This window comes from Mobula birostris, chromosome 10 (genome assembly GCF_030028105.1).
Source record: "Mobula birostris isolate sMobBir1 chromosome 10, sMobBir1.hap1, whole genome shotgun sequence".
NCBI lineage: Eukaryota > Metazoa > Chordata > Chondrichthyes > Myliobatiformes > Myliobatidae > Mobula > Mobula birostris.
This window is the reverse complement of record NC_092379.1, coordinates 50,404,417-50,548,595: the sequence shown is the minus strand read 5'-3', so window position 1 is coordinate 50,548,595 and position 144,179 is coordinate 50,404,417. Positions and strand designations below refer to the sequence as shown.

General features: G+C 45.3%; 2 protein-coding genes across 9 annotated transcripts; both read left to right on the top strand.

Annotated features, from left to right (window-relative positions):
* The first annotated feature begins 38,003 nt into the window (after positions 1-38,003).
* LOC140204029 (uncharacterized) lies at positions 38,004-100,744 on the top strand. 7 transcript variants are annotated; one of them, XM_072270272.1, is made up of 4 exons: positions 74,622-75,786; positions 86,921-88,358; positions 95,673-95,678; positions 99,057-100,744. In XM_072270272.1, exons 1-4 carry the CDS (start codon positions 74,838-74,840, stop codon positions 100,444-100,446), a joined length of 3,783 nt encoding a protein of 1,260 aa, XP_072126373.1. In that variant the 5' UTR covers positions 74,622-74,837; the 3' UTR covers positions 100,447-100,744. The 7 variants fall into 7 exon arrangements, with proteins under 7 accessions (XP_072126376.1, XP_072126372.1, XP_072126378.1 ...); XM_072270277.1 differs by lacking the exons at positions 86,921-88,358; positions 95,673-95,678; positions 99,057-100,744 and adding exons at positions 60,592-62,456; positions 65,353-65,359 and having other exon boundaries at positions 74,961-77,063; XM_072270275.1 differs by lacking the exons at positions 74,622-75,786; positions 86,921-88,358; positions 95,673-95,678; positions 99,057-100,744 and adding exons at positions 38,004-39,563; positions 46,799-49,577.
* Positions 100,745-124,368: 23,624 nt separating this feature from the next.
* On the top strand, positions 124,369-135,228 carry LOC140204006 (uncharacterized). Of its 2 annotated transcripts, none has more exons than XM_072270229.1 (2): positions 124,369-126,250; positions 131,540-135,228. In XM_072270229.1, exons 1-2 carry the CDS (start codon positions 124,598-124,600, stop codon positions 132,656-132,658), a joined length of 2,772 nt encoding a protein of 923 aa, XP_072126330.1. In that variant the 5' UTR covers positions 124,369-124,597; the 3' UTR covers positions 132,659-135,228. The 2 variants fall into 2 exon arrangements, 1 of the variants encoding a protein (XP_072126330.1); XR_011887490.1 differs by lacking the exon at positions 124,369-126,250 and having other exon boundaries at positions 131,173-133,517; positions 133,747-135,228.
* Positions 135,229-144,179: the final 8,951 nt, after the last annotated feature.

Sequence of the window (144,179 nt, the reverse complement as noted above, 5' to 3'; positions counted from 1 at the left end):
GTGATGTATATTCAGGCTTTGATATATTCTACCCAAAGGGAAAAGAGACCGTCGGGCGGGAGAGGTCTTTGATTATGTTGGCTGCTTTACCGGGGACGCAAGAGGTGTAGACAGTGTCTACGGGGTGGGTGGGGGGAGGGGGTCTGGTTTCTGTGATGTAGTTGCTCGCGGTCGTGGGCAGAGCCGTCACTGGGCTGGTGTGTTTCTGCTCAGCATGGTAACCGGCAGTGAAGCAGCCCTCCGGTCCTGCTGGAAAGCAGGCATCCTCAGGCAATCGCAGGGACAGAAACCTGTCGAGCTAAGAGCTCACTTGCTCTCGATTCCCAGTGTGAGAAGTGGCTGGTACAATATATTAGCATTTTCCAAATGGTACGGGTCACTTCTGCACATACATATATAATTCTGAAATAATTACCCAAATCTTCAATTATACACAAATATAAAATTGTAGCAGCAGTTTATTATTCAGCTATATGTGGGGCGAGAAGGTTATGAATGGGGTCATAAATTTAACTGAAGTGTGAGATGATGCACTTTGGAAAGTTGAGCCAGCATTGACTTGCACTGTGGGTGGTAGGGTGCACTAACGTGTGTAATGGGACAGAGGCACTGAGTACAGGCACATGGTTCGGTCAAAGTGGAATCACACGTAGGCAGGGTGGTGAAAAAAGCTGTTTGGCACACTGGCCCTCATTCAGGACATTGAGTACTGGAGCTGGCACATTAATTTACAATCTTGGTGAGGCTGCACTCGGAGTTATATGTACGTACGGTTTTTGTCAGCCTGTTGCGATTGAGCTGGAAAGATGTACGAGGATGTTGCCAGGATTCAAGGGCCTGAGCTACAGGGAGGGGCTGGTCATGGGAGAATGCGGTGCCAGCAGGTTAAAATTATGAGATAAAGTGGGCATTAGGACTTTTCCCCAGGGTAGGGGAATCCAGAACTAGGGTACATTGATCGGGTGAGAGGGGAAAGATTTACCAGACCCAAAGGGGAGGGGATGTGGTTGAAGTAGGCAGAATAGTGTCTGTTAAGGGGCACTTGGGATTGGTACATGGGAGTGGGGTGCGGCTTGGGCAGATGTGGGCCAACACAGGACACTGGGACTAAATGATTGGTCTGATGGGCCTATAATTGTGCTGCATTCTTATACGATTCTTAAGCCTAAATATATTTATTGTAGCTCAAACTCAGTAAGGAAAAATACAACTGTCACCATTCTTTGTTCTACCCAGGATGTGCCAAGACCATGGGCAGAATTAGGCCATTTGGCCCATTCAGTCCGCTCCATTATTCAATCAGAGTTGATTTTTTCACCTTCTCCTTCTCCTCATAACCCTTAACCCCCTTTCCAATCAAGAAGCTGTCAATCTACACCTTAAATACGCCCAATGACTTGCCCTCCACAGTCCTCTGTGCCAACAGATTCACCATCCTCTGCCAGTTGAAATTCCTCCTCCTTTCAGTTCCAAAGGGATGCCCCTTTATCCTATGGCTATGTCCTTGGATCCTAGACTCTCCTGGTAATAGAAACATACTTTCCATGTCCATATTCTCAAATACCATACTAATAACATTCCTTAGTTTAACTTGTAAAGACTCCCCATCTGCACACTTCTGTGCTCACTCTTTGGCTTCATATAGACGTGACATTTTGCCCCACTGTCTGCTCACAGTCAGAAAAATCTGAGTGATTTCCAGTTCTGGTACTCCCACGATGCCTGAAACACTTTTTGCCTGTCTGAGCCAAACCCAGCCCTGTTGGGTAACACCATCTATGGGATCTTTGGAGCTCGAGCCAACTCCACAGGACAGTCTCCCTGGATGTGCGCATATTAACTCTTTGGTTCAGATTCTGATCTGTTCATCACGTTAACATGCAGTGGAATGCATGAATGACTGACGCACCGAAGGAGGTGCTGCAGGGCAGCCTGTAAGGGTCGCCGCCCATGTCAGCACCAACTGAACATGCCCACAATGCTTGGCAGGACACAGCCAGCAACAAAGCAAGCCCATTTCCTCCCTCCCTCATTCCCTCTCACACACAGTCATCCAACTCCAGGACAGACCTCCAGGCTTCAACCTCCATCTTCAGTATCGAAATTCAAAGTAAGTTGATTATCAAAGTACAGATATGTCACCATATATGACCCTGAGATTCATTTCTTGCAGGCGTACTCAATAAATCCATAACCATAACAGAATCAATGAAAGACCGGCCAACCTGGGTGTTTAACCAGAGTGCAAAGGACAACAAACTCTGCAAATACAAAAAGAGATAATAATAAATAAATTGTGAGAACATGAGGTGAAGAGTCCTTGAAAGTGAGTCTATAGGTTATGGGAACGGTTCAATGATGGGGCGAGGGAAGTTATTCCCTTGACGTATAAACCCTTCTCTGGCTTCTAGCTGGGTACAGGTATTGATTGTAACCAATATTTCGATAACACCCTTTCATCTTCTTCAGGGATGATGCCTGGGGATGTCTAGACTGGTGGTATCTATACCTCGTAGTCTGTCCATCCTGATTGGTTAGTTCTTAGCCAATCAGGGTTCTGCTCTCCTACCCTTGGTTCAAGAGCCTGATGGTTAAGGCGTAATAACTGTTTCCAAACCTGAGAAGCTCCTGTACCCTTTTGATGGCAGCAGTGAGAAGGGGGCATATCCTGGGTTGTGGGGGTAGGAACAATCCCTGGAAAAGCCAATGGCCTGAACTCCACGCGTGCCTTCTGTTCACATGAGCTTCCAACCCCAGGACCCACCAACACTAGCCTTTGAGCCCAGAGTGGAGGCGTGGTCTGCGGCTGTCCTTTGTCACCTTGAGCACTTTGTAGAGGCCCAGAATACAGATGCCCTTTGACACCTGTCCATGTCGCTGGACCTAGAGTGTGGAGCAGGGGCCCAAGTCAAAGTTCCCCACATCCCTGTCCTTAAACCATAACCTGTTCCCTAGTTCCCCTCTCTGTCCCCAAAACCATCTCTTGAACTTTAAAAAAAAGCACAGCTCTTGACCCATGACCTCAATGGACACCACAACTTGGTGCTATCTTGAAGCTGTCCTTAGACTCCCCACAGTTCAGTCCCCAGCAAACATGACCTAATTGCAGTGACCTTGCTATGATATCCCATGCTAAGCATCTTGCGGTGTCCCTTCAAAATTCAAAGTAAAGTTTATTTTCAGAGTACATACCTGTCAGCACATACAATCTTTTTCTGCAGGCATACTTAGCAAATCTATAGAACAAAACTACACCAACAAACTGCAAATACAGATATAAACAAATAGTAATTAATAACAAGCATGAAATAACAAGATAAAAGAGTCCTTAAATGAGTGTAGTTATCTATCCCCTTCTGTTCAAGAGCCTGGTGGTTGAGGGGTAGTAACTGTTCTTGAACCTGGTGGTGTGGGTCCTGAGGCTCCTGTATCTTCTAGATGGCAGTAGCGAGAAAAGAGGTGGTGAGAATCTTTGATAAATGGCTGTTTTTCCATGGCAATGTTTCATATAGTTGTGCTCAATGGCTGGAGGGTTTTACCCGTGATGTATCGGGCCGAGTCTACTACATTTTGTTGGATTTCCCACTGAAAGGCACTGGTGTTTCCATACCAGGCCGTCATGCAGCCAGTCAGCACACTTTCCACCCCACATCTATCAAAGTTTGCCAAGGTTTTTGATGACATGCCAAAACTTCACAGACTCCTGAGGAAGTGGGGGGCTGTTGTGTCTTCTTCACAATTATATTTATATGATGGGTCCAGGACAGGTCCTCTGAGATCATCACACCCAGGAATTTAAAGTTACTAATCTTCCAATGATACTGGCTCATGGATTTCTGGTTTCCCTCTCCTGATGTCTATAATCAGCCCCTTGATCCTATTGACGTTGAGTGAGAGGATGATGTTATTACACCACTCGGCCAAATGTTCAGTCTCCCTCCTGTATGCTGATTCATCACCACCGTTGATACAGCCCACAACAGTGGTGTCATCAGCAAACTTGTATATGTTGCTGGAGCTGTACTTAGCCTCATAGTCATAGGTGTGAAGTGAGTAGAGCAGGGGGCTAAGAACACATCCCTGTGGTGCTCCTATGCTGATGGAGATTGTGGAGAAGATGTTTTTGCCATTCCAAACTGAATGGAGTCTGCAAGTGAGGAAATTGAGGATCCAATTGCACAAGGGAGTATTGAGGCCCAACTCTTGGAGTTTACTGATTAGTTTTGAGGGGATGATGGTGTTAAATGCCAAGCTGTATTTGATATAGAGCATCTTGATGTATGCATCTTTGCTACCCAGATGTTCCAGAGTTGTGTGAAGAGTCAGTGAAATAGAATCTGCTGTAGACCTATAGCTCTGGTAGATGAATTGGTGCCTCTCAGACAGGAGCCCGATATCAGTGACACACCCTTTGTTCCGACGCTCCAGCCAATGGCTTCTCTGCAACCTGCTAAGCCAACCCAACCTAGGAAAGCCAATAAGGACGTGACAATTCTCACTGCTTGAAGACGAGGCCGGTCACCGTCCATGTTATGCCCGGAATGGATTGTTGTCGGCTTTGGGGCGTCCGAGCCTTGTCTCAGTTCGTGGCTCATCCCGAGCTATAACTTGACTTTTCCATCACTTGGTTGACTCTGCGGATGTCTCCACTATGGATGTCATCAGATTGAGTGCCGTGGTCATAAGATGACACTTCCTACTGTTGCCCTACTAGGCAACACTTGGTACCAAAAACCATCCTGAATGGTCTCACAACAACCCAAAAGGTTGAAATTTTGTTAATATCAATATCTAATAATATCCTCAATAATAATTTATTAATTCTTTAAAATATTAATAATACGCTTAGTTATTATCGAATAAGATTGTCCAGCCGAGCATCGTGGGCATACTGTGTCGGAATGTGGGGTGACACTTACCGGCTGCCCCCAGCACATACTTAGGTTGTGTTGGTTGTCAACGCAAATAACGCATTTCACTGTATGTTTCAATGTATGCACAATAGGCATCCATTAGCCTTGTGAGACCATAGATTTGCGCCTTGGAAGGTTTCCAGGGCGCAGGCCTGGGCAAGGTTGTATGGAAGACCGGCAGTTGCCCATGCAGCAAGTCTCCCCTCTCCACCACACCGATATTGTCCCAGAGAAGGGCACTAGGGCCGATACAAGTTGGCACCAGTGTCGTCGCAGAGCAATGTGTGGTTAAGTGCCTTGCTCAAGGACACAACACGCTGCCTCAGCCAAGGCTCGAACTAGCGACCTTCAGATCACTAGACCGACGCCTTAACCACTTGGCCACACGCCAACACACATAATAAATAAATCTTAAATATCAATAATTTGTATTGCAAACTCCATTGTCTTTTACACATTGGTTGTTTGTCAGTCTTTATTTTTGTGGTTTTCCATCAACTCTATTGTATTTCCTGTAAATATCTCCAAAAAAATTAATCTCAAGGTAGGATATGGTGAAATACAGTAAACTGTATGCACTTAGGTAATAAATTTGCTTTCTCTCTGACTTTGTCTAATTTTTCTTCACAGTTATATGTTTTTCCTCCATTAAGTTCATCACGAACCTTATAGAGATGGGTCTTCCCTTCAGAATTTTCCTTACCCCCCAAGAATGTGTCTATTATCATGTCAGAGTCGTACAGCACAGAAAGAGGCCCAATGTACTGTACTGTGCGAAAGTCTTAGGCACAAATATATAGCTAGCTCGGTCTTTTGCACAGTACACGAGTAATATTATGTATTGTACTGTACTGCTGCTGCAGGAAAAAGATAACAAATGAGAGTGCGAAGAGGGCAGCGAGAGGGGAAGGAGCAAGGAAGTGCTGGAGGGACATTCTGTAACAATCAATAAACGAATTGTTTGGAATCAAATGACCGTGCCTGGTCTCTCAGGGCTGGGTGTGTCTGCACCTGGGACGCCCTCTGCTCCTGGCACTCCTCCTCTGCCACCTGTCCCACACCCCTCCCAGTGCCCCACCCTTGCCATTCTCAACATCCTTTGCTCCCAGCAGATTTACACGCTTGCTCTCTGATATGTATGTAACCCCCAGGCTCGACCAGCACGTATTCGTCTAGGAGACAACAACTTCTGGCCCTGCCAGACTGAGAAATCACGCTTGTGTGGACACTGCGTGATGTGTTGCCCGGTTACAAATCTGCACCGCAAAATAGACAGTACACTCTATGGGATTAAGTGATTCAGCTTTATAAATCTTAATCTGGGTAGAGGGTTCGTAAAGAAAATAAAAAGTAAAAGGGCCCATTTTAGGGGAAAAGTCCATTGCGCATCGTTGGAGCTCACTGTCCGTTCATTTGTTCCCGTCGAGTAGCCAGCCCTTGGACCCTTGCTCCTCAGTCCACTCTGGCGGTCTTCCGACTCTCCATCCGCGTTCTCGCTCTCCATCGCTCCCCGACGAAAGTCCGTGAGAAACCCGGCTTCCAGACACACAAGAAAGAACATTTCCTCATTGAATAGCCCCGGCATTCCAAAGTCCCGTTATCTCTAGTCATAACCCAAACATTGCTGCTACAGGAGAAACTATTACCTTAACAGTGGAACATTACATAGAAGCCATTACATTAGCCTTCGCAGTGAAACCTTACAGCGTGTTACATACATATGTATATAATCACCTTAAAATTGTGCCTTCTAGTTTCCAACCCCACTCTGAGGAAAAAGGACCGTGATTGTGGAGATGTCCCTCATAATTTTAGGAATCTCCACGAACAAGGTCAGTCCAGTAAACCAGCCCCAGCCTATCCCCCGCCCAGTGGCAGTGAGCTCCAGCCAGCTGAGTTCCACCAAGCTCGGAGGGGAACCTGTGGGCGGTGGTGCACCCACTCAGCTCTCATTCCTCTCCAGGGGAGAGGCTGTAAGCTGGAATTGAACTGGGTCTGCACTCAGAGGCCACTTTATTGGGCTTCTCCTGTACACCTTGCTGTCCATTTGAACCAGTCTGGCCATTCTACTCTGACCCCTCTCATTAACAGGACGATTTCACCCACAGAACTGCCGCTCACCGGTTGTTTTATTTTTGTTTTTTTTTCACACCGTTTTCTGAGACCGTTGTGTGTATAAATCCCAGGAGATCAGCTGTGTCTGAGATACTAAAATCACCGTTTCTGGTACACCATGGTCACTCCACGGTCAGTCACTTAATCACATCAGGATGTCTTCCCCTTTCTGATGTGTGGTCTGAACAACAACTGAACCTCTTGACCGTGTCTGTATGCTTTTATGCATTGAGTTGCTGCCTCATGACTGGCTGATTAGATATTTGCATTCGTGAGCTAGTGTACAGGCATACCTAATAAAGTGGATACTGAGTGTATGCTGATAACTTAGCCCTGACTTAAACACACTTGACTGGGCTTTACTGAGTCTTATATGTCTGTGTGTGTTTAACATTTCAAACCTGTTGATAACATGATATCGGGCTGTTACTTCTAATTGCATACACTGCTGTTCCACTATTTAAATAAATGTTTAGTACTGTAATGGGAGAAGGAATAAGGTGTGGAGTATTTTCTAAACGTGGAGCAAATTCAGAAATCAGAGGTGCAAAGGTCCTCGTGCAGGATTCCCTAAACTTAATTTGCAGGTTGAGTCATTAGTAAGGAAGGCAGAGCAATATTAGAATTCATTTCAAGAGAATGTGGGCACATGGCCAATTGGTTAAGGCATTCAACTAACAGCCTGAAGATCGTGAGTTCGAGCCCCAGCCAAGGCAGTGTGTTCTGTCCTTGAGCAAGGCACATAACCACACAGTGCTCTGCAATGACACTGGTGTCAAGCTGTATCGACTCTTGCCTGTCTCTTGGACAACATCGGTGACATGGAGTGGGGAGACTTGCAGCATTGGCAACTGCCGGTCTTCCATACAACCTTGTCCAGGCCTGCGCCCTGGAGAGTGAAGACTTTCCAGGCGCAGATCCACGGTCTCACAAGACTAATGGATGCCTTTTCAAGAGAACAAAAGTATAAAAGCAATGGTATGTTGAAATTTTATAAGGAATTGATCAGATGGCACTTGGAGTATGGTGAGCAGCTTTGGGCCCTGTAATCGAAGAAAGATGTGCTGGCAATGGAGAGAGTCCCAAGGAGGCTCATGAGAATTATCCTGGTAATGAAAGAAGTATTTGATGGCTCTACCTGGGCCTGTACTTGCTGGAGTTTAGTAGAATGAGGGGGGAGACGTACCAATGTTGAAAGGCCAAGTTAGAACGAACATGGAGAGAGTGTTTCCCATAGTGGGGGAGTGTCGGGCCAGAGACATTGCATTGTTCAGAATACAATGATATACCTTTAGAACAGAGATGAGCAGGAATTTCTTTAGCCAGAGGGTGGTATATCTGTGAAATTCATTGCCACAGACGGCTGTGGAGGCCAAGTTGTTGGGTAAATTTAAAGCAGACGTTGATAGGAACTTGATCAGTAAGAATGTCAAAGGTTATGGGGAGAAAACAGGAGAATGAGGTTGAGGGGTATAATAAATCAGCCATAATAGAATGGGGGAGCAGAGTCATTTGACCAAATGGCCTAATTCTGTTCCTATATCTGATAGTCTTATGATCAGTTCTAAAATTGCCTACAGATATACGTTAGGAAATCAACTGTAAAGGGACATCACACAGTTAATGTCAGGACTCAACAGTGGCGATGTACACAGGAACCTTGGAGACCAAGTTTATAGCTCCCTAGACATGGCTACACGGGTATCAGCACATAGAACAGAGAGAACATACAGCACAATACAGGCCCTTCAGCCCACAAAGCTGTGCCGAACATGTCCTTACCTTAGAACTACATAGGCTTACCCATAGCCCTCTATTTTTCTAAGCTCCATGTATCCATCCAGGAGTCTCTTAACGACCGTATCATTTCTGCCTCCACCACCGTCGCCGGCAGCCCATTCCACGCTCTCACCACTCTCTGCGTAAAAAAGTTACCCCTGACATCTCCTCTGTACTTACTTACAAGCGCCTTAAAACTATGCTGTCTCATGCTAGCCATTTCAGCCTTGGGGAAAAGCCTCTGACTATCCACACGATCAATGCCTCTCATTATCTTGTACACCTCTATCAGGTCACCTCTCATCCTCTGTTGCTCCAAGGAGAAAAGGCCAAGTTCACTCAACCTATTCTCATAAGACATGCTGCCCAATCCAGGCAGCATCCTTGTAAATGTCATCTGCACTCTTTCTATGGTTTCCACGTTCTTCCTGTAGTGAGGCGACCAGAATTGAGCACAGAGCACCACCCAGCAAACCACCAATTGAACCCTAGCCTGATTGTGGGACAATTTACAATGACCAATTAACTGACTAACTGGTACGTTTTTGGATATCTTTGGAAGAAAACAGAGCACCTGGAAGAAACCAATGTGCCCGCTGGAAGGAACGTACACACTTGCGTACAGAGGACACTGAGATTGAACTAACTCCGTGCCTGATCTGTAACAGCTAACCCGAATATTATTCAGCTTAATCTCCCCTTGGCTACCACACACAAGTGTAATGCAAAACTTACTTGCAGCAGCATCACAGACACACAGCATCAGATAAAAAGCGTTCATTAAAAGAAACTTAAACAGAGAAACGCCTGCTCCTGTGCCTTATGCTCTTACTAATTATACACACGTTTTACAAGAACTCAACCAGAGCAAGAAATTCACTATGCAAAATGGTCAGTGACGCAGTGCCAGTTGTTCCGAGAACGAAATGGCTAGTAGTACAACACAGCCGTTCCAGAACTTGCTGATGTGGAATCTCAGGGTTCTCCTCTGGGAGAAGATGGCGCCAGTGAACAACGCTACGAAGGATGACGTCCTCCCGATGGGCCACGAAGCTACTCCTCTCACTTGTTTTATTTTAAACACGTTACTGTTGGAGCCAGTGATCTACTACTCAGTGCCGGTGATCTGCAGTCTGGCATTGTGCCTTCAGGCCGATTGCGCGATCTGGCGCTTTGCTCTCTCCAGGAGTGTTCCACAAGGCTGCGAGTGAAGTGTGCGGCATGGCGGGCGGGAAGCCTGGAGATGGGGCACGAGCCCATGATTGACTCCATCCCTCACCAATCTCGCCGACTAAAGCAACGAGGAAGATAGGAAGTGTCGAGGCCGGTGCAGAGGGTGAGCGAATGTCGGTGCCTCTGCTAGCCTCACTGCTGCCAGACGGTCTCGCTCTCTGTCTCTCCCTCCCTCACGGGGCAGCAATCTTACCTCTTGATGCACAGAAGGCTTTTCACCAGATTGAGAGGCCTTACGTGTTTGAGTCACTGTGCAGGTTTGGGTTCGGCGAGTCATTTATATCCTGGGTAAAACTGATCTACACCAGCCCAGTTCTATTATACCCAATGGTGACAATTCAACTATGTTTCCTCTACACCGTTCAGTTTAGCAGGGGTGCCCTCTATCGCCAGTCTTTTTTTGTTACTTTTGTTTTAAATTTTCTTTTTTTTTTGTTCCCCTCACAGCATAAACTACTCTTAAAGAAAGAAAAGAAATTCCTGCACTTATTTACAAAGAAGCACTGATCCACAGTGCATAATTATTTATTCAATACTCACTTCCAAGTGCACTAAAATCTAGGGTACTCTCCCTCTACATTTCAGTGCTCACACATTTACCACAGTGATACATATAAATGTTGGGAGAGTTTTTTTTATTAAAGTGATGGATTAACATGGGAAAAACCTGTTAAAGGTGATGGAAAAGGTAGTTTATAGTGTGAAGGAAATTCAGCATTTACTTGTTTAAAAGTCATTGTTGTGGTGACATTTTAAAAATTGAAGACCACAATGAGGGAAGCATTTAAACAGCACATGGTTGGAATTTCAATAAGAAGCATTCCTGCTTGGATGTACAGAAGTTCCTTGGTTCTTTTACATTTGCCGTCGCGATAGAGATCCTTGCCTTAAAAATAAGAAGTCACGCAAATATTCTGGGTTTGAAAGTGGGAGGTATTGAAACACTTATTAGTTTATATGCCAACGATGTGATACTGTACTTACAAAACCCAGAAAAGTCAGTCGAGATTTAATCATTTCTTTTGGCAAACTATTGGGATACTCAATCAATTGGACAAAAAGTGACTTCATGCCCCTCTCCGACATCTACACGCCGGGTTTTTTGGAAAGTGTCCCATTTAAAGTAGTTAAAGATCACTTTACTTATCTTGGTTTGGCAATACCCAAAGGTCCTAAATTAATATTTAAATTAAACTTTGCGGAGTTTATTTCAAAACTTAAACAGAATATAGAAAGTTGGAAAACCCTACCTCTGTCCATGCTCGGTCGTGTAAAATCAATTAAAATGGTTTCCTTTCCTAGGTTTCTCTACCTTTGTCAAAATCGCCCCATTTTTCTTATCTCAGCCTTCTTTAAAGAGTTGGACTCCATCATTTTGTCTTCTATTTGGAATTATAAGGATCACAGGATTTCCAAAATTCATTTACAAAGGCCCGAGTCTGAAGGAGGGCTGGGATTACCTGTGTTCAGACACTATTATTGGGCTGTCAATGTTAGGGCTTTAGCGACACTCACAACACGCTGGAGGAACTCAGCAGGTCGGGCAGCATCCGTGGAAAAGATCGGTTGGTGTTTCGGGCCGGAACCCTTCGTCAGGACTGTAGGGGGAAGGGGCAGAGGCCCTATAAAGAAGGTGGGGGAGGGTGAGAAGGAGAAGGCTGGTAGGTTCCAGGTGAAAAACCAGTAAGGGGAAAGATAAAGGGGTGGGGGAGGGAAGCAGGGAGGTGATAGGCAGGAAAGGTGAAGAAGGAATAGGGGAAAACACAATGGGTAGTAGAAGGAGGTGGAACCATGAGGGAGGTGATAGGCAGCTGGGGGAGGGGGCAGAGTGCCATAGGGATAGGGGAAGGGAGGGGGAGGGAATTACCGGAAGTTGGAGAATTCTATGTTCATACCAAGGGGCTGGAGACTACCCAGACGGTATATGAGGTGTTGCTCCTCCAACCTGAGTTTAGCCTCATCATGGCAGTAGAGGAGGCCATGTATGGACATATCTGAATGGGAGGGGAAGCAGAGTTGAAGTGGGTGGCTACTGGGAGATCCTGTCTGTTGTGGCGGATGGAGTGGAGGTGCTCGACGAAGCGGTCTCCCAATCTGCGTCGGGTTTCACCGATGTAGTGGAAGCCGCACCGGGAGCACCGGATGCAATAGATGACCCCAACAGACTCACAAATGAAGTGTTGCCTCATTTGGAAGGACTGTTTGGGGCCCTGAATGGTGGCAAGAGAGGAGGTGTAGGGACAGGTGTAGCACTTGTGCTTACAGGAATAAGTGCCGGGTGGGAGATCCGTGGGGAGGGACATGTGGACCAGGGAGTCGCGGAGGGACTGATCCCTGCGGAAGGTGGAGAGGGGTGGAGAGGGAAAGATGTGCTTAGTGATGGGGTCCTGTTGAAGGTGGCGGAAGTTGCGGAGGATAATGTGCTGGATCCGGAGGCTAGTGGGGTGGTAGGTGAGAACAAGGGGAACTCTGTCCTTGCTGTGGTGGCGGGAGGATGGGGTGAGAGCCGGAGGAGATGCGAGTGAGGGCATCATTGATGATGGCAGAAGGGAAACCACGATCCCTAAAGAAAGAGGACATTTGAGATGTCCTGGATCGGAAAACCTCATCCTCGGAGCAGATGCGGCGGAGACAGAGGAACTGGGAATAGGGAATGGCATTTTTGCATGTGGTGAGGTGGGAAGAGGTATAGTTGAGGTAGTTATGAGAGTCAGTGGGCTTGTAGAAGATGTCAGTGGACAGTCTGTGTCCAGAGATGGAGACTGAGAGATCGGGAAAGGGGAGAGAAGTACTTCCAAGTGAGGCAACTCTTCACTTGTGAGTCTGTTGGGGTCATCTATTGCATCCAGTGCTCCCGGTGCGGCCTCCTCTACATCGGTGAAACCCGACGCAGATTGGGGGACCGCTTTGCTCCATCCGCCAAAACAGACAGGATCTCCCAGTAGCCACCCACTTCAGCTCTGCTTCCCCTCCCATTCGGATATGTCCATACATGGCCTCCTCTACTGCCATGATGAGGCTAAACTCAGGTTGGAGGAGCAACACCTCATATACCGTCTGGGTAGTCTCCAGCCCCTTGGTACGAACATAGAATTCTCCAACTTCTGGTAATTCCCTCCCCCTCCCTTCCCCTATCCCTATTTCACTCAGCCCCCTCCCCCAGCTGCCTACCACCTCCCTCATGGTTCCGCCTCCTTCTACTACCCATTGTGTTTTCCCCTATTCCTTCTTCACCTTTCCTGCCTATCACCTCCCTGCCTCCCTTCCCCCACCCATTTATCTTTCCCCTTACTGGTTTTTCACCTGGAACCTACCAGCCTTCTCCTTCCCACCCTCCCCCCACCTTCTTTATAGGGCCTCTGCTTCTTCCCTCTACAGTCCTGACGAAGGGTTCCGGCCTGAAATGTCGACTGATCTTTTCCACGGATGCTGCCCGACCTGCTGAGTTCCTCCAGCGTGTTGTGAGTGTTGCTTTGACCCCAGCATCTGCAAATTATTTTGTGTTGAATGTTAGGGCTTTAATGTTTTGGCAACAGAGGGCTCCGAATAACCTAGCCCCTGGGGCTCCCTTGTGGCTATGTATGGAGTCTAACTCTGTTGTCAATTCCTCCTTGCCAGCCATGCTGTTCTCTAAGTTAGAGAAGCCTGGGATTTCAAAGAGTTTAAGTTTTATTTTGAAAAATTCCGTCAGAATTCTAAATCAGATTAGGAGTGTTCTGAATTTACCAGAGACCTCTGTACAAACACCAATCTGTTTCAATCACTCCTTTCTACCCTCATGGTCAGATTCTTGGAGGGAGAAGGGTCTAGTTTCTATCGGAGACCAGTACATAGAGGGATAGTTTGCAACATTTAGTCTGCTGAAAGAGAAATTTGAGCTGCCTCATTCGCACTTTTTTCGTTACTTACAAATTAGACACTACATTCAATTAGACACTACATTCATTCTAAGATTTGTAACTTTGAAATCCTTCCAGGGAAGCATATATTTTTTGATGTCTTAGAGAACCCTCCTGACTCCAGGCATCTCGTTTCTAAGTTTGTACGTGTGTTCAGTGGTTGTACTACAGCCTCTACTGTGAAGATCAGGGAGGCCTGGAGAGAGGAGTTGGGCATTGAATTATCTGAAGCTGCCTGGGACGAGAGTTTGTGTATGATACAGGCTTGCTCTGTTAACAGCAGACACCAACTGATCCAGTTCAAAGTTGTCCACCATCTTCTCTATTCTAAACTCGGGTTGCACAGGACGTCTCGCCAATGTGTGATAGATGCCAAGGGACGGAGGCCATGTTGTCAAACGCCTTTTGGCTTTGCCCATCACTGACTGGATCTTGGTCCAAAATATTTGACTGGTACTCAAAGGCCTATAAAAGATCCTTCCCCTGGGAAGCTGGTCTCGTCATCTTTGGCTGTTTGCAATCTACTATTTGCTTCTCTACAGCCATACAACAGTCTCTGATGCTGGGGATGATTGTCGCCAAAAGACTTATCTTGAGGGAATGGAAATCACCCTCTCCCCCTTCCTTTTGGAGATGGATAGCTGACATGACCTCAGTCATACAGATGGAGAGACTCAGATTCTTGAGAACCAATTCAATTATAAAATTTTCAGCTATCTGGAATCCATTTCTTGCCTACCTGGACGAGGCCAGGGGCGGATGAGCAATTTCCCCCCAGCTGATTTCTCACGGCCCTCATTTGAGACTTAGTGTTTAGCACTTTTGAGCTCTTTGTATAACAGGCATCCCTCTAATGTTATATTCCTTTTTTTTCTTATTTTATTTTTACACGTGTCTGAGCTTATATGTTCTTGTTGATTTCATTGTTTTTTGAAAAATTTGAAAATAAAGTATTGAAAAAAAAAACTATGCCCGCTCAGGCTAGCCATTTCAGCCCTGGGAAAAAGCCTCTGACTCTCCACACGATCAATGCCTCTCATCATCTTATACACCTCTATCAGGTCACCTCTCATTCTCTTTCACTCAACCTATTCTCGTAAGGCACGCTCCCCAATCCAGGCAACATCCTTGTAAGTCTCTGCACCCTTTCTACAGTTTCCACATCCCTCCTGTAGTGAGGCGACCAGAAGTGAGCACAGTACTCCAAGTGGGGTCTGACCAGGGTCCGATTTAGCTGTAACATTACCTCTTGGCTCTTAAACTCAATCCCTTGGTTGATGAAGGCCAATGCACCGTATGCCTCCTTAACCGCAGAGTCAACCTGTGCAGCAGCTTCGAGTGCCCTATGGACTTGGACCCCAAAATCCCTCTGATCCTCCACACTGCCAAGAGTCTCACCATTAATACTATATTCTGCCATCATATTTGACATACCAAAATGAACCACCTCACACTTACCTGGGTTGAATTCCATCTGCCACTTCTGAGCCTAGTTTTGCATCCTATTGATGTCCCGCTGTAATCTCTGACCGCCCTCCACACTATCCACAACACCCCCAACATTTGTGTCATCAGCAAATTTACTAACCCATCCCTCCACTTCCTCATCCAGGTCATTTATAAAAATCACGAAGAGTTGGTGGTCCCAGAACAGATCCCTGAGGCACACCGCTGGTCACCGGCTTCCATGCAGAATATGGCCCACCTACAACCACTTTTTGCCTTCTGTGAGCAAGCCAGTTCTGGATCCACAAAGCAATGTCCCCTTGGATCCCATGCCTCCTTACTTTCTCAATAAGCTTTGCATGGGGTACCTTATCAAATGCCTTGCTGAAATCCATGTACACTATATCTACTGCTCTTCCTTCATCAATGTGTTTAGTCACATCCTCAAAAAATTCAAACAGGCTTGTAAGGCACGACCTGCCTTTGACAAAGCCATGCTGACTATTCCTAAACATATTATGCCTCTCCAAATGTTCACAAATCCTGCCTCTCAGGGTCTTCTCCATCAACTTACCAACTACTGAGGTAAGACTCACTGGTCTATAATTTCCTGAGCTATCTCTACTCCCTTTCTTGAATAAGGGAACAACATCTGCAACCCTCCAATCCTCCAGAACCTCCCCTGCCCCCATTGATGATGGAAAGATCATCGCCAGAGGCTCAGCAATCTCCTCACTTGCCTCCCACAGTAGCCTGGGGTACATCCCATCTGGTCCCAGAGACTTAAACAACTTGACACTTTCCAAAAGCTCCAGCACATTCTCTTTCTTAAAGTCCATCTGCTCAAACTTTTCAATCCACTGTAATTCATCCCTACAATCACCAAGATCCTTTTCTGTAGTGAACACAGATGCAAAGTATTCATCAAGTACCTCAGCTATCTCTTCTGGTTCTATACACACTTTTCCACTGTCACACTTAATTGGTCCTATCTTGTCACGTCTTAACCAACAAGAGGGGTGGCCTGAATAGATTTTATTATTCTGTAACAATCAGGATATAATTTCGAGTACGGAAGTTGTTGAGCCTTTAGGAACAAGTGATCATAACACAGTTAGTCTCAAAGTTATTTGGGAGAGTATATCAGTAAAAACCAAAGCCACTAAATTGAAGTTCAGGACAGCAAAGTTCGTGCAGATGCGGCAAAGGTAAACTGGAAGGAACTGCTTGGCATTTAGTCAGATGAGGAACAATGGGGTTGATTTAAAGGGGTAATACACACAGTGCAGGAAATGTTCATACCCAAGGTCGTGAGAAGTGATTAAAAACAACAGATCAACTACATAGATGAATAAAGTTATACATAAAAATTATTGAAGAAAAGACAGCTATATAAGCAATACAGAAAAAAATAGTAATGATACTCACTGCGGGGCATATGGAAATATGAAAGCTTTCGGCAAGAGACAGATTGTCAAAAGGCAGGTGAAGAATGATATTGCAGATATTGCGAAGATTGACCCCAAGAGATTTTTTCAATAATTTAGTAGTAAAAAATAAGTCAAGGAAGAAGTTAAAGTACTAGGAATAATAGTGGGGTGTTAAATTATGCAAAGAAGGACATAACTGATACTCGTAACTCATATTTTACTATTGTATTCACCTGCAAAGATGTTCGCAATATGTCAGTAAGTGTAGAGAAAAATAAGGTAGTTTTAAGTGACTTAGAGATCCTAGACAGTGGGGTTGTGCTTCAGCTGAAAAGGCAGAAAGTTAATAAATCTCCAGGACCAGGCAACATATATCCAAGAGTACTTAATGAGCTCTGTGAATATATACACAAAGCTCTCACATGAGAAGTCAGTGAAGACTAGTGAAGTCCCTGAGGACTGAGTATCCCAAAGGCATATCTTTAGAAAGAGGTGACATAGCATCAGAGAATGTTCAGACTTTGTGGGTGGAGTTAAGAAACTGCAAGGGTTAAAAAAAACATTATGGGTATCATATATACGCCTCCAAGTAGTAGCCAAGATGAGGGGTTGAGATTGCAACGGGAGCTGGAAATGGCATGTAAAATGGATAATGTCACATTCGTAATGGCTTTAATATGCAAGGGGATTGGGAAAATCAGGTTGGTGTCGGATTGCAAGAGAGGGAATTTGTTGAATGCCTATGAGATAGCTTTTTAGAGCAGCTTGTGCTTGAGCCTACTTGGGGAAAGCCTATTTTAGGTTGGATGTTGTGTGATAGTCCAGATTTTATTAGGGAGCTTAAGGTAAAGGAACCCTGAGGTGACAGTGATCAGAAATATGATTGAATTCATACTGCAATTTGAGAGGGAGAAACGTAAGTCACATAGAACCATAGAAACTACAGCACAGAAACAGGCCCTTTGGCCCTTCTTGGCTGTGCTGAACCATTTTCTGCCTAATCCCACTGACCTGCACACGGACCACATCCCTCCATACACCTCCCATCCATGTATCTGTCCAATTTATTCTTAAATGTTAAAAAAGAACCCACATTTACCACCTCGTCTGGCAGCTCATTCCATACTCCCACCACTCTCTGTGTGAAGAAGCCCTCCCTAATGTTCCCTTTAAACTTTTCCCCCCTCACCCTTAACCCATGCCCTCTGGTTTTTTTCTCCCCTTGCCTCAGTGGAAAAAGCCTGCTTGCATTCACTCTATCTATACCCATCATAATTTTATATACCTCTATCAAATCTCCCCTCATTCTTCTATGCTCCAGGGAATAAAGTCCTAACCTATTCAATCTTTCTCTGTAACTGAGTTTCTCAAGTCCCAGCAACATCCTTGTAAACCTTCTCTGCACTCTTTCAACCTTATTTATATCCTTCCTGTAATTTGGTGACCACAACTGAACACAATACTCCAGATTCGGCCTCACCGATGCCTTATACAACCTCATCATAACATTCCAGCTCTTATACTCAATACTTCGATTAATAAAAGCCAATGTACCAAAAGCTCTCTTTACGACCCTATCTACCTGTGACGACACTTTTAGGGAATTTTGTATCTGTATTCCCAGATCCCTCCGTTCCACTGCACTCCTCAGTGCCTTACCATTAACCCTGTATGTTCTACGTTGGTTTGTCCTTCCAACGTGCAATACCTCACACTTATCAGTATTAAACTCCATCTGCCATTTTTCAGCCCATTTTTCCAGCTGGTCCAAGTCCTCTGCAGGCTCTGCAAACCTTCCTCACTGTCTACTACACCTCCAATCTTTGTATCATCAGCAAACTTGCTGATCCAATTTACCACATTATCATCCAGATCATTGATATAGATGACAAATAACAATGGACCCAGCACTGATCCCTGTGGCACACCACTAGTCACAGGCCTCCACTCAGAGAAGCAATTCTCTACCACCATTCTCTGGCTTCTTCCATTGAGCCAATGTCTAATCCAATTTACCACCTCTCCATGTATACCTAGCGACTGAATTTTCCTAACTAACCTCCCATGCGGGACCTTGTCAAAGGCCTTACTGAAGTCCATGTAGACAATATCCACTGCCTTCCCTTCATCCACTTTCCTGGTAACCTCCTCGAAAAACTCCAACAGATTGGTCAAACATGACCTACCACGCACAAAGCCATGTTGACTCTCCCTAATAAGCCCCTGTCTATCCAAATGCTTGTAGATTCTGTCTCTTAGTACTCCCTCCAATAACTGACCTACTACTGACATTAAACTTACTGGCCTATAATTTCCCGGAATACTTTTCGATCCTTTTTTAAACAACGGAACAACATGAGCCACTCTCCAATCCTCCGGCACCTCACCTGTAGACAGCGACATTTTAAATATTTCAGCCAGGGCCCCTGCGATTTCAAAACTAGTCTCCTTCAAGGTCCGAGGGAACACCCTGTCAGGTCCCGGGGATTTATCCACTTTAATTTTCCTCAAGACAGCAAGGACCGCCTCCTTTTCAATCTGTACAGTTTCCATGGTCTCACTACTTGATTCCCTCAATTCCATAGACTTCATGCCAGTTTCCTTAGTAAACACAGATGCAAAAAACCTATTTAAGATCTCCCCCATTTCCTTTGGTTACGCATATAGCCGACCACTCTGATCTTCAAGAGGACCAATTTTATCCCTTACAATCCTTTTGCTCTTAATATACGGTATCACAATAGAATAAAGGGAATTACAGAAGTATAAGAGAGGAGTTTTCCTATGTGGATTGGAGTGGGATACTGGGACGGATGATGGCTGAAGTTTCTGGGAATAGTTCACAAGGCGCAAGATAGATATATCCTACAGAAAAAGAAGTTCTTAAATGGCAGGGGTGAGCAACCGTGGCTGACAAGGGAAGTAAAAGCCAAGGAAAGGGCATATGATGTAGCAAAAGTGAGCATGAAGTTGACTGATTGGGAAGTTTATAAAATCTCACGAAAAGCAACTTAAAAAACCATAAGAAGAGGAAAGATGAAGTATGAAGGCAAGCTACCCAATAGTATAAAGTATGATACTTAAAGTTTTTTCAGTTTTGAAAAATAAAAGGGAGGTGAGAGTTGATACTGAACCACTGGAAAACTTTGCTGGTGAGATAATAATGGGGGACAAAGAAATGACAGATGAACTTAATAAATACTTTGCATCAATCATCACTGTGGAAGACACTAGCAGTGTACCAGAGGTCTGTGAGTGTCAGGGAGCAGGAGTGAGTGCCATTGATACTACAAAGGAAAAAGTGTTAGGCAAACTGAAAGGTCTTAAGGTGGATAAGTCCCCTGGACCAGATGGACTGCATCCCAGTGCTGAAAGAGGTAGCTGAAGAGATAGCAGATGCATTGGTTATAATCTTTCACAAATTACTTGATTCTGGCATGGTTCCAAAGGACTGGAAAATTGCAAATGTCACTCCACATTAAGAAGGGAGGAAAGCAAAAGAAAGGAAATTATAGGCCAGTTAGCCTAACCTCGGTGGTTGGAAAATGTTGGAGTCTATTATTAAGGATGAGGTTTTGAGGTTCTTGGAGACTAATGAATAAATTAGTCTACTTGGCGAATACTTTCTGTCAAGGGAAATTTTGCCTGAGAAATCTGTTAGAGTTGTTCGAGGAAGTAACATGTAGTGTGGACAAAGCAGAGGCAGTGGATATCATTTATTTGGATCTTCAGAAGGGATTTGACAAAGTGCCACACATGAGGCTGCTTAACAAGGTAAAATCCTATGGCATTACAGGAAAGATTTACTGGCATGGATAGAGGAATGGCTGACAGGCAGGAGGCAGCGAGTGAGAGCACTGAGGGCCTTTTCTGGTTGGCTGCCAGTGACTAGTGATGTTCCGCAGGGGTCTGTACTGGGACCACTACTTTCCCCATTGTTTGTCAACAATTTGGATAATGGAGTTAATGGCTTTGTGACAAAGTTTACAGAAGTTACAAAGATAGGTGGAGGGGTAGGAAGCAATGCAATTACAGATTATAGACAAATTGGAAGAATAGGCAAAAAAAATGGCAGATGGAATATAGTGTTGGGAAATGTATGACAATGTACTTTGCTAAAAGGAACAATAGTGTGGACTATTATCTAAATGAGGAGAAAATTCAAACATCAGAGGTGCAAAGGGATTTAGGAGTCCTTGTGCAAGACTCCCAGGAGGTTAATTTACAGGGTAGAGTCTGTGGTAAAGAGGCAAATTTCAGGGGGAATAGAATATTTATAAAATGAGATAATGCTGAGGCTTTATAAGACGCTAGTCAGGCTGCACTTGGAGTATTGTCAACAGTTTTGGCCCCATATCTCAGAAAGGATGTGCTGTCATTGGGGAGAGTCTAGAGGATGATTCAGGGAATGAAAGTGTTAACATACGAGGAGCATTTGGCAACTTTGGGCCTGTACTCTCTGGAGTTTCTAAGAATGCGGGGGGGATCTAATTGAAACCTACTGAATGTTGAAAGGACTAGATAAGGTGGATATGGAGAGGATGCTTCCTCCAGTGGGAGTGTCCAGAACTGGAGGACACAGCCTCAAAATTGAGGAGCAACCCTTTAGAACAGAGGTAAGGAAGATTTTCTCTTAACTAGAGATGAGTGAATCTGTGGAATGTTCTGCCACCGAGAGCTGTGGAGGCCATGACCGTGGGTATATTTAAAGTGAAAATTGATTTCCCGATCAGTCAGGGCATCAAAAATTATGGCGAGAAGGCAGGTGTACGCAGTTGAGTGCAATCCGGAATCAGCCATGATGGACTGGCGGGACAGATTCAACGGGCTCAATGTCCTTATGTCTCACAGTCGGGTTAATGTTTTCCCGGTATATAAGAAGGGTGACTGCACTGATCCTGGTAACTATAGTCCAGCAAGCTTAACGTGTATCGTAGGCAAGATAATGGAAACATCAATAAGGAATGAGATGGAAAAGCAGATGATAACAACAGACATGTTACCAAAAAGCCAGGAAGGGGAAATCATGTTTTATTAATTTGCTTGGGTTCTTTGAAGATGCAACTAAAATTTATGATAACAGTTGATAACATTTACTTGGACTTTCTGAAGGCTTTCAACAAGGTACCCCACAAGAGATTAATAATCAAATTACAGGAGGTAGGGATTCAGAGTAAAGTGTGTGAATGGGTGCAGAATTGGCTTAAAAACAGAAAACAATGAGTTATGGTGAAGTTATAATTTTCACACCGAGAAGATGTTAAAAAGCTATTCTACAGGAATCAGTTTTGGGGCCACTGCTGCTTTTAACTTACATGGATGATTTTGATAAGCACATAACAAGTAAACTGCTAAAGTTTGCTGATGACATAAAATTAGGGGGATGGGCTGATAACATTCAGGCAGCAGAATCAATACAGTTCAGTCTAAACAAAATCCAGATGTGGGCAGATAAATGGCAGATGAAATGTAATGCAAATACCTTGGGTACTGTGTACAGTTTTGGTCTCCATATTGTGTGGGGGATATGAAGGCACTGGAAAGAGTTCAGAGAAAGGTGATTAGACGCATTCCAAGTCTGCAGGGTATGAGCTCTGAAGAAAGATTGAAAGAACTACATATTTTTAGCCTAAGTAGATGTAGAATGAGAGGAGACAGGATAGAAGTGTTCAAAATCATTAAGGTTATAAGTAACACTCATAAAAGTTGCTGGTGAACGCAGCAGGCCAGGCAGCATCTCTAGGAAGAGGTACAGTCGACGTTTCGGGCCCAGATCCTTCGTCAGGACTAACTGAAGGAAGAGCTAGTAAGAGATTTGAAAGTGGGAGGGGGAGGGGGAGATCAGAAATGATAGGAGAAGACAGGAGGGGGAGGGATGGAGCCAAGAGCTGGACAGGTGATTGGCAAAAGGAATATGAGAGGATCATGGGATGGGAGGCCTAGGGAGAAAGAAAGGGGGAGGGGGGAAGCCCAGAGGATGGGCAATAACAGATGGGGTATGAGGGGGAGGTGGGGCATTAACGGAAGTTTGAGAAGTCAATGTTCATGCCATCAAGTTGGAGGCTACCCAGACGGAATATAAGGTGTTGTTCCTCCAACCTGAGTGTGGCTTCATCTTTACAGTAGAGGAGGCCGTGGATAGACATATCAGAATGGGAGTGGGATGTGGAATTAAAATGTGTGGCCACTGGGAGATCCTGCTTTCTCTGGCGGACAGAGCGTAGGTATTCAGCGAAATGATCTCCCAGTCTGCGTCGGGTCTCACCAATATATAGAAGGCCGCATCGGGAGCACCGGACGCAGTATATCACCCCAGCCGACTCACAGGTGAATTGTAGTCCTCTTCCTAAAGATGCTGCCTGGCCTGCTGCGTTCACCAGCAACTTTTATGTGTTTTGCTTGAAATTCCAGCATTGCAGATTTCCTCATGTTAAGGTTATAAGTAAGGTGGATGCTTGCTGGTACTTCAAAATGAATCCATCACTGAGGACATGAGGCCATAGGTGGTTTAAGGGAGATTTCAGACTAACAGCAAGAAGAATTTCTTTACACAGCTAACTGTGGACACATGGAACAAACTACCTCATTGTGTATTTGCAAATAGTACCTTAGAGACTTTCAAATCTAAACTCGATAGTTATTTCAACACACTATGTGAATAGAAACTTGGCAAGCTTTATTGGGCAGAATGGTCTGTTCTTGTCAAAAACTTTCTAATAGTTTCTAATGTTCTAATGAGCATTACGATGAATCGCAGATTGGACTGGGCTGCGGCAAGGTCAGTGAGCGAGTATGTGGCAAGAGGTTGGTTCCGTCTGCCTTCCACTGATCTCTGTGTGTACATTCCTGGAAACTTTACCACTGATTCTTGTTTTAGAGATTTACCAGAAATCCTGAGATCAATTGTGGGTGTAATGTTCCTTTTAGAATAACAAATAACTTGAGTCCTTGCACCAGAAAGTTTAGTCCCCCACCGACATCCCAATTCCTCCACTTCATTAATAACTGTCTGCGTTTTACATATAATTTATGTATCATTTTCATAAATGATATAATTTATATTCCTGCCTCTCTTCCACACTGCCACTGTCTTCATCTCCATATAATTATTTAGAAATGCTTGAGCCAAAATTTAGGAAAATATCAGTAATCATAATATTAAAAAGGAGTAAGTTACACACACTCCCCTATATTGTTCTATTTTCTATCTCATACTCCTTAGAAAATGTTGTTCCCACCCTAACTTGTATCTGTTGTCCCATAAAAAATTTTGAATCCAATTGAAAATTCTACAACCTATTCCCACCTTTCCAAGCTTAAGCAGCAATGCTTATGTCCATAAGATATAAAAGTTTTTTTTTCTACATCAAAGAAAGCATTGATTCTTTATTAACTTTGGGCCTAATGAATATCAGATTCCAAACTTAATACCAAGTCCAGTGTCATTCACCAGATTGGTATGCAGCTAATTTTCCACTACTTTCCACAAAATAAGAAAGTTTTGCTATAACCATTCTGTCATGGTCCCTTCTGGCAGTCCCCCACCTTGCTACTTACCTCAGGAATTGGGCCTCTATCCCCTCGTTTAATTTCCAATCATTCCCAGGTTCCACTAGCTACACACACCTGCTTTCCATCAGCAAATGCAGGATAGAGACCCTGTGATCACAACAAAGAGCTGTCAGTTTGCTGGTCGACTCTGGTGTGAGTAACCTCGTTCCATGGTTCTGAGGACTGTCAGGTCTAAGTCTAGCATCGCTTCTGGATTCTCTCTGAACCCAGGACTCCGGGTGAAGACTCTCCTGGATACTGATTCCATGCTCACTACGTCAATAATGCCTCCTGACTCTGCCTCCGTGCCCGTGTTCTGCCGCCACGCTCGTGCAACACATTCATTCCATGATCTTACAGACATGTGAAGTTAGCAAAATATTGTAGGTCTTTACCTGGAAGGATCTGATTGATCCTCACCAGGTTTCAATACAGGGATAACAACTGATAATTTCCAGAAAGCAGGCAGTTGCCTTTCAACCCATATTGTATTAAAGAATTCCAAGACCAACATAACTTCTGAATCTGATAACCATGTAAGCACATTATCTTACCCGGGTGATGTCTGACCAGCGCTATTAATGCAAGCAAGATCTGGAACACAAACAAAGAAGATCTGCAGATGATTGGAAACCAAGCAACACACCAAAAATGCTGGAGGTGCCCAGAAGGCCAGGCAGCATCTACAGAAAAGAGTACAGTCGATGTTTCAGGCTGAGACACTTCGGCAGGACTGGAGAAAAAAAAAACACAGAGTCAGAGTAAAAAGTTTGGTGGGGGGAGGGGGGACAAGGCCAAAAGAGGAAAAATGGGAATGGAGAATGGTGAGGTGTGGGAGGGGGGAGGGCGGCGGGCGGCATTACCAGAAGTTCATGAAATACATGCTGATGTGAAGAGATTGGAGGCTACCCAGACAGAATATAAAGTCTTGCTCCTCCAACCAGAGTATGGCCTTGGAGTTTCAGGCTGAGAACCTTCATCAGGACTGGGAAAAAAAAGATGAGGAGTCAGAGTTAGAAGGTGGGGGGGAGGGGAGGAAGAAACACAAGGTGAGGGGTGAAAACGGGAGGGGGAGGGGTGAAGTAAAGAGCTGGGAAGTTGATTAGTGAAAGAGATACAGGGCTGGAGAAGGGGGAATCTGATAGGAGAGGACAGGAGGCCATGGAAGAAAGAAAAGGGGGGGGAGGAGACCAGAGGGAGGTGATGGGCAGGCAAGGAGATAAGGTGAGAGAGAAAAGGGAATGGGGACTGGAGAAAGGAGGGGAGGTGGTGGTACAGGCATTACCAGAAGTTCGAGAAATTGATGTTCATGTCAACAGGTTGGAGGCTACCCATGCAGAATATAAGGTGTTGCTCCTCCAACCTGAGTGTGGCCTCTATGTGACAGTAGAGGAGGCCATAGACTGACATGTCAGAATGGGACTGGGAAGTGGAATTAAAATGGGTGGCCACTGGGAGATCCTGCTTTTTCTGGCAGACGGAGTGTAGGTGCTCAGTGAAGTGGTCTCCCGATCTATGTCGGGTCTCACCAATATACAGGAGGTCACACCTGGAGCACTAGACACAGTATACGTCCCCAACACACTCACAGGTGAAGTGTCACCTCACCTGGAAGGTCTGTTTGGGGCCCTGAATGGTAGTGAGAGAGGAGGTGTAGGTGCAGGCGTAGCACTTGTTACACTTGCAAGGATAATTCCCAGGAGGGAGATCGATGGGGAGGGATGAATGGACAAGGAAGTTGCATAGGGAGCGATCCCTGTGAAACGCAGAAGGGTGGGGGGGGGGTGAGATGGATGTGGTTGGTGGTGGGATTCCATTGGAGATTTGGAATATTCTTTTACTTTCTCAACAATCTGAGGATTGCTTGCTAAAACTGTTTCTCTACAAGAACTATGTACACTGACATATGTTTTTGCTAATAATTCTGCCTTTCTCAGAGTCAGTAACTACAAACTTCTTCCCACAATACAAGACAAGTAATGCATCAAATTTTGTAATTCCCCCATTTTCTGTATCAAATCCCGAACTTCCCTGACCTGGATTTCTTGCCCAGTACTATCACAGTATGTTCTCCAATTCATTCCCTTTGCCTTTCTCCCTACTTTTCTAACTATAGCTTGAGCTCTTTTACATTGTATGAAAGATGAACAGGAAGTAACTCTGCCTAACTTTCCTAAAAGCTTCATTCCACTCCTTCACTGCTCCTTTACATTCATCTGTCCACCTATTATTTTCCTTTTATTATCTCGAAAAGATCCAGAATTCACTTCCTTACCTCTGGAGTTCAGTACATGGCACAAGGTATTATTACTCAACTCGATATCCTCCAAAACTAAATGATCAGGAAATCTACTTTCAAATAAATCATCAAATATATCCCAATTTGCCTTTTTAGAAATCCCATCAGGGATATGAGAACCATTCTCTGATACACACGTATTCCCATTATATAAACAGTGGGGAAATGATCACTCCCCATTGTTGCATCATTAATAACTTCAGAGTTAACTCTTCTATCTTTGCATGTTTTCTGCAGCTTTTAATATCATGTTATTTTTCTGTCCTACTTTTAGAACGATACACCACATCTGCCATGAAAGTAACAAATTCTAGTTTATCAATAATCTACAAATCCTTTAATTTCAAACCATGTGCTTTACATACTGACACTAATATAACTGTATTTGAATGGTAATAGATATTGACACAGCCTAATGTACCCACTTGCAAATGTCTACAGATGCACAGTATCATGGAGAATTTTTTAACCGGTTGCATCACCGTCTGGTATGGAGCAGCCACGGCACCGGATCAGAAAAAGCTGTAGGAAGTTGTAAACTCAGTCGGCTGCTTCATGGGCACTAGCCTCCCCATCCCCGAGGGACACCTTCAAAAGGTGATGCCTCAAAAAGGCAGCATCCTTCACCCAGGACTCGCCCTCTCTTCATTGCCTAATCAAGGAGGAGGTACTGGAGACCGAAGATACTCACTCAACATTTCAGGAACAGCTTTTCCCCTGTGCCATCAGAATTCTGAATGGACACTGTGTCACAATTCTCCTCTCTTTTTAATTCTTTTTTAGAAAATGTAATTACTGTAATTTATATCTTTATTATTATGTATTGCAATGTCCTGCACCCGGAAATCACCAGATTTCAGGACACATGGATTCTGATTCCGCACTTTCTGCAGAGTGGCTGCATGTGAAACCATGAGCACTGCACCATAAGTTTTTCCTTTTTTTAACTTTAAAAAAATATATATACTTAACTGTAATTCATGGTTTTATTATTATCTGTTGCAATGTGATGCCGCTGGAAAATAAATTTTACAACGGGCGTCCATCATTAACGACCCCATCATCCAGGTCATGCCTTGTTCTCATTGCTACCATCAAGAAGAAGGTACACACTCAACGACTCAGGAACAGCTTCTTTCCCTCTGCCCGACAATCACCATGAGTGACAATGTAATCAATGGTCGACGAGCTAACCATAATCCCTGGCGTGTTAGAAATAGCACCACAGATACGCGGGCCCCTTCCCGGTGTCGCAGTGCATTCTGGGTCAGGCCATCGGCGGAAGTTGAGGCCCAGGTCCAGTGTTGAGGTCGATTTCATCCGCATCCTGGGGCTCAGCTGCGGGATTCCGGGGTCTCCGGTAGGCGGTGGTTGCACTCTCAGCCGCAGCGTGTCCGGGAAGGAGGTAACAGATTTACAAACCTCTCCTCAGCCCCCCCCCCCGTTCACACACTCCTGACTCCACAGCCATGAAGCCCTATCGGTGTCCCATCTGCGGGAAATGCTTCAAGCAATCGGGCAGCCTGATTGAACACCAGCGGGTTCACAGCGGGGAGAAGCCGTTCACCTGCCCTGTCTGCGGGAAGAGCTTTGCACACTTCTCCAACTTCGTGGTCCACCAGCGGATCCACACCGGAGAGAGGCCGTTCACCTGCTCTGAGTGCGGGAAGGGGTTCACCCAGTCATCGGAACTGAAAAAGCACCAGCGGGTTCACACCGGGGAGAAGCCGTTCTCTTGCTCGGATTGTGGGAAGGGATTCAGCCGTTCGTCCACTCTGCAGATCCACCAGCGGGTTCATACCGGGGAGAAGCCGTTTACTTGCTCTGACTGTGGGAAGGGGTTTATTGAATTATCACATTTGGTCAACCACAAGAGAGTTCACACCGGGGAGAAACCTTACATCTGCTCTGAGTGTGGGAAAGGGTTCGCATATGTATCCAACATGTTTAAACACCAGCGAGTTCACAGCAAGGAGAGGCCTTTCACCTGCTCTGAATGTGGGAAGGGATTCACTCAGTCATCTCACCTGACGACCCACCAGCGAATTCACACCGGGGAGAGGCCGTTCACCTGCTCTGAGTGTGGTCAGGCATTTACCAATTCCTCTTGCCTTTTGAGACACCAGAAAATACACACTGGGGTGAAGCCGTTCACCTGCTCTGAATGTGGGAAGGGCTTTGCTGTTTCATCTGATCTACTGAAACACCAGCGGATCCACACCAAGGAGAGACCGTTCACCTGCTCTGAATGTGGGAAGGGCTTCACTAATTCATCTGAAGTGTTAAAGCACCAGCGGATTCACACTGGGGAGAAACCGTTCACCTGCTCCGAGTGTGGCAGAGGGTTTGCACTTATATCCAACATGGTTAAGCACCAGCGAGTTCACAGCGGGGAGAGGCCGTTCACCTGCCTTGAGTGTGGGAAGGGATTCACCCAGTCATCTCGCCTGGTGAGTCACCAGCGAATGCACACGGGGGAGAGGCCGTTCATCTGCTCCGAGTGTGGTAAAGGTTTCACCAATTCCTCTTGCCTTTTGAGACACCAGAAGATACACACCGGATTGAAGCCGTTCAACTGCCCCGACTGTGGGAAGGGCTTCACTTGCTCATCTGATATGTTAAAGCACCAGCGGATTCACACCGGGGAGAAACCGTTCATCTGCTCCGAGTGTGGTAAAGGTTTCACCAATTCCTCGTCCCTTTTGAGACACCAGAAGATACACACCGGGGTGAAGCCGTTCAACTGCCCCGACTGTGGGAAAGGTTTCACCAGTTCATCTGATGTGTTAAAGCACCAGAGGATTCACACAGGGGAGAAACCGTTCACCTGCTCCGAGTGTGGGAAGGGGTTCACTCAGTCATCTCACCTGCTGAAACATGAACGAGGCTGTTCATCTGCTCCGACTGGCAGAAGGGATTTAGCGCTTCCAGTTAACGGTTGAGACACAAGCAAGTCCACACTCCAAAGAAGCCTGTTCCATGTGTTTCATTCGGTCATCCAATCTGATAAGACAGCAGCGAATTCACACTAGGGACAAGATTTTAAAATGCCACGTGCGGAATAAGTATCCACACGCAGAGAGATTCTTACATAGTTATGGATTCTGCAGTTACTGTACCGACTAATTCTCTAGGAATTGAGTCTGGTGATTGGGGAAGATGCCTTTTTTTATTAAACCTTAGAACTTGCTGAAGTTTGATATTCTGAAATCTATGCGAAGTAAACAAGTTCTGTTTAAAATGCTTTTGTCTCTTAAGTGCTTAATGTCACCCCATGTGTACAGTGCAAAGACAAGTCAACGAACCCAGTGGGAGCCACGTTGGGTCAAACCAGGGAGAGATCTGTTCCTTCCGGTGGACATCCGCTCACTCGCAGCGCCCTCTGCAGGAATATTACTGCAACTCCCTCTGCCCGCTTGTTTTGGCAAATGCATCCCCGCTGCCCATCTCAGCTTTTCCCTAACACTTCAACACTGTTGTAACTTTCTGATTGACAAACCATCTCAGGAGGTTTCCAAATGTACAATATGTATGTCAGAGATCCCCGCATTCCGGGCTGCACCATCTTCCCTCAGCTACTGGGGCCAGGGGCGACAGAAGACTGAAGACCCCGCACCACGGGGTTTATGTACAGCTATTTCCCTACAACGGATCAGATCCTGAACCAACTGGCACGGCCTTAATGACGGCACCAGTACAATGACTTTACACTAAAATTGTCAATATTGTTCTTTTAATTGTGTTTCTAGTAAAATGTTTTTCTTCTGAATGCTGCTTATCTGATTCTATGAGCCTGCGATGCTGCTGCAAGTTTTTCATTGCACCCATGCATACATGCACCTTGTGCAGGTGACAATAATCTCCACTTTGTCTTTGACAAACTTAGGGATAGGAAGAGCACAGATTTATGTCCGTTTCTGGCACATTTTTCTCAAACCTCTGGAGTCAGGAGACAATGTGATGGCTTTCCAAACATTTGTCAGTTTGCTACTCCCAACACTGAAAGGCAGGGCGACACAGAGGTCTGGGGAATGCACAACACAGGATTAGTGTCACGCGGGTACCGGCTGTGGTTGGTGGAAAGCCTCACAGCAGAGTGAGGACCCATTGGGTGTCTGATCAGTGAAACAGGGTGGGGAGTCAGAGAGGGATCAGCCCAGAGGTAGAGTTTAGACAATCATTGCAAGCGAGTTCCCCCATCAGGTTCTGTGGGGTTAACATGTGGACAAGGAACAGGAAACAGTCACCAGTTCCCCCATTATTCTCCTTCCAGAAGGCACAGCGCAGCTGTAAGTTATGGGATGTGAACACAAGAGTGGATGGAGATGGGAACATGTGAGAAAGAGTTCAGTTTAAATGGTGTGACTAAGAGACAATTTACCCAATGTGTCAGGTGTCACATTGTAATGAAAAACCTACTTGCAGCAACATCACAGCCACAAAGCATCAGCTAAGTAGCATTCACAATGTAAACATAACTTAAACATAGATGGTGCACGATTTCTTTTTTACCAGAATGCAGTCAGAACAAGAAATCCTTTGTAATGCAAAGTGGTGGTGTAGTGGTTGTGCTGAGGTAGTGATTAGTGTTGAGCCCAGTTGTTTCAAAAACCAAACCTATTGGATATGGAAAGCCCTGAATGGAATGGACATGGAGAGAATGTTTCTGATAGTGGGGGAGTCCAGGACCAGGGGGCACAGTCTCAGAATACAAAGACGTCCCTCTAGAAGGGAGACGAGGTGGAATTTCTTTAACAAGAGGTGGCAAATCTGTGCCACAGACAGCTGTGGAGGCAAAGTCTTTGAGTATATTTAAAGCAGAGGCTGACAGTTTCTCGATTGGTAGGAGTGTCCGTCGTCCTCCTCGCCCGAACCGTTCTTCCAGTAATGTGAATGGCAGTTGGCCGAAGGCATTCCAGCCACGTACTGAGCTGGAGTGTGGAGCAAACAGACCGGAAGTTCACCCCTTTTAAATTCTCCGGCCCAACTAAAGTAATATCAAAAAGTCTAATGTTTTTCAGAAAGGCAAATATGCACCAAGATGCAAAGGTCGAAGTGAGATTTATTATCAGAGTCCATGCCTAACACCACATAGTGTGCTGAGATTCTTTTTCCTGTGGGTAGACGCAGCAAATCTATAGGACAGTAACTGTAAACAGGATCAGAGCAAGAGCGGAGAAGGCAACAAAGTGTGAAAATGGAAATAGAAATAAATGGCCATAAATAACAAATAACAACTGCATGAAGTAACAAATTAAAGAGTTCTTAAAGTGACATCATTGGTTGTGGGAACATCTCCAATGATGAGTGCAGTTATCCTCTTTTGTTCAAGAGCCTGATGGTTGAGGTGTAATAAGTGTTCCTGAACCTGGTGGTGTGGGTCCTGAGGCTCCTGTACCTTCTACCTGATGGCAGCAGTGGGAAAAGAGCATGGCCTGGGTGGTGAGGATCTTTGATGATGGATGCTGCTTATCTAAGGCAACATTTCATGTAGATGTGCTCAGTGGTTTGTTGGGGGGGTTTTACCTGTGACTTACTGAGCTGAATCCACTACCTTTTATAGGACTTTCTGCTCAGAGGCATTGATGTTCCCATACTAGGCCGTAATGCAGCCGATCAGTACACATATGATATACGTTACATAATGTACTGTATATGCTGTAATGTACAGGCAGTAATATTCCAACAAACTTTCCTTTTTAAACTGTCTGCTGCAAAGATCTCAAATTAACAATTAAATGTTTCATTTGCACCTCATTAGATCTGCATTCAGACAATATATGTTGCACTGTTTTTTTTAAAATGTTGCTCAAATATATAAATAAAAAAGGAATGAAAATATGGTATTTAATTGAACTCTGAAAGCAATGAATGGGAAAGCACGCTAGATGATGCAAATGAGCTTGTGGGGGAGGGGTGGGGGAAGATGGAGGGAACAGCACGTCAGACATTATCTCTGCTCCTGATTGACCACACACAGTTCAGCATTCATACCCCAGCAGGATACCCTGCAACGTTCTCCACCAGCTACTGACTATAATTACTTTGTTATAGATAACAAGTCTGTGGTGGCCAGTGCTATCATGTTTGCTGTCGTGTGCTGGGGCAGCATGCTGAGGGTAGCAGACACCAACAGAATCAACAAACTCATTCGTAAGGCCAGTGATGTTGTGGGGATGGAACTGGACTCTCTGACGGTGGTGTCTGAAAAGAGGATGCTGTCCAAGTTGCATGCCATCTTGGTCAATGTCCCCCATCCACTACATAATGTACTGGTTGGGCACAGGAGTACATTCAGCCAGAGACTCATTCCACCAAGATGCAACACAGAGCGTCATAGGAAGTTATTCCTGCCTGTGGCCATCAAACTTTACAACTCCTCCCTTGGAGGGTCAGAAACCCAGAGACAATAGGCTGGTCCTGGACTTATTTCCTGGCATAATTTACATATTACTTTTTAATTATTTATGGTTTTATTACTATTTAATTATTTATGGTGCAACTGTAACGAAAACCAATTTCCCTCGGGATCAATAAAGTATGACTATGACTATAATTACATGTTAATAGGGAAGTAGCCACAACTAATTCAACCTGAAGAGATTACTATGGAAAACTGGGCATGGCCCGTGCTGTAGTAATCTAATTGAAACAGTTATGCGTATTAAAGGATTTATTTCACTTAGGAAAGATAGGCAAGATCACCAAGGTGGAGGAGCAGCCTAATAGAGAACTTAAACATGAGGCTGCTTATGACAGGAGATGAATCTAGACTTAGTGAAGATATCTGGGTTAGAATTGAAAGCTATAAGGATAAAGGAATAACATTGGGTGTATGTTATAGACCTGCAAATGCTGATTGTGATTTTCATAAACAACTCTATCAGAATATTAGAAATCCATGTTCTGGGGGTGATGTTATAGTTATGGGAGACTTTAATTTGTCAAATATTGAGTGGGAGAACCCAATGACTAATAGACTGCAGGAAAGTGAATTCATTGAGTTATTGAATGATTGTGTTTTGAGCCAGCATGTAAATGCTCCAACAAGAGGGGAGGTCTGAATAGATATGATATTCTGTAACAATCAGGATAGAACTTTGAGTACGGAAGTTGTTGATCCTTTGGTGATAATAGCATTGTTAGACTCAAAGTTTTTTTGGGAGAATATATCGGTAAATACCAAGGGCATTAAATTGAGTTTTAGAAAGGCAAAGTTTGTGCAGATACGGCAAAGACATCAGAAGTTAACCTGGAGGAAACTGTTTGATGTTGAGTCAGTCAAGGAACAATGGGGTCGTTTTAAAGTGGTAATACATGCAGTGCAGGTAATGTTCATACCCAAGGTCGAGAGAAGTAATTAAAAATGATAGATCAACTACATGGATAAATAAAGGTATACATTAAAAATATTGAAGGAAAGACAGCTACATAAGGAATATTTATATATTCCTTGTGTTTGAGCCTATTCAGGGAAAGCCTATCTTAGATTGGGTGTTGTGTAATCATCCAGATTTTATTAGGGAGCTTAAGGTAAAGAAACCCTTGGGAGACAGTGATCATAATATGATTGAATTCATACTGCAATTTGAGAGGGAGATGCAGAAGGCAAGATGTATCAGTATCACAATGGAATAAAGGGAATTACCGAGGCATGAGAGAGGGGCTTGCCCAGGTGGATTGGAGGGGGATACTGGTGGGGATGATGGCAGAACAGAGGCGGCTGAAGTTTCTGTGAATAGTTCACAAAGTACAGGATAGATATGTTCCAAGAAGAAGGAATTCTCAAATGGCAGGGATAGGCAACCATGGCTGACAAAAGATGAAATATGAGGGCAAATGAACCAATAGTATACAGCAGGACACCAAAAGATTTTTCAGTTATGTAAAGAGTGAAAGGCAGGTGAGAGTTGATATTGGACCAGAGGAAAATGATGCTGGTGAGGTTGTAATGGGGGACAAAGAAATGGCAGATGAACTTAATGAGTACTTTGCATCAGTCTTCACTGTGGAAGTTACTAGCAGGGTACAAGAGGTCCGTGAGTGTCAGGAAGCAGGAGTGAGCGCCATTGCTATTACAAAAGAAGAAGTGTTAGGTGAACTGAAAGATCTTAAGGTGGAGAAGTCACCTGGACCAGATGGACTACATCCCAGAGTTCTGAAGGAGGTTGCTGAGGAGATAGCAGATGCATTGGTTGTGATCTTTCAAGAATCACTTAATTCTGGCATAGTTCTGGAGGACTGGAAAATTGCAAATGTCACTCCACTCTTTCAGAAGGAAGGAAGGCAAAAGAAAGGGAATTAGTTAGCCTAACCTCAGTGGTTGGGAAAGTGTTGGAGTCAATTATTAAGGATGAGGTTTCATGGTACTTGGAGAGTAATGATAAAATAAGTGAAAGTCAGCATGGTTTCTATTAAGAGAAATGTTGCCCGAAAAATCTGTTAGAGTTCTTTGAGGAAGTTAGAAGCAGTGTGGGCAAAGGAGAAGCAGTGGATGTCATTTATTTGGATTTTCAAAAGGCATTTGATAAGATGCCACGCATGAGGATGCTCAACAAGATAAATTATATGGCATCACAGGAAAGATACTGGCGTGGATAGAGGAATGGCTGACAGGCAGGAGGCAGCAAGTGGGAATAAAAGGGACATTTTCTGGTTGGTTGCCAGTGACTGATGGTGTTCCTCAGGGGTCAGTATTGGGACCTGCTACTTTCCACATTGTTTGTCAATGATTTAGGTAATGGAATGGATTTGCCTAGCACTTTTTCCTTTGAAATAGCAACAGCACTCATTCCTGCTACATGACACTCACAGATGATACAAAGATAGGTGGAGGGGTAGGTAGTGTTGAGGAAGCAATGCAATTGCAGAATGACATAGACAAGTTGGAACAATGGGCAAAAAAGTGGCAGATGGAATACAGTGTTTGAAAATGTATGAAAATGCATTTTGGTAGAAGGAAAAAAAGTGCAGACTATTATCTAAATGGGATGAAAATTCAAACATCAGAGGTGCAAAGGGTCTTAGTAGTCCTCGTGCAAGACTCCCAGAAGGTTAATTCACAGGTTCAGACTGTGGTGAAGAAGGCAAATGCAATGTTGGTATGTATTTCAAGGGGAATACAATATAAAAACAAGGTGATAATGCTGAGGCTTTATAAGACACTAGTCAGGCTGCGCCGGGAGTATTGTCAACAGTTTTTGGGCTCCATACCTCAGAAAGGATGTATTGTCATTAGAGAGAGTCCATAGGAGGTTCATGAAGATGATTCCAGGAACAAAGGGGTTAACAGATAAGGAGCTTTTGGCTGCCTGGGGCCTGTACTCAGTGGAATTTATAGGAATGCAGGGGGATCTCATTGAAACCTACCGAATGTTGGAAGGACTGGATAGGGTGGATGTGGAGAAGATGCTTCCTATGGTGGGGGTGTCCAGAACTAGAGAGCACAACATCAAAACTGAGGGGCGACCCTTTAGAACAGAGGTAGGAATTTATTTTAGCCAGTGAGGAGTGAATCTGCGGAATGCTCTGCCATAGACTGCGGTGGAGGCCAAGCCCATGGGTATATTTAAAGAAATATTGATAGTTTCCTGATTGGTCAGAGCTTCAAAGGTTATGGTGAGAAGGCACTTGCTGTATCCTCAGATAGGAGCAAGCATCTACAGTGTTGTTAAGTAGATTTATCCTTGTACTCCTGCCTCCATTCAATCACACCAAACACTTTTCTTCCAGAGAGTCCTCCAGCACCATCCCAGTGACATTTGTGACATTACATTGTACTATGCACATCAAAATCCCCACACCATAAAGCCTTATTATTGCCATTTCCACCCCAATTTCCAATATATCAGGTTATATATATATATAACCTTTCACAATGATTATAATACTTTATTATCTTTACTTTACTACTCTTTCCACCACTCTCAACCAGCAGAGACTCATAAACAGCTCCAATTTTCAAAACTCAAAGTGCTATCCCATTTTTTAACGAAGGTAACCTCTCCTCCTTTATACGCATTTTCCGATCACACCTTATATCAACATAACTTTGTGGCTTAAACCTCAGAAAAGATTTCAGCTAGATTTTCAGTAAGCATAAAACACCAGTTTTATTTGATAAATCTTCATCAAATTTCTGAACTTCTTGGCCAATTGCTTACAAACTTCTGGCATTCCATCGTAAGATTAGAAAGACCATGACCAACAGTAAAGCATCGTTAATAATTTTAGAGTTAACTCTTCTATCTCTATATGTTTTTCTGTAGCTTTTAATATCATATTATTTTTTTTGTCCTTCTTTTAGAATGATACACCACATCCGCCATGAAAGTAACACTTTTTTGTTTATCAATAATCTATAAATCCTTTAAAAAGGAACTCACGTGCTTTACACACTGACACTAATATCACTGTATTTCGATGGTAATAACATTGACACAGACTTCAGTACATAGTCATAGGTTTCTACCGATGTACCACGGAGAGTCCTCAAACTGGTTACATCACCGTCTGGTATGAAGGGCACTGCACAGGATCAGAAAAGACTGTAGAAAGTTGTAAACTCAGTCAGATGCTTCATGGGCACTCGCCTCCCCAGCACAAAGGACGCCTTCAAAAGGTGATGCCTCAAAAAGACGGCATCGATCTTTAAGTATCACCCAGGACTCGCCCTCTCTTCATTGCTACAATCAAGGAGGAGTTACTGGAGACTGAAGATACTCACTCGACATTTCTGCCTTTATCACGGGGCTATAAACCACCACAATCCTCAATTCAATGCTTAATTTTTCCGTTTCTCGAAAAGCTACTATTCTCGTCCCTCCATACACTACTGTCACCCTATACCATGTCCAGTTCGTTCATTACCTCCGATTTTATCCCCACTTCCCGTCACTCTTATTAACCTCCACAACCTTCCGGTCCGCAACACCAAATAATCTACTTTATTGCAACACAAAAATTGAGGGGGGGGGAGAGAGAGAGAGAGGGGAGAGAGAGAGAGAGAGAGAGAGAGAGAGAGAGAGAGAGAGAGAGACACAGAGAGAGAGAGAGAGAGAGAGAGAGAGAGAGAGAGAGAGAGAGAGAGAGAGAGAGAGATCAATGGCCGGTTAGATACCCATAATGCCAGGCGTGCTAGAAACAGCTCCATCCCCCGCAGCGCCATCGGTACGCGTGCGTCTTCCCGGTGACGCAGTACATCCTGGTCAGGGCATCGGCGGGAAGTGGAGGATCCTCCTGGGGTCGGGTGCGGTAGGCGGTCGGGGGAGAGACGGTGGAATATCGACACTCTCCGTAGCCGCGTTCGGCCGGGTCCTAGCCTGGTCCTATTCTCTCCAAGTCTGCGTTCGGGCCCAGGTCCAGTGCCGAGGTCGATTTCATCCGCAACCTGGGGCTCAGCTCCCGAGCGTCCCAGTCTCCAGTGGGTTGCGGTTGGACTTTCAGCCGCAGTGTATCGGGGAAGAAGGTAGCAGATTTACAAACCTCCCCTCTGTCAGCCCCGCCGTTCACACACTCCTGACTCCACAGCCATGAACCCCTATCAGTGCCCCAGCTGCGGGAAACGCTTCAAGCAATCGAGCAATCTGATCACACACCAGCGGGTTCACACCGGGGAGAAGCCGTTCACCTGCCCTGACTGCGGAAAACTGTTCGCCTACCGCTCCAACTTTGTGGTCCACCTGCGGATCCACACCGGGGAGAAACCGTTCACCTGCTCTGAGTGCGGGAAGGGGTTCACACAGTCATCGGAACTGATGAAGCACCAGCGAGTTCACACCGGGGAGAAGCCGTTCTCTTGCTCGGAGTGTGGGAAGGAGTTCAGCCGTTCATCTGCTCTGCAGAGCCACCGGCGAGTTCACACGGGGGAGAAGCCATTTACTTGCTCTGAGTGTGGGAAGGGGTTTACGCAGTTGTCAAATTTGGTCAACCACAAGCGAGTCCACACCGGGGAGAAACCGTACATCTGCTCTGAGTGTGGGAAGGGATTCACTCAGTTATCCAACATGTTTACACACCAGCGAGTTCACCGAGGGGAGAGGCCTTTCATCTGCTCTGAATGTGGGAAGGGATTCACTCAGTCATCTCACCTGACGACCCACCAGCGAATGCACACCGGGGAGAGGCCGTTCACCTGCTCCGAGTGTGGTAAGGCATTCACGGATTCCCGTTACCTGTTGAGACACCAGCAGCTGCACAGCGGGGTGAAGCCGTTCATCTGCTCCGACTGTGGGAAGGGGTTCACTCATTCATGTGACCTGCTGAAACACCAGCAGGTACACGCCGAGGAGAGACCGTTCACCTGCTCCGTGTGTGGGAAGGGATTCACAGAACAACATTACCTGACGAGACACCAGCGTGTTCACACGGGGGAGAAACCGTACGTCTGCTCTGAGTGTGGGAAGAGTTTTACTCAGATAAACAACCTGAAGTCTCACCAGCGACTTCACACTGGGGAGAAACCCTTCATCTGCTCAGAGTGTGGGAAACGATTCACTCAGTTGTCCAATCTGCGAACTCACCAGCGAGTTCACACCGGGGAGAAACCTTTTATCTGCTCTGAGTGTGGGAAGGGATTCACTCAGCCATCTTCCCTGTTGACTCACCAGCGAATTCACACTGGGGAGAAACCGTTCATCTGCTCGGAGTGTGGGAAGGGATTTAATAAACGACCTTATCTGGTGACCCACCAGCGAATTCACACTGGGGAGAAACCATTCAAATGCTCAGTGTGTGGGAAGGGATTTAATAAACGACCTTATCTGGAGACCCACCAGCGAATCCACACCGGGGAGAAACCGTTCATCTGCTCGGAGTGTGGCAGGGGATTCACTCAACGATGCAGCCTGAAGAAACACAAGCAAGTTCACACCCGGGAGAAGCTGTTCACCTGTTCTGAGTGTGGGAAGAGGTTCATTCGGTCATCTAACCTGGTAAAACACCAGCAAGTTCACACTAGGGACAAGGTTTGAAAATGTCTGGGCGGAATATATATCCACATGCAGATAGACCCTCTCAGGGTGATGGAGACTGTAGTGTTGGGTTAGACTGTATAATTGTTACTTTTCTTGTAGTTTAACTTTCTTGTGCTTGTTTGTACAGTACTTTATATCATTAGCTCTCTATGTGTAATTGTTCTGGGGGTTGCCTCTATTATTTTCGAGAAACTTTCAAGATCTGGTGGAGGCTATTGTGTCACTTGGCATCGGGAAGCTTGGTTCCTGGTACTGCAGTGTGACAGCCAGTACTGGAAGCCTGTAAGATGGCACAAAGAAAATCAGCTAATCTCTCCACTGATTCTCAATATGCTTCTGGAATTGTTCACGATTTGGAAACTAGTGGAGGCAAAGGGGATTTCTTACGGCTGTATGAATCACAATGAACTCATGAGTGTTATCTAATAACGGTAAAACACCACTACAAAATGACAATAAGGGAAAACTGCAAATGCATTCGCTGATGAAATTGTCAACAAGGCAGCATGGGTTAGGTCAAAGAAGTTTTTTTTTAACTCAAAAAATTAAAAGAAGTACAGAGAGCATCTGGAGTGAACAGGCAAACATAGAGGCTATTTGAGAGATGCAGATTCAATGCTCTAACAAAGAAATGTTGTTCTGAATGGAGAATGCTGGGACATTAAAGAGTGATGGAGCCTAGAGTCGTAGATTATGTTGCTTTCTTATCGAGCAGATAAATTCCCCAGGACACATTGGAGTGGACATCTGGTCTATTTTTGCATCTACAAATGGACTACATTACTCTCCCAAGGTGTCGAGGATACCCAATGTACTAGTAATAGTGGACAAGTTTTCAAACTATTCCCACAAGGAAAGCCACAGCCACACACACCAACAACTAATCAAGGACTGTATTCTGAGATGGAGATTGGCACCTCACATTGAATCTGACCGAGGAACACATCTCACTGGGAATGTTTATTGGGAATTTTGACAATTGATGAATATTGAATGGTCTTTCCATTGTCCACATCACCCAGAGTCATCAGGACAAGCCGAATGAATGAATGGGATCATCAACAAGGACTGAGTGAGTATCATGAGGAAGGTTGTACCATGGCCTACGGCTCTTCCTGTCATCTTGTGTCACATCAGAGCAACCACAAACAAGATAAAGGCCATTGGAGGTGGTAACAGGGTGACCCACGTCACTGCCAGGAGCTCTCGACCTCAGAGAAGCTGATAAGCATATTATGGCAGAGAGTTTAATTAACTATTTTGTGAAATTAACCCAAGATGTGCTGTCTGCTTCCCAACAGGTTTCTGCTGCTTGGAGTGATCAAAGACTCTGATTCCTGCTGAGATTCCCATAAGGAACCACTGGGAGCTCAATGAGAAGGTCGTTAACAAACGTTGTTAATTACTAATTCAGATGTGAAAGGAGGTGAATACACACAAGTCACTGCAAGTAAGCTAAAATGGTTGCTGATGGTAGAGCAGCTCAAACTCACATTAGTGTACCTATTTTCAAAGATAGTCTACCTAACACTGACATAAACATGTGAATACCCTTTTATATTTCCATAACTGAGGCTCTGATATGACAAGATTCTCTTCTTTGAATCTCCGGAAGTAATACAGTAATCTGGCATGGTGGTGTAGTGGCTAGCACAATGCTTTACAGTCCCAGTGACCCCGGGTCATTTCCTGCCCCAGTCTGTAAGGAGTTTGTGTTTTCTCCCCGTGACCACGTGATTTCCTCTGCTTGCTCCAGTTTCTTCCCACTTTCCAAAATCGTACTGGCTGATAGATTAACTGGTGATTGTAAATTGCCCTGTGATCCGCTGGGATTAAATCACATGTTGCTGCACACAGTTTGAAGTGCCAGCATTCCACATGATATAGAAAGTGGCTGTCAGACTGGACTGTATAATTACTTTGCACTAAAATTTACTATATTCTAATTGTGTGGTTTCTTGTAAAAATGTTATTTCTTCTGAATGCTGCTTATCTGATTCTTGAGCCTGCAATGCTGCTGCAAGATTTTCATTGCACCCATGCATACAGTGGCACACAAAAGTCTGGGCACCCCTGGTCAAAATTTCTGTTACTGTGAATAGCTAAGCGAGTAAAAGATGAACTGATTTCCAAAAGGCATAAAGTTAAAGATGACACATTTCTTTAACATTTTAAGCAAGAAAACTTTTTTATTTCCATCTTTTACATTTTCGAAATGACTGAAAAGGAAAAGGGCCAGAAGCAGAAGTTTGGGCACCCTGCATGGTCAGTACTTAGTAACACCCCCTTTGGCAAGTATCACAGCTTGTAAACGCTTTCTGTAGCCAGCTAAGAGTCTTTCAATTCTTGTTTGGGGGATTTTTGCCCAATTTTCCTTGCAAAAGGCTTCTAGTTCTGTGAGATTCTTGGGCCGTCTTGCATGCACTGCTCTTTTGAGGTCTATCCACAGATTCTCGATGATGTTTAGGTCGGGGGACTGTGAGGGCCATGGCAAAACATTCAGCTTGCGCCTCTTGAGGTAGTCCATTGTGGATTTTGAGGAGTGTTTAAGATTATTATCTTGTTGTAGAAGCCATCCTCTTTTCATCTTCGGCTTTTTTACGGACGGTGTGATGTTTGCTTCCAGAATTTGCTGTATTTAATTGAATTCATTCTTCCCTCTACCAGTAAATGCTCCCCGTGCCACTGGCTGCAACACAAGCCCAAAGTGTGATCGATCCACCCCCGTGCTTAACAATTGGAGAGAGGTTCTTTTCATTAAATTCTGCACCCTTTTTTCTCCAAACATACCTTTGCTCATTGCGGCCAAAAAGTTCTATTTTAATTTCATCGGTCCCCAGGACTTGTTTCCAAAATGCATCAGGCTTGTTTAGGTGTTCCTTTGAACCTTTTGAATTGAACTTTTTGGCTTCTACAACAGGATAATGATCCTAAACACTCCTCAAAATCCACAATGGACTACCTCAAGAGGTGCAAGCTGAAGGTTTTGCCATGGCCCTCACAGTCTGCCGACCTAAACCTCATCGAGAATCTGTGGATAGACGTCAAACGAGCAGTGCATGCAAGACAGCCCAAGAATCTCACAGAACTGGAACCCTTTTGCAAGGAAGACTGGGTGAAAATCCCCCAAACAAGAATTGAAAGACGCTTAGCTGGCTACGGAAAGCGTTTATAAGCTGTGATACTTACCAAAGGGGGTGTTACTAAGTACTGACCATGCAGGGTGCCCAAACTTTTGCTTCAGGCCCTTTTCATTTTTTGTTATTTTGAAACTGTAAAAGATGGAAATAAAAAAAGTTTTCTTGCTTAAAATGTTAAAGAAATGTGTCATCTTTAACTTTATTCCTTTTGGAAATCAGTTCATCTTTTACTCGCTAAGCTATTCACAGTAACAGAAATTTTGACCGTGGTGCCCAAAATTTTGCATGCCACTGTACATGCACTTGTGCAGATGACAATAATCTCGATTTTGTCTTTGACAAACTTTAGGAAGATACACTCAAAGGAGATAACTCATATAAACTAAATTAACCCTATCTGGCAATTACTTTCCATCAAAGCTAATCTACACCAATGAGCTATCTGTTCTTGGTCCACCACGAGACACTTTTAAATGTTCACTGTCTACAACTTTCCTCTCATCTAAATTATCTGTAATATGTTCCAGGGCATGATGGTGGCTATATTTCATTAGGAGTTTGAGGATATTTGGTCTGTCACCAGACACAAATTTCTACAGATGTACTGTGGAGAGCATTTTAATATCTGCATCACCACCTGTTATGGGTTGGGGGCACGTTACTGCACAGGATTGAAATAAGTAAACTCAGCTCCACCATGGGAACTGGCTTCCACAGTGCCCAGGACACCTTCAAGGAGCGATGCCTCAAACAGGAGGCATCTATCATTAAGGACGCTATCGCCCAGGTCCAGCCTTGTTCTCATTCCTACCATCAGGGAGGAGGTACAGAAGCCTGAAGACACTCACTCAGTGATTCAGGAACAGCTTCTTCCCCTCTGCCATCAACCCATGAATACCACCTCACTACTTTTTTATTTCTATTTTTGCACTAATTTAATTTAACTACTTATCATGTAAGACCCAAAGATATAGGAGCAGAATTAGACTATTTGGCCCATCGAGTCTGCTCTGCCATTTCATCATGGCTGATACATTTTTCCTCTCAATAGACAATAGGTGCAGGAGTCGGCCATTCAGCCCTTCAAGCCAGCACTTCCTCTCGCTGTGATCATGGCTGATCATCCACAATCAGTACCCCGTTCCTGCCTTCTCCCCATGTCCCTTCACTCCGCTATCTTTAAGAGCTCTATCTAACTCTTTCTTGAAAGAATCCAGAGAATTGGCCTCCACTGCCTCTGAGGCAGAGCATTCCACAGAACCACAACCCTCTCTGTGAAAAAGTTTTTCCTCAACTCCATTCTAAATGGTCTACCCCTTATTCTTAAACTGTGGCCTCTGGTTCTAGACTCCCCCAACATCGGGAACATGTTTCCTACCTCTAGCGTGTCCAATCCCTTAATAATCTTATGTGTTTCAATCAGATCCCCTCTCACCCTTCTAAATTCCAGTGTATACAAGCCCAGTCACTCCAATCTTTCAATATATGTCAGTCCCGCCATGCCGGGAATTAACCTCGTGAACCTACACTGCACTCCCTCAATAGCAAGAATGTCCTTCCTCAAATTTGGAGACCAAAACTGTACACAATACTCCAGGTGTGGTCTCACCAGGGCCAATCTCCTGCTTTCTTCCTGTATCCTTTCATGCCCTGACTAATCAACCTCTGCCTTAAATATACAGAACGACTTGGCCTCCACAGCTGCCTGTACCAACAAATTCCACAGATTCACCACTCCCTAGATGGAACAATTACTCATCTTCTTTCTCGAGGCTGTCCTCTGGTCCTAGACTCTCCCACCCCAGGAAGCATCCTCTCCACATCTACTCTATCAAGGCCTGTCATCATTTGATAGGTTTTAATGAAGTCACCCCTCATTCTTCTGAATTCCAGTGAATACAGGCCCAGAGCCATTAAACGCTCTTGCTATGATAAGCCGTTCAATCCTGGACCTTCTTTGAACCTTCTGCAGTATCAGCACATTCTTTCTAAGATAAGCGGCCCAAAACTACTCACAATATTCCAAGTGAGTTCTCACCGGTGGTTCATAAAGCTGGAACATTTCATCCTTGCTTTTATATTCTAGTTCTCGAAATAAATGCTAACATTGCATTTGCCTTCCTCACCACCGACTCAACCTGCCAATTATCCTCTAGGGAATCCTGCGCAAGTCCTTTTGCACCTTGTGATTTTGAATATTCTCTCAATTTAGAAAATAATCTACCTTTTATTTCTTTGACCAAAGTGCTTTACCATACACTTTCCAACACAGTATTCCATCTGCTACTTCTTTGCCAATTCTCCTAATCTGTCAAAGTCCTTCTGTAGCTTCTCAACTTCCTCTAAACTACCTGTCCTTCCACCTATCTTTGTATCATCCACAAACTTTGCAACAAGGCCGTCAATTCCATTATCGAGGTCATTGACATAACGTAAAAAGAAGCAGTCCCAACACAGACCCTTGAGGAACACCACTAGTCACCGGCAACCAACCAGAAAAAGCTCCCTTTATTCCCACTCTACCTCCTACCAATCAGCTAGTGTTCTATCCATACTGGAATCTTTCCTGTAATACCATGGCTCTTAACTTGTTAAGCAGTTAAAAGTACACAATATTAACCAATGTACACAACAAAATTTGCTTAACTTACACAACAAAAATCCAAGAACACAACATCCACTGATTCTCCTTTGTCAATCCTGCTTGTTATTTCTTTAGAGAATTCCAAAAGATTTATCAGGTAAGACTTTTTCCTTGAGGAAACCATGCTGACTGTGGCCTGTTTTATCATGTGCTTGCAAGTAACCTGAAGCCACATCCTTCACAATTGACTCCAACATCTTCCCAACCACTGAGGTCAGATTAACTGGCCTATAATTTCCTTTCTTCTGCCTTTCTCCTTTCTTGGAGTGTGGAATGACATTTGCAATTCCAGAATCTAGTGATCATTGAAAGATTATTACTAATGCATCCACGTTCTCTTCAGCCACCGCTTTCAGTATATTAAGTATATATACTCCCTGTAATGTACATTTTCCTGTATAATGTATTGTATTGTACTGCTATTGTAGAGACAACAAATTTTAACGATATGCCAGTGATATTAAACCTGATTATGATTCTTATGATTACTACCCAAAGCCACTGTCGTTCACTGTTCTTCTTGTTATTTTCCTTCTTCCCCCAATTTTTGACCACAAAGCTTTCTCTCATTGTTTATTATCTGTGAAAACACGAAGACTTAAAGATAAGAGGTAATGCGTCAACGTTTTTATCTGTAGTTATCCTAAACCAAATGATATCTGAAACAGGTCCACGTTCAAAAATCTGTAATACATCAAGCTCTTCCTTAATTTATTTAAATCTACTTTTATCACGGGACTATAAGCCACTATGATCCTCAATTCAATGCTTAGTTTTCAATTTCCCAGAAAGCTGCTATTTATCTTCACCCATTACAGTCTCCAGTTTGTTCCCTGCCTCTGATTTTTTTTTTTAACATTTTCTAATCCACCCTCTCCTCCACATCCTTTCCAACCAACTTTCTTCCGATCCAGACGCTTTTAGTAGTAACAGTAAAATCAATGGCCGGCGAGCTACCCATAATTCCTGGTACGTTAGAAACAGCTCCATCCGCCGCCGTGCTGTCGCTACGCGTGCGCCTTCCTGGTGACGCAGTGCAAACTGGTCAGGGCATCGGCGGGAAGCGGAGGATTCTGCCGGGTTCGGGTGCGGTAGGTGGTCGGGGGGAGACGGTGGAATATCGACACTCTCCGTAGCCGTGTAGCTGGGGCCTGGCTTGGTCCTAATTCTCTTCAAGACTGGGTTCGGGCCCAGGTCCCGTGTCGGGGTCGATTTCATCCGCAATCCGAGCGTCCCTTGTTCAGTGGGCCATGGTTGGACTTTCAGCCGCAGTGTGTCCGGGAAGGAGGTAACAGATTTACAAACCTCCCCTCTGTCAGCCCCGCCGTTCACACACTCCTGACTCCACAGCCATGAACCCCTATCAGTGCCCCAGCTGCGGGAAACGCTTCAAGCAATCGAGCAATCTGATCACACACCAGCGGGTTCACACCGGGGAGAAGCCGTTCACCTGCCCTGACTGCGGAAAACTGTTCGCCTACCGCTCCAACTTCGTGGTCCACCTGCGGATCCACACCGGGGAGAAACCGTTCACCTGCTCTGAGTGCGGGAAGGGGTTCACCCAGTCATCGGAACTGATGAAGCACCAGCGAGTTCACACCGGGGAGAAGCCGTTCTCTTGCTCGGAGTGTGGGAAGGAGTTCAGCCGTTCATCTGATTTGCAGAGCCACCGGCGAGTTCACACGGGAGAGAAGCCATTTACTTGCTCTGAGTGTGGGAAGGGGTTTACGCAGTTGTCAAATTTGGTCAACCACAAGCGAGTCCACACCGGGGAGAAACCGTACATCTGCTCTGAGTGTGGGAAGGGATTCACTCAGTTATCCAACATGTTTACACACCAGCGTGTTCACCGGGGGGAGAGGCCTTTCATCTGCTCTGAATGTGGGAAGGGATTCACTCAGTCATCTCACCTGACAACCCACCAGCGAATGCACACCGGGGAGAGGCCGTTCACCTGCTCCGAGTGTGGTAAGGCATTCACGGATTCCCGTTACCTGTTGAGACACCAGCAGCTGCACAGCGGGGTGAAGCCTTTCACCTGCTCCGACTGTGGGAAGGGGTTCACTCATTCATGTGACCTGCTGAATCACCAGCGGATCCACACTGAAGAGAGACCGTTCACCTGCTCCGAGTGTGGGAAGGGATTCACCCGTTCGTCTGAAGTGTTAAAGCACCAGCGGATTCACACCGGGGAGAAACCGTTCACCTGCTCCGAGTGTGGGAAGGGATTTACTGAACAATCTTACCTACTGATACACCAGCGACTTCACACTGGGGAGAAACCGTTCATCTGCTCAGAGTGTGGGAAGGGGTTCACTCAGTTGTCCAACCTGCGAACACACCAGCGAGTTCACACCGGGGAGAAACCGTTCATTTGCTTAGCCTGTGGGAAGGGATTCACTCAACCATCTTCCCTGTTGACTCACCAGAGAGTTCACAGTGGGGAGAAACCGTTCATCTGCTCTGAGTGTGGGAAGGGTTTTGCTCAGTTGTCGAACCTGAGGACACACCAGCGGGTTCACACTGGGGAGAAGCCATTCACCTGCTCTAAGTGTGGGAAGGGGTTCACCCAGTCATGTCACCTGGTGACTCATCTGCAAACTCACACTGGGGAGAAGCCATTCGTCTGCTCCAAGTGTGGGAAAGGGTTCAGCAATTCCTGTTACCTGTCCAGACACCAGCAAGTTCACAGGGCTGTGAAGCTCTTCACTTGTTCTGAGTGTGAGAAGGGCTTCACTCGGTCGTCCAGCCTGGTAAAACACCAGCAAGTTCACACTGGGGTCAGGGTTTAATATACCACAAGGGGCACTTAGATCTACATGTAGAGAGACCTTCCCGATTCCCCCAGTGGTGGTGAGATCCGAAGTTCAGTACACAAGCTCAAGAAAAAGTTTGAAAAACACATGGGATTTCAGAAAACAATTTCTGGTGCCAAATGCCTACCACAATTGAGTGCTCCCACCCAGCTTGATTCATTTGTGCATTTAAAGAAGGAGCTTGTTTTCCATTAATTTTATTCCCATGCTGTGGTGTTACAGGAAATAAAAAAGAGATTAAAAATATTGCTGCAGGTTTAGAAAGAGTAAGTAATGGCATCCCTTACTTACCTTACTTGGGTATTGCATTATTTGAATAGGTGCTAGCTTACAGATTAATTTAAGGAATGGAATTCAGATGGAATGCTCACTATCAGCAGTCTGGTATAAGAAAATTATACCACTTTTTTTCAAGTCAAGTTTATTGTCATTTAACTATATATGTGTATATAATGTATATAGAAATGAAAGAATGTTTCTTTGAACCAGAGTGTAAAGCACAGTAGTACTCATAACACACAATAACTGATGAAATTAAGGATAAAATCTACAGATCAATTACATTAATATTAACTATTGGAAAGTATGGAACAAGTTAACCAGTGACACTTGGAAGGCCATGTGGCAGGAAGTTCAGAAGCCTTAAGGCCTGGGGAAAGAAACTGTTTCTTACCCTAACCGTTCTTGTTTTTATACACCGTAGTCTCCTGCCTGATGGTAGAAAGTCAAAGAGGATGCTGGATGGGTGGGTGGGATCCTTAATAATACTAAGGGCCCTGTGTATACAGCGCTCCTGATAAATGTCCCCGATGGATGGTAGGGAGACCCCTATGATCCTCTCAGCTGTTCTCACAGTCCCTTGTAGGGGCTTCTGGTCTGATGCTCGACAGCTCCCATACCAGATGGAGATGCAACTTGTCAGGACTCTCAATCTCTCGTTGTGCTATTTATTTATTTATTTAGCGATTCCGCACAGATTTTGCCCTTCTGGGTCTTTGAGCCACGATGCCAGCAACCCACTGCTTGAACCGTAAACTAATCCCAGGACAATTTACAATGACCAATTGACCGACTGTGGGAGGAATCCAGGGCACGCAGAGGAAACCCGCACATTCCGTGGGAGACGTGTAAGCTCCTTACAGGGGAGATCGGGATTGAACTTGGAACTCTGACACCCCGAACTGAAGTAGCATCATGCTGACTGTGACAATATTGTGGCCCCTCATTTTTGTAACGCTTAATAAAGCGATCGTAAGCAATTGGTTTATGCCTCGTTCTTGACTTCCAAAGAAACTGGATCGTAAAAACATCAGGATCTGACAGCAACTTCTTATCACCTAGGAGAGACCTTGATGATAGGGGAAAATGATGTTTAATTACATCCTATATCTGGAGTGGGATTTTAAATGCTTTTGTCTCTTAAGTGCTTAATGTCTCCCCAATACGGACCATGTACGCTGCAAAGACCAGCCATTCAGCCCAGTGGGAGCCACACTGGGAAAACTCCTAGGACCAGCCCTCCAGCCACACCTTCTCCCTCATAGCTCCCCATGCTGGAATATTACTGCAACTCATTCTGATCTCTCAGTTGATTTGACTTCTGTTTAAACGCATATCCGCTGCTCATCTCAACTTTTCTTCCCAGTTCATCATTGTTGTAAATTTCTGATTAACAATCCACATCACGAATTTCCCAACTGTATTGGTGATGAAAATCCCCACTTTCCAGGCCACATCATCCTCTCTCAATTACTGTTGGCCAGGAGGTACAGAAGCCTAAAGACCCACACTCCCCTCCAGGTTCTTCCTTTCAACCAGTCAGTTCCTGATCCAACCAGCACAACCTTAATGACGACCCCAAAACTGACGATATTGGTGTTCTAATTACACACATAAAAGTTGCTGGTGAATGCAGCAGGCCAGGCAGCATCTCTAGGAAGAGGTGCAGTCGACGTTTCAGGCCAAGACCCTTTGTCAGGACTAACTGAAGGAAGAGTGAGTAAGGAATTTGAAAGTTGGAGGGGGAGGGGGAGATCCAAAATGATAGGAGAAGACAGGATGGGGAGGGATGGAGCCAAGAGCTGGACAGGTGATTGGCAAAAGGGATATGAGAGGATCATGGGACAGGAGGTCCAGGAAGAAAGACAAGTGGGGGGGACCCAGAGGATGGACAAGGGGTATATTCAGAGGGATAGAGGGAGAAAAAGGAGAGAGAGAGAAAGAATGTGTGTATAAAAATAAGTAACAGATGGGGTACGAGGGGGAGGTGGGGCATTAGCGGAAGTTAGAGAAGTCGATGTTCATGCCATCAGGTTGGAAGCTACCCAGACAGAATATAAGGTGTTGTTTTAATCAAGGCCACCGATCTCCCCTTAGTTACACATTGAAGAATGATCAGAACTTTACATGCCTCCTACTGCATACACATGTAGCACAGAACAAAACACTCTGGGATTATACAGATTCCAGTTTGTCACGTTGCAAGATTAAATACATAAAAATCTCAAAGTGTCGAATATTTTTTCACATTCCCTCCCTTTTGTCATTGAACGACAACACCATAATTTCATAAGCTGCTTTAGAATATTGTAATAATGTTTTAAAAACAACATTTCCACCAATTTATGCAATGATACCATTTCAGAGCCTTAATCAAGCATTTCCCCTTTCTCGGTGGCCTGCTTCAACGAGTGTCAATACTCTTTTCTTCCGGGTCGAAACACTTTATACAAAAATCGCAACAGGATGACTGCTAATGTCATAATACCTATATTCATTCCATCATCCAGAGTCATCAGGACAAGCCGAATGAATGAATGGGATCATCAACAAGGACTGAGTGAGTATCATGAGGAAGGTTGTACCATGGCCTACGGCTCTTCCTGTCATCTTGTGTCACATCAGAGCTACCCCAAACAAGATAAAGGCCATTGGAGGTGGTAACAGGGTGACCCACGTCACTGCCAGGAGCTCTCGACCTCAGAGAAGCTGATATACATATTATGGCAGAGAGTTTAATTAACTATTTTGTGAAATTAACCCAAGATGTGCTGTCTGCTTCCCAACAGGTTTCTGCTGCTTGGAGTGATCAAAGACTCTGATTCCTGCTGAGATTCCCATAAGGAACCACTGGGAGCTCAATGAGAAGGTCGTTAACAAACGTTGTTAATTACTAATTCAGATGTGAAAGGAGGTGAATACACACAAGTCACTGCAAGTAAGCTAAAATGGTTGCTGATGGTAGAGCAGCTCAAACTCACATTAGTGTACCTATTTTCAAAGATAGTCTACCTAACACTGACATAAACATGTGAATACCCTTTTATATTTCCATAACTGAGGCTCTGATATGACAAGATTCTCTTCTTTGAATCTCCGGAAGTAATACAGTAATCTGGCATGGTGGTGTAGTGGCTAGCACAATGCTTTACAGTCCCAGTGACCCCGGGTCATTTCCTGCCCCAGTCTGTAAGGAGTTTGTGTTTTCTCCCTGTGACCACGTGATTTCCTCTGCTTGCTCCAGTTTCTTCCCACTTTCCAAAATCGTACTGGCTGATAGATTAACTGGTGATTGTAAATTGCCCTGTGATCCGCTGGGATTAAATCACGTGTTGCTGCACACGGTTTGAAGTGCCAGCATTCCACACGATATAGAAAGTGGCTGTCAGACTGGACTGTATAATTACTTTGCACTAAAATTTACTATATTCTAATTGTGTGGTTTCTTGTAAAAATGTTATTTCTTCTGAATGCTGCTTATCTGATTCTTGAGCCTGCAATGCTGCTGCAAGATTTTCATTGCACCCATGCATACAGTGGCACACAAAAGTCTGGGCACCCCTGGTCAAAATTTCTGTTACTGTGAATAGCTAAGCGAGTAAAAGATGAACTGATTTCCAAAAGGCATAAGGTTAAAGATGACACATTTCTTTAACATTTTAAGCAAGAAAACTTTTTTATTTCCATCTTTTACATTTTCGAAATGACTGAAAAGGAAAAGGGCCAGAAGCAGAAGTTTGGGCACCCTGCATGGTCAGTACTTAGTAACACCCCCTTTGGCAAGTATCACAGCTTGTAAACGCTTTCTGTAGCCAGCTGAGAGTCTTTCAATTCTTGTTTGGGGGATTTTTGCCCAATTTTCCTTGCAAAAGGCTTCTATTTCTGTGAGATTCTTGGGTCGTCGTGCATGCACTGCTCTTTTGAGGTCTATCCACAGATTCTCGATGATGTTTAGGTCAGGGGACTGTGAGGGCCATGGCAAAACCTTCAGCTTGCGCCTCTTGAGGTAGTCCATTGTGGATTTTGAGTAGTGTTTAAGATTATTATCTTGTTGTAGAAGCCATCCTCTTTTCATCTTTGGCTTTTTTACAGACGGTGTGATGTTTGCTTCCAGAATTTGCTGGTATTTAATTGAATTCATTCTTCCCCCTACCAGTAAATGCTCCCGGTGCCACTGGCTGCAACACAAGCCCAAAGCATGATCGATCCACCCCCGTGCTTAACAATTGGAGAGAGGTTCTTTTCATGAAATTCTGCACCTTTTTTTCTCCAAACATACCTTCGCTCATTGTAGCCAAAAAGTTCTATTTTAACTTCATCGGTCCCCAGGACTTGTTTCCAAAATGCATCAGGCTTGTTTAGGTGTTCCTTTGAACCTTTTGAATTGAACTTTTTGGCTTCTACAACAGGATAATGAACCTAAACACTCCTCAAAATCCACAATGGACTACCTCAAGAGGTGCAAGCTGAAGGTTTTGCCATGGTCCTCACAGTCCCCCGACCTAAACCTCATCGAGAATCTGTGGATAGACGTCAAACGAGCAGTGCATGCAAGACAGCCCAAGAATCTCACAGAACTGGAAGCCTTTTGCAAGGAAGACTGGGTGATAATCCCCCAAACAAGAATTGAAAGACGCTTAGCTGGCTACAGAAAGCATTTACAAGCTGTGATACTTGCCAAAGGGGGTGTTACTAAGTACTGACCATGCAGGGTGCCCAAACTTTTGCTTCAGGCCCTTTTCCTTTTTTGTTATTTTGAAACTGTAAAAGATGGAAATAAAAAAAGTTTTCTTGCTTAAAATGTTAAAGAAATGTGTCATCTTTAACTTTATGCCTTTTGGAAATCAGTTCATCTTTTACTCGCTTAGCTATTCACAGTAACAGAAATTTTGACCAGGGGTGCCCAAAATTTTGCATACCGCTGTACATGCACTTGGGCAGATGACAATAATCTCGATTTTGTCTTTGACAAACTTTAGGAAGATTTATATCTCTCTCCAGCATATTTTTCTCTAACCTCTGGAGTCAGGAGACAATGTGGTGAATTTCCAAACGTTTGTCAGTTTGCCACTTCCAACACTGAATGACAGGACAACTTGACACGAAGTTCTGGGGAATGCATAACACAGGATTAGTGTAAGACAGTTACGGCTGTGATTGGAGTAAAGCCTCAGTGAAGATTGAGGACCCATTGGGTGTCTGCTCAGTGAATCAGGATGAGGAGCTCGAGAGGGATCAGTACAGGGGTGGGGTGGATATAATCATTCCGAGTGCATGACCATGACTAGATACTTCTACAGCAACTTGTATTGCCAACATAGACAAACAACGAGCTTACTGTCATACATCAGTAAGAGGAAGTGACAGGGGATCATAGCATTGATCTCGATGAGGCATTAAACACAAGTTAGCAACAAGAGTTGACATATTGACAAGCAGTGTGTATAACACATTACAGTGCCAACTCTCCTTGACACAGCATTATGGAAATAACTGGGCTTGAAGGTTATGACAACAACTTCTTACATTAAAGCACGTGAGAACAAAAACTGGTACTGAAAGGGCAATACCCTAACTGCTATGGGAGAAGAAATGGTGTTGCCAGGAGATTGCACAAGAGGAGCAGGGGTATATATTGCACAGTACTGCTGGCACAAAACAACGCATTTCACCATGTAATAATAATAAATACTTTATCGATACCGAGTGGGAAATTCTTTCAACACAGCAGCAATATATAAAAACACACTTGGCAGTGTGCAGACTTAATAAATGATAAAGAACAGAATAATAATTTACCAATGTGCAAAATAAATAAGCAGAGACTATTGTACTATGCTAGCCAGCCAGTGGCATCAACAGTGGACTCTGGGGCGGAAGGTCCCGAGTTTGAATCCAGACGGCTCCCTTGCACGCTTTCCGTCCAGCTAGCATCGAGTTAGCAACTCACCTCCTAAAGCATCAACAGCAAAAAGTTGATGGCCTATGCTCTCTCTCGTGAGTTTAAAGGCAATTTCAATTTCTCTCTCTCTCTCTCTCTCTCTCTCTCTCTCTCTCTCTCTCTCTCTCTCTCTCTCTCTCTCTCTCTCTCTCTCTCTCTCCCTCTCCCTCTCCCTCTCCCTCTCCCTCTCCCTCTCCCTCTCCCTCTCCCTCTCCCTCTCCCTCTCCCTCTCCCTCTCCTCATCGTGTGTTCTCCTGAATAACCAGCGGAGCTGGATGGGTCTGTTCGAAAGAGGATGTCCATCATGGACAATAAACAGTTTGCGAAGTGACCTCCTCTCCACCAACAACTCAAAAGAGTCCAGGTTGTAGCCGGACACGTCAGTGATAATAAAAAAAATGATTCTGATTATGTCCTCTCCTTTGGAGGTCCCACTAGTGAGGACATCTCAACACCCATTCTGTAACGTAGCAACCACCCTTCACCACCAGTTGCATGTCATATTTATAAATAAGATCATCCCCTCCTTGTAGAACAGACCCAAACTACTGCTCGGAGAACCTGCTGATTCTGGAACTGAATGACAATGAGGAAACATTCCGGTGACAACAGACAATCGCACCATTAGCTCATCCCAACAACAGCTGGACTGAATTCGCATTTCAATCAAAAGGGCGCGTACATGGAGCACGGTGGCATCAACAGGCGTTGAAATGGCATTTTAAGAAAAGGTTCGCATTTGTTACGATTTTGAAATCAAAACTGAAGGCACGCCCTCAACATTTTAGGAACAGCTGCTTCCCCTCTGCCACCAGGTTTCAGAACTGCTTGAGGAATCGTGAACACTGTCTGGCTAGTCCTCGCTTGCACTGTTTATTTAATGTAATTTACAGTGTTTTATGTATTGTACTGTATTGCTGCCTCAATATGTCAGTGATGATAAACCTGATTCTGACACTGGCAGGCCATTGTTTTTTTTACCAGTCTGCAATGAAATTCTTTGCTCACTGACGCTCACGGAGTGAAGAGGTAATAATAAATACAACAGTAAAGACAGATGGGCACAAAACAACAAAAAATAGAGTGAAGTCTGAACTATCACTAAAACAATTACTGAAGTGATAATAACCGAGCGAGTTGCTTGTTATTTTTTCTATTTTGTCTTTTTCCCATTGGTTGTTTGTCTGTTCTGTTGGGTGCGGTCTTTCATTGTTTCTATTATGTTACTTGGATTTACTGAATTTTCCCGTAAGAAAACGACTCTCAGAGTTGTATCTGGACTTTGATAGTAAATTTACTTTGAACTGAATCCTCCCGCCTGCAGATCCGACAATGAGATCCCCAGCCGCAGGGCTGTCGTGCGCATGCGCCTTCTCGGTGCCGCAGTGCATCCTGGGTCAGGCCATTCCGGATCATCAGCGGCAAGTGTCGGGTCCGTGTCCGGGTGGAGACGGTCGAGTATCGAGACTGTCCCGGAGACGCGTCCCGCCGTGTCGCTGCAGCTCGGCTCCGATCCATCCCAGCTCCAGCCTCAGGTCAGCTTCATCCGCGACCCGGGGCACAGCTCCCGAGCCAAAGTAAAGCTGCAGGAGGCCGCGGCGGGGGGATTGGGACTTTCAGTCGCAGTGTGTTCGGGATGGAGGTAACAGATTTACAAACCTCCCCTCAGCCAACCCCGGCGGCACAAACTCCTGTCTCCACAGCCGTGAACCCCTATCAGTGTCCCAACTGCGGGAAGAGCTTCAAGCGATCGTGTAACCTTATCGAACACCAGCGGGGAGAAGCCTTTCATCCGCTCCGAGTGTGGGAAGGGATTCACTGATTCCCTTACCTGGTGAGCCACCAATATCAACATAATCTTCTGTCTTAAAACTTGGGCAAGATTGCAACCGGATTTCCAGTAAGCATAATACATCAGGTTTTTCATCAGATTTCTTCAATTGCTAACAAACTAATAGCATTTCATTGTAAGATTAGAAATACCATGAACAACCTTTCTGTGAAGTCTGAGCGTTATTTAATCCTCCTTGTAAAGCATCATTAATAACTTTAGAGTTAACTCTTCCATCTCTGTATGTTTTCTGTAGCTTTTAATATCATGTTATTTTTCTGTCCTACTTTTACACCACATCTGTCATGAAAGTAACAAATTCTAGTTTTTCAATAATCTACAAATCCTTTAATATAAAACCATGTGCTTTACATACTGACACTAATATAACTGTATTTGAATGGTAATAGATATTGATACAGCCTAATGTACCCACTTGCAAATGTCTACAGATGCACAGTATCATGGAGAACTTTTTAACGGTTACATCACCGTCTGGTATGGAGCAGCCACGGCACAGGATCAGAAAAAGCTGTAGGAAGTTGTAAACTCAGTCGGCTGCTTCATGGGCACTCGCCTCCCCATCCCCGAGGGACACCTTCAAAAGGTGATGCCTCAAAAAGGCGGCATCCTTCACCCAGGACTCGCCCTCTCTTCATTGCCTAATCAAGGAGGAGGTACTGGAGACCGAAGATACTCACTCAACATTTCAGGAACAGCTTTTCCCCTGTGCCATCAGAATTCTGAATGGACACTGTGTCACAATTCTCCTCTCTTTTTAATTGATTTTTAAAATATTTACATACTGTAATTTATATTTTTATTATTATGTATTGCAATGTCCTGCACCCGGAAATCACCAGATCTCACGGCACATGGATTCTGATTCTGCACTTTCTGCAGAGCGTCTGCATGTGAAATGCCTGTTCCCACCAGAACTCGCTGCAGCTGCAGAGCTTTGTTACACACAGGACACCCCGCCTAAGCAGAGCTATGTTCTCCTCCACAATTACTACAATTTGGTCTGATGCCATAATCATGTTCTCCACCACATCTGCTGAACCACTTTTTACCCCTACCCACAACTGGGTGATCACCAAGCTTCTCGGATTGAAAACATACACTCAAAGGATATGACTCATATAAACTAAATTAACCCTATCTGGCAATTACTTTCCATCAAAGCTAATCTACACCAATGAGCTATCTGTTCTTGGTCCACCACGAGACACTTTTAAATGTTCACTGTCTACAACTTTCCTCCCATCTAAATTATCTGTAATATGTTCCAAGGCATGATGGTGGCTATATTTCATTAGGAGTTTGAGGATATTTGGTCTGTCACCAGACACAAATTTCTACAGATGTACTGTGGAGAGCATTTTAATATCTGCATCACCACCTGTTATGGGTTGGGGGCACGTTACTGCACAGGATTGAAATAAGTAAACTCAGCTCCACCATGGGAACTGGCTTCCACAGTGTCCAGGACACCTTCAAGGAGCGACGTCTCAAACAGGAGGCATCTATCATTAAGGACGCTATCGCCCAGGTCCAGCCTTGTTCTCATTCCTACCATCAGGGAGGAGGTACAGAAGCCTGAAGACACTCACTCAGTGATTCAGGAACAGCTTCTTCCCCTCTGCCATCAACCCATGAATACCACCTCACTACTTTTTTATTTCTATTTTTGCACTACTTATTTAATTTAACTATTTATCATATAAGACCCAAAGATATAGGAGCAGAATTAGACCATTTGGCCCATCGTGTCTGCTCTGCCATTTCATCATGGCTGATCCAGTTTTCCTCTCAATAGACAATAGGTGCAGGAGTCGGCCATTCAGCCCTTCAAGCCAGCACCGCCACACGCTGATCATGGCTGATCATCCACAATCAGTACCCCGTTCCTGCCTTCTCCCCATGTCCCTTCACTCCACTGTCCTTAAGAGCTCTATCTAACTCCTTCTTGAAAGAATCCAGAGAATTGGCCTCCACTGCCTCTGAGGCAGAGCAGTCCACAGATCCACAACTCTCTCTGTGCAAAAGTTTTTCCTCAACTCCGTTCTAAATGGTCTACCCCTTATTCTTAAACTGTGGCCTCTGGTTCTAGACTCTCCCAACATCGGGAACATGTTTCCTACCTCTAGCGTGTCCAATCCCTTAATAATCTTATGTGTTTCAATCAGATCCCCTCTCATCCTTCTAAATTCCAGTGTATACAAGCCCAGTCGCTCCAATCTTTCAATATATGACAGTCCCGCCATGCCGGGAATTAACCTCGTGAACCTACACTGCACTCCCTCAATAGCAAGAATGTCCTTCCTCAAATTTGGAGACCAAAACTGTACACAATACTCCAGGTGTGATCTCACCAGGGCCAATCTCCTGCTTTCTTCCTGTATCCTTTCATGCCCTGACTAATCAACCTCTGCCTTAAATATACAAAACGACTTGGCCCCCACAGCTGCCTGTACCAACAAATTCCACAGATTCACCACTCCCTGGATGGAACAATTACTCATCTGCTTTCTCGAGGCTGTCCTCTGGTCCTAGACTCTCCCACCCCAGGAAGCATCCTCTCCACATCCACTCTATCAAGGCCTGTCATCATTTGATAGGTTTTAATGAAGTCACCCCTCATTCTTCTGAATTCCAGTGAATACAGGCCCAGAGCCATTAAACGCTCTTGCTATGATAAGCCGTTCAATCCTGGACCTTCTTTGAACCTTCTGCAGTATCAGCACATTTTTTCTAAGATAAGCGGCCCAAAACTACTCACAATATTCCAAGTGAGTTCTCACCAGTGGTTCATAAAGCTGGAACATTTCATCCTTGCTTTTATATTCTAGTTCTCGAAATAAATGCTAACATTGCATTTGCCTTCCTCACCACCGACTCAACCTGCCAATTATCCTCTAGGGAATCCTGCGCAAGTCCTTTTGCACCTTGTGATTTTGAATATTCTCTCAATTTAGAAAATAATCTACCTTTTATTTCTTTGACCAAAGTGCTTTACCATACACTTCCCAACACAGTATTCCATCTGCTACTTCTTTGCCAATTCTCCTAATCTGTCAAAGTCCTTCTGTAGCTTCTCAACTTCCTCTAAACTACCTGTCCTCCCACCTATCTTTGTATCATCCACAAACTTTGCAACAAGGCCATCAATTCCATTATCGAGGTCATTGACATAACGTAAAAAGAAGCAATCCCAACACAGACCCTTGAAGAACACCACTAGTCACCGGCCACCAACCAGAAAATGCTCCCTTTGTTCCCACTCTACCTCCTACCAATCAGCTAGTGTTCTATCCATACTAGAATCTTTCCTGTAATACCATGGCTCTTAACTTGTTAAGCAGTTAAAAGTACATAATATCAACCAATGTACACAACAAAATTTGCTTAACTTACACAACAAAAATCCAAGAACACAACATCCACTGATTCTCCTTTGTCAATCCTGCTTGTTATTTCTTTAGAGAATTCCAAAAGATTTATCAGGTAAGATTTTTCCTTGAGGAAACCATGCTGACTGTGGCCTGTTTTATCATGTGCTTGCAAGATTATTACTAATGCCTCCATGTTCTCTTCAGCCACCTCTTTCAGTATATTAAGTATATATACTCCCTGTAATGTACATTTTTCTGTATAATGTATTGTATTGTACTGCTATTGTAGAGACAACAAATTTTCACGATATGCCAGTGATATTAAACCTGATTCTGATTCCTATGATTACTACCCAAAGCCACTGTCGTTCACTGTTCTTCTTGTTATTTTCCTTCTTCCCCCAATTTTTGACCACAAAGCTTTCTCGCATTGTTTATTATCTGTGAAAACACGAAGACTTAAAGATAAGAGGTAATGCGTCAACGTTTTTATCTGTAGTTATCCTAAACCAAATGATATCTGAAACAGGTCCACGTTCAAAAATCTGTAATACATCAAGCTCTTCCTTAATTTATTTAAATCTACTTTTATCAGGGGACTATAAGACACTATGATCCTCAATTCAATGCTTAGTTTTCAATTTCCCAGAAAGCTGCTATTTATCTTCACCCATTACAGTCTCCAGTTTGTTCCCTGCCTCTGATTTTTTTTTTAACATTTTCTAATCCACCCTCTCCTCCACATCCTTTCCTACCGACTTTCTTCCGATCCAGACGCTTTTAGTGGTAACAGTAAAATCAATGGCCGGCGAGCTACCCATAATTCCTGGTACGTTAGAAACAGCTCCATCCGCCGCCGTGCTGTCGCTACGCGTGCGCCTTCCTGGTGACGCAGTGCAAACTGGTCAGGGCATCGGCGGGAAGCGGAGGATTCTGCCGGGTTCGGGTGCGGTAGGTGGTCGGGGGGAGACGGTGGAATATCGACACTCTCCGTAGCCGTGTAGCTGGGGCCTGGCTTGGTCCTAATTCTCTTCAAGACTGGGTTCGGGCCCAGGTCCCGTGTCGGGGTCGATTTCATCCGCAATCCGAGCGTCCCTTGTTCAGTGGGCCATGGTTGGACTTTCAGCCGCAGTGTGTCCGGGAAGGAGGTAACAGATTTACAAACCTCCCCTCTGTCAGCCCCGCCGTTCACACACTCCTGACTCCACAGCCATGAACCCCTATCAGTGCCCCAGCTGCGGGAAACGCTTCAAGCAATCGAGCAATCTGATCACACACCAGCGGGTTCACACCGGGGAGAAGCCGTTCACCTGCCCTGACTGCGGAAAACTGTTCGCCTACCGCTCCAACTTCGTGGTCCACCTGCGGATCCACACCGGGGAGAAACCGTTCACCTGCTCTGAGTGCGGGAAGGGGTTCACCCAGTCATCGGAACTGATGAAGCACCAGCGAGTTCACACCGGGGAGAAGCCGTTCTCTTGCTCGGAGTGTGGGAAGGAGTTCAGCCGTTCATCTGATTTGCAGAGCCACCGGCGAGTTCACACGGGAGAGAAGCCATTTACTTGCTCTGAGTGTGGGAAGGGGTTTACGCAGTTGTCAAATTTGGTCAACCACAAGCGAGTCCACACCGGGGAGAAACCGTACATCTGCTCTGAGTGTGGGAAGGGATTCACTCAGTCATCCAACATGTTCACACACCAGCGTGTTCACCGGGGGGAGAGGCCTTTCATCTGCTCTGAATGTGGGAAGGGATTCACTCAGTCATCTCACCTGACGACCCACCAGCGAATGCACACCGGGGAGAGGCCGTTCACCTGCTCCGAGTGTGGTAAGGCATTCACGGATTCCCGTTACCTGTTGAGACACCAGCAGCTGCACAGCGGGGTGAAGCCGTTCACCTGCTCCGACTGTGGGAAGGGCTTCCCTCATTCATGTGACCTGCTGAATCACCAGCGGATCCACACTGAGGAGAGACCGTTCACCTGCTCCGAGTGTGGGAAGGGATTCACCCGTTCGTCTGAAGTGTTAAAGCACCAGCGGATTCACACCGGGGAGAAACCGTTCACCTGCTCCGAGTGTGGGAAGGGATTTACTGAACAATCTTACCTACTGATACACCAGCGACTTCACACTGGGGAGAAACCGTTCATCTGCTCAGAGTGTGGGAAAGGGTTCACTCAGTTGTCCAACCTGCAAACACACCAGCGAGTTCACACCGGGGAGAAACCGTTCATTTGCTTAGCCTGTGGGAAGGGATTCACTCAACCATCTTCCCTGTTGACTCACCAGCGACTTCACAGTGGGGAGAAACCGTTCATCTGCTCAGAGTGTGGGAAAGGGTTCACTCAGTTGTCCAACCTGCGAACACACCAGCGGGTTCACACTGGGGAGAAACCGTTCATTTGCTTAGCCTGTGGGAAGGGATTCACTCAACCATCTTCCCTGTTGACTCACCAGAGAGTTCACAGTGGGGAGAAACCGTTCATCTGCTCTGAGTGTGGGAAGGGTTTTGCTCAGTTGTCGAACCTGAGGACACACCAGCGGGTTCACACTGGGGAGAAGCCATTCACCTGCTCTAAGTGTGGGAAGGGGTTCACCCAGTCATGTCACCTGGTGACTCATCTGCAAACTCACACTGGGGAGAAGCCATTCGTCTGCTCCATGTGTGGGAAAGGGTTCAGCAATTCCTGTTACCTGTCCAAACACCAGCAAGTTCACAGGGCTGTGAAGCTCTTCACTTGTTCTGAGTGTGGGAAGGGCTTCACTCGGTCGTCCAGCCTGGTAAAACACCAGCAAGTTCACACTGGGGTCAGGGTTTAATATACCACAAGAGGCACTTAGATCTACATGTAGAGAGACCTTCCCGATTTCCCCAGTGGTGGTGAGATCCGAAGTTCAGTACACAAGCTCAAGAAAAAGTTTGAAAAACACATGGGATTTCAGAAAACAATTTCTGGTGCCAAATGCCTACCACAATTGAGTGCTCCCACCCAGCTTGATTCATTTGTGCATTTAAAGAAGGAGCTTGTTTTCCATTAATTTTATTCCCATGCTGTGGTGTTACAGGAAATAAAAAAGAGATTAAAAATATTGCTGCAGGTTTAGAAAGAGTAAGTAATGGCATCCCTGCTCCCTTGCAGAAAGCCACAGATGTAGTTGCCATGTGTAAAATGGCTCTTCAAAATCGCATCACGTCAGATCTCTCAACCCTCGGTGGGGAGGAACGTGCAGTTCGAGGCAAGGAGTGCTGTACTTACATCCTGTACCTGACAGAACTGATTTGGCTGACCATATACACAAAGAAACAGCTACAATCCATCAGTCGGAGGGTGGGATTTCTTTAACTGTATTCAATTACATTTTGGAGGCTGGTGTTACTCAATCTTAATGAATGTCCTGATACACCTTAACATAATTTTGATGTTTTACTTGTAAAAGGGCAATCATTACTAGAGCAGCTCAAACTCACATAAGCGTACCTGTTTACAAATATAATCTACGTAATACTGACAAAATCGTACGAATACCCATAATCGATGAATTTTTGATTATTTTATACTTCTGTCCTTCTGCCTCCAAAGTTTCAGATGTAATAATTTTAAATGGGTAATTTAGAATTCAGGTCAGGGGTGTTGAATTGGACTATATAATAGCTATTTTTATTGTGGTTTAACCTTGTTATGGCTGTTTATAAAGGAAGGAAATAAGGAAATTGCCTTTTAAACTCACAAGAGAGCATAGGCCATCAACTTTTTGCTGTTGGGGTTTCTGTAGCAGGCAATTTCTTTTTTACAAAGTCGAGATGCTAACTGGACGCTCAACCCAGCATGGATGGAAAGCGTGCAAGGGAGCTGGCTGGGTTCGAACTCGGGAGCCTTCGCTCCGAAGTCCGGCACTGATGCCACTATGCCACCAGCCGGCGTGGTTGTTTATATTATTATATAATTACCACTGTGTATGTACAGAGTTGCTCAGTGTGTTTTCTAATGACTGCAGTTTTTCTGGAAAGTTTTTAGTTCCAGTGGTGGGTATTGCATTACTTGAATAGGTGCTAGCTTATTGGTTAATTTAAGGAATGGAATTCAGATGGAATGCTCACTATCAGTAGTCTGGTATAAGAAAATTATACCACTTTTTTTCAAGTCAAGTTTATTGTCATTTAACTATATATGTGTATATAATGTATATAGAAATGAAAGAATGTTTCTTTGAACCAGGGTGTAAAGCACAGTAGTACTCATAACACACAATAACTGATGAAATTAAAGATAAAATCTACAGATCAATTACATTAATATTAACTATTGGAAAGTATGGACAAGTTAACCAGTGACACTTGGAAGGCCATGTGGCTGGGAGTTCAGAAGCCTAAAGGCCTGGGGAAAGAAACTGTTTCTTACCCGAACCGTTCTTGTTTTTATACACCGTAGTCTCCTGCCTGATGGTGGAAAGTCAAAGAGGATGCTGGATGGGTGGGTGGGATCCTTAATAATACTAAGGGCCCTGCGTATACAGCGCTCCTGATAAATGTCCCCGATGGATGGTAGGGAGACCCCTATGATCCTCTCAGCTGTTCTCACAGTCACTTGTAGGGGCTTCTGGTCTGATGCTCGACAGCTCCCATACCAGATGGAGATGCAACTTGTCAGGACTCTCAATCTCTCGTTGTGCTATTTATTTATTTATTTAGCGATTCCGCACAGATTTTGCCCTTCTGGGTCTTTGAGCCACGATGCCAGCAACCCACTGCTTGAACCATAACCTAATCCCAGGACAATTTACAATGACCAATTGACCGACTGTGGGAGGAATCCAGGGCACGCAGAGGAAACCCGCACATTCTGTGGGAGACGTGTAAGCTCCTTACAGGGGAGATCGGGATTGAACTTGGAACTCTGACACCCCGAACTGAAGTAGCATCATGCTGACTGTGGCAATATTGTGGTCCCTCATTTTTGTAACGCTTAATAAAGCGATCGTAAGCAATTGGTTTATGCCTCGTTCTTGACTTCCAAAGAAACTGGATCGTAAAAACATCAGGATCTGACAGCAACTTCTTATCACCTAGGAGAGACCTTGATGATAGGGGAAAATGATGTTTAATTACATCCTATATCTGGAGTGGGATTTTAAATGCTTTTGTCTCTTAAGTGCTTAATGTCTCCCCAATACGGACCATGTACGCTGCAAAGACCAGCCATTCAGCCCAGTGGGAGCCACACTGGGAAAACTCCTAGGACCAGCCCTCCAGCCACACCTTCTCCCTCATAGCTCCCCATGCTGGAATATTACTGCAACTCATTCTGATCTCTCAGTTGATTTGACTTCTGTTTAAACGCATATCCGCTGCTCATCTCAACTTTTCTTCCCAGTTCATCATTGTTGTAAATTTCTGATTAACAATCCACATCACGAATTTCCCAACTGTATTGGTGATGAAAATCCCCACTTTCCAGGCCACATCATCCTCTCTCAATTACTGTTGGCCAGGAGGTACAGAAGCCTAAAGACCCACACTCCCCTCCAGGTTCTTCCTTTCAACCAGTCAGTTCCTGATCCAACCAGCACAACCTTAATGACGACCCCAAAACTGACGATATTGGTGTTCTAATTACACACATAAAAGTTGCTGGTGAATGCAGCAGGCCAGGCAGCATCTCTAGGAAGAGGTGCAGTCGACGTTTCAGGCCAAGACCCTTTGTCAGGACTAACTGAAGGAAGAGTGAGTAAGGGATTTGAAAGTTGGAGGGGGAGGGGGAGATCCAAAATGATAGGAGAAGACAGGAGGGGGAGGGATGGAGCCAAGAGCTGGACAGGTGATTGGCAAAAGGGATATGAGAGGATCATGGGACAGGAGGTCCGGGAAGAAAGGCAAGGGGGGGGGGAACCCAGAGGATGGGCAAGGGGTATATTCAGAGGGACAGAGGGAGAAAAAGGAGAGAGAGAGAAAGAATGTGTGTATAAAAATAAGTAACAGATGGGGTACGAGGGGGAGGTGGGGCATTAGCGGAAGTTAGAGAAGTCGATGTTCATGCCATCAGGTTGGAGGCTACCCAGACGGAATATAAGGTGTTGTTCCTCCAACCTGAGTGTGGCTTCATCTTGACAGTAGAGGAGGCCGTGGATAGGCATGTCAGAATGGGAATGGGGTGTGGAATTAAAATGTGTGGCCACTGGGAGATCCTGCTTTCTCTGGCGGACAGAGCGTAGGCGTTCAGCAAAGCGGTCTCCCAGTCTGCGTCGGGTCTCGCTAATATATAAAAGGCCACATCGGGAGCACCGGACGCAGTATATCACCCCAGCCGACTCACAGGTGAAGTGTTGCCTCACCTGGAAGGACTGTTTGGGGCCCTGAATGGTGATAAGGGAGGAAGTGTAAGGGCATGTGTAGCACTCGTTCCGCTTACGCGGATAAGTGCCAGGAGGGAGATCAGTGGGGAGGGACGAATGGACAAGGGAGTCGCGTAGGGAGTGATCCCTGCGGAATGCAGGGGGGGGGGGGGGAGGGAAAGATGTGCTTAGTGGTGGGATCCCGTTGGAGGTGGCGGAAGTTACGGAGAATAATATGTTGGACCCGGAGGCTGGTGGGGTGGTAGGTGAGGACCAGGGGAACCCTATTCCTAGTGGGGTGGCGGGAGGATGGAGTGAGAGCAGATGTACGTGAAATGGGGGAGATGCGTTTAAGAGCAGAGTTGATAGTGGAGGAAGGGAAGCCCCTTTCTTTAAAAACGGAAGACATCTCCCTCGTCCTAGAATGAAAAGTCTCATCCTGAGAGCAGATGCGGCAGAGACGAAGGAATTACGAGAAGGGGATGGCGTTTTTGCAAGAGACAGGGTGAGAAGAGGAATAGTCCAGATAGCTTTTTGCAAGAGACAGACTGACAGCCACACATTTTAATTACACATCCCATTCCCATTCTGACATGTCTATCCACGGCCTCCTCTACTGTAAAGATGAAGCCACACTCAGGTTGGAGGAACAACACCTTATATTCCGTCTGGGTAGCCTCCAACCTGATGGCATGAATATCGACTTCTCTAACTTCCGCTAATGCCCCACCTCCCCCTCGTACCCCATCTGTTACTTATTTTTATACACACATTCTTTCTCTCTCTCTCCTTTTTCTCCCTCTGTCCCTCTGAATATACCCCTTGCCCATCCTCTAGGTCTCCCCCCCCCCCCCTTGTCTTTCTTCCCGGACCTCCTGTCCCATGATCCTCTCATATCCCCTTTGCCAATCACCTGTCCAGCTCTTGGCTCCATCCCTCCTCCTCCTGTCTTCTCCTATCATTTTGGATCTCCCCCTCCCACTCCCACTTTCAAATCTCTTACTAGCTCTTCCTTCAGTTAGTCCTGACGAAGGGTTTCGGCCTGAAACGTCGACTGCACCTCTTCCTAGAGATGCTGCCCGGCCTGCTGCGTTCACCAGCAACTTTTATGTGTGTTGCTTGAATTTCCAGCATCTGCAGAATTCCTGCTGTTTGGTGTTCTAATTGTGTTGTTTCTTGTACAGATGCTTTTCATGTGAATGCTGCTTATCTGATTCTATGAGCCTGCAATGCTGCTGCAAGTTTTTCATTGCACCCATGCATACATGCACCTTGTGCAGGTGACAATAATCTAGACTTTGTCTTTGACAAACCTGAGCACAGATTTATGTCCGCTTCTGGCACATTTTTCTCAAGCCTCTGGAATCAGGAGACAATGTGATGAATTGCCAAACATTTGTCAGTTTGCCGCTCCCAACACTGAAAGGCAGGGCGACACAAAGGTCTGGGGAATGCACAACACAGGATTAGTGTCACACTGTGATTGGTGTAAAGTCTCACAGCAGAGTGAGGACCCATTGGGTGTCTGATCAGTGAAACAGAGTGCAGAGTGCCATGCACCTTTCTCTAGGAACCAAAAAACAAGACAGTAGATCTGTCCAAAAGCATATTTATTGCTTGCAAGGAGAAGACCACCCCCCCCCCCAATGGATGGCAGGCAGCTACTGTTTTACAGTACAGTTTACAAAATTCGTATTTTTAAACAAGCTTTCAGGCTATTCGTTGGCTGTTCTGGGAGTCGACTCTTCTAGCTAGCAGCTGTAGTCCTTTTGCATCCAAATAGATGTGGTTTCTAATGACTAGATCTCATTGCTGAATTGTACGTTTACAACTGTTGCTGAGTAGTCACTATTGCATTGTTAAGCAATCTGCTTTCATCGTCAAGACAGCCATTTAGTATTGTTTGAACATTTCATTCAGTCGCTGGTAGGTAGAAGCACTCTGTTGGAAGGTGAAGGGATTTCAATGAATATTTGAATTTGCCTTTCATGAGAACGCCAAAGAGTACTGCCTTTTTACATCAGCTCCTTATGGACTGTAGCGGTTGGTGAATAATAAAACCGCTGTCAATATACAACTACGCGGGACTGAAGTTTACCTACCTGTCTGGCTTAAGAAATCAGGGAAACTCTTGAGCGAGGGCAGAATAGGTAGTTTTAATCAAGGCCACCGAGCTCCTCTTAGTTACACATTGAAGAATGATCAGAACTTTACATGCCTCCTACTGCATACACATGTAGCATAGAACAAAACACTCTGGGATTATACAGATTCCAGTTTGTCACGTTGCAATATTAAATACATAAAAATCTCAAAGTTTCGAATATTTTTTCGCATTCCCTCCCTTTTGTCATTGAACGACAACACCATAATTTCATAAGCTTCTGCTTTAGAATATTGTAATAATTTTTTAAAAACAACATTTCCACCAATTTATGCAATGATACCGCTTCAGAGCCCTAATCAAGCATTTCCCCTTTCTCGGTGGCCTGCTTCAACGAGTGTCAATACTCTTTTCTTCCGGGTCGAAACACTTTATACAAAAATCGCAACAGGATGACTGCTAATGTCATAATACCTATATTCATAACATAATGCAGGACACCAATCCACCTTGCTCTCACCCTCCCAAACGGCCACTAGTTTCCTGTGGGACTATAATTGTGAAATTGGTCTCCTACTTCCCCAGTCTTCCTGTTGGTCCCTCGGATGTGATATGTCAAGTAAATTATATTCTCCTGATTTATCTAGTATGCAAATACAATATTCTTGTCCAATCAGGAGATGCGTGCCCCCTTTCTCCGATAAACATAAACGGCAACTCCGTTCGGATTTGCAGCGCCACTGTATGGACAGTTCATCTCTGTTTCTTGAAGGACACGGGTAAAAGAGTCACGCACATCTCGACATGTACCGGGACATCCAGACATAGAAAACCCACAGCACAACATAGGCCTTTCGGCCCACAATGCTGTACCGAACATGTGCTTACTTTAGAAATCACCTAGGGTAGCCCTCTATTTTTCTGAGCTCCAGGAGTCTCGTAAAAGACCCTATAGTTTCCGCCTCCACCGCGATCGCAGGCAGCCCATTCTATGCATTCACCACTCTGCATAAAAAACTTACCCCTGACATCTCCTCTGTAGCTACTTCCAAGCACCTTAAACCTGTGCCCTCTCGCAGCCCAGCCGCCTGTGTGCTCATGGCAGTCACATCTGGCGGGGCAAGGACATGTGCGATTCCAACAGGCGTCATTAGGACTCTCAGTTTTGTTCCTTTTTTTCACGTTATTAAGCACCTTCTCACAGTGAGGCGGGAACCCGCGACGTTTTTTCTCTTACCTTGACGGCCGTATTAGTGACCAGCAATTCCTCAAATGGTCCTTCAAATCGAGGTTCCAAACAGTTTTTTTTCTTTTAAATGTCCGCACCACCGCCACATAGTCTCCGGGTTCGATCTCGTGGCATTTAAAGTCCGCCTACCGGTTGCTGGACTTCTTTTCCCTGTTGATGACGTTTAGTGATGGTTTTTGTCAAGGCGATACAATAATTCAACATGCTCTCACCAGGTTCTGTATCTCCATTTGATTAACTCTTAGTGGCGCGTCGGATGGCAGGCGCTGGGTCCTGTTGTGATTCACGTGGGGGCTGGCTAATGGTTCTATTCGCAGAGGCTCGAATAGTCTTCAGAACCAAAGGCTCTTTCCACTTTAGTCCAGTTTCCTCACACCTTTTGCTGTTTATTATTAATTGTTCTGTTCATCCTTTCCACTCCGAGGATAGTAGCTACAATGGAAATGTTGATCCACCTGTAAGGCTTTGCAAACTTTATTTACGAGTGAGTTGGGTAAGGTTGTCGCTAGATAGTTTCTTGGGGATCCCAAATCGCCGGATTATTTCCTTTAACAAAAGTTTCGCCGCTGTAACTGCACCATTCTCTCTCCAAAGAAATGCTTCAACCCATCATGGGAATACATCGATAATGTCTAATCCATACTGACACCCTTCACATTGATATAATATAATATAATATAAAAAACTGTTGATGATATTTGAGGCGACACTTCACCTGTGAGTCGGCTGGGGTGATATACTGCGTCCGGTGCTCCCGATGTGGCCTTTTATATATTGGCGAGACCCGACGCAGACTGGGAGACCACTTTGCTGAACATCTACGCTCTGTCCGCCAGAGAAAGCAGGATCTCCCAGTGGCCACACATTTTAATTCCACATCCCATTCCCATTCTGACATGTCCATCCACGGCCTCCTCTACTGTAAAGGTGAAGCCACACTCAGGTTGGAGGAACAACACCTTATATTCCGTCTGGGTAGCCTCCAACCTGATAGCATGAACATCGACTTCTCTAACTTCCGCTAAGGCACCACCTCCCCCTCGTATCCCATCTGTTACTCATTTTTATGCACACATTCTTTCTCTCACTCTCCTTTTTCTCCCTCTATCCCTCTGAATATACCTCTTGCCCATCCTCTAGGCCCCCCCCCCCTTGTCTTTCTTCCCGGACCTCCTGTCCCATGATCCTCTCGTATCCCCTTTTGCCAATCACCTGTCCAGCTCTTGGCTCCATCCCTCCCCCTCCTGTCTTCTCCTATCATTTTGGATCTCCCCCTCCCCCTCCAACTTTCAAATCTCTTACTCACTCTTCCTTCAGTTAGTCCTGACGAAGGGTCTCGGCCTGAAATGTCGACTGCACCTCTTCCTAGAGATGCTGCCTGGCCTGCTGCGTTCACCAGCAACTTTGATGTGTGTTGTGATGATATTTGTAGTGCTTTTTGTTAGGGCAAAACAATAGTCCAGCATACCCTCGTCCATTCATTTGCTTAACTCCTGGTGGCGCGTCAGATAACAGGCGCAAGGACCACCCTATTGTGATTCCTGTGGGGACTGGCCAATGATTCCATTTGCAGCAGCTCGAATAGTCAGCAGAACCAAAAATAAATTCTTTCCATTTTAGTCCAGTTTCCTCACGCGTTTTACTAAGTTTGTTCTTAATCATTGCATTCATCCTTTCCACTCGGCCCGCTGACTGAGGATAATGAAAATGTTGATCCACCTGTAAGGCTTTGCAAGCTTTAATAGTTTACCAGTGAGTTGGGTAACGTTGTCGCTAGATAGTTTCCAGGGGATCCCAAATCGCCGGATTATTTCCTTTAACAAACATTTCGCCGCTGTAACTGCACCATTCTCTCTACAAAGAAATGCTTCAACCCATCATGAGAATACATCGATAATGTCTAATCCATACTGACACCCTTCACATTGAGGCAATTTAATATAAAGTCCATCTGTAAATGTGCATAGGGGCGGTTGGATGGCGGGGTATGAGCCCCTGTAATTTGTACCAGTTTTTCCAGATTCTATAAGGCACATACCATACATTGCCTTCAGATTTGTTCTGCAACTTGTGGTATTCCAGGGACAAACCAAGTTTGGTTTATTTGATCAGCCATTCCCCTCTTGCCCACCTGAGCGAACTTGTGAACACATCGGGCATTCCACAGTACCAATTTACCTGGGGCCACAAACTATTGAAAACCGAGCTTTTCCCACTTTACCCTTTCGGCCGATGGAGCCGTGGTCTGATACGTCCTCCATATTGGGAGATGTCACCAGGGCCAATGCGTGGGCCGCTTGCTTCTGCCACAACAAGGGTGGGCCTCTTTTGTAGTATACTCTGTCTTTGCGTGAATGAAGCCACCGGAGAGAAGTACTGGTAGATACAAAGCAGCTTCTTTATTCGACAAAACAAGGTATAGCAGGCCCAACGTGGGGCTCGATGTTTTATGTGCTAAACATGAAAGGGCAATTCCACATTTACAAAGTATGGGCAATGCTTTCTTTGAAACTTCACACTTCCATATTCGCATGCTCACCGCAGGCATCCAAACCCATTTTAATCAGCATTGCCTGGTGAGATTCATGGCTTTTAGGAACCCATTGTTGAGAGCTGGAACTCCAAGTTAAATCCACAATACATGTTCAGATGCGAAGACTGGGTGCCAAAGTCATTTGCTAAATGTAAATGTGCTGAACCCAAAACACACTGCCGCTTGATTATCATTAGAGACCCCCATCCATATCAGTTTATGGTTTGCCCATATTGTCACGTTAAGCTGAGCCGTCAATAAATGAAATTATATCGCCATTAGGAATGAGAGTATCAGCAAGGTCCTCACGGGGATTTATTACTTCCTGAGTAACACTTTCACGTTAGTGTGGAAAGTGTTACCTGGCACAGCGAGCCAGTAACATTTCTACTGAATGGACACGAGTAAGACGGTAGAGTCAGAGACTGCATGTGCTGAACAGCAAAGGAAGAGGCTGCCACCGCTGAAGGAGAACCCAATAAACCTTTGGCTGTTGTCCAGCTGAGCACTGAAACAAGCAATCGGCCTTTGTTTTCCACCGTGATCCCGAGTCAAAACGGCTGGGGTAAAACCATCCTCATTGTGAACGAAAAGATGAAACTCCTTATTATAATATGGGAGGCCCGGAGCTGGGGTGGACTACATTGCAAACACGAGGAAATCTGCAGATGCTGGAAATTCAAGCAACACACACAAAATGCTGGTGGAACGCAGCAGGCCAGGCAGCATAGCAGCGGCGGTACTTCTATTTGAGGCCACAGAATTTACCGACCTTCCCTTAGTTACACAAACGAATAATGATCAGAACATTACATGCCTCCTGTCACCTACACACTTAGCATATAGCAAAGCACTCTGGGATTATATAGGTTCTATTTTGTCACATTACAGGACAAAATACATAAAAATCTCAAAGTTTTGAATATATTTCCACAGAAGCTAGAGAGGGATCACCACAGGGGTGGAGTGGATATAATCATTCCAAGCACATGACCATGACTAGATATTTCTACAGCAATTTGTATTGCCAATGTAGACAAATAACAAGCTTACTGACATGTAACAGTAAGAGGAAGCACCGATGCTACTCCCCCAACATAAAACAGCAAAGAAGACTGCACTGGCCACAACAGACTGGTAAAAGATCCCCAACATTTTGCTGCACACAATGAAGGATCTCAACTTCTTTAGAAGATAGAGTCTGCTCGTCCGCTTTTTGTGAACAGCCAAACTACAGACCCAAAATACTTAACCTCTTTTTCTAGGAGAATCTGGAACTGAATGATAACGAGGAAAGATTCCAGTGACAACAGGCATTGATAGAACATTGTAACAACAATTTCCATTTTTAGCGTTAACCTAACATTATTATCCATTATTAACCTATCTCAACAACATCTGGACTGAGTTCGCATTTCAACAGAGCGCATACAGAGAACACAGAGGCAACAACAGGCATTGAAATGACATTTTAAGAAAATATTTGCATTTGATACAATTATGAAGCAAAAACGGAACACACACCCTCAGCACTTTAGGAACAGCTGCTTCCCCTGTGCCATCTGATTTCAGACCTGCTCATGGAATCATGCACACTATCTCGCTACGACCTACAAGCAGCTGTGTGTGCACCTGGATGACAGATTTGAGCAGAGCACCAACACCGAGGCTGGGTACAAGAAGGGCCAGAGTTGCCTCTGCTTCCCGAGGAGACTGAGGTCCTTTGGAGTATACAGCACTCTCCTTCACATGTTCTACCAGTCTGTTGCCGCCAGTGCGGTCTTCTTTGCTGTTTTATTTTGTGGGGTAAATCTTCCATGCGGTGCTATGCCAACAGGCTCGATAAACCGAATAGAAAGGCTGGCTCTGTTCTAGGAGTCAAACTGGACACACTGGAGGCTGTGGTAGAACAAAGGACCCTACAGAAAATCCTGGCAATTCTGGAAAATGGTTCTCACACTTCACATGCCACCCTGTCTGAACAGAAGAGTATTTTTACTGATAGGCTAAGATAGCTGCGCTGCTCCAAAGGGCGCTATATGACTTCATTAGGTTCTATAATGAGTCAATCGAGAGTTGGGGAAATGATGACTCCCTTCTGTTAAATTGTTTGTGGTAACTTACTTTTCATTCTCTCTACTTCTCTTCTAATATTTATACCTGTGCATTTGTAATGCTACTGCGACACTGTATTGCCTTTGGGGTCAATAAAGTATCTATCTATCAATCTATCTAACTATCTGTCTAGCAACTCCCCGTTTGCACTATTACATCAATGTAATTTACAGTGTTTTATGTATTGCACTGTACGGCTGCCTCAGAACAACAAATTTCACCACGTATGCCAGTGATAAAAAACCTGATTCTGACATTGGTAGGTCATTAGGTTAAATGGGTTCATTGTTTTCATTGCAATGAAATTCTTTGCTCACATACGCCCACAGTAAAGAGAGATGGCCACAAATTTAACAAAAGAACAGAGTGAAGTCTGAACTATCACAAAAACAACTACTGAAATGACAATAACCGACGGAGTTTCTTGGACTTACTGAGAATGCCCGCAAGAAAACGAATCTCAGAGTTGTGTCTGGACTTTGATAATCAATTTACTTTGAACTGAATCCTCCCGCTTGCAGATCCGCCAGTGAAATCCCCAGCCGTAATGCTGTCAGTGCGCATGCGCCTTCTCGGTGCCGCAATGCATCCTGGGTCAGGCCATTCAGGACCATCAGCGGCAAGTGTCGGGTCGGTGTCCGGGTGGAGACGGTCGAGTATCGAGACTGTCCCGGAGACGCGTCCCGCCGTGTCGCTGCAGCTCGGCCCCGATCCATCCCAGCTCCAGCCTTAGGTCGACTTCAACCGAGATCCGAGCCACCGTGAAGCTTCTGGAGGCCGCGACGGGCCGGATTGGGACTTTCAGTCGCAGTGTGTTCGGGATGGAGGTAACAGATTTACAAACCTCCCCTCAGCCAACCCCGGCGGCACAAACTCCTGTCTCCACAGCCGTGAACCCCTATCAGTGTCCCAACTGCGGGAAACGCTTCAAACGATCGAGCAAGCTGATTGAACACCAGCGGGTTCACACCGGGGAGAAGCCATTCAACTGCCCTGATTGTGGGAAGGGCTTCACACAGTTATCCAACATGCTTACACACCAGCGAGTTCACAGCGGGGAGAAGCCTTTCATCTGCTCTGAGTGTGGGAAGAGCTTCGCCTTCCACTCCAACTTCGTGGTCCACCAGCGGATCCACATCGGGGAGAAACCGTTCACCTGCTCTGAGTGCGGGAAGGGGTTCACACAGTCATCGGAACTGATGAAGCACCAGCGGGTTCACACTGGGGAGAAGCCGTTCTCTTGTCCCGAGTGTGGGAAGGAGTTCCGTCGTTTATCTGCTCTGCAGAGCCACCGGAGAGTTCACACCGGGGAGAAGCCGTTCATCTGCTCTGAGTGTGGGAAGGGGTTCACTCAACCATCTTACCTGAATAGACACCAGCGAGTTCACACAGGGGAGAAACCGTTCGTCTGCTCCGAGTGTGGGAAGAGTTTTACTGTTGTATATAATCTTCAGGCTCACCAGCGAGTTCACACGGGGGAGAAGCCGTACACTTGCTCCGAGTGCGGGAAGAGTTTTACTGTTGTAAACAACCTGCAGCGTCATCAGCGAGTTCACACTGGGGAGAGGCCGTTCACCTGCTCCGAGTGTGGGAAGAGCTTTGCTCAGTCCTGTCACCTGATGATGCACCAGCGAACTCACACCGCAGAGAAACCCTTCAAATGCTCAGTGTGCGGGAAGGGATTCAATCAAAGATCTTACCTGGTGGCGCACCAGCGAATTCACACCGGGGAGAAACCGTTCATCTGCTCGGAGTGTGGCAGGGGATTCAATCAACAAATCAGCCTGAAGAAACACAAACAAGTTCACACACAGGAGAAGCTGTTCACCTGTTCTGAGTGTGGGAAGAGGTTCATTCGGTCATCAAACCTGTTGAAACACCAGCAAGTTCACACTGCAGACAAGGATTGAAGATACCATGTGTGGAATATATTTCCATATGCAGAGAGACCCTCACAGGGTGATGGAATCTGCAGTACTGCAGTGTTGGGTTGGGCTGTATCATTGTTACTTATCTTGTAGTTTAACTTTCTTATGTTTGTTTGTATTTTTATATATCTACCTCTCTACATGTAATTGTTCTGTTCATTACAGTTGCCTCTATATTCTTTTCTGGAAACTTCTAACATCTATTGGTGACTATTGTGTTACTTGACATGGAGAAGCTCAGGCAACGGCCAGTACTGGAAGCCTGTAAGATGGCAGAAGGATGATCGGCTAATCTCCCCACTGATTCTCAATATGCTTTTGGAATTGTTCACGATTTGGAAACTAGTGGAGGCAAAGGGGATTTCTTACGGCTGTACTAGTACAGGAACTTACGAGTGTTACCTAGTTGCTGAGGATCATTAAGGACTGCATTCTGAGATGGAGATTGCCACATCACACTGACTCTGACCAAGGAACACATTTCACTGAAAATGTTTATTGCAAATTATGACAATTGATGACAATTGAATGGTCTTTCCATTGTCCACATCACCCAGAGTCATCAGGACAAGCCGAATGAATGAACGGAATCATCAACAAGGACTGAGTGAGTATCATGAGGAAGGTTGTACCATGGCCAACAGCTCTTCCTGTCGTCTTGTGTCACATCAGAGCAACTCCAAACAAGATAAAGTCCATTGGAGGTAGTCACAGGGTGACCCACATCACTGCCGGGAGCTCTCAACCTCCGAGAAGCTGATAAACATATTATGGCGGAGAGTTCAATTAATTATTTTGTGAAATTAACCCAAGATGTGCTGTCTGCTTCCCAACAGATTTCTGCTACTTGGAGTGATCAAACACCCTGATTCCTGCTGAGATTCCCATAAGGAACCACTGGGAGCTCAGTGAGAAGGGCCTGAACAAACGTTGTTAATTACTAATTCAGATGTGAAAGGAGCTGAAAGTAAGTGAATACACGTGAGTCACTGCGAGTAAGCTAGAGTGGTTCCTGACGAGGACAACAAGTGCTGTAGTTAATGTGCTGCTAATGTCCAACCCAGTCCCCACTCTGCTGGGTAACAGTGGGCAAATCAGTGACCCGCGAGAAGACTTTGAACAGTGTCGATAACTACTGCTTATTAAAGTGTTTATTCATATATTATTTCTTGTTCTTACATCTTTACCAAGTTTTCCTGCTCACAAGGCACCAGTTGTGATGATGCAACATGTACTTATGTGAATTTCCAATAATATGCTGAGACTGTTAATGTCTCCAGCTGTTGGGTTTGACAATATCCTACACACACTTCAAAATATTCACTGATGAAAGCATTCCAGCAGATCCAGAACAGATATGCAATCCTTATTAAAATGTCCTGTTTTACCGGGATGGTGGTAGCCCCATGGCCAACCGTCCTCCTTACACAGCCCACTGCGTCTCTGTCCACAGTGGAGTTAGGATATCTCTACACCTATATCCAATGTTCATGATAAAGCTATTAATACTTTTCATGTGTTTACTATAAAAGCTACCTTTGTCTTGAGTTCAGGCAGTCCCATTCCAGTAGGGCAGGGTTTTATGCAATCAGCTTCTATCCCTCTCTGATGTTATTGGCTCACACCTTGTTATTTGGATTCTGTCTCTCCTTCACAAACTTTATCATTACATCCTGAGTCTAGAATAAACAAGACATTTCAGAAGGAATCATTTTCCATTAATTTTATTCCCATAATCTGCTGTTACATGAAATACAAGAGAGATTCAAAATATTGCTGCAGTTTTAGAACAAGTAAACAATGACATCACTGGGTCCTTGCAGAAAGTAACAACTGATATAGTTGCCTTGTGAAAAATGGTTCTTCAAAATCACATTGCATCAGATCTCTCAACAATCAGGGTGGGGGAACGTGCAGTTCGAGGCAAGGAGTGCTGTACTTACATCCTGTACCTGACAGATCTGACAAAACTGATTTGGCTGATTGAATGCATAACGAAACAGCTAAAACCTATCAGTCTGGTAAGTGGGATTTCTTTAACTGTATTCAATTAAATCTAGGAGGCTGGGGTTACTCAATATTTTATCAAATGTCCTGATATGCCTTAACAGCATGCACCACTTACGCTGGCATATCATTCCACTTCTGAAGAATTTTGCCATCATATCCCCCTTAAACTTATCACCTTTTACCCTTAACCCCTGACCCCTGGTTATAGTCACATCTAACCTCAATTTTGTATACCTCTATCAAATCTTCTACGTTCTAAAGAATACAGTCCTATGCTATTCAATCTTTCCTTATAACTCATATCCCCAGACCTGGCAGCATCCTTGTAAATTTCCCCTGCACTCTTTCAACTTCGTTTACATTTTGGCTCTAGGTGGGTGACCAAAACTTCGCTCAATCCTCCAAATTAGGCCTCACTAACATCTAATATGACTTCAATATATCATCCCATCTCCTGTACTCAATACATTGATTTATGGAGGCCAATGTGCCAGAAACTTTCTTTACAACCCTATCGACCTGTGATGCCACTGTTAATGAATTAAAGACCTGTATTGCCAGATCCTTCTGTTCTACCGCACTCCTCAGTGCCCTCCCACTCACCTACCGTGGCTGGTCCTGCCGAAGTGCAAAATCTCTCACTTGCCTGCATTAAAATCCATTTGCCACCCTTTACCCTTGTTTCCTTTGTTTTATGAAGTGTTATATGAACAATCATAAGCAACAAGTTTCATGCCTCGTTCTTGACTTCTGAAGAACCTGGATTGCAAGAGTACCAGCATCCGGATGGCAGGTAGTGATTACACTGGAATGAGCTCTGTTGATTAGAAAAGCATCGTTTCCTTTAATCAAACCCTGTTACTGTGATGGAGTTTGATATTCTGAAATCTACACCAACTAAAGAAGTTCTGTTTAAAGTATTTTTGTCTCTGTAGTGTTTAATGTCTCCCCAGTACAGAACACGTACGGTGCAAAGACCAGCCATTCAGCCCAGCGGTAGCCACGGTAGGAAAAACCCGGGACCTCACCTCCTGCCAGAGTTTCTTCTCCACAACTGTCCCCTCGCAGCTCCTCCCGCTAGAATGTTATTACATCGTATGCTACATTGTTGCAACTTTCTAATTGACAAACTACCTCACTGTATTCCCGAGTAAATTTATGACAAAGATCCCCATCTTCAGGGCTTCACCATCTTCTCTCAGTTACTGTTGGGCAGGAGATACCAGAAACCTGAAGTCCCACTGGTATAGCAACACAAGAATGATTTCACACTAAAATTGACCAGATTGTGCTCATTGTGTTGTTTCTTGTAAAAATGCTTTTCATGTGAATGCTGCTTATCCGATTCTATGAGCCTGAGATGCTGCTGCAAGTTTTTCATTGCACCCATGCATAAATGCACTTGTGCAGGTAACAATAATCTCGACTTTGTTTTTGACAAACATAAGGATAGGAAAAGCATGGATTTATGTCTGTTTCTGGATAATTTTTCTCAAACATCTAGGATCAGGAGACAATGTGATGACTTTCCAATCATTTGTCAATTTGCCACTCCTAACACTGAAAGACAGGACAACTTGACAGAAAGGTCTGAGGATTTCACAACACAGGATTAGAGTAACACGGGTACCAGCTGTGATTAGAGTAAAGTCCAGAGCAGAGTGAGGACCCATTTGGTGTCTGATCAGTCCATAATGAATAACTCAGGATATCGTCACACCTACCTTTTGGGAAAAAGTTTGATCAAGGAGCAAAATTTTTGTTGTAACTGTAGATTACAAAGTTTGAAACAATACATGTATAATTATCAAATAACAGAAAAACGTGTACAACTTCTAACTTAACATCTGGATAAAGAATCAGCTATAATGTTGTCAGTACCTTTCACATACTTTATTTTCAGGTCATATTCTTGCAAGATCAGACTCCAGTTTAATAACCTTCTATTCTTATCCTACATCTTGGTTAGGAACACTAACGGATTGTGATTCGTGTAAATCACCAGTGGTTTCTGGGCAGGACAAACATAGAGCTCAAACTGTTGTAAAGCCAGAATAAGTGATAGCAACTCCTTTTCAACAGTGGAATAGTTCTCCTTGTAAGAAAACAAGCTCAAACGGACTAATCCCCAATGATTCTTGAATTGAATCTCTATCAGCAAAGAGAAGAAAATATATTCCTTCATCCCAATCCCTGTTATTCTCATAACAGTAGGTTCTGGTTCTAATCATTGTCTTTAAAGTGGAATGGAACCGTTTCAAGGCTCCCTGGGACTCTGGGTGATATGAAGATGACACAATGTGCTTAGCTCCCAGTTCTGTAACTATCCCCTGGAGTGTTCTCGAAGTAAAGTTACTACCCTGGTCAGATTGAATTTCTTTAGGCAGACCTACCAGTGTGAAAAACTTACTGAGTGCTTTTACCACAGTCTTGGCCTGGATGTTTCCGAGAGGCACAGCTTCAGGGAACCCAGATGCAGCACACATAATTGTTAACAAGTACTGATGACCAGCTGCAGTCTTTGGCAATGGGCCAACACAATCCACTATGACCCTAGACAAAGGTTCACCAAAAGCAGGTATCCGTTTCAATGGTGCTACTTGAATAACCTGATTAGGTTTCCCCACAACCTGGCAGGTATGGCAAATTTTGTAATAATTCACAGTATCCTTCCTCACATTGGGCCGATAGAATTCCCTCATAATCCTGAGCACTGTCTTCTTTACCCCAAAATGTCCACCTAAAGGGTTATCATGGGCCAGGTTTTTCAGTCCTGTAAGCTTTTACAACCTCCACCTGGTGCACTATAGCCCAATCCTCACTTTCGGGCACAGTGGTTGGTCTGCACTTTCTCATTAACACCCCATCTTTAAGGTAATATCCCACTGACTCTTTCTGAATCTCATCCTCGGAGACAGCAGTGTCCCTTAAAGCCACAATTTCAGAATCTCGCTTCTATTCCTCTATAAATTCCTTTCTAGATAAGGACAAGCCTTCCTCAGCCACCTTACTCTTATCAGCTTTACTACTCTCTAAGTCCTGTTGGAATAGGAATGGTAGGAAAGTCTCTGATAAATCATCATGAAGATCAGCAGTCTTTTAAGACATGCTTCAAGTTACTGCGCATGTGGGGTAAACATCCATATCCACGGGTGGCTCGTTAGCTGCACTGCTGGATAAACATCACCTTGGACAGGTGTCAACCTACCCCAAAGTTTACTACACTCAGCACTATCACCAGACTTACGAAAACTATGTGTATATTGTGAAAAATTCCAAACAATCCATTTATTCTATTTCTACAACCTTCAGCTCGATCTGTCTCCATAGTATCCTCTTCAAATGGCCTCTCAAAACCAAAACAATCCTTTGCCTTCACACCACAATCGTGAAAAGCAACTCCATAACCTTGAAGGTGTTAATATCCAAATGTTAAAACAAAATTCAGAGTGGCACATACTTTTTTTAGCAGGGCATTGTCCTGAAAGCAGGGTCAAAGGTCACGAAACCAATCCAACCTTCACAAGTACTTTATTCAAAAGTCCAGAAACAGGACCCTTCTTAATATCTATAGTAACATTTACCTCAGTAACTTTCATCTCATCACCAACTTTTAGAACACTATCTAATACAAGTGACTGAGAATCCTCAATTTCCACTGGTACCAAGGTTAACCCCTTATTCGCTGAACCAGGTCCATCTGACACAAAAGGACTGTATAACCGAGTCAGACACCTCAGACCTTAAATGAGTTTCAACACAAGGTTCAGTACCCTGTGAATCCACAGGTACCTCAACAACCTGAACACAGGCAATCGGGACAGCTGCCTTTCTAGGCCATCATCACTAGCCCCAGTTTCAAATTCTCCCAGATCCTCCCAGCTACTCTCTGGGAAACCCTCACACGGAGTAAACTCAACCTTGTGGGTTAAAACAAACTCGTCTGCCAATCCAGCAGACTGCTGCTAGGTACTGGCACCCGTACATAATCGGGAACACATTTCTTAAATGCTTCAATCAGCACCAGCTCTTTCAAGCTGTAAAAATCAGCAGGGTCCAACACTGGACATCCCAGCTGCCACATCTCCCTCTCAAACAGTCTCCACTTTTCTGCCTCCTCAGCCTCGAGCCGTTTTAATTGCAATTCATGCTCCATCTTTAATTTTGCCACCTGAAGCTGAAACTCAGCCTCAGCAGGTTTACCTTCCACGAACATTTTCAACACATCCTCAGTAAATTGCTTTTTCGAAATATATATTCAACTATTTTTCTTTGAATTTCTACCTTAGTCATACCCTTCTTTACCGTCTTAAGTTCCAGTTCCTCAACAATTTTCCGCAACTCATCCTTGTTAGCTCTCTTCAAAACCGCAGGGAGAAGCTGTTCACCCTGTTCCTGTGCTGTATTGTTCTATGTTCTATAAATAGATATTTCTACAGCATTTTGTATTGCCAATATAGACAAATAACGAGCTTACTGACATATAACATTAAGAGGAAGTGACAAGAGATCAGTGAGGCATTAAACACAAGCTAGCACCAGGAGTTGACATAATGACAAACAGTGTCTATGAAACAATACAGTGACAACTGTCCTTGACACAGCATTATGGAAATGACTGGGCATTGAAGGTTATGACAACAGCTTCTTACATTAATAGACGTGAGAACAAAACCTGGCACTGAAAGGGCAATACCCTAACTGCTATGGGAGAAGAAATGGTGTTGCCAGGAGATCCCACAAGAGGAGCAGGGGTCAGCCACCCTCCTCCTCAAGCCTGCTTTGCTGTTCCGTATGATCACAGCTGATCCTTTTCTCCTCCCTGTCTCAGACCCCCATCGCCTTCCTCCCAATTTCCGATCTCCACCTTGAATCCAACCCCACTAAACCCCCAGGGACAGCGAATTCTGCTGATTCAGCACCTCCCGTGAGTAAAGATTGCTGTGCGCCTGCGATGGGATCCCCGCCGTCCAGGACATAAACTCTCCTCATTAGTACCATTTGTGGGAAGCTACAGGAGCTTGAAGACACGCCCTCAGCATCTTGGGGACGCCTTCACCATCAGATTTCTGAGCAGTCTGTGATTTTCGCTCTTTTTTCAGTACTTATTGATTTTATATCCTGTATATCTATTTCCTATCGTAACACAGATTGTAACTTCATGTACTTCTGCCACAAAACAACACATTTCACGACACATATCAGTGATAATAAACCTGATTCTGACATTGGCAGCTCATTAGGTTAAATTAATTCATCGTTTCCTCTCATCCACCAGTGAGAAGATCTCAGCATCCATTCTGTCATGGAGCAACCACCAGCAACAGGTCCCGTGCCTCCGTAGGGCCACCTCCTCCTTGTAGACTCCGAAGAACACAAACCCAAACTATTTATCCACTCGCGCTAGGTGTCACAGTGAGGCGTTGGGAACGGACCCAAATGCAAGACACAGACACTGAAGTCCAAGGAACAGGACTTGACTAGAGTAGGGACGTGACAGGATTCAGACCAGGAGCAGGGACAAAAACACAGACTTGGCTAGGGAAAGCAGGACCAGGACTAGAAACCATGGACTAGGAGACAAGGCTTGGACTCTGACCCCGAGACTGGACAAGGACCCAGAATCTGGGTCTTGCCTCGGGCTCGGACTCCAGAACCAGGCAAGGACATGACATGGCTTCAGGACAGGACGTGGCTTGGGTCTAGAGGCCTGAGCTTGGCTGTAGGCTGGGGCCTTTGGTCTTGAGGCTTGGAGGCTTGGGATCTTCGAGCTTGGCTGTGGGATCTTTGTCTTGAAATCCAGAGGCTGGAGCCGAGAGACCGACTGGGAACTGAACATCAACATAGAGCCGGGACTCATCGTTAACACGACACCAACATGAGACAGGACAGTACGTAGACACAGAGCCGGGACTTATACTTAGACAAGCTGGGACTCAACCTCTCCACACCAAAGTGGGACAAGTCCACCTGTTGGGTAACGGCAGAACTGCCGGCCTTACCCAACAGAGACAAAGACAAGACATGTCCCCCCCCCACCCCCCGCAGGGCAACGGCAAAACGGCCTGACTTACCCCACAGAGGCGAGGACAAGACACGACATGACATGACCTCCCTCCCCGCAGGGCAATGGCAGAAAGGTCTGACTTACCCCACGGAGGCGAGGACAAGAAGAGACAAACACCAAAGAACGACAGACAGTTCCATCTCTTCTTCAGGGTTTCTCCGAGTCACAGTTACAGCTAGCAACCTCGGCTGGCTACAGAAACAGCCAGATCCCTACCTAGCTCGGAGTGGCTGGCAGCCACTCAGCTGGCCCGGGAAACAGCCGAATCCATACCGCAAAGACCACTCCAACAAGTGGCAACAAGGTTCCATGAAGCGGTGGTCCTCCAACCAGGCCTAGAGATCATGAATAGTTTCACTAGCCTTCCATCAGCAGGTTGCTCCAAGGAGGACTGACAAGACAAACCAGTAGCCCACACTCAACCCCCAAGGCTACTTATATTCCAAGGCCAAAGATGGGAATCAGGTGCCTATGATTAACTCAACCAAACGAGGGGCAGCTGGAAAACCCGGAGTCCTGAGTCCACAGACCAGACCGTGAAACAGAATGTGGACTTTACGGACTGGACCATGACACTAGAAGTACCTGCTTACTCTGGAACTGAATGATAATGAGGAAATAATCCAGTGGCAATAGACACTGAGAAAAGATTCTAACAACAACTTGCATTTTACAGCGTTACCAGCACAATCACACCATTAGCCTATCCCAACAGCACCTTTAAAGGTATAGCAATGCATGAAGGTCGTAGAAGTGATGAGAGGGTCAGGGTGATGCCAGGGTAAAGATGTTAGGACTGCATTGTAAGTAGCTGGACAACAAATTTTTGCAAAAGTGTTGCTTCCTCAGAATTTTTTTTGTTTATGATAGTGTGCTTGAGTAGGAACACAAATATAATTTCAGACTACTTGTATCACGTAGGAATTTGGAGAAACAACAAATTAACTTTTATTGAATATAATGTCTTTAATTGCAAAATGGTGCTGATGCTTTGCAATAGTTCAGCTAAGTGAAAACATTTTGTTAATGATTTTCATTTGTACTCAGTGTCTAAGGCTTCTCACTTAAGTGTCCAACAATAATTCGCCAGCATTGATGGATTCCAGTTGCCCTGCTATCTTTTCTCCATGACCGCAATGTCCTGGTGAAACCTCTCACCATGCTCGTCACTAACAGCACCAAGATTTGCAGGGAAGAAGTCTAAATAGGAATGCAGAAAATGAATCTTTAGTGACATGTTGCATTTCATGGTTTTACATGCTTTCAACCAGCTGCATGTAGTTTGGTGCTCTGTAGATGCTGAGAAAAAATTTCAACAACTTCCTTGAATGCCTTCCATGTGATTTTCTCTGGTCCCACTAGAAATTCTTCAAATTGCCTGTCATTGACGGCCTGTTTGATTTGTGGACCAACAAGAATGCTCTCCTTAATCTTGGCATCAGTTATTCTGGGAAGCATCTGTCTCAGATATCAAAATCCTTCATAGAAATTTTTGTGCCTGGTGATAGCAAATTCCATCCTTACAGTCCTGAACCCAGTAATTATTACTAAAACCGGTCCTGCCATGCAGCAGCATAAGCATGTCCAAGCATGCCTGGACAAGATACGAAACTTTCTAGCTTGCATTATAGGCAATATTTTAATTGACTTGAATTATGAATTGAAATAATAAACATAAGTTTATTTTTTTAAAAAAAGGTGCGTAATAGGGAAATTTCATGGTGATTTTCATGATCAGTAGTCAAAAATTCATAAGGTACACCTAAAGGTACTCAGGAAGCAAAATCTTTGTTGTCCAGTGTAGCTGGTGACGTTACCCACCTCTCTGTTCAGCGATGGGTTTGACAAAGATTCTGTAAATTACATTGAATAAACCGTGCAAAGGGGGAGTGGCTAGATATGTCTGTGAAGGGTCTTTAAATCCTCTCTCTACCCCGGTGTCTTCACAACAGTTCACACCTCCATTCATGTAAAGGTACGACTAATGACCTCTATGACTCTTAACGACCCTCATGTGATTACCATACCTTTAAACAACTCACAGAGTTTATAAGCCGGAAAGCTACCTACAATGGATCAGAACTGAAGAAGCCTCTCGGATGAGTGGCGAAATGTCTTCCAGACAACACAGCAAATCCAGTTGCCTTGATTTACTCTTGCTCCCTATCTGACGAGCTCTGTTTATTCAATGCAATTTGCGGTATACCTATGTATTGCACTGTACTGTTGCCACAAAACAACAAATTTCATTACGTACGTCAGTGATAATAAGCCAGATTCCGACACTGGCAGCTCATTCGGTTAAATTGATTCATTGTTTTTATTATTGTTTTTCTTTTGTCTTTGCACAGTTTGATGTGTTTTTCCCATTGGTTGTTTGTCTGTTCTGTTGGGTGCGTCTTTCATTGTTTCTATTATGTTTCTTGGATGTACTGAGAATGCCTGCAAGAAAACGAATCTCAGAGTTGTGTCTGGACTTTGATAATCAATTTACTTTGAACTGAATCCTCCCGCTTGCAGATCCGCCAGTGAAATCCCCAGCCGTAATGCTGTCAGTGCGCATGCGCCTTCTCGGTGCCGCAATGCATCCTGGGCCAGGCCATTCAGGACCATCAGCGGCAAGTGTCGGGTCCGTGTCCGGGTGGAGACGGTTAAGTATCGAGACTGTCCCGGAGACGCGTCCCGCCGTGTCGCTGCAGCTCGGCCCCGATCCATCCCAGCTCCAGCCTCGAGGTCGATATCATCGCGATCCGAGCCACTGTGGCTTCTGGAGGCCGCATCGGAAGTGTGTTCGGGATGGAGGTAACAGATTTACAAATCTCCCCTCAGCCAACCCCGCCGTCACAAACTCCTGTCTCCACAGCCGTGAACCCCTATCAGTGTCCCAACTGCGGGAAACGCTTCAAACGATCGAGCAACCTGATTGAACACCAGCGGGTTCACACCGGGGAGAAGCCATTCAACTGCCCTGACTGTGGGAAGGGCTTCACACAGTTATCCAACATGATTACACACCAGCGGATTCACAGCGGGGAGAAGCCTTTCATCTGCTCCGATTGCGGGAAGAGCTTCGCCTTCCACTCCAACTTCGTGGTCCACCAGCGGATCCACACCGGAGAGAAACCGTTCACCTGCTCTGAGTGCGGGAAGGGGTTCACACAGTCATCGGAACTGATGAAGCACCAGCGGGTTCACACCGGGGAGAAGCCGTTCTCTTGTACCGAGTGTGGGAAGGAGTTCCGTCGGTTATCTGCTCTGCAGAGCCACCGGAGAGTTCACACCGGGGAGAAGCCGTTCATCTGCTCGGAGTGCGGCAAGGGGTTCACTCAGTCATCTCACCTGAAGAGACACCAGCGAGTTCACACTGGGGAGAGACCGTTTGTCTGCTCCGAGTGCGGGATGGCGTTCACGCAGTTATCCAACATGCTTACACACCAGCGAGTTCACAGCGGGGAGAGGCCGTTCATCTGCTCTGAGTGTGGGAAGAGATTCACACAGTCATCGCACCTGATGACCCACCAGCGAAAGCACAGCGATGAGAAGCCGTTCATCTGCTCCGAGTGTGGTAAGGCATTCACGGATTCCTGTTACCTGTTGAGCCACCAGCAGCTGCACAGCGGGGTGAAGCCGTTCATCTGCTCCGACTGTGGGAAGGGTTTCACGTATTCATGTGATCTGCTAAAACACCAGCGGATCCACACCGATGAGAGACCGTTCGCCTGCTCCAAGTGTGGAAAGGGATTCACCCGTTCGTCTGAAATGTTAAAGCACCAGCGGATTCACACCGGAGAGAAGCCGTTCATCTGCTCCGAGTGTGGGAAGGGGTTCACTCAACCATCTTACCTGAATAGACACCAGCGAGTTCACACAGGGGAGAAACCGTTCGTCTGCTCTGAGTGTGGGAAGAGTTTTACTGTTGTATATAATCTTCAGGCTCACCAGCGAGTTCACACGGGGGAGAAGCCGTACACTTGCTCCGAGTGCGGGAAGAGTTTTACTGTTGTAAACAACCTGCAGCGTCATCAGCGAGTTCACACTGGGGAGAGGCCGTTCACCTGCTCCGAGTGTGGGAAGAGCTTTGCTCAGTCCTGTCACCTGATGATGCACCAGCGAACTCATACCGCAGAGAAACCCTTCAAATGCTCAGTGTGCGGGAAGGGATTCAATCAAAGATCTTACCTGGTGGCGCACCAGCGAATTCACACCGGGGAGAAACCGTTCATCTGCTCGGAGTGTGGCAGGGGATTCAATCAACAAATCAGCCTGAAGAAACACAAGCAAGTTCACACACAGGAGAAGCTGTTCACCTGTTCTGAGTGTGGGAAGAGGTTCATTCGGTCATCAAACCTGTTGAAACACCAGCAAGTTCACACTGCAGACAAGGATTGAATATGCCATGTGTGGAATATATTTCCATATGCAGAGAGACTCTCACAGGGTGATGGAATCTGCAGGATTAGACTGTAAAATTGTTACTTTTCTCATAGTTTAACTTTATTATGTTCCTTTGTATTTTTATATATTTACCTCTCTACATGTAATTGTTCTGTTCATTACAGTTGCCTCTGTATTCTTTTCCGGAAAGTTCTAACATCTACTGGTGACTATTGTGTTACTTGACATGGAGAAGCTCAGGCAACGGCCAGTACTGGAAGCCTGTAAGACGGCAGAAGGATGATCGGCTAATCTCCCCACTGATTCTCCATATGCTTTTGGAATTGTTCACGATTTGGAAACCAATGGAGGCAAAGGGGATTTCTTACGGCTGTATGAACCACAATGAACTCATGAGTGTTATCTAACTGCTGAGGACCATTAAGAACTGTATTCTGAGATACTGACTCTGACCAAGGAACACATTTCACTGGGAATGTTTATTGGGAATTATGACAATTGATGAATATTGAATGGTCTTTTCATTGTCCACATCATCCAGAGTCATCAGGACAAGTCGAATGAATGAATGGGACCATCAACAAGGACTGAGTGAGTATCATGAGGAAGGTTGTACCATGGCCTACGGCTCTTCCTGTCATCTTGTGTAACATCAGAGCAACCCCAAACAAGATAAAGTCCTTTGGAGGTAGTCACAGGGTGACCCAAGTCACTGCCGGGAGCTCTCAACCTCAGAGAGGCTGATAAACATATTATGGCAGAGAGTTTAATTAATTATTTTGTAAAATTAACCCAAGATGTACAGTCTGCTTCCCAACAGGTTTGTCCTGCTTGGAGTGATCAAACACCCTGATTCCTGCTGAGATTCCCGTCAGGAACCATTGGGAGCTCAGTGAGAAGGGCCTGAACAAACGTTGTTAATTACTAATTCAGATGTGAAAAGAGGTGAAAGTAAGTGAGTACACGTGAGTCACTGCAAATAAACTAAATTAGTTCCTGACGAAGACAACAAGTGCTGTGGTTAATGTGCTGCTAATCTCCAACCCAGTGCCTACTCTGCTGGGTGACAGTGGGCAAATCAGTGACCAGCCAGAAGACTTTGAACGGAGTCGATAACTACTGCTTATTAAAGTGTTTATTCATATATTATCTGTTGTTCTTACACCTTTACCAAGTTTCCCTGCTCACAATGCACCAATTGTGATGATGCAATGTGTACTTACGTGAATTTCCAATAATATGCTGAGACTCTTAATGTCTCCAGCTGTTCGGATTGCTGATACCTTCTACACACTTCAAAATATTCACTGATGCAAGGCATTCCAGCAGATCCAGAATGGATATGCAATCCTTATTAAAATGTCCTGTTTTAACAGGATGGTTGTAGCCCCTTGGCCAACCGTCCTCCTTACATAGCCAACCATGTGTCCATCCAAAGGGATTGGACATGCTAGAGGCAGGAAACATGTTCCTGATGTTGGGGGAGTCCAGAACCAGAGGCCACAGTTTAAGAATAGGAGGTAGACAATTTAGAACGGAGTTGAAGAAAAACTTTTCCACACAGAGGGTTGTGGTTCTGTGGAATGCTCCGTCTCAGAAGGCAGTGGAGGCCAATTCTCTGGATTCTTTCAAGAAAGAGTTAGATAGAGCTCTTAAAGATAGCGGAGTCAAGGGATATAGGGAGAAGGCAGGAAAAGGGTACTGATTGTGGATGATCAGTTATGATCACAGTGAATGGTGGTGCTGGCTCAAAGGGCTGAATGGCCTACTTCTGCACCTATTGTCTATTGTCCATAGTGGAGTTGGGATATCTCTACACCTGTATCCAATGTTCATGATAAAGCTATTAATACTTTTCATGTGTTTACTATAAAAGCTACCTTTGTCTTGAGTTCAGGTGGTCCCATTCCAGTCGGGCTGAGTTTTATGCAATCAGCTTGTATCCCTCTCTGATGTTATTGGCTCACACCTTGTTATTTGGATTCACAAACTTTATCGTTACATCTTGAGTCTAGAATAAACAAGGTATTTCAGAAGGAGTCATTTTCCATTAATTTTATTCCCATTATCTGCTGTTACATGAAATACAAGAGAGATTCAAAATATTGCTGCAGTTTTAGAACGAGTAAGCAATGACATCACTGGGTCCTTGCAGAAAGTAACAACTGATATAGTTGCCTTGTGAAAAATGGTTCTTCAAAATATTACGTATCCATAACGATTTAAATGAACCAGCAGTAATAGACCATGCCTGGAGTCTGGTTTTGATGTTAAAACCAGTATCTTTATTAGTATTTACTTAACATAGCAACTTAAATGAGAATAATCAAAAGTTAACAGTATTATGAGTATACATATGTGTAAATGTAACTCCCAAACTATTGAGCTGGTGGGGCGAGGGGGGGGGGGGGGGGACACCGGGCTTAAAATCTTGAGATGGTAAGGTATGAAAGTTCAGTTCATCCACAGATTAAAGGACGCGAGAGAGATATTTGTAATGCAAGGAGAATGTCGAGAGAAGGCATTTATGTCGTTTTCCACAGTTTCCACGGTGGTAAAACAGGATAACAATCGCCGTAGGTCTTATCCTTCGTCATTCCAAAGCCACTTACGAATTATCACCAATAGTAGCTTGTCACAGGGGTACCATCTTCAACGGGAACTACCACCCAGGCAAGGGTTAACATATAGGTAGATTCCACAAGGTTGCCCCAATCACACAACCTGATAGCCACTTATTGATGTGCTGGGTCGATGCTCAACCCACCCTTGTGGGCACTCGGAAGTTTCAACTAGTGATCCCTGACTGGCTTCCTTCCGTTGTCCGACTCCAACTGCGACTGACTGTGTGTGAGTGAGCGTCCTTGCTTAAATCCGAGGCAAATAGTTCCGCCCCTCTCTCTCTCTTTCTCTCTCAGTAAGAATCAAACAGGAGCCGACAAAGCCGGTGGCTGACGTCACTCAGGCACTCTCTCTAAAAGTGACAGTCCACGGCAAAGTAAACCACTGGGTTCATCACAAAAGAAAATCACACGGTATCAGATCTCTCAACAGTCAGGGTGGGGGAACATGCAGTTCTAGGCACGGAGTGCTGTACTCACATCCTGTACCTGACAGATCTGACAAAACTGATTTGGCTGATTGAATGCATAAAGAAACAGCTACAATCCATCAGTCTGGTGGGTGGGATTTCTTTTACTGTATTCAATTGAATTTAGGAGGCTGGGGTTACCCAATATTTTATCAAATGTCCTGATATGCCTTGACATAATTTAAATAATTTTTATTTGTAAAAGGACAATCATTAATAGAGGAGCGCAAACTCATATAAGTGTACCTGTTTACAAAGATAATCAACTTAACACTGAGATAATCCTATGAATACCCTTTTATATTTACATAACGGGTGATTTTTTTAAAAAACTGTATTCTTAATTTATTTTTCACTTTTTCAGCCTCTGAATTTCCGGAAGTAATAATTTGGCACGGTAGTGTAATGGCTAGCACAACGCTTTCTGTACCAGTGACCTGGGTTCATTTCCTGTCACAATCTGTATGGAATTTATACGTCCTCCCGTGACCGTGTGGATTTCCTCCCTCACTCTAAAGATGTACCGGTTGATAGGTTGATTAGTTATTGTAAACTGTCCCGTGATTAGGCCAGAGTTAAATTAGGAGTTAGTGTGTGGCACGGCTCAATGAATCAATGTAAAATTGGGGAATTTAGAACTGGGTTTGGGGGAGTTGGGTTGGGCAGTATTGTTATTTTTCGTGTAGTTTTAAATTTTTATGTTGGTTTGTATTTTTGTATAATTACCGATACACATAGTTGTTCAGTGTATTTCTAGTGTTTGCAGTTGCTTCTTTATATCTTCTGGAAAGTTTTTAGTTCCAGTGGTGGGTATTGCATTATTTGAATAGGTGCTAGCTTACAGATTAATTTAAACTATGGAATTTAGATGAAACACTCACTATCAGTAGTCTGGTATAAGAAAACCACACCACCTTTTGTTTTCTTCTCTTCACCCTTTTATGTCTTTCAAGTCATGGAGAAGTACAGAACAGAAACAGGCCATTCAGCCCATCTAGCCCTCGCCACAGCCATTTAAACTGCACTGTGATCATAGCCATCGATACCCCAGCTATCCAGGTACCTATCTAAACTCCTCTCAAACGTTGAAATCGAGCTTCCATGCACCACCTCTGCTGGCAGCGCATTCCACATTCTTACAAACCTCTGACTGAAGAAGTTTGCCATCATGTCCCCTTTAAATTTCTCATCTTTTACCCTTAACCCCTGACCTCTGGTTATAGTCACACCTAACCTCACAATTTTGTATATCTGGCAGCATCCTTGTAAATTTCCCCTGCACTCTTGCAACTTCATTCACATTCTTGCTGTAGGTGGGTGACCAAAACTTCACTCAATCCTCCAAATTAGGCCTCACTAACATCTAATATGACTTCAATATATCATCCCATCTCCTGTACTCAATACATTGATTTATGGAGGCCAATGTGCCATAAACTTTCTTTACAACCCTATCGACCTGTGATTCCACTGTTAATGAATTAAAGACCTGTATTGCCAGATCCTTCTGTTCCACCGCACTCCTCAGTGCCCTCCCACTCACCTACCGTGGCTGGTCCTGCCGAAGTGCAAAATCTCTCACTTGCCTGCATTAAAATCCATTTGCCACCCTTTACCCTTGTTTCCTTTGTTTTATGAAGTGTTATATGAACAATCATAAGCAACAAGTTTCATGCCTCGTTCTTGACTTCTGAAGAACCTGGATTGCAAGAGCACCAGCATCCGGATGGCAGGTAGTGATTACACTGGAATGAGCTCTGTTGATTAGAAAAGCATTATTTCCTTTAATCAAACCCTGTTACTGTGATGGAGTTTGATATTCTGAAATCTACACCAACTAAAGAAGTTCTGTTTAAAGTATTTTTGTCTCTGAGGTGTTTAATGTCTCCCCAGTACAGAACACGTACAGTGCAAAGACCAGCCATTCAGCCCAGCGGTAGCCACGGTGGGAAAAACCCGGGACCTCACCTCCTGCCAGAGTTTCTTCTCCACAACTGTCCCCTCGCAGCTCCTCCCGCTAGAATGTTATTGCATCGTATGCTACATTGTTGCAACTTTCTAATTGACAGATTACCTCATGGTATTCCCGGGTAAATTTATGACAAAGATCCCCACCTTCAGGGCTTCACCATCTTCTCTCAGTTACTGTTGGGCAGGAGATACCAGAAACCTGAAGTCCCACTGGTATAGCAATACAAGAATGATTTCACACTAAAATTGACCAGATTGTGCTCATTGTGTTGTTTCTTGTAAAAATGCTTTTCATGTGAATGCTGCTTATCCGATTCTATGAGCCTGCAATGCTGCTGCAAATTTTTCATTGCACCCATGCATAAATGCACTTGTGCAGGTAACAATAATCTCGACTTTGTTTTTGACAAACATAAGGATAGGAAAAGCATGGATTTATGTCTGTTTCTGGATAATTTTTCTCAAACATCTAGGATTAGGAGACAATGTGATGACTTTCCAATCATTTGTCAATTTGCTACTCCTAACACTGAAAGACAGGACAACTTGACACGAAGGTCTGGGGTTTGCACAACACAGGATTAGTGTAACACGGGTACCAGCTGTGATTAGAGTAAAGTCCAGAGCAGAGTGATGACCCACTGCGTGTCTGATCAGTAAAACAGGAAGAGGAGCCAGGGAGAGATTAGCACAGTGGTGTGGTGGAGCCTGACCAGCTGACTGACCATTGAGTGGGTGAACAGTTAGAGAACAGTGACCACAACTCCTTAACTTTCAGGATAAGGATAGATAGTCTTTGTGGGAGGGTTTCAAATTGTTGAAGGGCAAAATATGAAGCCGTTAGGCAGGAACTAAGAAGCTTTAAATGGGAACACCTTTACTCTGGCAAGTCCACATCAGACAAGTGTTTTAACATCAATTGCACAGAGCATAGGAAAGGTATTTTCCTGTTAGAAGGAAGGGCGGGGAAAGAAAGATAAAATAACATTGGATGTCCAGAGAGGTGATGAATTTAGTTGAGAAGAAGAAGGAAAAGTATATTAAGCTTTAGAAATCAGGATCAAACAAAACAACTAAGGAGCATATGGAAACCAGTAAATAACTAAAGAATGGAAATGGGAGAGCCAGAAGGGTCCAGAAAAAGTCCTAGGCAAGTCGGATTAATTTCAATCCCAATGCATCCAAATATACATCAAGATTAAAAAGATAACTAGGGAGAGGGTGGGACCACTCGAGCATTAACAGGAGAACATTTGCTCTGATGCAGAGTATGTGAGGTACGTAAATGAGTACATTGTTTTAATATGTAATAAGGCAAATTATATGGCTGTCATAAGGGGGCGATGGAAGAGGACACAAATGCAAGACACAGACACTGGACTATGTTTATTAAGAAAGCTAGGGAAGCCAAGGAGCGAGGACAAAATGATAACACAAAGGTAGATGAAGAGTGACAAACCAGAAAACCTGGACTTGGGCTCGGGAATTGAACTTGACAGGGAACTCAGGTCATGACTCGGGACTCGGGTCTTGGCAGGGGCTCGGTACCTGGGTCTAGACTTGACTCTTAGACTTGACTCGACTTGGACGTGAAACTTGACTCTTGACTTGGACTAGGGTCAGAATTGACTCTTGACTTGGACTAGGGTCAGACTTGACTTAGACACAGGGCATGGAACACTGAGCCGGGGCTCCTCCTTGGTCACAGGACACAGAGCCGGGACTCTTCTTAGACACAGGACACAAAGCACTGAGACCGTTCCCCACTCAGAGTAGCGGCAAACGGCCGGACCTACCCAGAGGAGGAGAGAACATGGAGAGACAAAACCACATAACGATAGACTGCTCTTTATCTTGACACGAAAAGGCTCCAAGAAGCCGAAAGCCCTCGACATGGCAGGTTAACTTGACGGGGATTCTGATGAGTTTACTGACGAGGATGGTCCAGCAAGGAATCACTGAGCCCCAGAGCTATTTATGTTGCCATCCCAAAACGAGAATAAGGTGCCTCAATTAAGGTGCCCAATGGAACAAGGGAAAAAAGGAATAGCCGGAATACGGAATCCACGGACCAGACCCAGAACCAGAATGCGGACTTTACGGACTGGACCGTGACAATAGCAGACCAGAAGATCAGTGATCTCTTCACATTTATGAGTGCATAAATACGTTAGGACGTTTAGGGGTCAAGGAGGAGGAAGTGTTGGGTTTTCTAATGAGTATTAAGGTGGATAATTCTCCAGAGCCTGATGGGATTTACCACAGGTTGTTGGAGAAAGCAAGAGACGAGATTGCTGGGCCATTGACCAGTATCTTTGTGTCTTCTCCAGCCGCAGGTGAGGTTGCAGAGGACTGGCAAGTGGCTAGTATTGTACCTCTATTTAAAAAGGACAACAAGGGAAATCCTGCGAGCTATCGAGCAGCGAGCTCACGTCAGTTGCTGGGAAATTGCTGGAGAAGGTTCTTGCGGATAGGTTGTATCAGCATCAAGAGAAAGCCTGCGTGCATTTTAGTAAGGTATTATTACAAAATCCCTGATGGAGGCTAATCCAGAAGATTCAGATCCATGAGGTTTGCGGTGAGTTGGCTGTTTGGATTCGGATCTGGCTTCTACCTAGAAGGCAGAGGGTGGTGATTGATGGGAGTTATTCGGGCTGGAGGTCAGTAATTAGTGATGTTCCCCAGGGATCTGTGCTGGGACCGCTGCTGTTTGTGATGTATATAAGTGCTCTGGATGAAAATGTAGATGGTGGGATAGGAAGTTTGCAGATGATCCCGAGATTGGTGCAGTTGTGGATAGTGTGGAAGACTGGCAAAGAATACAGCGCTATATAGATAAGTTACAGATCTGGGTTGAGAAATGGCAGATGGACAAATGTGAGGTGTTGCACCTCGGCAAGGCAAATGTGGGGTGACTGCACACTGTTAAGGGAAAGGTCCCTAACTGCGTTGCTGAGCTGAGAGACCATGGGATCCAAGCTCATAGCTCCTTGAAAGTGGCGACACAGGTCGATCAGGTGGTTAAGAATCCTTAGGGAATGCTTGCTTTTATTAGCTGAGCCGTGAGGTTTAAAAATCAGTAAGTTTTGTTGCAACTTTATAGAACTTTGGTTGGGTCACGTCTGGATTTTTGCATACAGCAACAGTGGCCGCACTATAGGAAGGATGTTGAGGCTTTGGCGAGGGTGCAGAACAGGTTAACCAGCATGTTGTTTGGTTTAGAGTAGATGTGCTATCAGGGGATGCTGGATAAACTTGGGTTGCTTTCTCTGGGGCGTCAGATGCTGAGGAGAGATCTGATAGAGGTTTGCAAGATTATGAGAGGACAGGAGATATCTGTTTCCCAGGTTTGAAAGGTAAGTGGAGAATGTGGGGGTTAATTTTTTTACTCAGAGAGGCATGGATGCCTGGAATTCGCTTCCTGGTATGGTGGTAGAGCAAATACATTAGAGGCTGTTAAAAGGCGTTTAGATAAGCCAACGGATATAAAGAAGATGGAGAGATATGGACATGGTGCAGGTAGGAGAGATTCCTATTTGAGTGTTTTTGATTTGCTTTTCAGCTGGTTCGGCACAACATTGTGGGCCGAATGGCCTGTTCCTGTGCTGTGCTGTCTAGGTTTTATGAATAGATATTTCTACAGCAATTTGTATTGCCAATATAGACAAATAACGAGCTTACTGACATGTAACAATAAGAGGAAGTGACAAGAGATCAGTGAGCCTTTAAACACAAGCTAGTAACAAGAGCTGACATAATGACAAACAGTATATACGACACGTTACTGTGACAACTGTCCTTGACACAGCATTATGGAAATAACTGGGCATTGAAGGACATGACAATATTTCATGTATTTCTGCCACAAAACAACACATTTCACGGCATATATCAGTGATAACAAACCTGATTCTGACATTGGCAGCTCATTAGGTTGAATTGATTCATTGTTTCCTCTCGTTCAGTGGTTCCATCAATGAGAAAATCTCAGCATCCGTTCTGTTGTGTAGCAACCACCAGCAGCAGGTCCAATGCCTCTGTAAGCCCACCCCCTCCTTATAGACTCCGAAGAACACAGACTCAAACTAATTATCCACTCGCGTTGGGACTACCTGCTTACTCTGGAACTGAATGATAATGAGGAAATAATCCAGTTGCAATAGACATTGAGGAAAGATTCGAACAACAATTTGCATTTTAAAGAACAATCAACACACATAAAAGTTGCTGGTGAACGCAGCCGGCCAGGCAGCATCTCTGGGAAAAGGTACAGTCGACGTTTCGGGCCGAGACCCTTCGTCAGGACAATCACACCATTAGCCTATCCCAACAACACCTTTAAACATATAGCAATGCATGAAGGTCGTAGAGGTAATGAGAGGGTCACCAGCCTTATCTTTGCATGAATGGAGGTGTGGTGACGCCGTGGTAAAGAGGTTAGGACTGCGTTGTAAGCAGCTGATAGGTGGTGACGTTGCGCACCTCTCTGTTCAGCGATGGGTTTGACAAAGATTCTGTAAATTACATTGAATAAACCGTGCAATAGGGGAGTGGCTAGATATGTCTGTGAAGGGTCTTTAACCTCTCTCTCTACCCCGGTGTCTGCACAGCAGTTCACACCCCCATTCATGCAAAAGTACGACTAATGACCTCTACGACTCTTAACGACCCTATACCTCACAGAGTTTATAAGCCGGAAAACGACCCACCGTGGAGTAGAACTGAAGAAGCCTCTCGGAGGAGTGGCGAACTGTCTTCCAGACAACACAGCAAATCCAGTTGCCTTGATTTACTCTTGCTTCCAAAATGACGAGCTCTGTTTCTTCAAAGTAATGTACGGTATACCTATGTATTGCACTGTACTGTTGCCACAACACAACAAATTTCACGACGTGCGTCAGTGATAATAAGCCAGATTCCGACACTGGCAGCTCATTCGGTTAAATTGATTCATTGTTTTTATTATTGTTTCTCTTTTGTCTATGCACAGTTTGATGTGTTTTTCCCATTGGTTGTTTGTCTGTTCTGTTGGGTGCGTCTTTCATTGTTTCTATTATGTTACTTGGATGTACTGAGGATGCCTGCAAGAAAACGAATCTCAGAGTTGTGTCTGGACTTTGACAATGAATTTGCTTTGAACTGAATCCTCCCGCTTGCAGATCCGACAGTGAAATCCCCAGCCGTAAGGCTGTCAGTGCGCATGCGCCTTCTCGGTGCCGCTTTGCATCCTGGGTCAGGCCATTCAGGACCATCAGCGGCAAGTGTCGGGCCCGTGTCCGGGTGGAGACGGTCGAGTATCGAAACTGTCCCGGAGACGCGTCCCGCCGTGTCGCTGCAGCTCGGCTCCGATCCATCCCAGCTCCAGCCTTAGGTCGACTTCAACCGAGATCCGAGCCACCGTGAAGCTTCTGGAGGCCGCGACGGGCCGGATTGGGACTTTCATCGGCAGTGTGTTCGGGATGGAGGTAACAGATTTACAAACCTCCCCTCAGCCAACCCCGGCGGCACAAACTCCTGTCTCCACAGCCGTGAACCCCTATCAGTGTCCCAACTGCGGGAAACGCTTCAAACGATCGAGCAACCTGATTGAACACCAGCGGGTTCACACCGGGGAGAAGCCATTCAACTGCCCTGACTGTGGGAAGGGCTTCACACAGTTATCCAACATGATTACACACCAGCGGGTTCACAGCGGGGAGAAGCCTTTCATCTGCTCTGAGTGTGGGAAGAGCTTCGCCTTCCACTCCAACTTCGTGGTCCACCAGCGGATCCACACCGGAGAGAAACCGTTCACCTGCTCTGAGTGCGGGAAGGGGTTCACACAGTCATCGGAACTGATGAAGCACCAGCGGGTTCACACTGGGGAGAAGCCGTTCTCTTGTCCCGAGTGTGGGAAGGAGTTCCGTCGTTTATCTGCTCTGCAGAGCCACCGGAGAGTTCACACCGGGGAGAAGCCGTTCATCTGCTCGGAGTGCGGCAAGGGGTTCACTCAGTCATCTCACCTGAAGAGACACCAGCGAGTTCACACTGGGGAGAGACCGTTTGTCTGCTCCGAGTGCGGGATGGCGTTCACGCAGTTATCCAACATGCTTACACACCAGCGAGTTCACAGCGGGGAGAGGCCGTTCATCTGCTCTGAGTGTGGGAAGAGATTCACACAGTCATCGCACCTGATGACCCACCAGCGAATGCACACGGCGGAGAAGACATTCATCTGCTCCGAGTGTGGTAAGGCATTCACGGATTCCTGTTACCTGTTGAGCCACCAGCAGCTGCACAGCGGGGTGAAGCCGTTCATCTGCTCCGACTGTGGGAAGGGTTTCACGTATTCATGTGATCTGCTGAAACACCAGCGGATCCACACCGATGAGAGACCGTTCGCCTGCTCCAAGTGTGGGAAAGGATTCACTCAACCATCTTACCTGAATAGACACCAGCGAGTTCACACAGGGGAGAAACCGTTCGTCTGCTCCGAGTGTGGGAAGAGTTTTACTGTTATATATAATCTTCAGGCTCACCAGCGAGTTCACACGGGGGAGAAGCCGTACACTTGCTCCGAGTGCGGGAAGCGTTTTACTGTTGTAAACAACCTGCAGCGTCATCAGCGAGTTCACACTGGGGAGAGGCCGTTCACCTGCTCAGAGTGTGGGAAGAGCTTTGCTCAGTCCTGTCACCTGATGATGCACCAGCGAACTCATACCGCAGAGAAACCCTTCAAATGCTCAGTGTGCGGGAAGGGATTCAATCAAAGATCTTACCTGGTGGCGCACCAGCGAATTCACACCGGGGAGAAACCGTTCATCTGCTCGGAGTGTGGCAGGGGATTTAATCAACAAATCAGCCTGAAGAAACACCAAGAAGTTCACACTCGGGAGAAGCTGTTCACCTGTTCTGAGTGTGGGAAGAGGTTCATTCGGTCATCTAACCTGTTGAAACACCAGCAAGTTCACACTGCAGACAAGGATTGAAGATACCATGTGTGGAATATATTTCCATATGCAGAGAGACTCTCACAGGGTGATGGAATCTGCAGTACTGCAGTGTTGGGTTGGGCTGTATCATTGTTACTTATCTTGTAGTTTAACTTTCTTATGTTTGTTTGTATTTTTATATATCTACCTCTCTACATGTAATTGTTCTGTTCATTACAGTTGCCTCTATATTCTTTTCCAGAAACTTCTAACATCTATTGGTGGCTATTGTGTTACTTGACATGGAGAAGCTCAGGCAACAACCAGTACTGGAAGCCTGTAAGACGGCAGAAGGATGATCGGCTAATCTCCCCACTGATTCTCAATATGCTTTTGGAATTGTTCACGATTTGGAAATTTATTGAGACAAAGGGGATTTCTTACGACTGAATGAAACACAATGCAGAAAGGCCAACTGGTACAGGAACCCATGTTGCTAAATTCGATCAAGGACTATATCCCCAGATAGAGATTGCCACATCACACTGACTCTGACCAAGGAACACATCTCACTGGGAATGTTTATTGGGAATTTTGACAATTGATGAATATTGAATGGTCTTTCCATTGTCCACATCACCCAGAGTCATCAGGACAAGCCGAATGAATGAATGAATGGGATTATCAACAAGGACTGAGTGAGTATCATGAGGAAGGTTGTACCATGGCCTACGGCTCTTCCTGTCGTCTTGTGTCACATCAGAGCTACCCCAAACAAGATAAAGTCCATTGGAGGTGGTAACAGGGTGACCCACGTCACTGCCAGGAGCTCTCAACCACAGAGAAGCTGATATAGATATTATGGCAGAGAGTTTAATTAATTACTTTGTGAAATTAACCCAAGATGTGCTGTCTGCTTCCCAACAGATTTCTGCTGCTTGGAGTGATCAAACACCCTGATTCCTGCTGAGATTCCCGTAAGGAACCACTGGGAGCTCAATGAGAAGGTCGTTAACAAACATTGTTAATTACTAATTCAGATATGAAAGTAAGTGAATACACGTGACTCACTGCGAGTAAGCTAAAGTGGCTCCTGACAAAGACAACAAGTGCTGTGGTTAATGTGCTGCTAATCTCCAACCCAGTGCCTACTCTGCTGGGTAACAGTGGGCAAATTAGTGACCCGCCAGAAGACTTTGAACAGTGTCGATAACTACTGCTCATTAAAGTGTTTATTCTAATATTATTTGTTGTTCTTACATCTTTACCAAGTTTCCCTGCTCACAATGTACCAATTATAATGACGCAATGTGTATTTACGGGAATTTGCAATAATATGCTGAGACTGTTAATGTCTCCAGCTGTTGGGTTTGACAATATCCTACACACTCTTCAAAATATTCACTGATGCAAGGCATTCCAGCAGATCCAGAACAGATATGCAACCCTTTTTCACAGCCAAACTTGTGTCCATCCACAGTGGAGTTGGGATATCTCTCCACCTATATCCGGTGTTCATGATAAAGCTATTAAACCTTTTCATGTGTTTACTATAAAAGCTACCTTTGGCTTGAGTTCAGACGGTCCCATTCCAGTAGGGCAGGGGTTTATGTAATCAGCTTGTATCCCTGTCAGTCTTTCTTTCACAGACTTTATTGTTACATACTGAGTCTAGAATAAACAAGACATTTCAGAAGGAGTTATTTTCCATTAATTTTATTCCCATAATGTGCTGTTACAGGAGATATAAGAGAGATTCAAAATATTGCTGCAGGCTCAGAAAGAGTAAGCAACAACATCTCTGCTCCCTTGCAGAAAGTAACAACAGATGTAGTTGCCATGTATAAAGTGATTCTTCAAAATCACACGGTATCAGATCTCTCAACAGTCAGGGTGGGGGAATGTGCAGTTCTAGGCACGGAGTGCTGTACTCACATCCTGTACCTGACAGATCTGACAAAACTGATTTGGCTGGTCATATACATAAAGAAACAGCCATCAGTTTGGTGGGTGGGATTTGTTCAGCTGTATTCAATTACATTTAGGAGGCTGGGGTTTCTCTATTATCGAATGTCTTGATATGCCTTAACATAATTTAAGTATATTTTACCTGTAAAAGGGAATCATTAATAGAGGAGCGCAAACTCATGTAAGTGTACCTGTTGACAAAGATAATCTGCCTGACACTGATGTAATTGCTTATAGGCTCTCCCTGTGACTATGTGGGTTTCATCCAGATGATCCAGTTTCCTCCCACACTCCAAAGATGTACTGGTTGATAGGCTAGTTGGTCCCTGTAAACTGTCCCGTGATTAGGCCAAGGTTAAATTGGGGGTTGCTGCACGGCTCGGCTCAAAATGCCTATTCCACACTGTACCTCAGTAAACCAATGTAAAATCAGGGAACTTAGAACTGGGTTGAGGGAGTTGGGTTGGAATGTACAATTGTTAATATTCATGTAGTTTAAATTTTGTGATGTTTTTATTTTTGTGCAATTACTGATGCACTTGTAGTTGTTCAGTGTATTTTTAGTGTTTGCAGTTGCGTCTTTATTTTTTTTATGTGGAGGGTTTTTAGTTCCAGTGGTGGGTATCACACTATTTGAATAGGTGCTGGCTTATTGGTTAATTTAAGGAATGGGATTTAGGTGAAACGCTCACTATCAGTAGTCTGGTATAAGAAAACTACACTGCCATTTGTTTTCTTTTCCCTCCTTCGCCTTTCATAGTGTCATAGAGAAGTATAGCACAGGAACAGACCATTCAGCCCATCTAGTCCATGCTGAAACGACTTAAATTCTTACTCCCACCCACCTGCACTCAGACCATAGCCATCAATACCCCAACTATCCACGTACCTACCAAACTTCTTTTAAACATTGAAATCGAGCTTGCACGCACCACTTGTGCCAGCAGCTCATTCCACACTCTCACCACTCTGAGTGAAGAAGTTTCTCCTTATGTTCCCCTTAAATTTCTCACCTTTCACCTTTAACACATGACCTTGGATGACCCTACTGCATTGGAAAAGGCTGCTTGCATTTACCCCATCTGTACCCTTCATAATTTTGTATAACTTTATCAAATCTCCCCTCAATCTTTTACATTCTGAAGAAAACCGTCCTCAGCCATTCAATCTTTCTTTCGAACGTAGGTACTTCAGACCCAGCAACACTTTTGTAAATTTTCTCTGCACCCTTTCAACTTTGCTTACATCTTTCCAGTAGGTAAATGACCAAAGCTGCACACAATACTCCAAATTAGTCCCCAGCAATGTCTTATACAACTTCAACATAACATCCCATCTGCTGTACTCAGTAAATTGAGTTCTGGAGGCCAATGTGCCAAAAACTTTCTTTACAATTGCTCTTTACAATTGCATCTAAATGTAACACCACATTCTACGAATTATGGACCTGATTTCCCAGGTCCCTTTGTTCCACCAGATACTTTTCACTGTGTTAGATCTACCATGGTTGGTCCTACCAAAGAGCAAATCCTCGCACTTGTTTGCTCTAAGTTCCATCTACCACACTTTTCCCATCGTTTCCTTTGTTATTGTGACATTTTATAAAAAAATCATAAGCAACAAGTTTTATGCCTTATTCTTAACTTCTGAAGTACTCGTCAGGCAAAATCATCCGGATCCAACAGAAGGTAATAATTACCCCAGAATGAACTCCAGTGATTCGGGAAAATTATGTTTTATTTAAATTAAACCCTATAACTGGGATGGAGTTTGATATTCTGAAATTTGTGCCAGCTAAAAAGTTCTGTTTAAAGTGCTTTTGTCTCTGTAGTGTTTAATGTCTCCCCAGCACAGAACATGTACGGTGCAAAGACCAGCCATTCAGCCCAGCGGTAGCCACAATGGGAAAAACCCGGGACCTCACCTCCTGCCAGAGTTTCTTCTCCACAACTGTGCCTACACAGCTCCCCCTGCTGGAATGTTATTGCATCATATTCTACATTGTTGCAACTTTCTAATTGACAAACTACCTCACGATATTCCCGAATAAATTTCTGACAAAGATCCCCACCCTCTGGGTTTCTCCATCTTCTCTCAGTTACCAATTTAGCAACACCAGAATGACTTTACACTAAAATTTACTATATTGTGCTAATTGTGTTGCTTCTTGTAAAAATGTTTTCCTAGTGAATGCTGCTTATCTGCGACACTGCTGCAAGTTTTTCATTGCACCCATGCATACATGCACTTGTGCAGATGACAATAATCTCTATTTTGTCCTTCACAAACTTGAGGATAGGAAGAGAATAGATTTATGCCCATTTCTGGATCATTTTTCTCAAACATCCGGAGTCAGGAGACAATGTGATGAATTTCCAAGCATTTCTCAATTTGCCACTCCTAACACTGAAAGGCAGGACAACTTGACACAAAGGTCTGGGGATTGCACAACACAAGATCGGTGCCCCATGGGTACCGGCTGTGACTGGTGTCTCAGAGCAGAGTGAGGACCCATTGGGTGTCTACTCAGTGCCACAGAGGGAGGAGCCAGAGAGGGGTGGGGTGGATGCAGTCATTCCAAGGGCATGCTGAAGCCTTAGAAAAGATGAATGAAGAGGTAAATGGGGAGGGGGATTGGGGGTTGAACTACCCATCAAGAACAATATTACAGCTCAACTCTGGCGAGGCATAATGGAGGTGTTAGACAATGGGTGGAACCCGGAAATGGGAAAGATGCAATCACACTGATGGGATTGTACTACAGACCCTCTAATATCCATCAGTACATTGAGAAACAGATATGTGATTAGATTAAGGAAATGTTTAAAAATTACAGAGTTGCCATTATGGGGGATTGCAACATCCATAATGCAAACTGGAGCCTTCTTACTGTAAGGGGTTTAGATGATGGCAGAATGTGTGAAGTGAATCCAGGGAGGTTTCTTAAATTAATATGTGGATGGTCCAACAGATGGAGGGGCCGAACTGGACCTGGGTTTGGGTAATGAGCCTGGCCAGGTTACTGTCCTTCCAGTGGGTGAACGGTGACCACAACTCCTTAACTTTCAGGATAGGTATGGATTTTGTGGGAGAGTTTTAAATTGAAGTAGAATAAATTACGAGGGCAATGGACAGGAACTAAGGAGCGTTAATAGGGAAAACCTTTTTCTCTAGCAAGTCCACATCAGACATGCGGAGGGTGTTTAAAGATTATTTGTACAGGGTACTGTACAGGAAAGGTATGTTCCCATTAGAAGGAAGGACAGGGATGAAAGGCGAGAGAACTTTGGATGACCAGAGAGGTGATAAATTTAGTCCAGAAGAAAAAGGAAAAGTACATAAAGCTATGGAAGTTTGGATCGAACAAAATAACTAAGGAGTATAAGGAAGGCAGAAAAGAGCTAAAGGAGAGAATTAGAGCCAGAATAGGCCATGGAAAGTCTTTGGCAGGTAGGGTTATATTGAATCACAAGGCATCCTACACATACATTGAGAGTAAAAGGATTAACTAGGGAGAGGGAGGGACCACTCATGGATAAAGGGGGGAACATGGGCTTTGATACAGAGAATGTGAGTGAAGTATGTAATGAGAACTTTGGTACAGTATTTACCAGGGGAAAGGATATGCAGGACCAGGAGATCAGTGACGAGTGTATAAATACGTTAGTACATTTAGAGGTCAAGGCGGGGGAAGTGTTGGCCTTCTAATGAGTATAAAGTTGGATAAGTCCCCAGGGCCTGATGGGATTTACCCCAGGTTGTTGGAGAAACCAAGAGACGAGATTTCTGGGCCCTGACCGGTATCTTTGTGTCCTCTGTTGGCACGGGTGAGGTCCCAGAGGACTGCTGAGTGCCTAATGTTGTACTTCCATTTGAGAAAGGAGCAAGGAAGAATCCTGGGAATTGTAGACAGGTGAGTCTCACAACAGTTGTTGGGAAATAGCTGGAGCAGGTTCTCAGAGTTAGGATATATGAGCATTTGGGAGCCCATGGCCTAATTAAGGAGAGCCAGCCCTGCTTTATGTGTGACAGGTCATGCTTTAGGGATGTGTGTGTTCTCTATATGTATTTTAGTAAGGCATTTGACAAAATCCTTCATGGGAGGCAAATCCAGAAGATTAAGATGCATGGAGTCTGTGGCTAATTGGCTGTTTGTGGTCGGAAAACTGTTGGTGGATGGTTTGCAGATAATACCTAGATTGGTGCAGTTGTGAATAGTGTGGAATACAGCACGATATACATCAGTTGCAGATCTGGGCTGAGAAATAGTAGATGCATTTTAACTCAGATAAATGCAAGATATTGCACCTTGGTAGGGAAACATTAGGAGGCAGTACACTGTTAAAGGCAAGGTCCCGAACAGCGTTGTGAGAGACCTTGGGATCCAAGTTCATGGCACTCCTTGAAAGTGGCGACACGGGTCAACAAGGTGGTTAAGAATGCTTATGGAATGCTTGCTTTTATTAGCTGAGCCATGGTGTTTAAAAGTCAGTAAATTTTGTCGCAACTTTATATAACTTTGGTTGGGCCACGTCTGGATTTTTGCATACAGCAACAGTGGCCGCATTATAGGAAGGATGTTGAGGCTTTGGCGAGAGTGCAGAACAGGTTTACCAGCATGTTGTTTGGTTTAGAGGGCATGTGCTATCACAAGATGCTGGATAAACTTGGGTTGCTTTCTCTGGAGTGTCGGAGTCTGAGGAGAGATCTGATCGAGATTTGCAAGAGTATGAGAACACAGAAAGTATCTGTTTCCCAGGTTTGAAATGTCAAATACGAGGGGTGATTGATAAGTTTGTGGCCTAAGTTAGAAGGAGATGAGTTATTAACTTCAGACTTTCTGCATTTTCACTCAAAGAATTGAACTGCACGTGCATGTAACGAGAGCTGTATAACTCATCTCCTTCTACCTTAGGCTACGAACTTATCAATCACCCCTGCTGTGGACCACTTCTACAAAGAAGGGATCCGTATGCTCCACGACCACTGGACTAAGTGTGTACATGTAGGAGGGGACTATGTTGAAAAATAAACCTGCTAGGTTTTCTAAAATTGACTCCTTCTACCTTGGGCCACGAACCTATCAATCACCCCGGTACCAGAAGGCATGCATTGAAGGTGAGAGGGAAATGTGGGGGATAAGTTTTCTTACTCAGAGAGTCATGGATGCCTGGAATTCTGCCTGGTGTGATGGTAGAAGCAAATACATTAGAGGCTTTTAAGAGGCGTTTAGATAAGCCAACGGATATAAAGATGGAGGGATATGGACATGGTGCAGGTAGGAGAGATTCCTGTTTGGGTGTTTTTGATTTGCTTTTTAGCTGGATTGGTACAACATTGTGGGCCGAATGGCCTGTTCCAGTGCTGTATTGTTCTGTTTTATGAATAGATATTTCTACAGCAATTTGTATTGCCGGTATAGACAAATGGAAACATAGAAACATAGAAAATAGGTGCAGGAGTAGGCCATTCGGCCCTTCAAGCCTGCACCGCCATTCAGTATGATCATGGCTGATCATCCAACTCAGAACCCTGTACCAGCCTTCCCTCCATAACCCCTGATCCCTTTAGCCACAAGGACCATATCTAACTCTCTCTTAAATATAGCCAATGAACTGGCCTCAGCTGTTTCCTGTGGCAGAGAATTCCACAGATTCACCACTCTGTGTGAAGAAGTTTTTTCTAATCTCGGTCCTAAAAGGCCTCCCCTTTATCCTCAAACTGTGACCCCTCGTTCTGGACTTCCCCAACACCTGGAGCAATCTTCCTGCATCTAGCCTATCCAATCCCTTTAGGATTTTATACGTTTCAATAAGATCCCCCCTCAATCTTCTAAATTCCAATGAGTATAAGCCCAGTCGATCCAATCTTTCATCATATGAAAGTCCTGCCATCCCAGGAATCAATCTGGTGAACCTTCTTTGTACTCCTTCTATGGCAAGGATGTCTTTCCTCAAATTAGGGGACCAAAACTGCACACAATACTCCAGGTGTTATCTCACCAAGGCCTTGTACAACTGCAGTAGTACCTCCCTGCTCCTGTACTCGAATCCTCTTGCTATGAATGCCAGCATACCATTCGCCTTTTTCACCGCTTGCTGTACCTGCATGCCCACTTTCAATGACTGGTGTATAATGACACCCAGGTCTCGTTGCACCTCCCCTTTTCCTAATCGGCCACCATTCAGATAATAATCTGTTTTCCTGTTTTTGCCACCAAAGTGGATAACCTCACATTTATCCACATTAAATTGCATCTGCCATGAATTTGCCCACTCACCTAACCTATCCAAGTCACTCTGCATCCTCTTAGCATCCTCCTCACAGCTAACACTGCTGCCCAGCTTCCTGTCATCCGCAAACTTGGAGATACTGCATTTAATTTCCTCGTCTAAGTCATTAATATATATTGTAAACATCTGGGGTCCCAGCACTGAGCCTTGCGGTACCCCACTAGTCACTGCCTGCCATTCTGAAAAGGTCCCGTTTATTCCCACTCTTTGCTTCCCGCCTACCAACCAATTCTCTATCCACATCAATACCCTATCCCCAATACCGTGTGCTTTCAGCTTGCACACTAATCTCCTATGTGGGACCTTGTCAAAAGCCTTTTGAAAATCCAAATATATCACATCCACTGGTTCTCCCCTATCCACTCTACTAGCTACATCCTCAAAAAATTCTATGAGATTCGTCAGACATGATTTTCCTTTCACAAACCCATGCTGACTTTGTCCGATGATTTCACCACTTTCCAAATGAGCTGCTATCACATCTTTGACAACTGACCCTAGCAGTTTCCCCACCACTGATGTTAGGCTAACCAGTCTATAATTCCCAGGTTTCTCTCTCCCTCCTTTTTTAAAAAGTGGGGTTACAATAGCCACCCTCCAATCCTCAGGAACTAGTCCAGAATCGAAAGATTTTTGAAAAATTATCACTAATGCATCCACTATTTCTTGGGCTACTTCCTTAAGCACTCTGGGATGCAGACCATCTGGCCCTGGGGATTTATCTGCCTTTAATCCCTTCAATTTACCTAACATCACTTCCCTACTAACATGTATTTCCCTCAGTTCCTCCATCTCAGTGGACCCTCTGTCCCCTACTATTTCCGGAAGATTATTTATGTCCTCCTTAGTGAAGACAGAGCCAAAGTAGTTACTCAATTGGTCTGCCATGTCCTTGCTCCCCATAATCAATTCACCTGTTTCTGTCTGTAGGGGACCTACATTTGTCTTAACCAATCTTTTTCTTTTCACATATCTGTAAAAGCTATTACAGTCAGTTTTTATGTTCCCTGTCAGTTTTCTCTCATAATCTTTTTTTCCTTTCCTAATTAAGCCCTTTTTCCTCCTCTGCTGGACTCTGAGTTTCTCCCAGTCCTCAGGTGAGCCACTTTTTCTGGCTAATTTGTATGCTTCTTCTTTGGAATTGATACTATCCCTAATTTCCCTCGTCAGCCACGGGTGCACTACCTTCCCTGATTTATTCTTTTGTCAAACTGGGATGAACAATTGTTGTAGTTCGTCCATGCGATCTTTAAATGCTTGCCATTGCATATCCACCGTCAACCCTTTAAGTGTCATTTGCCAGTCTACCTTAGCTGATACACGTCTCATACCTTCAAAGTTACCTTTCTTTAAGTTCAGAACCTTCGTTTCTGAATTAACTATGTCACTCTCCATCTTAATGAAGAATAACGAGCTTACTGACATATAACAATAGGAGGAAGTGACAAGAGATCAGTGAGGCATTAAACACAAGCTAGTAACAAGAGTTGACATAATGACAAACAGTATATTCGACACATTACTGTGACAACTGTCCTTGACACAGCATTATGGAAATGACTGGGCATTGAAGGACATGACAATATTTCATGTATTTCTGCCAGAAAACAACACATTTCACGACGTATGCCAGTGATAATAAACCTGATTTTGACATTGGCAGCTCATTAGGTTAAATGGGTTCATTGTTTCATTGCAATCAAATTCTTTGCTCACTGACGCTCACGGAGTGAAGAAGTGATGATAAATATAACAGTAAAGAGAGATGGGCACAAAACAACAAAAGAATAGAATGAAGTCTGAACTATCACTGAAACAATTCCTGAAGTGACAATAACCCAGCGAGTTGCTTGTTATTTTTTCACTTTGTCTGCACAGTCTGTTGTCTTTCTCCCATTGGCTGTTTGTCTGTTCTGTTGGGTGCGGTTTTTCATTGTTTCTATTATGTTTCTTGGAGTTACTGAATATTCCCGCAGGAAAACGAATCTCAGAGTTGTATCCGGACTTCGACAATAAATTTTCTTGGGACTGAATCCTCCCGCCTGCAGATCCGACAATGAGATCCCCAGCCGCAGGGCTGTCGTGCGCATGCGCCTTCTCGGTGCCGCAGTGCATCCTGGGCCAGGCCATTCAGGACCGTTAGCGGCAAGTGTCGGGTCCGTGTCCGGGTGGAGACGGTCGAGTATCGAAACTGTCCCGGAGACGCGTCCCGCCGTGTCGCTGCAGCTCGGCTCCGATCCATCCCAGCTCCAACCCCAGGTCGACTTCAACCGAGATCCGAGCCACCGTGAAGCTTCTGGAGGCCGCGACGGGCCGGATTGGGACTTTCAGTCGCAGTGTGTTCGGGATGGAGGTAACATATTTACAAACCTCCCCTCAGCCAACCCCGCTGGCACAAACTCCTGTCTCCACAGCCGTGAACCCCTATCAGTGTCCCAACTGCGGGAAACGCTTCAAGCAATCGAGCAAGCTCATTGAACACCAGCGGGTTCACAGCGGGGAGAAGCCATTCAACTGCCCTGACTGTGGGAAGCGGTTTTCACGGTTATCCAACATGCTTACACACCAGCGGGTTCACAGCGGGGAGAAGCCTTTCATCTGCTCCGAGTGTGGGAAGGGATTCACTCAGTCTTCTCACCTGATGACCCACCACCGAAAGCACAACGGGGAGAAGCCGTTCATCTGCTCCGAGTGCGGCAAGGGATTCACTGATTCCTGTTACCTGTTGAGCCACCAGCAGCTGCACAGCGGGGTGAAGCCTTACACATGCCCCGACTGTGGGAAGGGGTTCACGTATTCGTGTGATCTGCTGAAACACCAGCGGATCCACACCGAGGAGAGACCGTTCACCTGCTCTAACTGTGGGAAGGGCTTCACCCGTTCATCTGAAGTGTTAATGCACCAGCGTGTTCACAGCGAGGAGAAACGGTTCGTCTGCTCTGAGTGTGGGAAGGGGTTCACTCAACTCGTTCATCTGAAGAGACACCAGCGAGTTCACACGGGGGAGAAACCGTACGTCTGCTCTGAGTGTGGGAAGAGTTTTACTCAGATTAGCAACCTGAAGTCTCACCAGCGAGTTCACACGGGGGAAAGGCCGTTCACCTGCTCTGAGTGTGGGAAGAGATTTATTCAGTCCTGTCACCTGATGACGCACCAGCGAACTCATACTGCGGAGAAACCGTTCAAATGCTCAGAGTGTGGGAGGGCCTTCAATCAAACATCATCCCTGTTGACCCACCAGCGAATTCACACTGGGGAGAAACCGTTCAAATGCTCAGTGTGTGGGAAGGGATTTAGTCAACGAATTTACCTGGTAACACATCTGCGAATCCACACCGGCGAGAAACCGTTTATCTGCTCGGAGTGTGGCAGGGGATTCAATCAACAAATCAGCCTGAAGAAACACAAGCAAGTTCACACTCGGGAGAAGCTGCTCACCTGTTCTGAGTGTGGGAAGTTGTTCACTCGGTCATCCAGCCTGGTGAAACACCAGCGAGTTCACACGAGAGACAAGGTTTGAATATGTCACGTGTGGAATATATATCCACATGCAGAGAGACCCTCTCAGGGTGATGGATTCTGCAGTTACTGCAGGGTTGGCGTGGGCTGTTTCATTGTTACTTTTCTTGTTTTTCTTATGCTTGTTTGTATTTTTATATATTTACCTCTATACGTGTAATTGTTCTGGGGATTACAGTTGCATTCGTGAATGAAATTGCAAAAAAAAAAAGCAGCGGCGGAATTGGTAAAAGAAGTTTTAAAAATTCAGAACTTTAAATGCAGTACAGAGAGCATCTGGAGTGAACTTTACAGATGAAATTATGAAAACAAAGTTGAACACCGAATCACAGGCAAATATGCAGGGAGTTTGAGAGATGGAAACTCAATGTTCTCACAAAGATAAGTTGTTCTGGATGGAGAATGCTGGGAGATTAAACAGTGATAGACTAGTAGCTCCAACTATCTGGACCTGCCGATAAGCAATGGAGTGGACAGTATGATCAATAAATTCTGCTGCCCCACCCCCACCCCTGGTCCATTTTTGCATCTATAAGTGTACTATGTTACCAAGGTGTCAATATAGTGAACAAATTTTCAAACTATTCCCACAAGGAAAGCTGCTGCCACTGTCATACAGAGGTGGCTGGGGACGAACCCAAGTGCCAGACACAGACACTGAAGTTCTAGGGACAGGACTAGGATTCAGGCTGATGGCAAGGACATGGACAGGAAAACCAGGAACCTGGAACAGGACTGGACAAAAGAGCTAGGAGCCTGGGCTTGGACTCCGAGCCAGAGACTGGACAAGGACCCAGTACCTGGGTCTTGCCTCTGGCTCGGGCCCCAGAACCAGGCAAGGACGAGGCTTGGCAGGCAGGCAGGACGAGAGGCTGGAGTCTTCAGGCTTGAGGTTAGGCAGGAGGCTGGAGACTTGAGGCAGGAGACGAGGCAAGGCTGGGCTGGAGGCTGGAGGCAGGAGACTTGAGGCGAGGCTGCAGGCTGGAGGCAGGAGACTTGAGGCGAGGCTGCGGGCTGGAGGCAGGAGACGAGGCGAGGTGAGGCTGGAGGCGGGAGCAGCCTCCTCCTGGGCAGGGTACGGTACTCCTGGGCAGGGCGCGGATCACCTGGGCAGGGCGCGGATCACCACCCAACAGAGGCAAGGGACAGGAAAGGACAGAACCAACCACAGGTGATGGCAAGACGGCCTGGCTTACCTGGGTGGAGGCAAGGGACAGGACGGGAGCTAGGTACAGGGTGGCTCCACGACAAGACTACAGGGGAGACAAGGCGAGAGTTACCAGCAAGACAAGGCAAGGCTTCAGGCAAAGCAAGGCGAGACAAGAACTCAGGCAAGGTGAGAGTTACCAGCAAGACAAGGCAGGGCTACGGGCAAGGAAACAGAAGGCAGAGGAAGGGATACAAGGAGTAAGGACAAGAACAATCCAGCAGCCACGCCCTGGTCTCTGAAGGTATTTATGCAGCCAGCCCCAACAAGCATCAGCTGCCTCAATTAGAGCTCAACAGGAACAGAAACAGGGTAGACAGGAAAACCTGGAGCAAGGGTCGATGGACCAGACTATGAATCGGAATACGGACTTCATGGACCAGACCATGACAGCCACACACACAGCAACAACTAATCAAGGACTGTATTGTGAGATAGAGATTGCCACGTCACAATGACTCTGACCAAGGAACACATCTCACTGGGAGTGTTTATTGGGAATTGTGACAATTGATGAACATTGAATGGTCTTTCCATTGTCCACATCACCCAGAGTCATCAGGACAAGCCGAATGAATGAATGGAATCCCCAACAAGGACTGAGTGAGTATCATGAGGAAGGTTGTACCATGGCCTACGGCTCTTCCTATCATCTTGTGTAACATCAGAACAACCACAAACAAAATAAAATCCATTGGAGGTAGTCACAGGGTGACCCACATCACTGCCGGGAGCTCTCAACCTCCGAGAAGCTGATAAACATATCACGGCAGAGAGTTTAATTAACTATTTTGTGAAATTAACCTAAGATGTGCTGTCTGCTTCCCAACAGATTTCTGCTGCTTGGAGTGATCAAACACCCTGATTCCTGCTGAGATTCCCATAAGGAACCACTGGGAGCTCAATGAGAAGGTCCTTAACAAACGTTGTTAATTACAAATTCAGATGTGAAAGTAAGTGAATACACGTGACTCACTGCAAGTAAGCTAAAGTGGTTCCTGACGAAGACAACAAGTGCTGTGGTTAATGTGCTGCTAATCTCCAACCCAGTGCCTACTCTGCTGGGCAACAGTGGGCAAATCAGTGACCAGCTAGAAGACTTTGAACAGAGTCGATAACTACTGCTTATTAAAGTGTTTATTCTAATATTATTTATTGTTCTTACATCTTTACCAAGTTTCCCTGCTCACAATGCACCAATTGTGATGATGCAATGTGTACTTCTGTGAATTTGCAATAATATGCTGAGGCTGTTAAGGTCTCCAGCTGTTGGGATTGCCGGTACCTTCCACACACTTCAAAATATTCACTGCTGCAAGGCATTCCAGCAGGTCCTGAACAGATATACAATCCTTATTAAAATGTCCTGTTTTAACGGGATGGTGGTAGCCCCACGGCCAACCGTCCTCCTTACACAGCTGACCTTGTCTCCGTCCATAGTGGAGTTGGGATATCTTTACACTATCCTATATCCAATGTTCATGATAAAACTATTAAACCTTTTCATGTGTTTACTATAAAAGCTACCTTTGGCTTGAGTTCAGAGAGTACCATTCCAGTAGGGCCGAATTTTATGCAATCAGCTTCTATCCCTCTCTGATATTATTGGCTCACATCTTGTTATTTGGTTCTATTTTTCTTTCTATGAAACATACACAGACTTTATCGTTACCTCCCGAGTATAGAATAAATGAGACATTTCAGAAGGAGCTTGTTTTCCATTAATTTTACTCCCGTGCTCTGGTGGTACAGGCTTTTCCGGTCATTTCCTTTGTTCTTGTAACGCTGAATAAAATGATCGCAAGCAATAAATTTTATGCCTTATCCTTGACTTCCAAACAACCTGGATCACGAAAGCATCAGGGTTCGACAGGAGGTAATATACTCTGGTGATTCAGGAAAATCACGTTTCTTTATAATGGGATTGAGTTTAATATTCTCAGAATCAGGTTTATTATCACCAGCACGTGACGTGAAATTTGTTAATTTAGCAGCAGCAGTTCAATGCAATACATAATCTAGCAGAGAAATAATAATAATAATAAAAAACAAGTACTTATATTGAATAGATTTTTAAATGTGTAAAACATAAATACTGCATATTAAAAACAGGTGAGGTGTGTCCAAAGATTCAATGTCCATTTAGGAATCGGATGGCAGAGGGGAAGAAGCTGTTCCTGAATCACTGAGTGTACCTTCAGGCTTCTGTACCTCCTACCTGATGGTAACAGTGAGAAAAGGGCATGTCCTGGGTGCTGGAGGTCCTTAATAATGGACGCTGCCTTTCTGAGACACTGCTCCCTATAGATGTCCTGGGTACTTTGTGGGCTAGTGCCCAAGATGGAGCTGACTGGATTTACCACCCTCTGCAGCTTCTTTCGGTCCTGTGCAGTAGCCCCTCCATACCAGACAGTGATGCAGCCTGTCAGAATGCTCTCCACCGTACAACTGTAGAAGTTTTTGAGTGTATTTGTTGACATGCCAGATCTCTTCAAACCCGTAATATAAAGAAGGTTGTCTTGCCTTCTTTATAACCACATTGATATGTTACTCAATCTTCCTTCAGTTAGTCCTGACGAAGGGTCTCGGCCTGAAACGTCGACTGCACCTCTTCCTAGAGATGCTGCCTGGCCTGCTGCATTCACCAGCAACTTTGATGTGTGTTGCTTGATATGTTGGGATCAGGTTAGATTCTCAGAGATCTTGACACCCAGGAAATTGAACCTGCTCACTCTCTCCACTTCTGATCCCTTTATGAGGATTGGTATGTGTTCCTTCATCTCACCCTTCCTGAAGTCCACAAACAGCTCTTTCGTCTTACTGACGTTGAGTGCCAGGTTGTTGCTGCGGCACCACTCCAGGAGTTGGCATATCTCACTCCTGTACGCGCTCTCGTCACCACCTGAAATCTATATCAACTAAAGAACTTCTGTTTAACGTCCTTTTGTCTCTGAAGTGGTTAATGTCTCCCCAGTACAGAACAGGTACACTGCAGACACCAGCCATTTTCCACAATGGGAAAAACCTGGCAACTTCCACCCTGCCAGTGTTTCCTTTTCACAGCTGTCCTCTCTTGCAAAAACTTTTTTCTTGTGAATGCTGCTCATCTGATTCTATGAGCCTGCGATGCTGCTGCAAATTTTTCATTGCATCCGTGCATACGTGCCGTTGTGCTCGAGTTTGTCTTTGGTAAACGAAAGCGTAGGGCGAGCGCACATTTATGTCCGCTTGAAGGATATGACAACAACTTCTCACATTAATACACCTGCAAGCAAGAACTGGCACTGGAAGGGCATTACGCTTATTCCTACGAAGGAACAGCTGGGCTTTGCTCGGAGGTCCCACAAGAGTTCACCACTCTGGTCCTCAAGCCTGCTTTACCGTCCCATATGATCACAGCTGATCTACTTCAGATCTTACATCCTCCCTTGTGTCTGACCCCCATCGCTCTCCTTTCCTGTATCTTCCAAACAACTTTCTACCTCCACCTTATATCCAACCGCAGAGAGTTAACCACCGTCAGTGAGAAGAGAATTCTGCGCGTCTTCGATGGGATCCCCGCCACCCAGGACATAAACTCTTTTGATTTGTACCACCAGGGAGAAGGTACACGAGCCTGAAGACCCACCCTCAATGTTTCAGGCAACACACATCAAAGTTGCTGGTGAACGCAGCAGGCCAGGCAGCACCTCTTCCTAGAGATGCTGCCTGGCCTGCTGCGTTCACCAGCAACTTTGATGTGTGTTGCTTGAATTTCCAGCATCTGCAGAATTCCTGTTGTTTGCGTCTCAATGTTTCAGGAACAGTTTCTTCCCCTTCACAGCGGGGAGAGGTTATTTACCTGCCCCGACTGTGGAAGTGGTTCACACGGTTATCCAACATGCTTTCACACCAGTGAGTTCACAGAAGCCTTTCATCTGCTCTGAATGTAGGAAGGGATTCACTCAGTCGTCTTCCCTGATGAGCCACCAGCAAAAGCACAATGGGGAGAAGCCGTTCATATGCTCTGAGTGTGAGAAGGGTTTCACTTAATTATCTTACCTGAATAGACACCAGCGAGTTCACACAGGGGAGAAACCGTACATCTTCTCTGAGTGTGGGTAGAGTTTTCCTGTTATATATAATCTGCAGGCTCACCAGCGAGTTCACACGGAGGAGAAACCGTACAATTGCTCTAAGTGTGGGATGAGTTTTAATGTTATAAACAACCTGCAGCGTCACCAGTGAGTTCACACTGGGGAGAAACCATTCACCTGCCCTGTGTGGGAAGAGCTTTGCTCAGTCCTGTCACCTGATAAAGCATCAGCGAATTCTCCGTGTGTGGGAAGGGAGTCAGTCAACAATCTAACTTGGGAGCAGCTGCTCAGAATGTGGCGGGGGATTCAATCAACAAGTCAGCCTAAAGAAACACAGACAATTTCAAACTCGGGAGAAACTGTTCACCTGTTCTGAGTGTGGGCAGAATCATTCACTTGGTCATCCAACCTGGTGAAACACCAGCGTCATCACATAAGAGACAAGAGTTGGATATGCCATGTGTGGAATATATTTTCACATACACAGAGACCCTCACAGGGTGATGCATTCTGCAGTTACTGCAGTATTGGGTTGGGCTGTATCATTCCTAAGCACGAGAATTTGCAGATGCTGTAAATCCAAAGCAAAACACACAAAATGCTGGAGGAATTCAGCGGGCTAGGCAGCAATAAGTACTCCATTTTGAGTACTATTGAGGGGTGGGGGTGTGGAAACGACCTCCCTGAGGGAAGCAACAGCGGCCGTGCTTCCAGCACTGAGTCTGGCCCTGTGGCTCAGAGGGGTAGGGAGCGGAAGAGGCTGGCAGCAGTAACAGGGAATTCCATAGGTAGGGGGACAGATAGGCAATTCTGTGGGCACGAGAAAGAAACACGGTTGGTACTTTGCCTCCCAGATGCCAGGGATGTGTTTCTGAACACATCCACAGTATCCTGAAATAGGAGGGTGAGCAACCAGAGGTCGTGGTACATACTGGTACCTATGACATGAGCAGAAAAAGAGAGGAGGTCCTGAAAGCAGAATACAGGGTTAGGAAGGAAGCTGAGAAGCAGGACCTCAAGGGTAGTAATTTCGGGATTGCTGCCTGTGCCATGCGACAGTGAGAATAGGAATAGAATGACATGGTGGATAAATGCGTGGCTGAAGGATTGGAGCAGGGAGCAGGGATTCGGATTCCTCGATAATTGGGACCTCTTCCGGGGCAGGCGTGACCTGTACAAAAAGGACGGGTTGCCCTTGAATCCGCGGGAGACCAACATCCTGGCAGGGAGGTTTGCTAATGATATCGAGGAGGGTTTAAACTAGATTTGCCGGGGTGGTGGGAACCGAAGTGAAGAGGCAGAGGATGGGGTGGGTTGTCGCATAGGTAGAGGCAGATTGTAGGGAGTTTGTGAGGAAGGATAAGCAGATAAATAGAGCGAAGATGCGCTCAGTCAGATGGTTTGAGATGTCTATTTTAATGCAAGGAGTATCATAAACAAAGCAGATGAACTTGGGGCGTGGATCAATACATGGAATTATGACTTTCTGGCCATTATAGAGACTTGAATGACTCAGGAGCAGGAATGGCTGCTGAGTGTGCCGGGCTTTAGATGTTTCAAAAAGGACAGGAAGGGAGGCAAAAGAGGTGGGACGTGGCATTGCTAATTAGGGATAGTATCACGGCTGCAGAAAAGGAGGAAGACATGGAGGGTGTGGTCTGCTGAGTCAGTGTGGGTGGAAGTCAGAAACAGGAAAGGGGCAATAACTCTGCTGGGTGTTTTTATAGACCCCCCCCAATAGTAACAGGGATATCGAAGAGCAGATAGGGAGCCAAATTCTGGAATGGTGCAATAATAATTGTCACAATAGCGGGTGTTGGGAAATGGACCCAAATGCAAGACACAGACACTGAAGTACTAAGAACAGGACAACGATGCAGGACCTGGGCTAAGACATGGACAAGAAACAGGGAAACTGGACAAGGAACTATGAATTAGGAGCCTGGGCTTGAACCCCGAGCCAGAGACTGGACAAGGACCCAGAACCTGAGTCTTGCCTCGGGCTTGGGCCCCAGAACCAGGCAAGGACATGACATGACTGCAGGACTGGAGGGTGGGGTCTTGAGGCTTGGAGACAGGCTTGGGGTCTTAAGGCTTGAGGCTTGGAGACAAGCTTGGGGTCAAGAGACTTGATGCTTGGAGACAGGCTTGTGGTCTTGAGGCTTGAGGTTTGGAGTGTTGAGGCTTGAGGCTTGGGGTCTTGAAGCTTGAGGTCTTGAAGCTTGAGGCTTGGAGGCAGGCTTGGGGTCATGAGGCTTGAGGCTTAGAGACAGGCTTGGGATCATGAGGCTTGAGGTTTGGAGACAGGCTTGGGATCTCGGGTCTTAGGTCTAGGGTACTTCGAGGCTTGGGTATGGACTCCGAGCCAGAGACTGGGCAAGGACCCAGAACCTGGGACTTGACTCAGGCTCGGACTCCAGTACTAGGCGAGGACAAGACGAGGTTACAGGACCTGACATGGCTTGGGTGAGGAACTCCTAGGTAGGGCGAGACACAAGGACAGGTAAAGGCACATGGACAGGACTCGGATAGGACTGGACTAGGCATGGACTGGACGAGGGCCTTCAGGAGCACGGAGCCTTGGACTAGAGGAGACGGGAGCATGGAACACAGAGCTGGGACCGCTCCTTGGGAACAGGACGTAGGGCCGGGACTCATACACAGAAGCTGAACATGAAGAGACAGATCCCAACACAAGGTGGCGGCAAACGGCCGGACCCACCCAGCGAAGGCATGGACACAGAAACAGTTCCCAACACTAGGTAGCGGCAAACGGCCGGACCTACCTAGCGAAGGTGTGGACACAGAGAGACAATTCCACACAACGAAAGACAATTCCTTATCTTGACCTAACAAGGCTCCAGTCTTGCTCAGGCGGCAAAACTTCAGCGATACAGACAGGGTATCCAGGCTAGGTGAGCAGGCAGAGAGTCAGGTGAGGGGGGAAAGACAAGGAGGGGAACAGGACAGTCCAGCTGGGAATTCCTGGTTTGCAGAGGTATTTATGTCTCAGCCCCAAAACGAGAATCATGTGCCCACAACAGAAACTGGGGAAAACCAGAAACCCTGGAATAAGGAGCTATGGACTGGACTGTGAACCGGAATACGGACTTCACGGACCGGACCATGACAATAATAGGGTTGTTGTGATGGGAGATTTTAACTTTCCATCTCCTTAGCACAAGGGGTTTAGATGGGGTGGAGTTTGTCTAGTGTGTTCAGGAAGGTCTTCTGACACTATGTAGACAAGCCAACTAGAGGAGAGGCAGTAGTTGATTTGATATTGGGAAATGAACTTGGTCAGGTGTCAGATCTCTCAGTCGGGGAGCATTTTGGAGGTAGTTATCACAACTCCATCTACTTCACCATCACGCTGGAAAGGGGCAGGAGAAGACAATTTTGGAAAGCATTTAATTGCGGTAGGGGAAAATATGATACTATTAGACAGGAACTTGGGAGCAGATGTTCTCAGGGAAATACACGCCAGAAATGTGGCAAATGTCCAGGGAACATTTGCATGGAGTTCTGCATAAGTATGTTCCATTGAGGCAGGGAAAGGATGGTAGGGTTAAAGAACCATGGTGTACAAAGGACGTAGAAAATCTAGTTCAGAAGACAAGAAAAGTTTATGAAAAGTTCAAGAAAATAGGTACTGATAGAGTTCTAGAAAATTACAAGGTTCCCAGGAAGGAAATTAAGAATGAAATTAAGAGAGCTAGAAAGGGCCACGAGAAGGCCAGGAAAACGCCAAGACATTCTGCAAGTATGTGAAGAGTATGAGGATGAGCCATGTGAGAATAGGACCAATCAGGTGTGATAGTGGAAATGTGTGCGTCGAGTCAGAGGAATTTGTGGAGGTACTTAATGAATACTTTGTTACAGTATTCACCAGTGAAAAGGACCTTGGCAATTGTGAGGATGACTTACAATGGACTAAAACACTTGAGCATACAGACATTAAGAAAGAGGATGTGCTGGAGCTTTTGAAACGCTTCAAGTTGGATAAGTCACCGGGACCGGATGAGATGTACCTCAGGTTACTGTGGGAAGCGAGGGAGGAGATTGCTGAGTTTCTGACCATGATCTTTCCATCATCAGTAAGGACGGGAGAAGTACCGAAGGATTGGAGGGTTGCAAATATTGTTCCCTTGTTCAAGAAAGGGAGTAGAGATAACCCAAGAAATTATAGACTAGGGAGTCTTACTTCAGAGTGGGCAAGTTGTTGGAGAAGATCCTGAGAGACAGGGTTTATGAGCATTTGGAAAGACATAACCTGATTAGGGGTAGTCAGCATGGCTTTATCAAGGGCAGGTCGTGCCTTACAAGCCTGATTGAAGTACTTGAGAATGTTTACACATTGATGAAGGTAAAGCAGTGGATGTACTGTATATGAAGTTCAGTAAGGCACTTGATAAGGTACCCCATGCCAGGCTCATTCAGAAAGTAAATAGACATGAGATTAAAGGAGACCTTACTTTGTGGATCCAGACTTGGCTTGTCCACAGAAGGAAAAGGGTGGCTGTAGATGGTTTATTTGGTGAAACCTTCTCCTCTTGCCCACCTGTGTGAACCTGTGAACACATCGAACAATCCACAGTACCAATTTGCCCGGGGCCACAGTGCGTGCATCGGGGTAAAGCCGCATCGAGCTGCTCACAACCCCGCTTTTCACACTTCTGCCCAATGGAGCAGTGGTCTGATACGTCCTCCATAGTGGGAGATATCACCAGGGCCAATGTGTGGGCCGCTTGCTTCTGCCACAACAAGGGTGGGCCTAATTGCAGCCTCTTCCGTAGTATACTCTGCTGCTTGATTGTCGTTAGAGACCCCATCCAAATCCGTGTATGGTGGTTTCCCCATATCGTTACGTTCAGCCGAGCCGTCAACAAATGAAATTATATCGCCATTAGCAATAAGGGTATCAGCAAGGTCCTCACGGGGTTTTATTACTTCCTGTGTAACACTTTCACAGAAAGGGTTGCGTGGCACGGCGAGCCAGTAACGTTTCTACTGAATGTGGGACATGGACACGAGTAAGACGATAGGGGGTCGGAGACTGCAAGTGCAAGAAGCTGCCATCGCTGGCGGTCTGACAGTCCATTAGATCTCTGACGAACTCTAAAATAGATATCTATAACAGTTAGCTCCAGAAAATGCCTAATCTCCCTGTGAGTCGCTGGCCGCAGGGCTTTTACTATGACCCTGTATCCTGGGATAGGGTGTGAAAAATGTGTTGGAGTTACGGTGAAAGAAACTCTGATTTACTCAAGACTACAGGGCGACAGCGAGACAGAAACCCGAAGTGCGCCTCCGAGAGGGAAGATCTCTCGGGGCGATAAGAAACTTACTTTTCCGTGGGTGCTACTACCAAGGAATCTTCCTCGGACAGCCCAGCGTTACGAACCCACGGGTTCCGTTTACTGTGGACTGTCGCTTTAAGCGCGGGACTATGACGTCAGTCACAGGCTGCTGCGAAATTAAACTCACGTGCAGAGAGCGACCTTCTATCGAGAGAGAGAGAGACACACAGAGAGAGAGAGAGAGAGAGAGAGAGAGAGAGAGAGAGAGAGAGAGAGAGAGAGAGAGAGAGAGAGAGAGAGAGAGAGAGAGAGAGAGAGAGAGAGAGAGAGAGAGAGAGAGAGAGAGAGAGAGAGAGAGAGAGAGACTGACTGAGGAAGCTGGTAGCTTCAGCTTGTCGCAGCTGGGGCTTGGAACACAAGGGTGGGTTAAACATCGGCACACGGCGCACAACGAATGTGTGATTGTCACTTTGTACAATCCATAGGAGTGGGTTTTGGGGTATTTTGTGGGACCACTACTGCAGTCCTTGCCTGGGTATGTTGTGTGGTAACCTCTGGGAGAGGATATTCCTGTGACAGGTCACTTTCGGTGATAATTCGTATGTGGATTTGGAACGACACGACGGACAAGAGCTACTGCGACTGTTATCTCGTTTTACCAACGAAGCTCAGAAATAAAACAGAGCGAATCTGTTCAAAAGCATGCTTATTACTTGCAAGGAAAAGACTGCCTCCACGCCTCCATGGACGGTAGCCGGCCTCAGTTTCACAGTTTACAAAATTTGTTTTTTTTAAAATACCATTTTCAGGCTATTATTTGGCTGTTATCTGTTCTGGGAGTCGGCTCCTCCACTTAGCAGCTGCAGTACTTTTATTGAAGTCCACACAATTTACTGACCTTCCCTTAGTTACACAAATGAACAACGATCAGAACATTACATGCCTCCTGTCACATACATACTTAGCATATAGCAAACACTCTAGGATTATATGGGTTCTATTTTATCACATTACAAGTCAAAATACATAAAAGAAATCTCAACGTTTGGAAAACATTTCCACAGAAGCTAGAGAGGGATCACCACAGGGGTGGAGTGGATATAATCATTCCAAGCACATGGTCATGACTAGATATTTCTACAGCAATTTGTATTGCCAATGTAGACAAATAACAAGCTTACTGACATGTAACAGTAAGAGGAAGTGACAAGGGATCATAATATTGATCTCAATTAGGAATTAAACAGAAGTCAGCAACAAGGGTCGACATAATGACAAGCAGTATATACGACACATTGTAGTGACAACTCTCCTTGACACAGCGTTTTGGAAATAACTGGGCTTGAAGGTTACGACAAATTATTATATTAATATACGTGAGAACAAGAACTGGCACCCAACTGCTTTTGTTTCTATTGTGGTCGTTGTCTTTTTTGTTTGATTTACTGAGAATGCCTGCAGGAAAACGACTCTCAGAGTTGTATCTGGACTTTGATAATAAATTTACTTTGAACTGAATCCTCCCGCCTGCAGATCCGACAATGAGATCCCCAGCCGCAGGGCTGTCGTGCGCATGCGCCTTCTCGGTGCAGCAGTGCATCCTGGGTCAGGCCATTCCGGATCATCAGCGGCAAGTGTCGGGTCTGTGTCCGGGTGGAGACGGTCGAGTATCGAGACTGTCCCGGAGACGCGTCCCGCCGTGTCGCTGCAGCTCGGCTCCGATCCATCCCAGCTCCAGCCTCAGGTCAGCTTCATCCGCGACCCGGGGCACAGCTCCCGAGCCAAAGTAAAGCTGCAGGAGGCCGCGGCGGGGGGATTGGGACTTTCATCGGCAGTGTGTTCGGGATGGAGGTAACAGATTTACAAACCTCCCCTCAGCCAACCCCGGCGGCACAAACTCCTGTCTCCACAGCCGTGAACCCCTATCAGTGTCCCAACTGCGGGAAGAGCTTCAAGCGATCGTGTAACCTTATCGAACACCAGCGGGTTCACAGCGGGGAGAAGCCATTCAACTGCCCTGACTGTGGGAAGGGCTTCACACAGTTATCCAACATGCTGACACACCAGCGGATTCACAGCGGGGTGAAGCCTTTCATCTGCTCCGATTGCGGGAAGAGCTTCGCCTTCCACTCCAACTTCGTGGTCCACCTACGCTTCCACACCGGAGAGAAACCGTTCACCTGCTCTGAGTGCGGGAAGGGGTTCACACAGTCATCGGAACTGATGAAGCACCAGCGGGTTCACACCGGGGAGAAGCCGTTCACCTGCCCTGACTGTGGGAAGGGCTTCACACAGTTATCCAACATGCTTACACACCAGAGAGTTCACAGCGGGGAGAGGCCGTTCACCTGCCCTGACTGTGGGAAGGGATTCACACAATTATCCAACATGTATTCACACCAGCGACTTCACAGCGGGGAGAAGCCTTTCACCTGCCCTGACTGTGGGAAGGGCTTCACACGGTTATCCAACATGATTATACACCAGCGAGTTCACAGTGGGGAGAGGCCTTTCATCTGCTCTGAATGTGGGAAGGGATTCACTCAGTCATCGCACCTAATGACCCACCAGCGAAAACACACCGGGGAAAAGCCGTTCATCTGCTCTGAGTGTGGTAAGGGATTTAGCAATTCTTGTTACCTGTTGAGCCACCAACAGCTCCACACCGGAGTGAAGCCGTACACATGCCCCGACTGTGGGAAGGGGTTCACTCTTTCTTGTGATTTGCTGAAACACCAGCGGATTCACACCGAGGAGAGACCGTTCACCTGCTCTGACTGTGGGAAGGGCTTCACTCGTTCATCTGAAGTTTTAAAGCACCAGCGTATCCATACTGGAGAGAAACCGTTCACCTGTTCAGAGTGTGGGAAGGGATTTACTGAACAATCTTACTTACTGATACACCAGCGTGTTCACAGTGAAGAGAAACTGTTCACCTGCACTGAGTGTGGGAAGGGATTCACTCAAATATTTTACCTGAAGAGACACCAGCGTGTTCACACGGGGGAGAAACCGTACGTCTGCTCTGAGTGTGGGAAGAGCTTTGCTCAGATAAACAACCTGAAGTCTCACCAGCGAGTTCACACGGGGGAAAGGCCGTTCACCTGCTCTGAGTGTGGGAAGAGATTTATTCAGTCCTGTCACCTGACAACACACCAGCGAACTCATACTGCGGAGAAACCGTTCAAATGCTCAGAGTGTGGGAAGGGATTTAGTCAAACATCATCCCTGGTCGCACACCAGCGAATTCACACTGGGGAGAAACCCTTCAAATGCACAGTATGTGGGAAGGGATTTAGTCAACGATCTTACCTAGTGGTGCACCAGCGAATTCACACCGGAGAGAAACCGTTTATCTGCTCGGAGTGTGGCAGGGGATTCAATCAACAAATCAGCCTGAAGAAACACAAGCAAGTTCACACTCGGGAGAAGCTGCTCACCTGTTCTGAGTGTGGGAAGTTGTTCACTCGGTCATCCAGCCTAGTGAAACACCAGCGAGTTCACACCAGAGACAAGGTTTGAATACGTCACGTGTGGAATATATATCCACATGCAGAGAGACCCTCTCAGGGTGATGGATTCTGCAGTTACTGCTGGGTCAGCGTGGGCTGTTTCATTGTTACTTTTCTTGTAGTTTAACTTTCTTATGCTTGTTTGTGTTTTTATATATTTACGTCTATACATGGAATTGTTCCAGTAGTTACAGTTGCATTCATTGATAAAATTGCAGAATAGACAGGAGGGGAACTGGAAAAAAAAAGTTTAAAAAGTCAAAAAATTAAAAGTGCAGAGAGCATCTGGAGTGAATCGGGCAGATGAAATTATGGCAACAAAGTTGAACACTGTATCACAGACAAACATACAGGGTATTTGAGAGATGCAACCTCGGTGCTGTGAGAAAGAAATGTTGTTCTGCATGGAGAAGATTTGGAGTGATGGAGCATTGAATCATAGACTGGTAGCTCCAACTGTGTTGCTTCCTTATCTGGCTCAGCAGATCCACCCCCCAGACAACAATGATCAGCAGCTTCTCCTGCACCCCTACTCCATCTTTGCATCTACAAGTGAACTACGTTACCAAGGTGTTGAGGTGCTCAATGTACTGATCATAGTGGAGAAAATTAACTATTTTGTGAAATTAACCCAAGATGTGCCGTCTGCTTCCCAACAGGTTTCTGCCACTTGGAGTGATCAAACACCCTGATTCCTGCTGAGATTCCCATAAGGAACTACTGGGAGCTCAGTGAGAAGGGCCTGAACTAATTTTGTTAATTACTAATTCAGATGTGAAAGGACGTGAAAGTAAGTGAATACACGTGACTCACTGCAAATAAGCTAAATTAGTTCCTGACGAAGACAACAAGTGCTGTGGTTAATGTGCTGGAACAGTTAACAGGTGACACTTCGAAGGCCATGTGGCAGGGAGTTCAGAAGCCTAAAGGCCTGGGGAAAGAAACTGTTCCTTATCCTGACCGTTCTTGTTTTTATGCGTCGTAGTCTCCTGCCTGATGGTAGAAAGTCAAAGAGGATGCTGGATGGGTGGGTGGGATCCTCAATAATAATAAGGGACCTACGTATGTAATGCTCCTGATAAATGTCCCCGATGGATGGTAGGGAGACCCCTATGATCCTCTCAGCTGTTCTCACAGTCCCTTGTTGGGGCTTCTGGTCTGATGCTCGTCAGCTCCCATACCAGCTGGAGATGCAACTTGTCAGGACTCTCAATCTCTCGTTGTGCTATTTATTTATTTATTTATTTAGAGATTCCGCACAGATTATGCTCTTCTGGGTCTTTGAGCCACGATGCCAGCAACCCACTGCTTGAACCGTAACCTAATCCCAGGACAATTTACAATGACCAATTGACCGACTGTGGGAGGAATCCAGGGCACACAGAGGAAACCCGCACATTCCGTGGGAGACGTGTAAGCTCCTTACAGGGGAGATCGGGATTGAACTTGGAACTCTGACACCCCGAACTGAAGTAGCATCATGCTGACTGTGACAATATTGTGGCCCCTCATTTTTGTAACGTTTAATAAAGCGATCGTAAGCAATTGGTTTATGCCTCGTTCTTGACTTCCAAAGAAACTGGATCGTAAAATCATCAGGTTTAATGTCTCCCCAATACAGACCATGTACGCTGCAAAGACCAGCCATTCAGCCCAGTGGGAGCCACACTGGGAAAACTCCTAAGACCAGCCCTCCATCCACACCTTCCCCCTCATAGCTCCCCATGCTGGAATATTACTGCAACTCATTCTGATCTCTCAGTTGATTTGACTTCTGTTTAAACGCATATCCGCTGCTCATCTCAACTTTTCTTCCCAGTTTAACATTGTTGTAACTTTCTGATGGACATTCCACCTGGCGAATTTCCCAACTGTATTGGTGACGAAGATCCCCACTTTCCAGGCCACACCATCCTCTCTCAGGAGGTACAGAAGCCTGAAGACCCACAGCACGGGGTTCATGTGCAGCTACTTCCCTTTAACCAGTCAGTTTGTGACATAACCAGCATGACCTTAATGATGACCCCAGTAGAGCAAGACGAGAACGACTTTACTCTAAAATAGACAATATTGTTCTAATTGTGTTTCTTGTAAAAATGCTTTTCTTGTGAATGCTGCTTAACTGATTCTATGAACCTGCAATGCTGCTGCAAGTTTTTCATTGCACCCATGCATACATGCACTTGTGCAGGTGACAATAATCTCCACTTTGTCTTTGACAAACTTAGGATAGGAAGAGCACAATTTATGTCCAAGGGCCTCCACGTGTGCCATAATGAGGCCACCCTCAGGGTGGAGAAACAATTCCTCATAGTTCGACTGCGAAGCCTCCAACTTGATTTCAAGAACATTAATTGCTCCTTCCAGTAAATTTTCCCTCCTCCTTCCATCTTGTCATATTCTGCACTCCGTCCTCTTACCTCCCTGTGGTGCCCCTCCTCCTTCCCTTTCTTATGTGGTCGACTCTTGTTTTATCAGAGTCCTTTCTCTTCAGCTCGTTACCTTTGCAGGCCATTTGGCTTTGCCTACGTCTTTCCAGCCAGCCTCCCTCCCCTTCCCCTACCTTTTAATTTTAGCATCTCCCCCCTCCTTTCCAGCCCTGGAGAAGGACCTCCGTCTCAAACGTTTATTGTTTAAAGTGGAATGTGCAACCCCTGCCCCTACACCTTCTCCCTCACTACCATTCAGGGCCCTAAGCAGTCCTTCCGGGTGAGGCAACACTTCACTTCTAAAGTCTGTTGGGGTCATCTACTGGTATCCGTTGCTCCCGGTGTGGCCTCCTGTACGTCGGTGAGACTCGACGGAAATCGGAAGATCACCTCGCCGAACACCTATGCTCACTCCACCGGAAAAAGTGGGATCTCCCGGTGCCACCCCCCCCCCCCCCATTTCAATTCTACTTCCCATTCTCATTCAATCCATGGCTTCCTCTATTGCCACAATGAGACCACACTCAGGTTGGATGAGTAACATCTTATAGCCTCCAACCTGATGGCATGAACATCGATTTCTTTAACTTCTGGTGATGTCCCCCCCCCCCCCGCCTTCACCATTCCCCATTCCCCATTCTGCTCCCTCACCTTATCTCCTTACCTGTCCATCACCTCCGTCTGGTGCTCCTCCCCCTTCCCTTTCTTCCATGGCCTTCTGTCCCCCTCCTATCAGATTCCCCTTTCTCCAGCTCTTTATCTATTTCACCAATCACCTTTCGGCTCTTTGCTCCGCCCCGCCCCTTCTCGCGGTTTCACCAATCACTTTTCTGGTTCTTTGTTCCGCCCCTTCCCTTCTCGCGGTTTCACCAATCATCTTTCCGGCTCTTTGCTCCCGCCCCGCCCCTTCTCGCGGTTTCAGCAATCACCTGACACCTTGTGCTTTTTTCCTCCCCCCCCCCCATGTTCCTGATCTGTCTTCTCAGCTTTTTTTCCCAGACCTGATGAAGGGTCCTGCCTTGAAACGTTGACTGTTTATTCATTTCCATAGATGCTGCCTAGCCCGCTGAGTTCCTCCAGCATTTTGTGTGTTGCTTTGGATTTCCAGCATCTGCAGAATTTTTTGTGTTACAGATTTATGTCCGTTTCTAGTATTCTGTCTCAGGAGTCAGTCGGCAACCTAGTAAATTTCCAACCATTTGTCTTCCAACCACTATCAACGTTGAAAGACAGGAGAACTTGAGACAAAGGGCCAGGAACTGCACACCACAGGATTAGTGTAACACGGGCACCGGCTGTGACTGGTGCGAAGTCTCAGAGCAGACGTTCGGTGTCGCTCATTGGAACAGCATCAGGTATCAGACAGGGGTGAAGAGGAGGCAATAATTCCAATGGGATCAGTATGTGGACAGAGGACAGGGAACGGACACCAGTGACAGCTCGGCAGTAAGTTATGGGATGTGAACACAAGGGTGGATGGAGATGGGATCGTGGGAGAAACACTGCTTTGCTTAGATGCCATAATCTCTGCGAGACAACTAACCTTTTTTTTTTAGGGTGTTAGAAACATAGAAACCCCACAGCAAAATACAGGCCCTTCGGCCCAGAAAGCTGTGCTGAACATGTCCTTACCATAGAAGTACCTAAGCTTACCCATAGCCCTCTTTTTTCCTAAGCTCCATGTACCTGTCTAGGAGTTTCTTAAAAGACCCTATTGTATCCACCTCCACCACTAGTGTTACTGGCATTATTTATATAACCAGATACTCTGCCCATTTTCCAGTGTCAAAAATAAGAGGAATTCTGCAACCACTGGGAATCCAATAACAGAGTCAAGTTGATAATCATAAGCACAAGACCATGTCTGAAGAAATTGAGTGGAAAACCTTTGAAGGGGCATCACAGGTAAACAGCATTCACAATGCATGCACAGATTATGCACAGTCGTTGCATGGACACAGTTAGAATTGCAATGCAAAGTGATCATAGTGTTGTACTGAGGCAGTGTCTAGCCAAATGTCTCATTGAAACCCATTGGATATGAGAAGTTCTAGATAGAGTGGACATGAAGAGGATGTTTCTGAGAGCATTGAGTCTAAGACCAGAGGGCAGTCACAGAATAAAAGGACGTACCTTTATAACAGAGATGTGGAGGAATTTGTTTGGCCAGCGAGTGGGCATTTGGGTATATGTAAGGCAGAATTTGACAGGTTCTTGATTAGCAGGGGGGGGGGTCAAATGTTCCTGGGAGAAGGCAGGAGAGTGGGGTTGAGAGGGTTAATAAATCAGACATAAACGCGGAGAGACCGAATGACCTAATTCTGGTGGAATAGGTGATGGGACAGTGCTGTTCTTCAACCTGGTCAGGAGGGATTTCAGACTTCCAGCCCTTCTGTCTGAAGGTAAACAGCCGCACGGTTGTCAGTACGCATGCGCCTTTTCCGTGCGCACTGCATCCTGAGTCGGGCCGTTCGATTGGACCATCGGCGGCGATTGGGAGATTCTTCCGTGTCCGGGTGGAGATGGTCGCCTATCGAGACTGTCTCGCCGTGTCGCTGCAGCTCGGTTCCGCTCTATCCCAGCTTGCGTTTAGGCCCAGCTAGAGCCTCGAGGTCGATTTCATCCGTGACACGGTTCGAGTCGCCGTGGAAGTCCAGGAGAGCGCTGCGGGCTGGAGTGGGACTCCAGCCACCGTGAGTCCGGGAAGGAGGTAGCTGATTTACAGAACCGCCCCCCCCCCACCCTTCAGCCGTGAGCAAACTTCGGTCTGCACGACCATGAACTCCCTTCAGTGTCCCAGTTGCGGTAAGCGGTGCAAGCAATCAAGCGAGTTGATTGAGCACCAGCGGGTTCACACCGGGGAGAAGCCATTCACCTGCCCTGACTGTGGGAAGGGGTTCGCCGCCCGCTCCAACCTCATGGTCCACCTGCTGATCCACACCGGCGAGAAACCATTCATCTGCTCTGAGTGCGGGAAGGGATTCGCTCAACCATCGTACCTATCGACACACCAGCGAATTCACAGGGGAGAAAAGCCGTTCATCTGCTCCGAGTGTGGGAAAGGGTTCACCTATTCCTCTTGCCTGTTGAGACACCAGCAGCTTCACACCGGCGTGAAGCCGTTCACCTGCTCCGACTGTGGGAAGGGCTTCACTCTTTCATGTGATCTGCTGAAACACCAGCGGATCCACACTGAGGAGAGACCGTTCACCTGCTCCGAGTGTGGGAAGGGATTCACCCGTTCGTCTGAAGTGTTAAAGCACCAGCGGATTCACACCGGGGAGAAACCGTTCACCTGCTCCGAGTGTGGGAAGGGGTTTACTGAACAGTCTTACCTACTGATACACCAGCGTGTTCACAGTGAAGAGAAGCTGTTCATCTGCTCGGAGTGTGGGAAGGGATTCAATCAGTCCTGTCACCTATTGAACCATCAGCGAGTTCACACCGGCGAGAAACCGTACAGGTGCTCTGAGTGTGGGAAGGCTTATACTCAGGTAAACAACCTGCAGGCTCACCAGCGAGTTCACACTGGGGAGAGGCCGTTCGCCTGCTCCGAGTGTGGGAAGAAATTCAGAAGGTCAAGTCACCTATCGATGCACCAGCGGATTCACACCGGGGAGAAACCGTTTGTATGCTCAGAGTGTGGGAAGGGATTCGCAATACCATATTACCTGTTGGCACACCAGCGAATTCACACCGGGGAGAAGCCATACGTCTGCTCTGAATGCGGGAAGGGATTCAATCAAAGATCGTACCTGGTGGCGCACCAGCGAATTCACACCGGGGAGAAACCGTTCATCTGCTCGGAGTGTGGCAGGGGATTCAATCAACGATGCAGCCTGAAGAAACACAAGCAAGTTCACACCCGGGAGAAGCTGTTCACCTGTTCTGAGTGTGGGAAGAGGTTCATTCGGTCATCTAACCTGGTGAAACACCAGCAAGTTCACACTGCAGACAATGATTGAAGATGCCATGTGTGGAATATGCAGAGAGACCCTGACAGGGTGATGGAATCTGCTGGGTTAAACTGTATATTTGTCACTTTTCTCATAGGCCTACTTTCTTATGCTTATTCGTATTTTTATATATTTATCTCAACACGTGTAGTTGTTCTTCCGGCCACAGTCGCCTCTGTGTTGTATTGTGGAGACTTCTAACATCTATTCGTGGCTATTGTGTTACTTGACATCGAGAAGCTCAGGCAACAGCCAGTACTGGAAGCCTGTAAGACAGCAGATGGAAGATCAGCTAATCTCCAGGAACATATGAGTGTTATCTAATTACTGTGGGGGAAAAAAAGCTACAAAATGACTACAAGGGAAAACCGTAGAAATGCATTTGTGGATGAAATTGACAAAAAGGCAGCATAGGATAGGTCAAAGAAGTTTTAAAAGACCTCAAAGTTAAAAGAAGTACAGAGAGCTTCTGGGGTGAACCCGACAAACGAAATTATGAAAACAAAGTTGAACACTATCTCACACGCAGGGTATTTTATTTCAGAGATGCAAACTCAATGTTCTAAGAAAGAAAAGTTGTCTGGATGGAGAACTCTGGGGGATTACCGAGTGATGAAGCATAGAGTCGTAGACTATCCTTGCAAGGAAAGCCATGGCCACACACACAGCAACAACTAATCAAGGACTGTATTCTGAGATAGAGATTGCCATGTCACATTGACTGACCGAGGAACACATCTCACTGGGAATGTTTATTGGGAATTTTGACAATTGATGACAATTGAACGGTCTTTCCATTGTCCACATCACCCAGAGTCATCAGGACAAGTCGAATGAATGAATGAATGGGATTATCAACAAGGACTGAGTGAGTATCATGAGGAAGGTTGTACCATGGCCTACGGCTCTTCCTGTCGTCTTGTGTCACATCAGAGCTACCCCAAACAAGATAAAGTCCATTGGAGGTGGTAACAGGGTGACCCACGTCACTGCCAGGAGCTCTCAACCACAGAGAAGCTGATATAGATATTATGGCAGAGAGTTTAATTAATTACTTTGTGAAATTAACCCAAGATGTGCTGTCTGCTTCCCAACAGGTTTCTGCTACTTGGAGTGATCAAACACTCTGATTCCTGCTGAGATTCCCATAAGGAACCACTGGGAGCTCAGTGAGAAGGACCTTAACTAGCGTTGTTAATTACAAATTCAGATGTGAAAGGAGGTGAAAGTAAGTGAATACACGTGACTCACTGCGAGTAAACTAAAGTGGTTCCTGACGAAGACAACAAGTGCTGTGGTTAATGTGCTGCTAATCTCCAACCCAGTGCCTACTCTGCTGGGTAACAGTGGGCAAATCAGTGACCAGCCAGAAGACTGAACAGAGTTGATAACTACTGCTTATTAAAGTGTTTATTCATATATTATCCGTTGTTTTTACATTTTTACCAAGTTTCCCTATAAAAGCTACCTTTGGTCCCATTACAGTAGGGGACAGGGTTTTAAGCAATCAGATATCTCTCTCTGATGTAATCTGATCAGATTTGTCCCTAAACTGTGGTGTTACAGGAAATATAAGGTTAAAAAAGTGTTTGCAGTTTTAGAAAGAGTAATCAATGGATGGGATTTCTTTAACTGGATTTAATTCAGGAAGCTGAAGTCACTCTATTATTGAATGTCCTGATATACCTTAACATAATTTAGATGTTTTATTTGTAAAAGGGCAATCATTACTAGAGCAGCTCAAACTCACATAAATGTACCTGTTTACAAATATAATCTACCTAACACTGACGTAACTGTATGAGTGCCCATTTATATTTACATCACTTTGGTGGATTTTTGTTTCCTTATACTCGGTAGGTTCCACAAGTTTTTCAGCCTCAGAATTTCCAGAAGTATTCAATAAAAAATAAATTACAAAAAAAAATTTCCAGAAGTAATAATTTGGCACAGTAGTGTAGTGGCTAGCACAACACCTTACTGTGCCATTGACCTGAGTTCATTTCCTGCCACAGTCTGTAAGGAGTTTATATGTTCTCCCTGTGACCTTATGGGTCTCCTCCGACACTCCAGAGGTGTACTAGTTGTTAGGTAAATTGGTCATTGTCAATTGTCCCGTGATGAGACATGGGCTAAATCGGGTGGAGGGGGTTTGCTGCGTGGTACAGCTCAAAAGGCCAGAAGGGCCTATTCTGCAGTGTATCTCAATAAATCAATGTAAAATTGGTTCAGTTAGATCAGGGTTGGGTTGGTGGATTGGACTGTATATTGTTAATCTCATCTGTTTTAAATTTTGTTATGTTTATTTGTATTTTTGTATAATTACCTATCTACATGTAGTTCCATGTTTTCTGCTGATTGCAGTTACCTCTTTATTTTTTGTGGAAACTACTCAGTTCCAGTGGTGGGTATCGCATTATTTAAATTATTGGTTAATTTAAGCAATGGGATTTAGGTGAAACGCTCACTATCAGTAGTCTGGTATAAGAAAACCACACCACCTTTTGTTCTCCCCTTTGCCTCTCACCACACTTCCCCCTCCTTTCCTTTGTTCTTGTACTGCTAATAAAATATTTGTAAGCAACAAGTTTTATGCCTCACTCTTGACTTCTGAAGAAGCTAGATCACGAAAATATCAGCATCTGAAAGGCAGGTAGTAATTACCCCGGAATGAACTCTGGTGATTAAGGGAAACACTTTCTTTTAATTAAACTCCATCACAGTTATAGGGTTTGATATTCTGAAATCTACACTAACTAAAGAAGTTCTGTTTAAAGTATTTTTGTCTCTGAAGTGGTTAATGTCTCCCCAGTACAGAACACGTACGGTGCAAAGACCAGCCATTCAGCCCAGCGGTAGCGACGGTGGGAAAAACCCGGGACCTCACTTCCTGCCAGAGTTTCTTCTCCACAACTGTCCCCTCGCAGCTCCCCCTGCTGGAATATTACTGCATCTCCTTCCGCTTGCTCTGTTGATTTGGCTTCTGTTTAAATGCATCTCTGCATCTCTGCTGCTCATCTGAACTCTACCCCCCCGCCAGTCCAAATTTTTTGCAACTTTCTGATTGACAAACCACCTCATGAATTTCCTGTAAGTATTTGTGACAAAGATCCCAGCTTCCGGGCTACACTATCTTCTGTCTGTTACTGTCAGGCAGGAGGTACAGGAGCCTGAAGACCCACCAGTATAGTAACACTATAATGGTTTTACACTAAAGTTGTCTGCATTGTTGTTCCAATTCTGTTGTTTCTTGAAAAGAAAAACTTGTGAATGCTGCTTATCTGATTCTGTGAGCCTGCGACGCTGCTGCAAGTTTTTCATTGCACCCATGCATCCACACACATATTGTACTGTACTGCTGCCAAAACGACAGATTTCAGCATGTGATAATAAAGCTGATTCTGACATTGGCAGGGCATTGGATTAAGCTGATTCAACGTCTTATATCAGCGTGCAATGAATGTGCTCACTGAAGCCCACAGAGTACACCATAAGATATAGGAGCAGAATTAGGCCATTTGGCTCATCGAGTCTGCTCCACCATTTCATCATGGCTGACCCAATTTTCCTTTCATCCCCCATCTCCTGCCTTCTCCCGTACCCCTTTATGCCCTGACTAATCAAGAATCTGTCAGACTCTGCCTTAAATATACGCAATGCCTTGGCAACAAATTCCACAGATCCACCACTCTGGCTAAAGAAATTCCTTCTCATCTCCATTCTAAAAGGATACCCATCTATTCTGAGTCTATGTTCTCTGGTCTTGGCCTCCCGTACCATAGGAAACATCCTCTCCATATGCACTCCACTGAGGCCTTTCAACATTAGATAGGTTTCAGTGAGGTCACCCCTCATTCTTCCAAATTCCAGTGGATGTAGGTCCAGAGCCATCAAATGCTCATTACACGACAAGCCTTTCAATCTTGGAATCATTCCTGTGAACCTCATTTGAACCCTCTCATATGTCAGCACATCCTTTCTTAGATAAAGAGGCCCAAAACTGCTCACAATACTCCAAGTGAAGTCTCTCCAGTGCTATATAAAGCCATAACATTTTCTCCTTGCCTTTACAGTCTAGTCCTCTCGAAGTGAATACTAACATCACATTTGTCTTCCTCACCACCAACTCAACCTGCATATTAACCTTTAGATAATCCTGCATAAGGACTCCCAAGTCCCTTCTACACCAAATATTTTTGAATATTTTCTCCATTTAGAAAATAATCTGCCATTTTATTTCTTCTAGCAAAGTGCATGACCATATACTTCCATCTGCCGCTTCTCTGCCCACTCTCCTAATCTGTCTAAGTCGTTCAGTCACCTCTCTACTTCCCCAAAACTGAATGTCCCTCCACTTGTCTTCATATCATCTGCAATTTTTGCCACAATGCCATCAATTCCATCATCCAAATCATTGACATATAACATAAAAAGCTGTCCCAAAAGGGACCCTTGTGCAACACCAGTAGTCGCCGACAGCCAACCAGAAAAGGCTCAATTTACTCCCACTCTTTGTCTCCTGCCAATCAGCCAATGTTCTATCTAAGCTAGTATCCTTCCTGTAATACCATGGGCTCTTAACTTAAGTAGCCTCATGTGTGGCACTTTGAGAAAGGCCTTCTGAAAATGCAACAACATCCACCAATTCTCCTTTGTCTATTCTACTTGTTATTTCTTCAAAGAGTTCCAACAGATTTGTCAGGCAAGATTTTCCCTTAATGAAACCATGCTGAAAGTGCCCCAAAACCACATTGTTAACAATCAACTCCAACATCTTCCCAACAACCTAGGTCAGAATAACTGTCCTATAATTTCTTATCTTCTGCCTCTTTCCCTTCTTAAAGAGTGGAATGACATTTGTAATTTTCCGTTCCTCCAAAGCCATGCCAGAATCAATTAGTTCCTTAAAGATCATTACCAATGCCTCCAAAATCTCTTCAACGATCTCTTTCAGAACCCTAAGGTGTAGAGTATCTAGTCCAACTGACTTACCTACCTTCAGGCCTTTCAGTTCCCATGAACCTTCTCCCTAGTAATGGCAACTTTACACACTTCTGCCCCCCAACATTCTCAAACTTCCAGCATACTGCTAGTGTATTTCACAGTGAAGAATGTTGCAAAATACTTATTCAGTTCATCTGTCATTTCCTTGTCTCCCATTACTGCTTCTCCAGCATAATTTTCCAGTGATCCAATATCCATTTTCACCTCTCTTTTATTCTTAATGTATCTGAAGAAACTTTTGGTATCCTCTAATATTATTGGCTAGCTTGCCTTCGTATTCCATCTTTTCCTTCTTAATGACTTCTTAGTTGTCTTCTGTTGGGCCTTAAAAGCTTCCCAATCCACTAACTTCCCACTAAATTTTTTCTCTATTATATGCCCTCGCTTTGGCTTTTATGTTAGCTTTGACTTCCCTTGTCAGCCAGGGTTGCATCATCCTGCCTTTAGAATACTATTTCTTTGGGATGTACCTATCCTTTCAGAAATTCCAGCCATTGCTGTTCTGCCATCATCCCTGCCAGTGTTATTTCCCAATCAATTTTGCTAACTCCTCTCACATACTTCCGTGATTTCTCTTTTTCCTCTATAATATTGATACAGCTGACTTTAGCCTCTCCTCATCAAATTGCAGGGTGAATTCTATGGTGTTATAATCACTGGCCTTTAGTGTCCCTTTACCTTAAGCTCTGTAATCAATTCTGGTTCATTGCAGAATACCCAATCCAGAATAGTTGATCCCCTAGTTGGCTCAACCAAGAGTTGCACTAAAAAGCCATCTCGTGGGAATTCTAGAAAGTCCCCCACCGCGAGATCCAGCACCAAACTGATTTTCCCAGTCTACCTGCAGACTGAAATCTCCATTGCTATAGTAACTTTGCCCTTTTAACATGCATTTTCTAAATCCTGCTGCAATTTGTGGGCCACATTCTTACTACTGTTTGTATATAACTCTCATCAGGGTTTTTTCACCCTTGCATTTCCTTAGCTCTACCCACAACCATTCAAGACCTTCCAACCCTGTGTCACCTCTTTCTAATGATTTGAACTCATTTTTTACCAACAGAGCAATGTCACCCCCTCTGTCTACCTGCCTGTCCTTTTGATACAATAAACAGGGTGCGGTCTTTCATTGATTCTATTGTGTTTCTTAGATTTGCAGGATATGCCCACAAGTAAGTGAATCTCAGGGTTACATATGGTGACATATATGGACGTCAATAATAAATTTCATTGGAGCATCTGACGTTGTAGCGGTACCTACTGTGAAGGAGGTGGTTGATTCAAAAGTTTGCCAGCCGTGTGGAAGATGTTCTTAAGCCAGAAGATAGAAGACAGAAGAGGGAACAGCCAGGGTACCAGGTATCCCTGATGCTGCTGTTATCCCTCCTGAAGGAAGTGACACTGGGCAGTGTTAAGTCCCCTCTAAAGGTTCCTTGCAGGCACAACCAAAAGCAACACACTGAAACAGCACAAGGCAACATCATGCAATATTACTGCTCACTTTGATGGGTGTTGCAGTGTCCAAAAAATACAATGAGTCGGTTTGGGAAACATTACAATGACACAGTGTTGCAACCTTAACTGTTGCTGACCAGGTAACAAGGGAACAACTCACACTGATATGAGTTTGCCATTACCATAGGAGAACATAGTGGTTACAACAGGGAAGGTTAGAGCCTCTATGCCAGTTCAAGCCAGTTGTTCCCATGCCCCCCCCACCCCCCCGTACCACCTCCTTGCCCTCCGAATTGCTTCCCTGCAGATAATTCCCTTTTAAATGATATAATTACATCTGTAAACTACAACACAGACCGGCAGGATCACAAGGGGTCACAGAGGACTGTAGACTCAGCCTGTTCCATCACGGGCACAACCCTCCCTACCATCGAGGTCATGCCTCAAGAAGGTGACATCCATTACTAAGGCCTCACACTGTCTGGCACGTGTCTCCTTTTGCCCTCCATTGCGGAGGAGACACTGGAGCCTGAAAGTTTACACTTAACAAATCAGAATATGCCTTTTCCCTCCCCCATCAGGTTTCTGAAAGGTCTGTGCTCAGAAGTTACCTCATTATTCCTATTCTGTTGTACTCATCATCATCATTATCATCATCATCAGGTGCCGTGCCCAGTTTGAGCTTTGACTGCCATGGCCCACACACTCCTGTTTCGGGTCAAGTGGATCAATTCATTGGTATTCATTTCCAGTTCTCTGGCTGCTGTCTCCATCATCATTTGTCTTTGTCTTCCTCTTGCTTTCTTCCCTTCAATCTTTCCCATAATTACCATGCATTCTAATTCCTCTTTCCTAATCACATGTCCAATGAAGTTACGTTGCCTTTTCATGATCTCATACATTATTTCTCTTTTTGTGTTTGCTCTGTTCATGATATCCTCATTAGATATTCATTTCGTCCATGATATTCTTTGCATCCTCCTCAAAAACCACGTCTCTGCTGCTTCAATTCGTTTCCTCATGTTATTAGATATTGTCCAACTGTTGTACTATTTATACTACTTGATTGTCTTTGCAAACTACTGCGGTAGAACAACATATTTCATCTAATTGAAGTCGGTGACAATAAATCAAATTCTGATCCTAACCCTTCTCTGTGCCAAAACAGTTCTCCCTCTTGCCATTTTTTATTCTTTTACCTATCAACATCATTCACTGTGCGCTGTTTCTTGAGCGTTTGGCCATTGGGAACATTTTATCTACTCCGCCCACGTCTCATGATTTGAAGTACCGGATTCTCTCACAGCCGCCTCTTCTCAGGTAGGACAATGGCAGTCTCTTCGCTCTGTCAATGCCACAGTTTGGTAGATCCCATACAGTATACGTTCTCTCTCGGAAACACAAGAATGCTGGAAATCCAGAGCAACGCACACAAGATGCTGGAGGAACCTCAGCAGGTCGGGCAGCATCTACAGAAGTGAATAAATAGTCAACTTTTCAGACTGAGATCTTTCATCGGGACTGGAAAGAAAAAGGGGAAACGCCAGATGAAAGGGTGGGGTGGGGTGGGGGAAGGAGCACAAGCTAGAAGGTGATAGGTGAAAGAACACACACAAAATGCTGGAGGAACTCAGCAGGCCAGGCAGCATCTAAGGAAGAGTAAAGTCGACGTTTCGGGCTGAAACCCTTCAGCAGGTAGCGAATACAGCACTCAAAGTTCTATATCTCAATGCACAGGGTATTAGAAATCAGTTGGATGGTCTTGTTGCACTATTACAGGTCGTCAGGTATGATGTTGTGGCCATCACTGAATCGTGGCTGAAGGATGGTTACAGTTGGGAGCTGAAAGTCCAGGGTTACACGTTGTATTAGAGGGATAGGAAGGTAGGCAGAGGGGGTTGGCATGGCTCTGTTGGTGAAGAATGGCATCAGATCAGTAGAAAGATGTGACACAGGGTTGGAAGATGTTGAATCCTTGTGGGTCGATTTGAGAAAATGCAAGGGTAAAAGGACCCTGATGGCAGTTGTGCACAGGCCTTCCAACAGTAGCTGGGATGTTATGATAGTAATGGGAGATTTCAGCCTGCAGGTCAATTGGGAAAATCAGGTTGAAAATGGATTCCAAGAGAGTGAGTTTGTTGAATTCCTATGAGATGGCTTTTTAAAGCAGTTTGTCATTGAGCCTACGAGGGGATCAGCTATACTGTATTGGGTGTTATGTAATGAACCGGATGTGATTAGTAAAAGATCCCTTAGGAGGCAGTGATCACAATATGACTGAGTTCAACTTGAAATTTGATAGTGAGAACGTGAAGTCTGACATAACAGTATTTCAGTGGCATGGTGCCAGAGAACTGGAAAATTACAAATGTTACTCCACTCTTTAAGAAAGGAGGAAGGCTACCTAAAGGAAATTATAGACCAGTTAGCCTGACCTCAGTGGTTGGGAAGATGTTAGAGTCAATTGTTAAGGATGAGGTGATGGAGTACTTGGTGACACAGGCCAAGATAGTACAAAGTCAGCATGGTTTCCTTCAGGGAAAATCCTGCCTGATCAACCTGTTGGAATTCTTTGAGGAGATTACAGGTAGGATAGGTAAAGGTGATGCAGTGGATGTTGTATATTTGGACTTTCAGAAGGTCTTTGACAAGGTGCCACACATGAGGCTGCTTATCAAGTTAAGAGCCCATGGTATTACAGGAAAGTTACTAACCTGGTTAGAGCATTGGCTGATTGGTAGGAGGCAGCAAATGGGAATAAAAGGATCCTTGTCTGGTCGTCTGCCAGTGACAAGTGGTGTCCCGCAGGGGTCAGTGTTTGGACCACTTCTTTTTATGCTGTATAGAAATGATTTAGATGTTGGAATAGATGACTGGCTTTGTTGTCAAGTTTGCAGATGATAAGATTGGTGAAGGGACAGGTAGTGCTGAGGAAAAAGGTAGGATGCAGAAGGACTTAGACAGATTAGGAGAATGGGCAAGAAAGTGGCAAATGAAATACAATGTTGGAAAATGCATGGTCATGCACTTTGGTAGTAGAAATAAATGCGCAGACTATTCTCTAAACGGGGAGAAAACGCAAAAACCTGAGATGCAGAGGGACTTGGGAGTCCTGAAGGTTAACTTGCGGGTTGAGTTGGTGGTGAGGAAGGCAAATGCCATGTTAGCATTCAGTTCAAGAAGAATAGAATACAAGAGCAAGGATGAGGCTTTATAAGGCACTGGTGAGGCCTCACTTTGAGTATTGCAAACAGTTTTGGGCCCTTCATCTTAGAAAAGATGTGCTGGCATTGGAAAGGGTCCAGAGGAAGTTCACAAGGATGATTCTGGGAATGAAAGGGTTATCATACAAGGAATGTTTGATAGTTTTTGGTCTGTACTCGCTGTAATTCAGAAGGATTGGGGGGGGGGAGATCTCATTGAAACATTTCGAATGTTGAAAGGCCCAGACAGAGTAGATGTAGAAAGGATGTTTCCCATGGTGGGGGAGTCTAGGACAAGAGGGCACAGCCTCAGGATAGAGGGGTGTCCATTTAAAACAGAGATGCAGAAAAAAATGCCTTAACCAGAGGGTGGTGAATTTGTGGATTTTATTACCAGGTCATTGGTGCATTTAAGGCAGAGCTTGATAGGTTGTTGAATAAACACGGCATCATAGGATACGGGGAGAAGGCCGGGGAGTGGGGCTGAGAAGCGGGGGGGGGGGGGGGGAATGGATCAGCCATGATTGAATGGCCGAGCAGAGTCGATGGGCCAAATGGCCTGATTCTGCTCCTGTGGTGTTGGTGACACTGCACTTATGAAATACCGTGCGCATTTAACAGGATTTTACTGAGCTGGATAGGGTGCTAAAAAGTTTCACGGGCTTACTAGCAGGACTGGAGGACTTGTTACAGGAGAGATTAGATAGGCTGGGGCTTTCCCCTGGGGTGGAGGAAGCTGGTCGGTCTGTACACATCATGAGGTGGTTGGTCAGAGTCGCTTCCCAAGCACAGGGGAGCTGAAGCTCCCGATCAGTGTAGGAAAATGTATGGTCATTTACTCCTCAAGATCCTGTTTCCGTTTATGGTCGTGTGCGTACAGTTTCTGACCTTAATCCAGACAGTAAAGCAACGAGGAAGCTGGAACGTGGTGAAGGGCAAACAGGAGAACATCTGCAGTGGCTGGCGATCTAAGTAACACACGCAAAACGGAAAAGCACGACCCCTCCATTGAGAGGCGCAGAGGGCAGCCGGACCTTGCTCCAAGGCGCATGTGCACACGCCGGCTGTGACATCACCAACCGGTTGCCGGCTGGTGGGAGAACTTCCCCGAAGTTGAGCACTGGGCTCACCTCGGTTTCACGAGCAGCCCCCGACAGCGGGAAAGTCGGTGGGGCGACAGCAACAGCGAGGGTAACCCCTCTCCCTCCCGTCGCGCCCCACCCCCACCCAAGGACCTCGCACAGACGTTACGCATGCGCGTTGGCGGAGTAGCGCTGATCCAGTGAAGTTTGTTGGTGACGGACGTTGGGTGGATACATTGTCCGTGGGGTCGTTGTGGCCACATCCGAATTGTGGGGCCCCTCGTGGGCCCGGTCTGCCGTTCTGGCACAGGTCTTGAGACCAGACCAAAAATATGCTTTTGGACAGCCTCCAATCTGATTTGAAATTTTTCCTTTATATTTGTTTGTTCCAGATTACGGCTTTGGTGATTGCTTCTGGTAAGCGATCAGTCAGATCCGATTCAATAAATTTTAGTTCCAATTCTTGCTGGCTACTTTGGTAGTGTCCAATTAAAAATTGTCGTGTTTCTCTAGCCCAAGCGTCCACATTGGCAGCAATTTTACGAAGCGTTTTTTAGGAGGGGTTCGCCGGCTTTATGAATTTAATCAGTCTATATGCCTGGGTAGTGATCCTCTTCAGTGGCCTGTTCATTTGTTCCAAAACTCTTAGGTGGTGCAGGGTCTGGATTATTTTATATATTAATCTAACCGTGGTGGAAAGGGAGTCCCTGGGAAACTGGAGGTTTCTGCAGTTACCACGGTAGTCTGACGCGCCATGTGCTGACAAGCCCCCGGTCCTCTCTCTCC

Coding starts and splice junctions, on each gene's coding strand:
- LOC140204029 (XM_072270272.1), top strand. CDS start 74,838: ATGGAGGTAACAGATTTACAAACCTCCCCTCAGCCAACCCCGGCGGCA. Junction 75,787..86,920: donor GGAGTGTGGCAGGGGATTCA/ATCAACAAATCA, acceptor ACTGCGGGAAAC/GCTTCAAACGATCGAGCAAC.
- LOC140204006 (XM_072270229.1), top strand. CDS start 124,598: ATGGAGGTAACAGATTTACAAACCTCCCCTCAGCCAACCCCGGCGGCA. Junction 126,251..131,539: donor GCCTAGTGAAACACCAGCGA/GTTCACACCAGA, acceptor ATTGAGCACCAG/CGGGTTCACACCGGGGAGAA.